Source organism: Cavia porcellus, unplaced genomic scaffold (assembly GCF_034190915.1).
Source record: "Cavia porcellus strain 051 isolate PalLab524CR breed Dunkin Hartley unplaced genomic scaffold, mCavPor4.1 scaffold_8, whole genome shotgun sequence".
Classification (NCBI taxonomy): Eukaryota; Metazoa; Chordata; class Mammalia; order Rodentia; family Caviidae; genus Cavia; species Cavia porcellus.
In genome coordinates, this window is record NW_026947491.1 from 44,177,569 (window position 1) to 44,318,317 (window position 140,749).

A 140,749-nucleotide genomic window follows, 5' to 3' on the forward strand; every position below is an offset into this window, starting at 1 on the left:
TGGCTGCCTTCAAAGATAAAAACCTGCCTCTATTTTGTCTTCAAGTTGGAAATGGATTTAGGACCTTTCACAAAGCTAAGAAAGTTCAGAATTGCCAGTCTTCTACAGACTTGGAAATATCCATCCTTTCCAGCCTATAGCTTGGCCTCAGATACAATACCCTAACCCTGAAGGCTTCTGTGGGGATGCTCCACTGGCTTATTATAGTTTAATCTCAACCCATGTCAGGAACGTGAAACAGAATGCTAGTCTAGGAATTCTTGCAGGAGTTGGTCTGACAGCTGATGAACCCTGTCCCCGTGTTTTTGCTGTACATTGTCTCTCTCCTTCCCAGGCCTTTCTAGGCTTCCTCTCCAACATGTCTTTATTAATTTACCCTACCCCCAGTTCCAAGTACCCTTCAGTCTTTCACTATCTCCCTCAGTAGCTCCCTCCTCACAATAGTTCACAAGAGTCAACTTTCAGCTCTATCTTGCCTTGGAGTGTGACCTATCCCACCTTCCTTTCAGTTTGAGGGGGAAAGGATCTCACTCACTCTTCTTATTCATCTGTATTCATTCTAGCTTTCACTGGGTTCTGTACACTCTGTGAAGGTGCCTGGGAAAACATTATGATCAAGTTCTTGATACAGATGGTTAGAGACCCAGTGGCCATACCCTAGCCCTATTCCTCCAGTCTAGGGAGGATAGGGTTGGGCTAAGATAGTCTCTTCCCATTGAGTTATGTATTACATGCAGCAGCCCTTCCATACTGTTTTCCTTGGAGTTATAGTGATTTTCTTACAATGTCTGTAAAAGGCCAATAAATAGCCTATATTTTTAATGCCATCCCCTACTCACATTCTCTAATATCTGCTTTGTTTGTAATAAAGGCAATATTAACTTTCCTTTTGTTTTCTTCTCTTTTCAGTTCTGGGAATCAAAGCTAAGACAAGCACTCCACCATGGAGCTGTACATCTCCAGCATACCATTTGTTCTTTTTTAATTGGCTCAGAACCTATGCAAGAGAAAGACACTGTTACGTGTTGACCCTTTGAGATCTGAAGAACTGTGTTTGCAGAATTTGCTATTCGGCTGGGGGAAGACGGACCAAAGAGGCTGAGGTCCCAGTGGAATCTGTTTTCTCTGCTTCCAAGGCTAGATGCTGGAGGCCCTCTAGGGGTTACAGGATGAGTGAAACAATCTCCTTGGGAGTGGGGAAGGTCCCCAGTTCAATGACATGAATACTCTGTGGGCAGTCCTATTATAGAACCCAACTAAATGATAAAGGAGAAACCAAGGCTATTCAGCATTCCTTATTATCACCACTGAACTTCTAGAACCTGATTTGCCTCTACTTCTAGACCTTAGTCTGTTCTCTAACTCCTTAAGTGAAAGGCAAACACCAGAATATGATACGCATGCAATTTATTGAGGAAAAAGATGCAATGTACTCATCACCAGAGAATCCACACCTTAGAGCATTAAGAGGACGAAGTGAGCTAGGATATGATACCTAAATACGTGTTCCCTGAAAACCATTGGCCTCTGGATCTTGACTTTCCCCCTTCATGATTGATCCCACCACACAGCCTCCCCAGGCAGTGCCAAGTCATGCTGGCTTTCAACTGTCAATTCCCCATGAGAGTGAGGTAGGCCAGGCCAGATGGCTCAGATGGTTCTTGGGCCCCCAGAGTCTGAGGCACTGCAGGGGATACTTCAGGGACATCATCATCCTAGGCTAGTATTTAGACCTCCCTGGCTTAGGAGAGAACTTATGGATGGTGGAGCCAGGAGGTCAGCCCTTCTCCAAGGGTCTTAAGGGAAAGAGTAATTGAACCATGTGTACCTGCTGTTGCCAAACAGAGGTTGGAGAGTGCATCTGCAGACAGAAGCAGGTGGGCATGAAGATTTGACTGGAGGATCACTTGGAGCATTGCTGGCGGGAGCTGGTGTTCTGAGGGAAGTGGACATCAATGCTGCCTCTGTTGCCAGACTTGCAGCCACTCCCTGCAGAGTTCTGAGTGACACCAGAGCTGAAGCCTATTTCACTCTGGCTCACAGAGCTGCTGCCTCATTGCCAAGTCTGCTACCACTGCTGGGACTCTGGTAGCCCCCGTTGCTGCCTCTGCTCCCACTGCCACTACCACTGCTGACTCCTCCATAGCTGCTGCCACTGCTGCCTCTGGAGCCACCGCCACTGCTGCTGCTGCTGCCATTGACCCCGCTGATGACTCCATGTCTACTGCCAGAACTACTGCTGGTGTAGGTGACATTGTTGACCACAGCTGCAGGAGATCAGACACTGCATTCAGGGAGAGGTCTGGGAGCTGGGAGCCCTCCCCTGCTCAGGCTCAGCTACATAACTTAAGCCCTTCTATGGCCTTGGTTTACACGTAACAAGGGTGAACCCAGATCTCTGGTGTCCTCACCAAAGAACAGGAACCAGGTGCACCCACAGATATTTCTTGTTCTTCAACCTAGGGTATACCTCACAATCACAGAGTCTTGAGTTTTCACCCTTGAGACTATCTTTTACACAAAGGACAGATTGGATGGCCATGCCAGAGACCCTAGCTGCCTTCCAGAGGCCTGGAAGTGAGCCAAGCCTTCTTGCCTGAACATCAGTTAGGACATTCCCAGTTGCCCATTTTACAACCCAGGGAGATTTTTTAATGTGCTACTTACAGATGCTCATGACATTCTGATACTCTCCAGACATCCTGAGAAAAAAAGAGATGGAGATGTGAATTATTTTTGCAGGGAATCAATAGCCAAACAGCTGAGGGTTCATAAGCTTGGGAGCTACATTTTCCCATGTATCCTACTAGGGGTCAGGCTCCTGGGAGAAGAAAGACTATTCCAAGAGCTTGTTTCCCTAGAAAAGGAGACTGACCCACATCTAAGACATCTGATGCCCTTCCAACTGTCCTCCATCTCCCCATCTTCCTATCCTCTTTCCCTTAGCACTAAAAACCTGCTCCAACTTAATTATCCCATCCTTGTCTCTTACCATCACTGAGACAGTTTTCCCACCCTAGCACATCCTTCTCAGTCTTTCTAAGATTTTTAGCCCAACTTTCCCTTTCAAGAAGCCTTCCCAGTGAGCCCTAGCAGAAAGATGCATTGGTGGTAATGATGGTGGTGGTTCAAAAATGGAGAAAATATGAGAGGTACTGATACTTACTTAGCACTTGATGAATTTGAAAGTGCCCCACCTGCCCTGGCCATCCTGGGATTTGGTGTAGTTCATGGAGCAGGCCTGCCACATGTCTGGTTAGACATGGTTTGTGCCATATACATGCCATGGAGCATGCATATGTAACAACACCTGCCCATATAGACCCAGCTTCTGAGATGAGGAGTTACTTTGCTGTCCATTCTGAACTCTCCATGATGTCACCACTAACCACATGAAGCCACTTAATTTAAATTAAATGTCATATTCAGTTCCCCCACTACACTGACCACATTTCAAATGCGTAAGTAGCTAACAGGGACTATACTGCACAGCACAGATATAGAACATTTTCATCATTTCTGAATGTTCCAGTGGACAGCCATGACCTATATCTCTTGTCATAACTCCAACGCACTTTTCCTAACACCTTGTACATAGCAGGAATCAACCAACATATGTCCATGATCAATCAAGGAATTAGATGACACTGACAAAGAGTTCTGGGGTTTAAGCCCTTACAGCTGTCATTCAGAAGACTCTTTACCTTTTGTCTGAATGATGTCTTCTATTATCTTGGCCTTTTCTTCATTTTGGGGTATTTTGTTCTCTGCTTTTAATTTTAAAATGGTAAAAAAACAAAACTGATGATACAGAAGTTCAAAAGAACATAATAGGTAAATAATGGTTAATATATTGCATATTGTTATCTTCAGAGTAGTTGCTCCGATTACAAGATACAGGCATGAAAAGTGATCAAACAGTGAAAACATAAACTAGCCTTTTCAATGAGCTAACAGAGATTAGTGTGTAATTATCATTTATGTATATATAACCTTTGGGGAGGTGAGGTTGAGACAGGACCTCACTATGTAATTCAGACTGGCTTTGAACTTACTATATAGCCCAAGATGGCCTCAAACTCACAGCAATCCTCCTACCTCAGCTTCCCGAGTCCTGGGATTACAGGTGTACACCATCATACCTGGCTCTCCTTCCTTAATTATTAAAGATCACTCTAAAATTGTATCTGAAGGATGCTGCCTCCACAGCCTCTCACTTGTACTCCTTGCCCTCCAGCAGCTTGTGGTAGGTGGCAATCTCCACATCTAAGGCCAACTTGACATTCATCAGCTCCTGGTAATCATGCAGCAGCCTGGCCAGATCACCCTTGGCCTTCTGCAGTGCAGCCTGCAAGTCTTGGAGCTTAGCATTGGCATCCTCGAGGGCCAACTCCCCACACTGCTCGGCTTCTGCAATGGGTGTCTGCAGGTTGGCATTCTGGGATAGAGGGGAGAAAGATTATTAGCATAGCCACTTGGAAATAAGAAACACCTGATTGTTCCTGTGAGCTCTCTTCCCCTCATCTAGCAACCTTCCTTCCCTTTTCTTAGAATTCCCAATGGAACATGCTCAGAACACAAGACAATGTTGTAATTGGTTACTTCATCCTTGGCCCAATAAAATCAACTCATGACTCAAGAAAAGGAGCACAGATTGGCTTTCGTAGGCTGGCAAAAGTAGTAATGGACTGATTAGTCACTGATCTTTTTTGCAAGACTGTTAGATTCCCTTATCTAATTACTACATTCCAGTGGTAAAAAGAAGCCATCTGGATTATGTAAAGAGTATGGTAAGTAGCTCTGCTGGGGTCAGACCCTGCAGAGCTGCATAAGACACTAACACTGCAATTATAAAATTTGCTAGGCAAACCAACATGGGCAATCATCTTTCCTTAATGAGCAACCCAAGAAATCTAGTTTCTGAGTGAACATCTGGAAGAACAGAGAGGTTCCTAAAGATTGTGCTAGTCCACAACACCATGAAAGCATATGGCAGAGGAGCCCAACTGGTACTTCTCTTTCTCTCCAGGGCACAGAAGACCTGCTAGGCCCACCTGCTTCTTAACATTCTCCACCTCTGCTCACAGCCTCTGGATCATCCTACTGAGCTCCATGATCTCACTCTTGGTGTTCCTCAGGTCATCACCATGTTTGCCAGCCGTGGTCTGCAACTCTCCAAGCTGAGAGAGGAGAAAGCAATCAAGGCTTTGCATAGCATTAGCCCATTCTTGATGAAGATTATCAGGACCTACAGCTAGAGTTTGGGGGAGAGGAAGGTTCCCACCTTGGTCTGGTACAGGGCCTCTGCCTCATCCTTGCTTCTCTGAGCGGTCTCCTCATACTGGGCACAGAGCTCACTGATGATGCAGTCCAGGTCCAAGTCATGATTGTTGTCCATGGACAACACCACAGATGTGTCACTGGCATGACTGTGCATCTGAGACACCTCCTACAAGGAATATGGATGGTCACTAGCTGCAGAGGATGCTGAGAATCCTCTACTAGCAGAGATACCCCAAGGATGAAACTAAGGAGTAAGGTAGAAAAATACACACACATTTCAGGCCAGGCTAGTGGCTAAAGAACACAAGGCAACAAAGCTAAAAGAAAAAGGAGCTATACAAATATAATCAAGTTGCTGGCCTAAAAGTATAATCCACTGAGCCCTGCTATGTAACAGGTTTCCATGGGACCACAGTAGGGAGGAGTATTATGAAGAAGCTGAACTAGAGCCAAAGGAAAAGATGTAGAGCAAAATGGACAGAGATAAAGAGGGGCCCTGGCCCAGAGACCAAAACTATACAGGCTAGGGGAGCTAAATTTACATTTCTCAGGTGGAGTAGGGCTGAGTTCTGAACCCTGTGCTAGTGTCCTATTATTTGACCATCCTTTAATACCATCAACCTCCAACTTCCACTTAAGAGGCATTTTGGGATGATGCCAGTGGGCAGTCTCTTGATCTTAGCAAACCAAAGAATCACCATGTCATAAAGGGTCCTCAGGAACTTGGCTTCACCTATCAGGCTGTCCACCTTAGCCTGCAGCTCCACTTTGTTCATGTAAGTGGCATCTACATCCTGGAAGAGAGGTCAGAAACCAGAAGAATGAGCCCCTCCCACACACCGCTCTTTCTAAGCCCTCACCTTTCCTGCCTGTTCCTCCCCATCCCTTTTAAGTGTGACTTCTCATCTGACCTTCTAAATGAAACAAAAATCAAAGTGGTTTTCTTTCTTTCAACAACTTTGACCAAATCAAACCTGTTCCATAACAAAATACAAAACTTGTAAGCCAGGCATAGAGTAGCCATGTAGTTTAGAGTAGAAAATATTTACTAGCACACATTTACTAGCGATTTGATTACATAGTAAGAAAAAAATCAACCTCCTCAATATAAATGAAGGGGTTTTTTTTACTCTTTATCTTTATGACAATATTGGTTTAAATAAGAAACAGTTGACTATAGTTACTGATAATATTCAGAATATATGTAAAGGCTGAAGATCTTAAGTGATGTTACATATAAAACATGCATTATTAGTTCCCATTACTAATTAGTTCATTAGTCACAATAGAGTTTAAAGAAGTCTTCCCCACCAGCAGTGCACAGAGCAGCTTCCTTCATCAAACATTTCCGAAAATGTAAGGCAAATATCAGCAACATCCACAGCATAGAAGGGGCTCTGCTTCCTCCATGCAGGAGAAAGGAGGTTTGGTCTGCTCAGTCTGCTCACTCACCTTCTTGAGCCCCATAAACTTGTTCTCTGCCACAGTGTGCTTGTTGACCTCATCTTTGTACCTAAAACAAAGAAGGATACATATATGGACAATGGCATCTCAGAATTGCCTCACCTAGAAACGGCCTGCTCTGTGAATGAGCAACCTGTGCACTTTCGCAGGCTCCAGGGCTCACAGGTTCTTGAGCAGAGATTAATACTCTGCTGAATTGAACTTGTTTATAGTTTCTTAACAAGGATCCTGAGTTATCATTTTGCATTGAGCTCTGAAAATCATGTAGCTAGTGCTTTCCAGAGTCCTAAGGGGAGATGTGTGCAGTCAGTGGCAGAGAAGACATCAAGGAGCCAACTGCCTGCCTGGGCTCTTAGACAGACTTCACAGAACACAGTGTGCACACAAGGACCCAAAGGAATCTTTCCTGCCCCTGGGTGTTTCCACCTGTTTGCTCCACTTTCCTTAATTACAAAGATTTCTTATAAGAACTTGGGATAAAAATGAACTCATTTTCTGAATGCATCAAGATTGTGAACTTTCTGGCTGTTAAGGACTCTCCTACCATGAGTTTGAATTTCACGCAGATTGGAGAGTAAGAACCATTCTGGGAGTGAAGCTGTTTCTGGACTATGTGAATCTGAGTTGCCACTGAATCAACAGAATCCATCATAAAGCCTACCAGAGAGCCAATGGCCACCAGCTTGTACAGTGGAGCTGGCAGGAAACATCCCCAAAGCAACTGTGCCTGTCCTTGTGGTGCCTGATCCCTGGGGATGTCAGGAGTCCCCTCTCACCTTCAGAGGCCTCATGCATCCTTCACAGACCACAAAGGGAATTATAACTTGAAACTTTCAGGGGAGGCTGACCAGAGCTACAGATATGGAGGATGGGACAGGACACATTGCAAGAGCATTTTGCAGTGCCCTACACCCTCTACCTGGGGTCCCAGGAGATGGAAACATCAGACTCCTGAGGCCTCTCCACACCTACTGATTCAGAATATTGAAGACTGGGACTCGGGAGTATGCACTTTTCACAAGCTTTCAAGAAGACTCCCGTGTAAAATAAAGTGTGAGGGCTCATCATCCTAAAGGGCTTAACTTCTAAGAAGACATTTTTATCCATTTGGGCTGGTAGAGGAGAGGGCCTGCTGGAGACTTAAAAGTATATAATAATGAGCCATGTAGGAGTGCCAGACCCAGGCCCTGTCCACCCCTTCTGCTAGGTCCAGCTTCACTCTAAAGCCATTTAAGAGTATTAGCTGAAGGCACTGTCAGGAATAGTTGAAATTCCAAAGTAGTACCACACCCCCTGTTAATCCTCCAGGAAGGGAAACTGCCCCTTTGAAGCCCTTACATCTTTTTGAAGTCTTCCACCAGGTCCTGCATGTTCTTTAACTCTCCCTCCAGATTCCCTCTCTCCCCAAGAAGTAAGTCCAGCTGCTTGTGCAGGTAGCTGATGTAAGATTCAAAGAAAGGCTACAAGTTTGGGGGGCAGAGCCAGAGCCCATGGTCTGCTGCTGTAGCAGCTCCCTCTTGGTCTCCAGGACCTTGTTCTGCTGCTCCAAGGAGTGCACCTGTGTCAGGGGAGGAAGGAAAGAAGCACCTCGAGCTGGGCAGGTGGAGCAGCTATCCCAAAAGGGGGAAGTGTGGAGAATGAACTCAGTTCTTCAATTCACAAGTCACTCTATGTTTTGGAATTTGGGATGGTTGAGGATAAAACAGAAAGCTGTAATTTTTTTAGTGTTTATGCTATTACTTGCTATTCTCATATATTCTATCTCTTTTACTCCTACAACCACCTGTACAAGAGGTGGTGTAATCTCCATTTTGCAGATTAGGAAACTGAGCTCAAAGAGCTTACATTGCCAAAAGGCATAGATACTGAATGACAAAGCTAAGAACTAAACTAGGCCTGCCTTAAGGCTCTTGGGACCCTTCAGAACACAGCTAAAGGAAGTTACCATTAAGCTATTTTAATATATATTTAGATGTAAGCTTCTTTCACCTCCATGACAATGATGCAGAATGGAGATGTTTCACATAAGACCTCTTTTCAGATACTCAGCTTGCAGTTGAGGTCCATTTCACTTCCTGTTTCATTCCTCCCATGAACCTCACACACTCTTCCCTGCCCCAACATGGGAAGTTCCATATAACATGGGCCAAAGCACAGCATTGTTCAGGAGGTAAGCCATATGTCAGAATGCATCATGGAGAGATAGCTTGGAATACAAGATTTGATACAAAATTGATTACCAGTTATTTTTGGTTAACAAGAAATTGCATCTCAAAAGGAAACAAAAGTGAACTCTACTGATTTTGTGTTTATGACTCCATTCTTCAGAGTGCTGAGAGCACCCTTGCACTCTCACCTCATTTGCTCCCATCTCATCCAGTGGGAAGTTAGGACCAAGAATCCTTCCCACATTTCTCAGATGGAAAAATGGTTCAATGGGCAAAAGACATACTTACTGTTCTGGGAGGATCAAGGCAGAACAAGACAAAGATCCAGGCACTCCTGCCTCCAAGCTGCTGGGCACCACTGGCATCTTCATTTGCCAAGCCTCCAGGCAGCCCAAGCCCTCTACCACACCTCTAGGATTTGTCCTCACCTTTTCGATGAAGGAGGCAAACTTGTTGAGAGTCTTGATCTGCTCATGTTCCTGGGCCTTGACTTGCCCAATCTGGGGGTCAATCTCCACACTGAGGGGCTGTAGCAAGCTCTGATTCACAGTCACTTCCTGAATTCCCCCAGGAAAACAACCAGGGCCAAAGCCACCAGGCCCACCAAAGCCACCAAGACCACCAGAACCACCAGCCCCTCCAAAGCCACCAGCTCCACCAAAGACACTCCCCATTCCTCTGCTACCACCAAAGCCACTGCCAAAATTGCCTCCAGAACCACCCCCAAAGACACCTCCATAGCTACCCCCAAAGCCACTCCCACAACTGTTGTATCCACCAAAGCCACCAGCCCGAGAGCCACCAGCTGCCACACTGATAGAGATCCTCTTGTTGCCAACCAGGTCAAAGAGACTGTGACTGCCAAAGTTGCCTGATCCACTCCAAAACCTGCATGCCCCTCCACCAGAGCCCCCAGTTCAAGCCACATAGCTCATCCTGCTGCCACCAGAGACCACAGCTGAGTGGCCAGAGAAGCCCTGGCTCCTGCCTCCAGATATCTTGCAGGCTTGTCTGTTCATGGTGAGGAGCTTGGAGGTGAGCAAGTGATCCTTTAGCAAGAGCTAAAGATGAAGACAGTGCAGAGACAATAGATGAGAGTGGCCTTTATATTCCAGGCCTTTTGGCTTGGCAGAAGGAAAGGCAAGCAATTACCTGAGTGTCATTTTGGGTTTGATTTGCCTTATAGGCAATAAGTTCTTGCTTCCCAGCACACCTCAGAGATAATCCTCTGGACCAAAACAGTTTTGCTTTCTTACCTTAATCACTCAAACATGCCTCAGTTAACAAAAGATGGAGCTCTCCTCCCTTCTTTTCATGTGATTTCCTCAAGTGGTCTTTAGGAACCCAAGGATCACCTAATTCAAGATGAATGAACTTTAGACTGCAGAGGTTAGCAGCCACTGAGCTCCATGACACAGCTGAGAATAGGTAGCCACTTCCAGGTGAGCTGAGTTCCTTCCTGTGGTGCCACCATGCCCAAGAGCTCCACCAGTGGCTAAGCTCTCATTGTTCTTAGTTCCATGACATCTGTGCCCAACTCTTCAGAGAGGGTCTGCAGAGGACCAGGACATGAGGGGTGCACTGATCCCATAGGGTCCACTCTGCTACCACATCAGCAAAAACTACCTATCCAAGCAGGCCTGGAGGTGAGCTGAGAAATGCTGCTTATGAGGAAGCAATAAGTCTGGTTCCTGAGGAAAGGGAGGCCCATGATAAGAAGCAAACGAATGTGAAACTTAGAAAGAGCAGAGAGGGACATGAACACAACAGGGGTCTCAAGTCAAGCCGTGGACTCACCATCCTACACAGACAGAAGTGATTTATAGGTTGAGAAGCAAGAGGAGACAGAATGTAGGGACCCTTCCGCTGTTAATAGAGTCAAGAATTCCACTCATCTTAATATGAAATCTGGAGGTAAGGGTCGCCTACTTATTCTACTGGTTCAGTGTTCCTTTTTTTTTTTTTTTTTTTTTTTATCGGTACCGAGGATTGAACTCACGACCACCTGCTTGCAAGGCAGGTGCTTATGCCGCTGAGCTAAATCCCCAGCTCCTCAGTGCTCAGTGTCCCTTTCTATTTTCCCACTACAGCCTGGACTTTTCCCATCATGGCTTTGTTCACTAGTTCACTCTAGGCCCTGAGCTCCTCAAAGGAAGAGCTTGAGTCCTAATCATTCTATCTGTCCAGGTCCTAGTTTAAGGCAAACAAGCCATAGACCTGTATTGATTGAAAATAAATATCTACATGAAGTTCCCACCCTAGTCCTGTGAATAAGGATTTCCAAAGACCTTGGGGGTTTACATCTTTCAACAAGCCCTCCATGAAATCCTTTGATCCAGTATGCTTGGGAAGTCCTGTTCTAGACTGTGGAAGATCTCTCTGGGCCAGGTGTTAGGGAGTACAGGTCCCTTGATGGCAGAATAGGGACACAAAGGAGTTACTGCTCTAACTTCCAGGAACTCAGCTGCCCCCCAACCCTACAACAACCCAATTCCACACCCAGCCACATCATGCAAGAGCAAACTCTATGGGTGTCATCTACATAGGAGTCATCAGGAGGAAGTGACTTTAGACTCCCCATGAAAGAGGTGATTGCTGTGTCTTCAGAAACCCTTTCAAACTGGCAGCTAGAATTCTATGTTTCTGGCATAGTTTTTGGACAAGCCAATCTAGAACCTATGATTGGTCTGAAAACTATGTAGGACCTCAAAACAAGTAATTTCAAATGCCCTGTGGTTAATTATCTTTTCTTTGCTCCATAGTTTGTCCGCAGCCCAGCTTTACTGAACACTGGTTTTTTGACTTTGGACAAGCTAATTAACTTCCATGTGTCCAGTTTCATCAAGTGGAAAACAAGGCCAATAATAGCAAGTGCTTCATGGGGTTTTGTGAGCGTTAAACAATAAATACAAAATATTTAGTGTATAACCTGATGCATAGCAAATGCTGTACAACTAGCTACTGCCAGTACTCCCTTTGGGCAGGGAAAGCATGGTTATGTTTGACCTAGGCTGTTCTCAAAGTGACTCTGAGCCTCTAGGAAACCCATTAAAGAAAAAGAAAAGATGAGTATGAATGGAGAGTAAGAAAGCAGCTGGAATAGGAGATAGAGAGAATAAAAGTGGAACAGAATAGAGTTGGGGAAATTTAGATCATGGTTTAAACATAAAGTCTGTGTTCTAAACTGTCACGCCCAGTCCTACCTCACTGGCTTGTGAGTCTCACAGAAATGACTGTAAGTGACAGTCTTTTGAAAATTACATAATGCCACTCAAAAATATGCACAGGGCACTGTCCATGCCAAGCCAGTCCCTCTTGGTGAGGTCTTTATGTATTATTTTTTGGAATTCCTTTAAGAGCAGTCATGGTCTAAAAGAAAGCTATCATCATGGAATTCAGAAGACCTGGGCTCAAATCACATACCGACCTCTTGCCACATGATGGCCTTCGGCAAGGACTTCACTTTTTCTCTTCCCTTATTTGCAAAAGGAGACATCTACTCTGAGGAGAGGGTTGTTTTGAAATTTAAGTACATAAGTCCAGCAATAAACGTGTAAATGTTTTTGGAGTTTTGTTTGTGGTTTGTTTGTTTGGTTGGTTTTCAGTCTTGGATGTCAAACACGGGGCCTTACCCATGCAAAGCAAGCACTCTACCACTGAGCTGTGTCTTCATCCCTAAAGCCCTAACGTTTGGATCTTAAAGTCAAATTATCTGTCTGTAGACAGTCCATAAAGGGGACTCTGTGTCTGGCTCATTGAGACATTAACTCCCACCTAACTATTAGGTCCCATCCCCTCCTCATGAAGTCTTATATTCTTTGGAATTCTCTAAAAGAGGATCAAGTGCCCCCTCTGGGAAATAAAGAAAAAGACTGAGTCAGCCTCACCTGAAGCCTGAGGTGTGAGTCCAAATCAAGAAAGGACAGCCATCAGCATCTCCCACTCCCTTTCTCTCCACAGGGTCTAGTGCCAAGGCAGTGGGTAGCAGCTCCCTGACTGTGTGTGGCTCCTTGCTATCATCCTGGCATGTGCTACAGCAACAGTATGGAAACAGGAGTTGGGCAAAAGAGCACATGTGTTCCCCCCATTCATGCACTTTAGCCTGCCAAAGCATCACCACCTTACTTAGCAAGTCAGCGTGTGTTCTCAGCAGTTGTTGAAGCTTCAGGAAACACCCAGAGTTGGTGTCATTGGCAACATTTCCTGTTCATTGGAGGATCTTGTAGAGGAATGGTGTCTAAATGGGCTGCCTGCTACCAGCAGCCTAAGCATTTATCACCCACCTACCAGAGCCTTCTGTATGAAGATTGCCAGGTGGCTGAATACTCTAGGTTCTTACTTCCCCACCATAAAACAAGGGAAAGTGTCACCACATAGAGTTATTTCTTCTAACAAAATTGCTCTCTAATTCAACTGCAGTAAGAAGCCTTAAGAGTGGCATATAGTATAATTGTGAGCAGAGAAATGAATCAGGAAAGAGTAGCCATTTCCCTTGGTCATAGTGGGCAGGCAACTTTCTCCACCCAGACTTACTGCCCCTTTATACACATAGATTTACAGATCCCACATCAGGATAACCACTAATTTGCTAAGAGAAAGGAATAAAAAAGGAAATAGAATAAAATGAATAAATCTGGCTGTGGTATACCTGTGCTAAAAATTAATATTCTTTTTTCTTTTTACCATGTTGAAGTAAAATCTATAAACAACCAAAATAACTTTACTTAGGTAGAAAATAGTAAAAATGTATTACTGCATAGAGCAAGTGTTCTTTATAGCTAAAGCTTTATAAAGAAGTAAATATCTAAGTATATTAAATCCTCTCATTTCTAAATCCTAGCTGTTAACAGTCATTATTTATTCTAATTATGCCCTCAAATCTACTTTGACTCATCCATAAGTCTTTGTCTGGTTCTTAGATCCCTCTTACAGTTTAATGTAGGCCAGAATTCTATCCCCCAAGATGGCCCTAATTAAACAACTCTATGGTCAAATAAATTTAGGAAATAAAAATTCTGCACCCTGTCTTGGAATTTTTTTAGTATGAGGGCTGAATCCAGAACTCTCACCTTCATGTTAATTTTGTGTCTGTTTGTTTTGTTTTGTTTTGTTTTGTTTTTCATTCTGAGACAGCATCTCATTAAGTTGCCCAGAGAAGCTCCAATTTGTGATTCTCCTGCCTCAGAGCTGGGATTACAGTCCTATTGGCTCTTGGAATTTAATAAGCATCATTAGAACATCAAGAGTCCTTAAAACTTTTAGAGGAGACTGGGTGTGGTGGTGCACATTTGTAATCCCAGCACTTAGGAAACTGAGGCAGGAGAATCACTGTAAGTTTTAGATCAGTCTGGACTTCATCATAATTCAAGGTCAGTCTGAACTACACCACAAGACCCTGTCTCAAAAAAAAAATCCTATAGGAAATAATCTTATCTTTATTTAACCAAGCCTCCCAAACAAATTGAACAACAAGTCTTTCTGTCTTAACCCTTATTAGCTTGCTGTTAGATATAGACGCTAATCAACTATCCACAGAGAGCAAATGAGAATGACAGATAGACCAGCTGGGATGTGTAGGCATAAGGTCAAGATTTGCCTCATTTCTGTAGAGGAGACCTTGCTGCAAATGAGGCAACAGGAAGCTGAAATCATACTGTGGCTTGGGCTTGAAGAAGCAGAGAGAAGAGGAGTGGGGAACTAGGAAGTGTACAGGTTCTTTAAAGATGGACTGTCCCACCCATGTTCATTTCTCACCAGCCGTGGATGTAGCCAGATTTTTTGGAAAGTCTTCAGCATGCTGAGTTTTCTGGAACTCAAATGGTTGCCTTTTCTCCCTCTTTTCCTATGCACTTGGAGGAGTGGGGAAATACAGAGATTTTGGAGACAGACAGATTTGTGGATAAGTCTCAGCCTTGCCACTTTCCAGATACACAACATTAGGCAAGTTATTCTGGCTCTAGATTTTCCATTCAGAAAATTGGAGTTAGCGTAGCCTCCTCACAGGGAGACAGTGGGGACGGTTGGAGGTAATGTTAGAAAGCCTTCACACAGTGCAGGTGTTTGGCATATGGAGCCCTTGTGATGATGATGTATAACAGCTTCCTTACAAGTAGCAGTTTTGTGATCAAAGAGTGGGAAGGAGCTCTGAGAGGCTAACTAGTTTAGGGTCAATGCAACGTTAAAGTCTGAATTTTGCAATACATTGCAAGGAACCATAATGTCTGTAGTAGGCATTATCCATTTCCTTGCCTATCTGACCCACTTCCCACTACATGGGAATTCGGCAATTCAATCCATCAATAGATAAATATTCAAACTGCAGCATGCCTGTAATCCCAGATACTCAGAGGCTGAGACAGTTCAAGATGAGCCTGAGCAACTTAGCAAGAACCTGTCTCGAAATTAAAAAACAAAAACTTTTGTATTGGGAATTGAACTCGTGACCTCACACTTAGCAGGCAGATACCATGCTGCTGAGCTATATTCCCAGTGCTCAAAATAAAATTTTTAAAGAACCAAAAAAAAATTTTTTTTAAAGAACCTAGGGATATAACTTAGTGGCAGAATGCTTGCCTAGTATAGGTAAGTACCTGGGTTGAATACCCAGTACCAGAAAGAGAAAGAAAGAAAGAAAGAAAGAAAGAAAGAAAGAAAGAAAGAAGAGGAAGAAAGAAAGAAATGATTGCATACTTCCCAGAAATATGATAGTTCTGTAGTGAAAATAAATTTCCATTTTCAAATATTTATTTCTATCATTTATCTGTGAAAAAATATAAAGACTTTTAACAGTGATGGAACATCTCCATAAATAAGGCACCAGCCTAGGCTGTTTACAACTATCATTTCTAATTGTCATAAAACTCCACAAGGTCAAATTTTTCATTCAATTTTATAGCTAAGGACATGAGGTTCATTAGCTTGCCCAAGTCAATTAGCTTAATAAGCTGAGATTTTAATCAGACTCTCCAAATTCAAAGCCTGAGGTAAATTTATGGACCCTGTGTGGGTTTCAACAAGTCTGAATACATCATCTCAGCATGAAAAATCCACTTTGACATTTAAAGAACCCACCCCAAAATAAAATGGTTAGATCTGCCTTGAAGCATTGACTTGTGTTAATGAAAATAGATTTAAACTTCAAGAACTCCACTCTGGCATCAAAGAGAAACACCCATCATTATCAAGGTACTTCTTTCCTCCTTCGGGTGTCTCCTGCTCCTGCAGCTGGAGATCAGAGCTGTGAGGAGTTGCAGGCATTCCATCCCCCATCACAGGCCTCTGCTGGGGAAACCTCTCCAGCTCACATTTGAACTTCAGGTTTGGTTTCAGCTCCTTGCTACTCCAGAAAGCTGTTCACACCACATGCAGGAACACAGAGCATACCAGAGAGGATGATCTACAGGCCAAGAAGAAGTTGACCAACCCCCTCATTCGGCAGCCTAGCACAGTGGTTACAAATGTAGGCTTTGGATTTGAGGCCATCCCATTGGGCATGTCATTCTACCTCTTTAAGCCCCAGTATCCTCAACTAAAAAATGAGGATAATTACTACCTGTCTCCTATGGCAGTTGTAAGACTTAAATGAGATGACATGCAAAATGCCAGTGTATGAGTTACACCAGTAACAAAACTTAGTTGTTTAATCATGTTGTTTTAGTTAAATATGTCAGGACAGCAATCCACCCTTACCCTTTTTGCAAACTTCATTAGCTCAGGGAAATCCACAGACCCTGCAATGTACCAGGCCATATCCGGTCACAGAAGGGCACAAGGATGAGTGAGGTGCATCCATGTTCCTTCAAGTAACATCAATCCTGGTGTGAAGAGCAGAAGATGAAGTTGGTCATTTTGAGAGAGTAGGACACATGGTTAAAAGGAGTAAACAAGTACTGGGAGCTCAGGCAGCAGGGATTCAGTATCATAGAGGTTAGGAGGGGTCTACAGAAGCCACCCTGAGTAATCTCCTAGGAATGAGTGATGGAAGATGCAGGCAGCATTTCTAGCCAGGGGACCAGAGTATCAAATTCACACCAGCATAAATCCACAAGTTGATACCAGAACCACCCACACAAAGGTCATTTGCTCAAGTTTTTTAAGTCCCCACCTAAAACCACATCATAGTCCTGGCTTGTTTCTTAGGGCTTTGTCCAGAATAAAAGGACATGTCCATTTTATAACAGACTCTCAAATCCAGAAGGATCCCTCTTGCTAAAACCCATCTGCCAGGGAGCAGGGAGTGGGATGGCCTCTTGCCTCAGGTTCTCGGCAGCAATGCTGTTGACACCTCGGATGGACTATTTCTTTGTTGAAACGACTGACTCATGTTGTGTTCTGTTTCATGATGTTCAAGGCTCTGTCTTCTAGATGTACATGTCACCTCATAACCAAAAATGGCAATAGTGATTGTCATATGCTGATAGAAAGGGCAAAATGACCCCTGCCAAGAACCACAGATTTTTTTTTCTTTTGATTTTGATTTTTGTATTTTGTTTCAGTAGTGGTGCTGCTGGGAACTGAAATTAGGGCCTTCATATTGAGTTGCATTCCCAGTCTTTTTTTTTTTTTAATTTTTACTTTTTATTTTGAGACAGTGTCACACCAAGGTGTTTAATTCCCCAGAGTGGGCTCAGATTTTTGATCTTGTGGGAAACCATCCCAGTTCCCCCGAGTCATCTGTAGATGTGTAACCAACACTGATGATACTCTCTGGCTTGCAGCCTGAATCCAAGAAAATAGAGGGAAATAACCTGAAATCTACAAACAAACCTTAGTCTCTTCCATGTCCCCTCCAAGGGGCATGTAAACCAATGAGTCACAACTCTTAGAAGAGGAAGGTGGTCTTTTGAGCATTCCTTCCAATGCTGGGAGAGGGGTCAGGAGGAAGTCACAAGACAGCATTGTTAGGGGTAAAAATTAGTTTCACTGTGTCATAACAAGAAAATATACCACTATCTACCCCACTGCTCACAATAGGAAGCTGGGCAACAGAGTTGAGCCTTCCTTTCCCTTCCTCTTCTTTTGACAGTGTTATCACTTATTCACCTCAATTTCTGTTACTTTCTTTTAATGTATTCACTACAAATTAAATTTTTTATTCATTTATTTATTTTATCTTTTGCTGTTAGGCTCCCTTACTAAAATGAGAATGCCTCAACATTTGATCTTTGATCGCCAATTTATCTCCAGAATTCAATTCAGCACCAGACAGAGCATAAAATGTTAGCAGGGCTGGAAATGTGGCTCACTGGTAAAATGTTTGCCTTAGTTCCCAGCACCACAAAAAGAGGGAGGGAGGGAAAAGAGAGAAAGAAGTGTAGCACAAGATGCCTCCCCCACAGCCGTACACTTCAGTCTGTTAGTTGCCCCAGTAGTAGTTCTGGTTACAACTAAGCAGTCCGCAGATGATGAGCCATCTGCCTCTGTACTTCCTGCTCGTTTATCCCATGTAAGCCCTAGACCACCCGAGATCAGGGCCTGACATTTTGAGGGACAATTGATTTCTAGTCGGTACCCATCCAATGTTAAATACATCTGCCTCCAAATCCTAGGTGTCATTGCCATAGCAGAAAGGAGGAGAAGGAGAAAGAGGAGAGGGGAAGAGGGGAGGGGAGAAGAAGAGAGAAGGAGAAGAAAAGAAGCTAAAGCAGGAGGATCACTACAAATTCAAGGCCAGTCTGGACTACATAGTAAGTTCAAGGCCAGACTGAACTACATAGCAAGATCCTGTCTCAAAGGAAGAAAGAAAGATAGATTAATGAACAAAGGAGGAAAGGAATTCATTAATATTGACTCTCTATTGATATTGTCTCTATTGATCCATTCATGGGCTGGCAAATTCCCACAGGGCCTACCTTGAAAAGGGCTAGGCGTGAGGTCTCCCCTACCTCTGACTCAGGTCTGCTTTCCACAGAGGGATAACCAGTCAGAAGAAACACTTTCCTATTCAAACATGAGGCACTAACTATGAACTCCCTGCTCCAAAGCTTCCTGGGTTATCAGCGTGGACCCAGGAGCTAAGTTTCCATCCCAAATCTCCTCATCTCCCAGACACAGACTTTCCTTGTCTTACTGCCATTTCCCTCCTTGGAAATAAATTCAGCTTTAGCCCAGGTTGTAAACGTTGCAGCCTGGGCTGCCTGAACATTTCTGTCCACAGCCTGTGGGATCTCTGGGTGCCCAAACCATAGGGTATCTCAGAGGTGGTGTGGGAAAGTGGAGGGCCCTGGACTCAAGTTGCTTTGGTTTCCATCCTACCTCAGGCCTTCATATGCCACAGGATCCGAAGTGAGTCGCCCCACCTCTAGGTTTGAATAAAGGCCTTAAACTCCCTGCTCATAAGTTCCTATGAGTTCCTATGAGCCATGGCCTTGTGGTAATCTTTCTAAGGCCAGCCCACATTGGCCAGGGCATCTTGGTACAGGGAAGAGGCAGGATGACAGAACCTCAGTGGCTGGTGTATTCCTCAAGTCCCAGAGACATGTGGCAGTGTTCAAGATGAACCAGACATTGAGTAGGCTGCTCTGGGGGAGTCCTGCAGCCCTCAGCTTCTAGCAGCTCCACTGTCCCAGGGTACCTTGATAAGGAAATGCTTTCAGGCTACCAGATGGATGAGGGACCAACACTAAAGGAAAAACTTTGTCCACAGTGTCCTTTGACTTCCTCCAAATGAGTGGAGGTAGAGAAGATAGATGTCTTCCTGGCCCAGCATTGCCCCTGGGAACGTGAAGCCACATGGCCCTACCCCACAATGCTCCAAGAATAAATCAGTAGTCAAATATTCCCCACTTAAATCTCATCCCACACATGGGGAAGAACTGTCCTGTTTTGGAGCAGAAGTGCTCTAGCTGCTCTGTGGATCACGGGGCCCAAGTAGGAGAGGCAAAAGACACTGACCTAGAGAAGTGACCAGGGCAGTTGGTCCAGTGGAGAGATGGATGTGGACAGAATAGTCAGAGACCTGGTGTAAGATACAATGCATTTTATTGGTGACAGAACAGTGGGCAGAAGGAACTACAAGTTATATACACCAGAACTGGGATGACTTTCAGGGAAGGGAGAATTCCAAGGACAGCAGGCAGTGAGGCCACACCTGGATAATCACAGGCATAGACTGCAGCCAGAGAGAAGAGAACTTGAAATCCTTGTGGCTGGGCTGGGCCAGGGACCCACGTGGAAGAGCAAGAGTCCCAGCCTTCCAGCCGAAGAGCCACTCCCTAAAGGGCAGGGGCAACAGGACACTGGGAAGGGAGGGACAGCTGGGAAAAGAGGTGCTGAGGCGGCTGTGATGTTGGTGAACATACTTCCTGCTTTATCTGGAGTAGCGCTGGGAGGATTGGGAGAACTGGACACTCCCACTCCGATTGCTACCTGAACCAAAGCCCCTACCACTGACTCCGCTGTGACTCACAGAGCCAGAGCCAAAGCTGCTGCCACCACCGGAACTGCTGCTGCCGCCAAATCCACTGCTACTGCCAAAGCCACTGCCACTGCCAATTCCGCTGCCCCCTCCCAGGCCAAAGCCACTGCCTGTGCCAGTGCCTCCTACACTGAAGCCAACACCATAACTACCCCCATAACCGCCTGCCAAAGCCGAAGTCGTGCTGCTGCTGTTGACCACAGCTGTGGAGGAGGAAAAGACAACAATCAGTGCCCCAGTACCCACGTCACCATGTTATAACAAGTTAACATACCACGGGAGAGGAGGACTGGGAGTGACGGGGCACTTTGCACCTAACAATCACTGGGGCATTATAATGTCAACTCTTAAAGGCCACCTGGAGTCATCCAATGTTTGAATTTTATCTCCATTAAAGGGCTCCCTATCAGATACTTCCAAATGGCATTCTACTCTCATAAACAGAGTTCTCACTGAACCCCAAACAATTACAAAGGCCAGTCCTTCCATCTTCACCAAGACCTCTCAAACTTTCACAGGAATATCCTCTTAATTAGTTGCTTCTGCCCTGTACAAATAGGGATATTTGAGAATCAACTCATTGTCATGGTTACTTTGGCCACTTACAGATGCTGACAGCACTCTGGCACTCTCCAGACATCCTGTTTGAGAAAATAAGAAAAATATGGCTCTGTCACCAAGTATATCTTCAACTAGCCCATGAACTCTGAAGCTGAGCAGATCGGTAAGCTTTACTTGCTCTGCTGTGGGTCATAACAAGGGGCACCTTTGCAAACACGCTTAGGCAATCTGGGGAGCAAGGGCCTGGGCAAAACAAGCACTTCTCTGCAAGGTCTATGGAGGGTGAGGTCCTCTTTCTTTTTATCAAGTCCCCATTCCCCATTTACTTGGTCATTTATCTGGCCCTCAGCATGTGACATGGGTCAGGATCATGAAACTACAGGCCCACCTGCACTCCTCGCCCTCCAGCAGCTTGCGGTAGGTGGCAATCTCCACATCCAAGGCCAACTTGACATTCATCAGCTCCTGGTAGTCACGCAGCAGCCTGGCCAGGTCATCCTTGGCCTTCTGCAGTGCAACTTGCAAGTCTTGAAGCTTGGCATTGGCATCCTTGAGGGCCATCTCCCCACGCTGCTCAGCTTCTGCGATGGATGTCTGCAGGTTGGCATTCTAGGGTAGGGGAGATAGATGGGATAAACTCACTGGGAGGGTCGCAAACATTCTTCATCTTAGAAAAAACTATCCCATTTCAAAATCAGATATCATTACTCCTCCCCCTAGCACCTCCAACTTGTCTCCAATATTCCCTGCAAGTTAGCTGTCCATATAGACTGGCCTGGTCTTTGAACTCCCCAGAAGTCAAACTATCTGAGATGACCTCTGAAAGTCCTGATTGGGAGCTCTGAGACTCTCACCCCTACTCCTTACCAGGCATCTCAGGCACCAGCAGGGACATCTCACCTGCTTCTTGACATTCTCAATCTCTGCCCGCAGCCTTTGGATCATCCTGTTGAGCTCCATGATCTCACTCTTGGTGTTCCGCAGGTCATCCCCATGCCTGCCAGCGGTAGTCTGCAACTCTCCCAACTAGGAAGTGAAAAGGAAGATGAGATATTATAATGGCTTTGCCTGGCTTATTTCTACGCTACCTAACACCACCACCAAACCGTGACATTCTTAGTAAGCGCTCATTAGAATGGTATTGAACTGTGTTTCAGCAAGGAAGAGGATGTCTAGGAGGTTGTGGGAGAAGAGTCTTCTACCCTGTATGTCCTGAGCAAGCAAGAGTAAGTCCCACATGGCCTGGGAAGGGGCAGTGCAACTACCACCCCCACAGGAGACAAGACATTCTTCAGCTGAACACCATTAGGATGTCTCCAGAGGGTAGAACCAAGAGGAATCCTTGGGAACTCATCACTCAGCATCCCACAGAGCATGGCCTGCTGAGACTCAGTGATCCTCTGAGAGGTACCTTGCACCCACCTTGGTCTGGTACAGCACCTCGGCCTCAGCCTTACTCCTCTGGGCAATGTCCTCATACTGACCACGGACCTCCTCAATGATGCTGTCCAGGTCCAGATCACGGTTGTTGTCCATGGATAGGATCACAGATGTGTCACTGACATGACTTTGCATCTGGGACAGCTCCTGCCAACATAGAAACATAGAGGGAGACTTCAGAGTCTCTGCCACAACAGCACAGAGGCCTTACTTACTGTCCATTAGCTCTAAATGTACCAGGTGTCTACAGCCTATCTGCAAAACCCCTACCAAGGAGCATCATCTCTAGGTTGAGGGTCTCCTGGGACCTACATACCAAAATACCCAACCTCAAATCTGAAAATATCTCTCCCTCCTGCTTTCCCTATGCTTAGTAGGAAACATCCTCACTGCATCACAGAGGGTCCTCATGAAGTTGATCTCATCTACCAGGGCGTCCATCTTGGCCTGAAGCTCCACCTTGTTCAGATAGGCAGCATCCACATCCTGAGAAAGACATGAACATAAAGGCTTTGTTTCCCCCAAGGAACAAACAACAAATTAGCAAGGAAGCCTGGGGGACCAGGGCTGGGAATAGTGCTTGTCCACTTGAAGGAGCAATTTCCATCTCACTGAGATTAATCCTACTCAAAAATGAAAAGCCAATTAACTGATTCTTAGGGATCTTCCAAACTAAGAAGCACTTGGCTTCTGTGTATCACTTCGAGGGCCTGAACATGGAAGCACCCAGGCAGTGCAGTAAAGAGAGGCCCCTACTCCACTGGGAAAATGCCACTACAAGCCCAGGAAGCTCACACATTGTTCTTACCTTCTTCAGAGTCACAAATTCATTCTCAACCACAGTACGTTTGTTTATTTCATCCTCATATCTGTAGAAGTAGGAAAGGGTTGGCTGAGTTTGATTTTTGAGGTAGTCATAAATACCACTTTTCTCTGAAATCCTGGAAATTTATCTCTTCCACACATCTGCCTTTATCCCCATCTTTAGTGAATACATCTTCTTTCCCAACTCCCTCTTAGTTAGGAAAAGCAACCATCCCAATTTTCCCTGGCAAGCTAACGTGATTTTTACACTGAAAGGCCCACGTTTCAGGAAAACCCTCAGTGCCAGACAAACCTCCAGGATGGTTAGTCACTCTACCATGAGTTCTCCCAGAATCTTTCATGTCCTAGAACCAGAATATTCCCCAACTTGGAGCAGGAAAAAATGCTTCAACTCAAAACTCCTGACTTGTGCCACAAGTTTATTTGTAAGCCCTGTGCTTGCAGAAAGTGAAGGGGAACCTGACTCCTCAGCTGCTCTGTAATGGTAAGGAGAGGTAACAGGCCAGGGGACAACTGCACAGCAAGCAGGAGGGACACAGATGGGGAAATTCTGAGAAGGGTGACTCTGGGGTCTCTCCCTCCTTCCCTTTCTCTCACTTCTTCTTGAAGTCCTCAACCAGGTCCTGCATATTCCTTAGCTCTGAGTCCAGGTGGCCTCTCTCCCCAAGGATCCCATCCAGGTGACTCCGTAGATGGTTAATGTAGTTCTCAAAAAGAGGCTCAAGGTTGTTGGTACCAGTGGTGGAACCGCTGCCCTGCTGCTGGAGTAGCTCCCACTTAGTCTCCAGAACCTTGTTCTGTTGCTCCAAGAAGCGCACCTGCAGCACAGTGGAGAAGAAGCTTCAGGCAACACTGGCGGAAGCAGGGAGAGGGATCCTCTTTAGCCTGGACAGGTTGGGATGCCTTTATCTCCTGCTTTGCTGCACAAAGGCCTAGAGCAGATCTGAAAGCAGCTCTTTGCTGCAGCTGCAGGGAATGGGGTCCAGCAGGTAAGTCAGGGACCTAAGGAGGCAGCATGGCTTGGAAAGTTACAAAGGGAAGGGAGACATGCAGAGAAAAGAAAAAAGAGCCCTGCCCAAATGCAAAATTGTAAAGACGGCTGCTTGGTGTTCCTGGGGACCTCAGCACTCTATCCCAACTTTCTAAAATACAGTACATTCTGCAGAAATGTATATGAAGCCCAGAAGCACCACTCCATCTAAGACTCCAGGGATACTGCGCCTCTCAAATGCTGTAAGTCTCTGGGAAATGACACTGCATGCATAGTCAGCATAATACTTCTCTTGAGCCTGCTGAGGGACACGGCCCCATGTGAAATGTCCTGGTCTGGAGAAGGTCACTGAGCACCCTCCTTTTCCTGACTGGATATGAATGCAAAGGAAGTCACCAACTTCACACAGCCCCTGAGCCTGGACTTCTACTTAAGCCTCTTCAATACTTTCTCCAGGGCCTGACCCCATGGAAAATCTCAGAGGACAACTCATATTTGCAGTTCAAGGTCAGACCATTCCTTGCCAGAGACCATGGCTCTTGTCCTGGGCTGCCAGCTCTCCCAGCGTAGGCCTATATAAGGCAACAAGTGGGGGACTAGAGCAGAGGTTCAGACACACAGGGCATGGTGGTGATTGGATCCAAACAGAAGATCATTTTCTTTCCACACATGCACCGCTTGACCATGAAAACAAACTAATCACCCAGAGTTAAATATTCTCCGGGACCCAGGCATTTTGCCCAACTCCTCATTGTCTAGCCTGGTACCTGCAGGACATATTTGAACACTGTGTCTATAGGTTAAGTTCAAAGTTCCCAGCCTAGAAATGGGGGTCCAACCAGGACCATTACCTTGTCGATGAAGGAGGCAAACTTGTTGTTGAGAGTCTTGATCTGCTCACGTTCCTGGGCCTTGACTTGCCCAATCTGGGGGTCAATCTCCACACTGAGGGGCTGTAGCAGGCTCTGATTCACAGTCACTTCTTGGATTCCCCCAGGAAAACAACCAGGGCCAAAGCCACCAGGCCCACTAAAGCCAAGACCACCAGAACCACCAGCCCCTCCAAAGCCACCAGCTCCACCAAAGACACTTCCCATTCCTCTGCTACCACCAAAGCCACTGCCAAAATTGCCTCCAGAACCACCCCCAAAGGCACCTCCATAGCTACCCCCAAAGCCACTCCCACAACTGTTGTATCCACCAAAGCCACCAGCCCGAGAGCCACCAGCTGCCACACTGATAGAGATCCTCTTGTTGCCACCCAGGTTATAGAGACTCTGACTGCCAAAGTTGCCTGCTCCACTCCGAAACCCTCCACTAGAGCCCCCAGTTCGAGCCACACAGCTCATCCTGCTGCCACCAGAGACCACAGCTGAGCGGCCAGAGAAGCCCTGGCTCCTGCCTCCAGATATTTTGCAGGCTTGTCTGTTCATGGTGAGGAGCTTAGTTAGAAGGGTGAGCAGGAAGAACACTGAGCTCACAGACAGAAGACACTAAGTTCACAGGAAGGAGAAGAAGGGAACTGAAGGCTGTGCAGAATGAATCCCTTTTTTATACATTGCAGAAAGTTGTTGGGCTCAAATGAAGGAGAGATAATCCCAAATATGCATGGGCTGGGTTTGCCTCCAAGGCAGAAGTTTGTTCCAGGCTACCAAACACCTTGAGAAAGATCTGAAATGGTAAAAGTGCTAGGGCGGCAGATTTATCTGGCAGGGAGCAGTGCCTGGCATTGCCCATGCTCAACAATGCCACTTCCTACCTTTTTGTCCTACAAGCTCAGGAAGCATGCTGCTCTGTGTCAGGGGCTCAGCTCAAGGCTGTCTTGTCTGTTGCCTGTCCCTGTGTCCTTCCAGAACAAAACTTAACTCTGAAAAGGTGGGAATAGAGTGTTCTGGTTCCCTTGAGCAGTGGAGACAGTGAGGTGCACCTACAATGTCAGAAAAATATCACCATAGGGAAGGTGACATCATTTGCTCCGTAGTCAGCATGTGCCTTCAAGTACCTAGTGTGTGCCCGGCTTTGTACTGGTCTTTGAGACAAAGTAAGGATCTCTGTTCCTCCATTGCTATAGGCAAAGCCCAGAACTATCATGCATCTGCATCCTGGGCTCTCTCCACCTGTCCCAGGCGGTAGTCAGGAAGCGGTGGCCTTTTGGCTTCTGACTAGCTTCTGAGAAAAAACAGGAACTTCACACCTGTGTGCCTTGATCAGATGCTGGCCAAACCACCATCTGTTTTGTCCGTTTTGAAAACTACCCAGAGAAGCCACAGAGTAGTATACACATCTCAAGATTTCCCTGCCCCTTACAGCCTGACATTTCTTTGATTTTAGCCCAAGTCACAGGGAACAGGAAACTCAACAGTTGGTCCCCCTCTGGGACCATCTTCTGGGTACTTCCAAGAAATCCCACCACCCTCGGGCAGCCCTGTGGGACTAGATCTGGCAGATCCAGCAGCTCTGCTGAACACTTCTGTCTCAGAAGGCCTGAGAACCTACCAGCCTCACCTTGTTTAGAGGCTTAAGCACTGGGCTTGTTTTTCTGAGAGGAAAGGCATCCTGTGCACCCTACAAAGATGCTGCTTCTCTCTCCAGGACAGGTCTCTTGCATTGTGTCCATGGTACGCTATGCTCTTCCCAGGGTGTGGCCTGTGTGCTCTTAGCAGGAACCATCAAAAAGAGAAAAGGATGGGGACTTCAGTCAGGTTGGTAAGGGGTGGCCTGGTTCTCCCTTTGTCCTTTACCCCTGTTACCCCCAGGATATGCAACTTGCCAACCCCTTCCACAGCACAAAGCCATGATCTTTTCAGGAGCTTCCAGCCTTGATTACATACTGGATATCTTGGACCTTAAGAGAGTACTTTGCCAGTAATAGATGCTCATCAAAGGATGGTGGCCAAAGGAAGAAAAAAGTCAATCAATTATTAACGAATCAATGGATTAATGCAGTCCTTAAACTGAATTGTAACCAAACAAAACTAGTCGAAAGCTGGTTCAGCTCCCATTAACAGAAGTAGCCCAAGCTAACTGAGATCATCTTAAAACAAGAAATTCACAGGCTCTTCAAATTAGTGTTCAGATTTAGGAAAATATACACACAAATCAGTGTCATCTTATGAAGGGGAGGTTTGAGGTCACATAGTTGCTCTCTGTGCATTGCTATGATTCCCTCTATGAGTTATACTCCTGATCTTCCACAATTGCTGCTCACAGCCCTGTGAGATGTGGAATTAGCAGAGGCCCAGGGGGTGCTCACACAGATCCCCTCTTCTCCTTCCTCCCTCAGAGTAACCAGTTTGAGGCATGAACCAACCCCAGGGCTGTACTAGACTCTCCCTATGATTAACGTGACCAAGACTGTTTAAATTCTTTGTGCTTCAGCATCATCAAAATCATCAATCATCTCTACTTCTCAGGAGAGGGAAATCAATCATCTCTACTTCTCAGGAGAGGGAATATGTCAATGTTCCAAGTAACATATCACAAAAATTAGGTCATATTTTTTAATATTTTCTTTTTTAATATTTAAGAAAGCTGAGTAGCATAAAATGCTAAACATGTTGTTACATTACATCACTACTGGAAGTTATTTGCAATCATAAAGGAATGTTCTACCAAGAAATACATACACACACACACACACACACACACATATGGACAGGACAGAAACTTCAGCTTTATGTCAGACAGAAATGCAGCTGTTGCATAACCAGACGTGGGCCTAAAGTCCAGAGCAGTGAGTTGCCAGCAATTCTTAATCCATAATAAATCAGGGCCCCTCAGTGCCTGTTGCTAGAGCAGATCCCAGTCATTGTCTGAATCATATCTGTTCCTTTAAAAGGCTGAGGCTGGGATTTAGCTCGTGGCATAAATACCTGCCTAGCAAGTGTGAGGTTGTGAGTTCAATCCCCAGCACAAAAAATAAATAAATAAAAGGATAAATTTAAAGAAGAATTTTTGAGGAGCAAGGTCACAACTACCATTGTCATGAGCCAGTTCCAGGTCTGGGACACCCAGCAGGGAGCGGAAGGAAGAAAAGGAAGGGTAGAATCTACATTATTTTGAGTTTTAGTGGACAGACCTACAGAGAAGACATGGCCTAGTCCTGAAGGGGACAGGGAGTGAAGCAAACAGAGGAGTACATATTTACATGTCAACTCTGATCGAATCAGGAGAGCAGGAGGTGAAGGAAGGGAGGAGACAGGGAGTGAACAGTCTTAACACTGGGCCAGCCCTCAGAGGCACCTGGGACAACTGATAAATAATTTGAGAAAACAGAGCTGGCTTACATCTAACGCCAACACCTGAGGTTCATCAGGCAAGAATCCTAAGTACTTGGAGAAAAATGAGTTACTGGATTGCAACGTATGAGATCAGAGACGAGAAAGAGACAGAGAGACAGACAGACAGACAGACAGACAGACAGACAGAAAGAAAGAAAGAAAGAAAGAAAGAAAGAAAGAAAATGAAATCAAAGACTCACAAGGTGCTGTGGCTCCCAGCCACCCTTTCACCACAAGGCTGACATCCCCTGGCTTCACCTACTCTCCAAGATTCCCGTGGAAGGAGTTTCACCCAATTGCCCTCTCAGCCAGGTCAGCAAGGTGCTACCCTGACCCAAGGAAGGCCCTGGTGGATCTAGCTTTAATGCTCATGCTCCGTGCAGTAGGAGCCCAACTGCACTTCATGGGACCCCAGTGAAACTGGAATTGGCAGGAGCCTCACACACCCATACCCATCACATGGCACCCATACTTCTAGGGCTCTAAAGGCCCCTATTAACACACACACATAATCGGTACTGCCCTTCACACATGTCAGAACTTATATCTTCCATATCCTTTGAGAATGTACATTTTACCATGAATGCAGCAATTTCTGTAATACTGTCCATGAGAGAAGGCTCTTGTCCACATAGGTTCTTTCCTGGACCAAAACCCACTGTGTGCCACCCATACCTGTCTCCCTTGCCTTTGTGTCCATCAGCTTCCCCCCGGGAAGTCTCTCCGTGGATGTGAACACTGACATGAATTTGTTATGCCTGTTCTTCCCAGACACACGCACAAACGTTCCTGCTGGGTGGTGGGAGGCAGAGCACATGAAACCTTGCAATGCCAGCTTTTCCTTTGAGAAGGGAAGAAAAGATGGATGTGAGCTGCCTTTGCTGAGCTCCATCTTGCTGCTGTATAGAAAACAGATTCCCGGGATGAAAGGGGAGAGAGGCAAGATGCTCTCTGCCTTCTTTTCTCCTCTCCTAACTAAAAATAACTCCCTCCCACCTCCTGCGGTAAGCATCAGCTGAAAAAGCAACATCCTCAAAGCTCTTAAGAAGCTTTGCACAACTGTGAAACTGAAAAAGGGTTTGCCCTGAGTAAGCCTTTGTTTGTATAAGATTCCTGCATGACAAGAGCTGTCCACTTGTATTTGTGCTGAGTCGTATGCGTGTGTGTGAGTGTGTGAGTGTGTGTGTGTGTGTGTGTGTGTGTGTGTGTGTGTGTGTGTGTATCACCCTGACGTCTCAAACCAAGATCAGAAAGAGCAGGAAGTGCACCGTCCTTTTCAGGGGAGAATTTATAAAGATTTTAGGATAATATTTAAATAGGTTGCTGGAAATAAAAAAGGAGAAGTAGAAAATCATTAAGTAGTCAATTAACCTAGAGAAGAGGAAGATAAGAAGCAATTTAAATTTATTTTTCCGAAAAATTAAGAGCTCTGAGAGTTCACGCTGCGCACTCACTCTGAGCTCTCAGCTCCCCTTGCTCCTCCGGCTCTGGCCTGCCTTGCCCCGCCTTGTATTGGAGCGGGAGGGCCCGGCCATCCCCCGCCCCAGGCTGCTCTGCGGCTGCGGATGCAGTTACGCTTCCAGTGGCTCGCAGAGCTCGCCAGGGGCCCATAGATGGCGCATTCACAGAAGGAACCCTCAGCCCAGTGAGAGAAAGAAGCATTGCCACCCCACAGGTAATCGGAATGTGATCAAAATTGGTCTGAAGAAATTTGAGGGGAATGGAGGACCAGGGTGCTCCAACAGGTGGAGCCACTTCTGGGAGACTTCCTGGGAGCAAGGGCTGCTTCTTAGAGGAAATCAGAGTCCTGCTCTCCACTGGAGAGCACTTGCCTCCATCTCTACATCCAAGCCCTGCCTGTTCAACACTCCACTTAAACATCACCTCCCTCCTGAAGGCTCCTATGATTGCCAAGCCCTCACCCAAGGCTAAACGCCATTTCACTCAACTCTGGACTGTCTAGACCTTTGTCAGCAATGCTCTGGGGATTCATTCATTTGTCTGGCTACCTGGTCACTTCTATTTCAACATGATCATCAAATATAACTTGAAAGCAAGTCTGATTCTTGTTCTATATTTAGGTCCCCATTGCCTAGCATAGATGTGGCACTCAATCAAAAAGTATTCATTCACTTAGTATTTTTTAAACAACCACTTTAAAGTAAGCATAAGCACAGAGACCTTGGCATATCAAGATGAATATAGCCTTGGACCCTGCCATTAAAGAACTCATAAACCAGTGCTTCCTTGAGTAAGTGAATGAGTGGGTGGGTAAATGGATGGGTGAATGGATGGACTGCAGATATCTGGCAAATGCCAATCAAAACTCTCGTCAAGAAAGCCTCTTTGTAGCTTATTAAACTTCTCATCAGCCTTCAAATTATTGAGGATCAAATTCACAGCTCTCAAAGTGGAAAAATTAAAGATGCATGCCAGAGGTGGTGGTGTACACCTGTAATCTCAGCACTTGGGAGACTGAGGGAGAAAGCTTGCTGCAAGTTCAAGGCCACCCTGGGCTACATAGTGAGTTTAAGTTCAGCCTGAACAACACAGTGAGATACTGCCTCAAAAAAAAAAAAAAAAAAAAAAAAAAAAAAAAAAAACAGAAGATGCAAAACAAATGCCTCAATCCAAAGTCAACTAGACAACCATAAGCAGTGTCGGTGTCGCTCCCAGCCGGCAGGAAAGACACACGACAAAGTCTGGCGGTGTGCAACCTTGTCTTTATTTGTCTCCGCGTGGGCCCCGCGAGGCCTCCGCTCTGCCACCAGCCCTTTCTCGCCGGTGGACTTTCTCTATCTCGCTCTGTGCTTCTCCCTCGTGGCGGGAGAGGCATTTACTTTTATAGGGTAACAGTGGCCAATCAGTTCAAAGCGCGCGATGCGGGCTGATTGGCTAACATCAGTTGTTGCTAGGCAGACTATCTTACAGAGCGGGTTGTTTACGTCGCCAGGGCAATCAGGGGGCAGGAAGCAGGCGCCATTTTGGCTCACTCGATGGGAGGGGTAATCTAGCTCAGGCTTTGCTCTTTCCTACAGGCCTCACGTCCGCCAAGTAAGGCGACCGGGCTCGGCCGCGGCTCCCAACAAAGCAGCAATGAAGCTAGTCCTGGGAGAACCAGGACCAGGACCTGGACTTTCTATGACCACATTCTCCACTCCCAGCCTTGTCTCTATGCGATAAGGAGATGACTACTCAATCCCTACCTGAAATATGACAAAAAATAATAATATAAAACCAAAAAATCTGAAGCAAGTGCTAAAATAGCTTCTTTCTTTCAGCCTGCTCTGTCCCTTTATCCTTTGGTTTGGCCCACTATGACCATGTCCTGAGGGGCACGTAGGGGCACAGTTCCTTCAATTACCTCCATAGGTAGCTGATGCCCTAATAACTGAACATGCACTCAAAAGGTGGTGTAAAAAATAAAAAAGCCTTATTCTGAGATCCTCTGGCTTTAGAATACAGAGCCTGGACCCCAAAGCTAACCAAAATCCCACAGTGAAACATTGCCAAGTATATCCCTCTTTACTATATCCTTGTAGTTTTACTGCCACAGGAGAAGGAGACTTAAGAAGTGTCAATCAAGGATCTTCTGGAATGGAGAGGACTTGACTAAAACAGAGGGTCTTGGGGAAGGGGGAGTGATGCCAGTGTAATAGTGGCTTAGAAGCCAGGAGGGACCTGAGCCAAATCACTGCAGGAACTATGACCAGAGTTGAAAGCCCGAGCCCAGGAGGTGCAGGTCAGGGTAGATGAGCCCTATAGGTCGAATTGAAGACATGCCAACTCACGTGTCATTTGGTTGGGAAAAGCGACTTCAATACACCTAGAAGGAAAGATTTAGAATAAAAGAGATCATGGGGCCTCCACCAGGCAGGTAATGCAACTATGTCTCTCTAGTCGCCGCAAACATGAACTGCTGAGCAGAACTCAGTTCAAAGCATCTGAGAGGATTGGACACCCATATTATCTCAACAGTGCATTTCCCCTCTCCCCAAACAGTCATCTTTGAGGGCTAACTAGCTCCTAACCACTTAACCACTGGCCTGCATCCACTCCCCTGGACTTCAGTGGGAGTAAAGGCCAACACAGCTGGAGGAAGGGGACGGAGTCCCTCTTTTATGTCCAACAGGAGCCTTCTTATATATAAACAAAAGGCACTGGCACACATAGCCACTTGCCTGCAAATATAACCAACCATGTCAATTTGGACACACGCTGACACAAATTTCATCTGCAACCAACTTTGCTGGGCAAATCTTTCAGTGCAACTGAAAAGGCCTTGAGAGACCCAGCAGCCCACATAGGCTGACCACTCCCACACTTCCCTGCTCAGAGAGCAGAAAAATAGTAGCCATCAAAGCTGTGGTTTTGATGGATGGTCTTGGTGCTTCCAACCTTTCTCTCTCTTCCCCAGAACTCAGAAACTCAATAATGAGCCAACTGGACTTTTTCCCAGAACAGGAGTGCAGTGGTAGGAGAAGTCAAAGTTGCCCAACTAGCTACAAAAGTCACAAATGTTTCCTGATCTAACACATGGGGCAATATGCCCAGAGCAAACAATGGAGAGATTAGGCTTGGGCTTTTGTAGGACAGAGCCATTTGGCCCAGAGAGCCAGTTCTCTTGGCAGAAGGCCCCTGCACTGAGAGCACAAGCCCTATAGATTAACCCTTGCCTCTCTGCCCTTGGCTTCCTAGAGCAGTGCAGCTCTGAGCCTTCTTCAAGGTGTATTCAGAGGCCCCATGGGGAGGTCCCATTTGTACACAATCAGGCCCTCATGGACACTGTGTTGAGGAACTGGAGTCAGAATGACCTCCCATAAGCCCAAGGGGAAACACCACTTGCAATCAAGAGAAAGAATACATTCTACACCTGTAGCAGAAAGGATTTAGGTCTGGCTGCAGATGTAAAGCCATGCAGTATTTCTGTAGAAAAGGGGAGACTATGCTACTCTTAGAATTGGCCCAGGATAGAAACAGGGTGTCCTCCAAAGTGACACCCAAATGCTCCCCTACTATCCTCTCCCACCTTCAGAGTCTCTGAGGCTGTGCCAGTCAGGAAGATTCCCCTCTACTGCTCCAGAAAACTTACTTCTTCTCCATTTTCTCCCACACACAGGGACAGCAACCCAGACATAACCCAGTGCCTAAAGAAGGTAAGGAAGTGAGCAACAACAGGCTTGCAATGTCCATGACACTGTCTATTCAACAACCATAGCCTTGTCAAAGCCCTGTTGGACCACTGGAATCAAGTTTCAAAATCTAGCTAAACACTGGATAGAAGCATTCACCATAAGTTCTACAACTCTTATTCTGCATTCAACCCAGACAACCTCTTGTCACATCTGTGAGACGCCCCCATCTCCACATTTGAGCTTTACCTCCAGGCTTAGCCCTGAGACGGTACTGTCTCAGGCTACTCTACACTGGGAAACCTTTGTAGAACTGTTAGCTGTCTCTTAAATCTACCTTCCTCTGTAGGCAAGTTTCAGGCTCCACACACTGTACTCTACTCTCGATAAACTGTGCAATGAGGAAGAGATATGAAAAATTAGTAGATGGCTTGGTCTGTACAAACATATCCTTCAAAAACCTCAGCCTCTACTTTCACCTAACTAGATGAAATTCTAGAGATGTCTCCCCATCAAACAAAGACAATTGCTCTGAATGAATGACAGAAGCATTTTATTGAAGAGTCATCTGAAGTTGTATGGAAGGAATACAAAGAGCTGAATAGGACACTGAGCAGTTCTTATCCTAACCCTGCAGAGCCAAGTGCTGCCAGGTGATGGAGAATGGGTTTCTGATGTTGACAGATATCCAGGATCTGATGGAGGGCAGCACTGGGCTGAGATGGGGACAGGTAAAACCTTGAAAGTCCTAGAGATGGAGCTCCTGATCATATTCTCCTCTGTCCATGGGAGGTGAAAGCTGCCAGTGCTCTTGTTCCCATTCCAGATGGATCTTGAGGCCCAAATTGAGAAGAAGTCACCAAATTCCAAGGATGTCCTAGGCACAAAGAGCACCTTGGAGCAGAGGGAGCCCAGGGGAGAGTGGAGGTGACCCTGGTAAGACAAGCACCAAGAAGGGAGGATAGAAGTGAAGCAAAGTGAGGACGTGAGGGCCAGCCCAGGTGAACACTGGGGCCTGTGGAGATCTCATCTTCTTTATAGTTGGGATCTTCTGGTCAGGGAAGTAGTAGAGATGATCTTGTTGCCAGAACTGCCACTGACCCCACCACTAAACCCAAAGCCACTTCCACAGCCAGAGCCAAAACCACTGCCCAGGCCAAATCCTCCGCCAATGTTTAATCCTCCGCCGATGCCTCCAGTGCTGATGCTACCACCAACTACCGCTGCAGGAGAAGCAAAAGACAGTTAACCCCACATTGTCCTGAGCCCTCGGGCCAGAATAGGGTAAAGGGACAGCATGGCAGGGCCAGAAGGTACTTACAGATGCTCACAGCACTCTGGCATTCTCCAGACATCCTGTGGGGAAGAAAAGGCCATGAGTCACAGCAAGCCAAGGGCTATGCTTCCCTTAGTAAGCAGTCTCATGCACCTATCCTACCCCTAAGCAGCTGAGCGAAACACTGTTAACTGTACCATCTTGGTTCTTAATGTACCAGCCCATGAGAGACCCACGCTCAGGGCCCTGGGTCTCCTCCTGCCTCAGCTTCCCATCTGCCTTTCCTCTTCACCTGCACTCCTCGCCCTCCAGCAGCTTGCGGTAGGTGGCGATCTCCACATCCAGGGCCAGCTTCACACTCAGGAGCTCCTGGTACTCGCGCAGCATCCGGGTCAGCTCCTCTTTGGCCTTCTGCAGGGCAGCCTCGAGCTCTGTGCGCTTGCTGTAAGCATCTTTGAGGGCCAGCTCCCCACGCTGCTCTGCATCAGCCACAGACGTCTGCAGAGTCTGGCACTGTGAACAAAGGAATGGACGGTCAGCAGCAGTGCCCTCCTCTCAGGATCTTTTCACCTGTCCCTTATCCTAAGCCAACTATCCTTGAATTAAGGCATCAGAATTCTATCTGAATTCTTCTCACTACTTCCCCTAACTCTGAAGAGTTTCCTTCATTCCAGCTAGAGCCCACCAATGCCCCCATCATACTGATAAGATAAAGATGATCAAAAACAGTAAAGAACAATAAGGAAATCTGTGTACTAAAGTGACATGTCACATCAGCTAGGACACTGCTGATGTGACATGTGTAAAGAGCTAAATTCCCTGAAGACAAGTTTAAGGTCTTATGGCCCAGTACCCTATCTGCCTGTGCACCATAAAGTACCCTTGGCCTGCACTTCAGCAGGGGTAAAGTAGTGCCCACCTGCTTCTTGACATTCTCAATCTCTGCCCGCAGTCTCTGGATCATTCTGTTGAGCTCTGAGATCTCATTCTTGGTGCTTTTCAGATTGTCCCCATGTTGATCAACTGAGGTCTGAAGCTGCTGGACCTATTACCCAAGCAGACACAAAGAACCAGAGGTCAAGGGTATCTGGGAGAGGTCCAGCAAGAGTACACACAGGTGACACACAATAGAGCACAAAGTATCAAGCAATTCCAAATCAGACAGGGACAATGGTGCCTGGGAGAATGCTGACTGCTCTTGAGTTCCAGATGATGATCACCTGTTCACGGTCACTAAAGAAGAGTCCCAGAGACACCTCATTCCCTGACATACCCATTACCCACCTTGGTCTGGTACCAGGCCTCCACCTCAGCCTTGCTCCTCTGAGCAATCTCCTCATATTGTGCACGGACCTCAGCGATGATACTGTCCAGGTCCAAGTCACGGTTATTATCCATCGACAGGACCACAGATGTGTCACTAACATGGCTCTGCATCTGAGACAGCTCCTGAAAGGAAAATGTCCCACATCAGCTCCCCAGGAAAGTCTGTCTCACCAGATCTCTGTTGTCATGCAAATGGCTCTGTTACAGATGCAAATGGAAGCAGAGTCACTGTTCCCTTTGTGTGGGAAGAGGAGTAAGTTTCTAAGTAAAAATCAAGTGGCTGGTGATTTCAATACAGAAAACAATGTTTTAGTCTTTACTGCTCCCTGAGAACCATAAGTATTCCATGGCTAAGGTAGAGGGTGCTCAGTGTGTTGGATGGAAAGGAATGTAACCAATCTACTTCACCAGAAAAATGGTAGGACACAATGAATTCTATCCCACACACTCTTTGGGAGGACTTCAAGCTTTGTATAAGGCATCTAGCTTTGTATAAGACAGCATCTGGTTTTGAGAAGGTCTGAATTAGATCTCTCATTTCCCTCCAACCCTTCCCAAGCAGGACACCGCTGAGAAGCCACTCCCCAAAAGGAAGCAAGGAGTCTTGTGTAAGAACTGTGACTCCCAACCAACCAGCAGCCTCACAGCTAGGGGATCCTCACCGCTTCATAGAGGACCCTCAGGAAGTTGATCTCATCGTTAATGCTGTCCACCTTGGCTTCCAAGTCCACCTTGATCATGTAGGCAGCATCCACATCCTGTAACAGAGGAGGAGGGAGGAGAGGTAAGGTACAGGGATTCCAGCCAGGAGGAAGGATACCATTTGGCATTAAGAGTGTTCTCAGCTGCATTCAAGAAAAGCATACAGCAGTACCAGGTGGAGTGGTAAAGGACCAATCATTGGACATATGCTGCCCATACAACTGCCTGAAAACATGGAAGTTTATTGCACAACTGGGAAAATTCCTGAATTCCATGAAACTTGGTTCTGCCACCCAGTTTCTTTGACAGAACAGATCTGGATGACACCAAGTGAGAGAGAGATAAAGAGCTAGACAAACTCATGACTCCAGTCAAGGAAAATCACCAAAGGAGAGGGTTCCTTGTAAGCATTTCCCTGCTACTCTTCATTTCTTACCTTCTTGAGCACCACAAAATCATTCTCTGCAGCTGTGCGTTTGTTAATTTCATCTTCATACCTGGGGGTGAGGACAGGAGGGAGAAGTCCACCATGAGACAGTGTTTCTCAACCCTCTGTGATTCATTTTCCAACATCTGTGTGGAGATATCTGGCAATTATCTACATTTCCCATGATATTCATTCAATGTACAGTAACTTAATAATTACCATCCTTGCGGTTATAGTCTAGACCTTGGTTTATTCAGAGACCTACAAAGACTGTTTTAAAACAAAACTTAACAAGACATAAGGAGTGAGGAGAGAAGTCACCAAGGATCTAATTGATTTTCTTGCCATGGAAGGACTATCTTCTGCCCATTTGTGCAAGTTACACCTCCAGTTCTCCTTGTTTGATGTATAAGTGAGTTTAGCAAGTGTTGGTATTTATTTTCCCAGCCCCATACTACAGTGAGAAATGTAACAGCTACTGTGTATTGATGTTCATTCTATGTTTAGCTCTATGCTACATACTTTCTCCCTCTCATTTAATTTCATTTATTTCTCACAACCCATAATGTAATGATATTATTCCTATTCTGAAAGCCAAAGAATGTTATCCTCATTAAAGTTTTTTCTAAAACTGAGACTCAGCTAATAAGCAACTTACCCAAGGACACAACTAATAAACAAGGAATCAGTATTTAAACCAACTCCATCGGTCTCTATAATCTATGTACTTTTGATTATTATATATTCTGCTTTTCATCCATTCAGTTTCCAATCCCATTTGTGTATGGCAAACCCAGTGCAACTTGGGGTTTCTACACCTCAGCCTATGGAAGGAAACATGACTGTGTGGGAATAGGAGGACAGACTAGAGGACCTTCCTGGTCCCCTTGGGAGTTCTTCAGAGGCTAAGATTCTAAACCACTGGTGAGCAGCTGGGAGCCTGGGCCATGGGAAAGCAGCAGGTACAGGGGAGAGCAGTGTACTTCCTGCTCACATACTTGGTCTTGAAGTCCTCCACACTGTCCTGCATCATCTTCAGCTCCGACAGCATACGACCTTTTTCACTGGCCAGGGCATCTAGCTGCTTCCTCAGAGCACTGATGTAGGCTTCAAAGAAGGGATCGAGGTTTCTGGGGGATGTGGTTGTTGTCTGCTGCTGGAGGAGCTTCCATTTGGTATCCAGGACCTTATTCTGCTGCTCAAGGAACCGCACCTACATTGGAAAGGGAACCAGCCAATTGATGAGGCCTGAGGCTCAGGCAGGAGGGTGAACCAAGGGCAGTATCAGCCCTGTCAGTCCAAGGTAACCAGGTGGGGAAAGAGCCATCCATGCAAGGCCACCATGTTTCAACTCTTAGGGCACCTTTCACTGGAGTCCACATAGCAGCCTCCTTGCCAAGCCTTTGTCAGTGAAGGGCCCCATGGACTGTTCAGAAAGGAGCACACAGTACAGAGCTCCTGACAGGAGCTACTAAAGAATAACATGGAACTTCTACTAATTAACCAAGTAAGATGAAGTTAGGAGATAACAACCAGAGGGGCCTTGGCATTCAAGTGATCCTGATCCAAGGCAAAGAAAAGACATGCTTCATTAAAGTCTTTTGAAATAAGTTCATTATCAGTGGAAGTGGTGTGTCCCTGAACCTGTATGAGGAGACTCAGAGAAGCCAAGAAGTAGCTTAGAGGACATCTCCACTTTAGGAGCGTCCCAATTAAAAAGAAAACAGCTAAAGGAGACTGATCACCTTCTGAACCAAAGCTACGATAAAGTGAGAGGAAACAGGAAAGTGCTAAAGAAGGCTTAGTCTTGCTTTCATGTCTGCCTGTCCTCCAAGATTATTCTCTTTTGTCCCAAACAGGAAAGCGACCTAAGACTTTGATGCCCTGCAACCCAAGACAGCCTAAATCCAAATGCTACTCATCCACCCCACGGTATTTGGGTGACTCAGCTCTCTAGGATGATCTATTCATTATCACCCATCATAGTTAGCTGTCATTGAGTTTTCACAACTTCAGTCTCCAGGTCTTGTGTGAAAAAGGAAGTTAAGCTCCAAAAGAGAACATTAGCCAGGCATGAGAGTGCATCCCTTTAGCTCTAGGACGCTTAGTCAAAGGGAGCAAGCCTAACTTGGGCAAGTCGGCAAGATCCTGTCTCAGAATAAATATCTTAAAAGGGCTGGGGTATGTAGCTATTAACAAAAGCCCTGGGTTTAATCCCCAGAACTGAAGAAAAAAAAGTCACATTTCCTCTTCTTTTCAAACAGATCCATAAATAAGCAGTTTTACCTAGAGTCAGGAGGCTTCCCAAAATTCTACTGAGACCCAGAATCTGTCATGGAAATCAATTCCTTTTTCATAAGCAAAACCTGTTTAGTTTTCTTCTACCCTCAGAAGAAATAGTGAAATTGCAATAGTGAAATTGATGATGCTTATTATTGTTATTTCTAAAACTAAAACCTAAGAAGAAGCAAGACCACTTTATAGCTGGGGCTACTAGAGCCAGAAAAAGGCTAATGATTTGCCCATTATATGCAATTTGCCACTGGCTGCACTTGCAGGTCAGCCTTGAGCATCCTGTCTGCCCACAAATGTGAGGCAAAGAGGAAGACCCAGAGTGACAGTAGAAACAGAAGTCCAGCAAAGTGTCATGGCTTTTGCCTAAGAGGAGCTGAGATCTGAGATCTCAGGACACAGAAGCTCTGGCTTCAGCATCCTCTCTCCAGCCCAGGTTACATGATGCTTACACACCTTGTCGATGAAGGATGCAAACTTGTTGTTGAGGGTCTTGATCTGCTCGCGCTCCTCAGTCCGTACTTTCTGGATCTCTGGGTCAATCTCCACTTGGAGGGGCGTCAGCAGACTCTGGTTAATGGTGACCTCCTGAATCCCTCCAGCGGGGCACACCGGGAAGCCGGAACCACCTCGACCGTTGAAGGAGCCTCCAAATCCACCACCAAAGCCTCCAGCGCCGAAACCAGCACCAAAGCTGCCAGCGCCGCCGAAGCCTCCAGCATACCCAAAGCCGGCACCTTGGCGGGACCCAGCCACGCTGCAGATGTTCTTGTTCCCCCTGAAGTTGTAGAGGCTCCTGCTACCAAAGCCACCAGAAGAGCAGCGGCCTGCACCCCCAGACACAGAGGCTGAGCTGAAGGCAACCCTCTTGCCGCCACCGACAACAGCTGAGCCACTGCTAAAGGCCCGGGACCCACTCCGGACACCCTGCTGTCTGGCAATCATGGCTGAGAGAGGAGAGCAAGCTCAGAGCTACCAAACAGAGGTAAGAAGGCCAGGCCCGTGAATGCCAGAGCCCTCATCCTGGGTCCTTTATATGGGCTGAAGCAGCAGGGCTTGGTTGCAGGGGTATAAAGAGAAAAATCCAAAATATCTCTGGGCTTGGCCTTTGGCACCAGCCCATCCTCCTTACAACTGCTAAGCATGTCACTAAACACACCTACAGAAGTCACTGGGAGGCCACAGGCTCCTGGCTCCTGTCCCATTCCCCTCCAGGAGAAACTCCCAGGTCAGAGGCCCAGCCCAGGCCCTTCCCTGCAGGCCCACTACTACTTTCTTACTTCAGTAGCCCTGTGGTGGTCCCTACTCAGGCAGGAATCACATCACCAGTGTCTTCCACAGCAGAATTTTGGATTCAAGGGCCTGGGTTCAAGTTTATGAGCTACCAACTGCCCACTCAGCACACCTTGAGTAAATCACCCTCTGTGGCTCAGTCACTGCACTCATAAATTGAAAATAACACAAATATTTACCTCCATCACTTTCCAGGCCAGGGTGGGCCACGACTAACAGAGTGTTTAGTGCACTGTCAGGGCTGTGCATACACTTGCTGTCACCACCGTTCCTCTTCTTCCAGGTGGGCTTGGCCCCTATGCACATATAAGAGGGGCCAACATCCAGATGTCTCTCGCCTTGACCAGCCAGGCAGAGAGCCAGGTACTGTGTAGGGATAGGAGGTGGCACACACCTCCTGTTTTAGACCCTGGTCCTCTGCTCAGGACTTCTGCTTCTTTAGCTTCCATGGGTTTGTTTTCTTAATGCTAGCAGAGCCCGCTCCAAGTCAGCGCTGATGGGTACTGCTAGCTGCTCCCTTCTTTGCTCTGTGATTTGCTTAGCTCTACAGAAAAAGAGCATGCTCTGATTCCAACAATGGCCCCAGTATTCAGGACATAAATTCATAACTTAGAAGGGGGTGCCTTGGCAGAACAGTGACACCAAAGGGCCCCTTCTCAGAGACATAGTTATATATGCAAAAATCCCAGTTTTAAGCTGCAGTTTTTCTTTCCCACTGAAAACAATAGAACTGTGTTCAGATTTCACCTGTTGCCACTAACTGTCCAGCCTTAGGCAGATCATCTAACCTTCCTGAACAATTCTAAGCCATATATTCATCTATAAAATGTGACTACACTGATGAGATAATGTAGCTATAGTACCTACCTCACAGGAGCTCACTAGGCACACATTCTCTCCCATTCCAGACCTTGTCATTGTCACTTACTAGGAGAAATTAGATGAACCTATGTTCTCCTCATCTCCTCAGTCCTTCATGGAGGTAATGGCCCCAGATCTGAGAAAGACCAGGGGCCACCATCTGGATAATCCAACAGGCCTAAGCTAATGAAAGCTGGCCACAGTAAAAGTGACTGGATTCGTCCATGTGACAGAGTGAGTCTTGAGGTGAGGAGAGGGTGGTCAGGGACCCAGGTCCCAGGAACGAGGTAGAACAACTAAGAGCTCAACCAGCTCCTTCTCCTTCCTTCCATCTCTGTTCTGCCTCAACCTGGCTAATCTCACCCTATGGCTGCTCAGATGGCCTCTGGGTACTGGAGAGGTGGTGGGGCTGTGGCTGTGAGGATCAGAGTCCCAGGTTCCATCAAGTGTCCACAAAAGAAGACTAGAGCAATGGGTTGGTCCACCACATGAGGGGGCATTCCAGAACCAGGACCACTCCTATTGGATGAGAAGGACCCATTTCCAACCAGGAAAGCAATTAGACACTCAAGCGTGCTTCCCACCAGAATTTCCTGAGCCAAGCCATATACTGGATACCCAATGTGCTTATAGCAGGTCAGTGAGTCTCCTTAAAGGCTTTCTGCAGTTGGTAGCATTAGCTCTGCTTATGGATGCTCCAAAGGGTAAAATAGCATGTGGTAGAGCCATGACTTGAGCCCACATGGTCTAACCCCAAAGTCTTCGGGCCTCATGGCTTCTATCTCACCAGACCATGCTGCCTGGTATAAAGCCAGGCTCTCTGCTGTATGACTCAGCCAGTCCAGAATCAGACTCTGAACAAACATGGTTGGGCCACCTGGTGTGGGACAAAGGGATCAAGGTCTGCCAATATCACCCTATCCCTAAGCACTGGGTATGCAAGGAAGACAAAAACTACTCCACATCTCAGAGGCTGCAAAAGCAGACTCATCACTGGAGATCTGATTTCCTAGGGTGCTCCCCAAAGAAGAAGAGGGTCACTGGGGTGTTACCTCCATCTCTGCACTTACTAGAAGATGGAGACCCTTAAGGACTTGATGGAGAGTTTGTATCAGCAAAGACAAAGCCCAGGGAAGCTCATGACCTGTCCCTGGGATCTTGTACCTATGTCTGTAACACTCCAACATCATAAGAAAATGTTGCAGGAGTGCTGTGTCTAGAGTTGTGTCTGTGTTGGATTTAAAAAAGAACAAGCCAAGAGAAGAAGAATTTTCAGAGAAATCTTGTATAATATGTAATCAATCTTATTTTGTGATGGTGGGGCACAAAACACAGAGTCATGATTGAAGACTTTCTTGCCTGAGATCACATAGCTAGGAAGTAACAAATACAGGAAGCCTGCCCTTTGACATCAAAGCTTACAACTTTAACTTCTGTACCACAAGGTTTTACATAGGTGACTCTGCCATAGATAGAATCTTCAGGGGAAAGAAAAGATTGAGAGAAGCTTATACAGAACCACCAACAACACATATGTTCCACTGACATGGCCCAGTTCCTTTCTGTCATTACTCTTTTTACAAGATTGTGTGCTTGGTGTATGTGGCCCTATTCTTTCAGGTAATCCCTATGGTATGACACTCTCTGGGGTGGGGTAGTCTTGTGTTCTCCAATTAATAACCCTTGAATTAATTTAATTGCAAGTCCTGTGATAGAGCCAGATCAAATAGGGAGTTTTAATCTGAAGTTACATCCTGGTGTCTTATTATTAAATCAGAATTGCTAAACATTTCCAAAATCCTCAGTCTGAGGATAAAAAATGAAAGGCAGATATAAGGGAGAACTTTCAAAGCAAGACCACTTTACAGCCTATGATAAGAAAAGATTCTCCTTCCTACAAGGCCAGAAGTGGGTGACAGAAGGTTTTATCTGACAGTGACAGCCAAAAGCTCACCCCTGCTCCCCACTCACACACACACACCACTTTGCCTATTGCCCACTGTGACCCCTATGCCTTTGGCAATTGTTCTAAACTCAACACAGAGGAACGAGCTGCTGCAGGTGTAGAAAAGGAGGGTGTGTTTGCCCAGGGCTTTCTGATGAGGGAGAAAAGCCCTCACATTCAACTAGGATTATGGATCCTGAGGCTCCTGCCAGTCAGCCCCAAACCTGGTGTCTGGTGTGGGAAAGTTCCCCTCCCTCCCCAGCTAGATCATGCCTTTGCCCTTGGCCCCTTCAATCACCCAACTCCAACTGTCGCACAGGCCTGAGTCACTCTCTGGGAGCTAGAGCAGGGGAATCAGAGATTCCTAGGTAAGAGCCATCAGGATTTTCAGAAGGAGACCAGGAGGGCAGCAAGAGTGGGGATCAGTCACAAGGGGTCTGTGCCTAGGGCTCCCCTTTCCCAGGACCGAAGAACAGCCCCTCTGACCTCACCAAACTATTGTTGCACAAAATAGGTGTACAAACATCTCTCTTCCCTCTCCTTCATCTTCCTCCTCCTCCTTTGTTTTAAAACAGGGTCTCTTAGGATGCCAAGACTGGCCTCAAACTTTCCATCCTCTTGCCTCAGACTTGTGGCAGGAATTACCATCATGTGTCCCTGCATTTAGCATACAAACCGCTGTGTGACACAAATAGAAGGAGAGAAGCTATGGTAGGTGCAGAGGAAGGACCATGAGCTCTGCAGCATACTAGCCTACCCAGACTCATGAAGAAGCACCCCAGAAACTCTTTGTAGGAACCCAAAATTCGTATTTCTAAGCAAAACATTCCTGATAGAGGATAAGCAATATTTCTAAATGACATGTTGTTACTGGGGCCTCCTGACTGCTGAGTTTTAGCCTGATAATTAAAACTGTCTCTGCTGTTCAGTTTCTAAATCCTAAACTTAATTTCAGTGATTTCCTTTTACTCTACCATTAGCTTATTGTAGCATTTAGACAAGTTCTTCCAAAATCTGGACTAGAAACATCCAATGCTCCTTCTGACTCTAGCATCCTCTACTTCTCTATTTGTTTTTTCTCTAGGACTGGGGATATAGCTCACAGAAAGAGCGTTCACCTGGCATACACAAGTCCGTAGGTTTGATCCCTAGCATCACACACATACACACACACACACACACACACACACACACACACACACACACAGGTTTACATTCCTTTTCTATACAACCTGCATAGCCTGGTTATTAAGAGCCTGGCCTCTAGAATCAGATTGCTTGGATTTCACACGCCAACTGCGTTGCTTATTAATTGTGTGACTCTAGACTTAACCACTCTGGACCTTGTTTTCCTCATCTGCCAAATGGAAATAAGAGTTTGTCATGGGCTACTGGGACAATTGGGTCAACTCGAGGCTCCACAGTACACAGGAGGGTCTCCAGAAACTTTATCATCCATAAAAGAGTGCACGTGGAAAGTGATCTACACTCCAAACCCCTGAGAACAGAAGCATAGACCTGTGAGTGTGCCTGCCTCCCGGACTCGGTACTGCCCCAACTTTGCCAAGTGCTGGCCTGAGCTCTATCTGTGCAAGCTCAGGACTTTCCCAGAATCCTCTGCAGCTCAGCCCTGGCAGAGGACTATATGGCCCTCCAGCTCCCCAAGGAAAAAGAGTGAGCAAGCTAAAAGTAAGCAGCCTCCTCGTATACTGGCCTGAAGCCTCCAACAGTCAGGAAAGTCACCCCAGGCAGGCAGAGCAGCCCACCAGGGTCAGCCAGGTAAAACTACTTTGGTGTAGGCTGAGGCGTGGGGACCATGTTTGGAGTGAAGAGTTGTGGAGCTGAAGAGGAAGGAGGTGATCCCAAGGCACAATGGAGGCAAGGCCACAAGACATGAGGAGACACAGAAGCAGGGGCAGAGCATGAAGGTGTTCCAGTGGACAAAGGAGAGAGGGTTTGAATTTGCATCACTATCTTGCCCTAATCATTGTGTAGCTGTGGGCATGAAGGTGATTTCTGAGGGCCTTGATTGACTTCTCTGTAAAATGGGATATTCTGCTAAATTCTTGGGCAACACACTAAATCCAATTAAATTTGGTTGCGCATTGATGCTGAATATGGGGCTGTGAGAGAAATCATCTGACCTCAAGAGGATGTGCTGGGAAGCCAGAAGCTGAGGGAAGGAAACCAAAGAGAATCAATTTTTTTGAGAGTCCCTCTCCTAAAACAAATGCTTTACATATGTTCTCACAACCCTGATTTTACAAAGGAAAAAAGTTGAGCTTAGAGAGGATAAGTGAATTATCTGAGGTAATTCAGCCAGTAAGTGGAAGAACTGGAATTTAAACCCATATGAGCCATATTCTGAAGCTCAGGACTTCTGCATTGAGCTAATCATGAAGTTGCCTCATAGAGCAGGTAGGGCTGAATGGGCACCAGGGGGTGGGCTGAGTGGTAAGCAGCCACCCAGCAGCGAGGTCCTGTGTTCAGCTACTTACATCCACGCCCTGAACCTTAGGCTCCTCCTGCACATCAGGCACGAGCCCTAGAAGAATAGAGGCACTGAGATCATGGGCTCAAACCAGAATTATTGAGACAGGGTGAGTGTGTAGTGGTTACTACCTCAACCATCAGGTGCCAGTCAATTGACATAACTTTGCAAGTGCAAGGTCCTGAGTTTGATTCCCAGGACCAAAAAAAATTACAAAAATTGACGCAACTTCAAGTCCCCAAAACAGAACCGACTGAGCCACAACCAGACAGATATAGTTGCTATTTATTTGAGACACATTGCAGGCACAAAAGGCTACAGAGATGTGGGTAGACTCAGGGAATTGATGGGTCTGGTAGGAGACTGAAGGGTTTGAAGAGCCTTTAGGAACTACTTCCAACTTCCCTCTCTCATTACCCTCTTATTAGCCTGTCCTGGATCCAGAGCAAATGGCTAAAGGAGGTGAGAGAAGCTGAGGTGACCTAGAATATCTAGCCTTCTCCCAGTGACCAGAAAGTCACCCCCAAATTACCCAAGCACATCATGCAAGCAAGTGACCCTAAGCTTCCCTCCCATCTCATCCCACAACCAAGGAGAAAACCTGGGTAGATTTGTACCTTTCAGCCAATACAAATGTGTACAAAGAGTGTGGGTATGTTTCTAAGATGATAATATGTAATCTATTAACTGGTGATTTCTTACTGTTTGTTTTTTTGTTTTTGTTTTTGTTTTTTATATTACTTGTACCCTTACACCACTTTGTTTTGTTTTGTGTTTTTCTCTTTTTCCTTTTAAATAAAATTTTAAAAAAAAGAGTGTGGGTATGAAACACCCTGAATCTGAGGTCCCTGGGGTTGTTCATAAGAAGATTTGGTGGGGAGCAAAGCAGAGATGGGTGAGTGGGACCAAGGGAAGACTATACGGGTCCCAGCTGGCAAGACTCAGTGGCTAGTACCTCCGGCTGGACGTCTTCACCGTGGTGGTCTTTCGCAGGATGGAGGTGCCCCCAGAGGGACCTCCCTTGACAGTGCCGCAGCCCATATTGGTGCTGAATCCACCCTTGCTGGCTCCAACACCCCCACCCAGGGAGATGCCACCCCCAAAGCCAGCTGCACTGCCTCCGCACACGGTGGTGGAGTTGCCAGTCACAGCTGCAAGGAAAAGGATCTGAGTCAGGCAGGGAAACCATTTCAGTAACGGCCTGGGCAGAGGGGGCAGAAACCAGACAGCAGAACCAAGACACCTGGGCAGAGAAACCCCGAACAGAGAGCTCACTCTGTGGGACCTTGTGTCCTTGTCCCGGGGGCTCAAAGAAGGAAGCATACTTTAAGGCAAACAGGGCAGAGTTCTGGGGTTAGAGAAACAAGGCAGAGTTCTGGGGCCAGGCCAAGGGTGGGGCTGGAACTACACAGCAAATACTCACAAATGCTGACTGCACTGGGACATTCTCCCGACATCCTAGGGGAAGCAAAAAGACCAGGACACGGTCAGTAGTCCCAAGAACCCAAGTGCAAGCCCTTTCCCTCCCTCTCCCTTTATGGAGGACTAGCTCAGTGGCAGGGTCCAGTGACAAAAGCAGGAGACGTGAAAGTGTGTGTTGGAGGCTGTACCAAGAATCATGGACTTCCCAGCAGGGCCTGAAGCCAGTGCTGTAGGAGACCTAGGGCTGCCAGCTGGCTGTCCCACTCATCCCCTTCCCTCCACCTGCTCCCTGTGAGCATCGTGGACAGCAGCCCTGACCAAGGGAGACCAAGCCCACTATGAACTGCCCACTTCTCTGCTTTCCTGCTTCCTGCTTCCTGCCTCTCCCAAGGAAAAAATATCTCCTTTTTTTTTTTAATTTCAAAGTTTCCACTGATGATGGAATCTGGGATTGGAAGAGAAGGCTTCCTTCTCATAGGAGTGCCAGCAGCCCAAGGATTACAGATGGCTCTGTCATCCACATGGGCAGCAGAGATGGAAACACAGGAAGGAGCTCCCTTTGAGGCAAGTTGGGAGTCTTGCTCCCTGGTGTTCCCACCCCCTCTGCCAGCACTGGGGCAGACTACATGAGCTCCCCACAACATGGTGCTGGGAGTCCTCCATCAGGGGAGAGGAATCACCACCTGCTCTCCTCGCTCTCCAGCAGTGCACGGTAGGTGGCAATCTCCACGTCCAGGGCTATCTTGACATTCAAAAGGGCCTGGTAGTCACTCAGCAGCCGGGCCAGGTCCTCCTTAGCCTGGTGCAGAGCTGCATCCAAGTCCCCAAGCTTCTTCTTAGCATCCTTCAGTGCAAGTTCTCCACGCTCCTCTGATTCTGCAATGGCTTCCTGTAGCTGCTGACACTGCCCAGAGGAGAGAGGGGTTAGGAATACCCCCCTTCCCATCTCTCTGTCCTCAAGCCAGGCATCACCATCCCCACACCTTACCCAACCAACTTGGAAAGAATGAAAAGAGAAATGTACATCTGAGAGATGAAATGTTATTAGACAGCAGGATCAAGTAGCAGCACTAGGGAAGCCTTTAACGACATCTAATCAGTGCTTCAGAAGAACATAAAAATAAGTGAAACAACCTCACTGTTAGCTAAATGCCTCATTCTGATATGAAGAAGAATTCACACTTCAATTCACCCTTGACAGGATCATTATATGTAATCTGTATCCTGGAGCCCCAGACTCCTTCCTGCTCTGACACCCTGAAGATGGGCAGATCAGCCCTTAAAAGAAGTTTTTCCACCTGATCTACTGTTTATATGCTGTGTGGCCTTACAAGTCCCTTCCCCTCTCTGGGCCCATTTCTTCTCCTTTAAAAACAGCACATTAATCTTGGCCCACCATTTGAATTCCCCCATCTGTCAGAATAGGAGCAGCTCTTGCCCCTCCAGATGACAATGAGAAGGCCCTGCAGCACTGCCAGCACTCAAGCCTGAGCTCAGGGTCCCCAGGTAGAGACTCACCTGCTTCTTAGCTGCATCTGTCTCACCCTGCAGCTTCTGGATAGTGCGGGTGAGTTCAGCAATCTCATTCTTGGTGTCCCGAAGGTTGTCTCCATGCTTCCCAGCTGTCACCTGCAGCTCCTCGTACTGGAGGCCAAAGAAGTGGCAGTAAGTAGCAGAGAGCCCCAGCCCCCATGAGTAACCACTGATCCCAGGGCCTGTCCTTGATGCTGGAGGCTCCTATGGAGACTGAGCGAATCTGATTCCCAGAAGTGCTAGGGTCTGCCTAACCCAGGTTTCTCCCAGCAGAGGAAGTCTGAGTCCATTCCCAGTCCCTGCACCTGAAACAGCCATTGTCTCACCTTTGTCTGGTACCAAGCCTCAGCCTCCGCCCGACTCCTCTGGGTAATCAGCTCATACTGGGCCTTGACCTCAGCGATGATGCTGTCCAGGTCCAGGTTTCGGTTGTTGTCCATGGACAAGACAACATTGGTATCAGACACATGGGTCTGCACCTGGCTCAGCTCCTGAAGAAATAGAAACAGCTGCTACCAGTGTCCCAAACGCAGGCTCTGGGCAAGCAGATAGGGCCCCCCAGATGGCATTAGAAGGGCCACTCCACTTCTCAGGCTCCACCTTAGAGGCAAACCACAACTTAGGAAGAGATTTCATCTCCCTGGCTGGGATATGGGCTCCCATCTCCACAGACTTCATTTGGTTCTGAGAATCTGCAGGCCTCTGAGTGATCACAGAAGAAAGGGAACACGTGCTTCCTGCCCTGTGCTGGTGCCTGGCACGGAATACATTCATGGTCCTTTTAATCCTCAGATCATTGTGAGGCAACAGGCCCACAGCTGGGCTTGCATGTCACCTTGGGAGATGTGGGGGCAGCTAGTGCCAACCAGCTGGCCACCTGTACCCGGTGCACAGTGGCCCTGCCCACGAGCATGTGATATTAAGCCAGTCTTCCTTGCAAGCAACAACTAGCAAGTGAGGAAAGAGGCTCAGAAGACAAGTGACACATATCAGACCACCAGACACAAGGTGAAACCAACCAGCTGAAGAACAAAGCTGAGGAGTTTCCTGTGATCTCTCTAGATGTGTGATACTCTTGGACCTTTCCTGAATCTCTAGGGCCATTGCTTTTATATGCAAAACTAAAGCCCACACCTTAGGAAAGTCAGCCCAGAACTTTTAAGTGAAGAAGGCAAGGTGCTATGACAGCAGAGAAGGCAGTAGACAGTAGAGAGCTCATATGCTGGGTACTAGGACATAGCTACACTGGCTTCCAGTGGGCCTTGCCTCACTGTCTCCTGTGATCCCTTCTAGGCCACCACCAAATAGTCTTCAGCCCCAGTCTGACCAATCACCCACTGACTTAAGTCTTCCTCGGAGGGTCCCTGAGAGGCAGTCCTCCCTCTAAAGGTCAATACCTTCTATATTCTGGCCCCATCTCCAGTGTTTCTCACATGACAGCACAGGGTATTATGTTCAGAAGAAAGAGGATAACAACTGTCTTCATTCACTGAGTATTTGCTGTATAATTCAGACACCAGGCTAGACAGTTAACAGGCACTAGCACATCACATGTCCTTTCCAATCCCCTGGAGATCGAGTAGCTTGTTCCAAGTCACAAAGCAATAAGGAGACTAGTTTCAAACTGACAAATCCCATGAGGTAACAAAGGGACCACTGTCCTGGTCTTCCTTCTTGCCACAAAAAACCACGGATGGTGAATAAGGCACTTGGGCAAAAAATGGCCCCAGCTTGGTAGGGAGCTCACCTTTCCTTTCCAGTTTTCCACCTAATTCTTCCCTCACTCGATGCCCAGCCTGCCAATTACCTGTGTTCTTTGACATCTGTGACCTGCACAGGCAGGTCCCTGACTGGTAGACCCTCCCTGTTACTCCTTCAGAAGTCCAGCCCTTCCTTAAGACCCAACTCAAATGTCATCTCCTCCAAAAGCTCCCCCAGTCCTCCCAAGAAGGGCCAGCCACAGCCTCCTCTCTGTGCCTCAGCACCTTGTGGCTGTCCCCAGCACAGCTCTCAACACTTGATAACTTGTCCCCAAAGATAAGGACTCTGTCTTGGTTGCTATATGGAAGGTATTCGGCAGATATTTATCAAATGAACAAGGGGTAGCAATGGAAAGGAATGCTGGATGGATCTGCCATGAGTCTTAGCAAGGTCAAAACATCCAGAAAAGGAAAGAGAGAACAGACCCTATGAGAGGACAAGAAAGCCCTAATCCATGAACCATCCATCATCTCAACAAAGAAGAACCTGGGGAGACCTCTTGAAACTTCTGTAGAGTGCCTCAAGTCCTCTCCAGAGAGCTCCACACATGCAGAATAAGGAGAGATGTTAATGGAGAGCAGTACAACCAGGGAGAAGCCAGGGAAACACTCAGGCTGGTACACATAGGCTCAAGAGAAGAAGAATAAGGCAAGTACCATTGAGCTAATCCATGCTGAAGACCAAGAAAAGCCAACAACTCAACTGCTTTGTCATTTGCTTCATTTCCATCATGGAGAAGTCATCAATGTGGAAAGGGCAGCAAATATGCTTCAGGAAGTAGAAACCCGCACAGACATGGAAGGTATGAGGCCTTGACATGGTTGGGATCTCAGTGGCCCAGCCTAGGAGAGCAGATCCTAAGGGATCATTGAGGAAGCCCAGCAGAATGGACAGCCAGTGATCCTCATGAAACAGAAAAAGGAGGAAAGATTTTAGAGCACCAACGCTACAAATGTCCTGATTTTCAAAGAAAGACTTCAGATTTTCCAAATTAAACTGGATGTCAAACCTTAAAAACCTCCAGAATACATTAGAAAATATTTATGGATGTACAAAGCCATCAAGAGTTCCCTAAGGGCCAGGCATGGAGGTAGCAGGACTGCCTCTGTGAGGTCAAGCTCAGCCTAGACTACTCAAGTGAGTTCAAGGCCAGCCTGCATTACATAGTGAGATCCTGTCTCAAAAAAATAAGAGTTCCCAAAGGGAAAAACAAAATGGATTATATTTTCCTTCCTGTTATATTATTAAGCTGCAGAAGCTTGCCAGGGGAATTGTTTGACCAAGTATTTCTTACATTCTCCAAAACAAGACCAAAAAAATATGCTACAGATGATGGTCTGCTTAAGTGAATTTTAGAATAGCTGAGGCACCTTACACATTATTGATCAGTAGAGTGATAGCCCAATGGAAAGCCACCACTGAAGACTCCTAGGACTCAGTTCTTGACCTTGACCACCTTGACCTGAGTGCCAATGATTTACACTGAAGTATTATCAAAGAACTAAACAGAAAGTTCATCACGTCTGCAGATGACCCAAAGCAGGGCATCACTAATACATTGAGCAGGAGAATCAAATTTCAAAGTGCCATGTGAACCCAGCATGGTGGCCCACATATGTAATCTTAGCCACTCAGGAGGCTGAGAAAGAAAACTCTCAAGTTTGAGGCCAGCCTGTGCAACTTAGCAAGATCCTATCTTTAAATAAATAAATAGTCTTAAAATGATTTGATGAAACCACAAAATATCACTTCACATTTCTCTCTTTTTGACACACATTCTCACAATGTAGTTCAGGTTAGCCTTGAACTCACCATGTAGCCCAGACTAGCCTCAAATTCGTGTCAATCCTCCTGTCTCAGCCTCCTGAGTCCTGGGATTACACACATGTGCCACCACATGTGCCTAGCCAGGAACGGTTAATTCTTACATTCTGTTTCAAAATCTCAACTACCCAAATTAAGGAAGCTGGCTGAGAGTGAATGTATGCCTCCTTGTGAAGTACCTGTGTGAAAAACTCCACGGGTTAATGAAGGAGTTAATATGATAAGATGGAGATATTTCTGAAGTTAATTCATAAACTAGTACCACATGAAGCTATACAAACGTTGTCTCTCCCTGCTCTTCTATTTTCTAAAAACTTCCCTAGGATCCCTGTTTCCTGAACTCCCTCACAAGCCATAGGTTTTTGTTCCTTAATCAACTTGCCCTCTAAAAGGCTGTAGTAGGAAACACATTATGTCAGGTCAGGCACAATGGTACACAACTGTAGTCCCAGCTGCTTGCAAGGCTGAAGCAAGAGGATTGCAAGTTCAAGACCAGCCTGGGCTACATACAGAAACACTGGCTTGAGAATAAAAAGAAGAAAAAAAGAAAGGCTTCCCTCAAAGACAGTGAACTCCCCGTCATAAGAAGTACTATCTATACCTGTCAGGGATGTCATAGAAAGAGTTCGTGCCCTGGGGACATAAACTTGCACCTTGAGGTCCTTTCTAATGTTCAGACTAATGATTCTCTGATTAGTTCATGTTAACTTCAACCCTCTAACCTTAGTCTCTAAGGCCCCTTGATACCTCCGGGATTCTTTGATCTATCCAGCACTGCTCCAACCTAGAATCCAGTCCCTCCTCTCTCTGCATCTGCTGCTCTGTCCTCTCCTCCATTACAAAAGGGGCAGGAAGAGAGAAGAGTAACTAGAGCCCAGTGCTGGAGTTCAACAGCAGAGTTTGAATCCTGACATCACCTCTTACTGGCTCTGTGACCACTAAGTTACTGGGAGCCCCAGTGCCCATGACTATAAAGTGGAGAACAAAATAGTACCTACCCTGTGGAACTGAGGGAATTAGAGAAGCTTGGTCCATCAAGAGCACTTAATACATGGAAAGCAGCATTCATTAAAAAATGTCAAAAAATAAAATAAAATAAAAAATGTCAAGGTCTCATCTTTACCAGGTAGTTTACACTGATGTACTCAGGTCAGATTTCCATGGAGAACCTTCAGTGCTGCATGCAAATACTGCATGTTCAGTGCTGCATGCAAATGAATGCAAATTACCCCATCCACTCTCCATCTCACCAATTCATAGAGGCGGTGCCGGAAGTCAATCTCCTGTTGCAAGGACTCCACTGTTCCCTGCAGTTCCGTTTTGGCCATGTATGCAGCATCCACATCCTGGAGATGAGGGAGAGAGGCAAATGCTCAGCCCTCCAGGGTCTTACATCTTTCCCAATCAAGCCAGCACCCTCACAGCCAAAGACCCACCTTTCCCAGTCCCCTGCACCCTGCTCACCTTCTTGAGCACCACGAACTCGTTCTCCAGAGCAGTTCGCTTGTTGATTTCATCCTCATACCTGATACACAGGAAAGGCTCAGGCCAGGCTCAGCCCCTTTCTGCCTGTTAGGCACTGGGCCCACTCAGCTTTAAGAAGCCCAAATGGAAACCCCATACCCCAAGGACACTTTGGAAAAACAGTTCTTCAGTGTAGCCAACCAGTAAAAAAAAAACTTAAGGCACTGCTTTTACTTAAATATTCTCTCTTCCCATCCCTATTTGAGGAAAGAGGCACAGAATTTGTACAACAAATAAATTACAGAAAAGCAATCAAGAGCAGCTACATCTCTGGATCAAAGCCCTTAGGAATCTGCAGGAACAAGAGAAGATGTGCCAGCAACACTTAACCTTCTCAGTCCCTGAAGGCAGTCACTCCTGCCAACCACATTTGCTAAGACTTCAAGGTATAGAAATCACTCGTGTGGTGTTATAGGAAAAGCTATAAAAACTGGACCTTAAATTTGTAAATATACATACGCATATGTCCACCAAGTACAATAGCTGAAACTTACTTGGAAGCTTGACTCAAACTGTATTTTCTACATCTATGACATTTATGGAGAATTGAAGATTTCAAATCAGCTGGATATTTGATGATATTAAAGAATTACTGTTTTAAAAGTTTTAGGTATGACTATAGTTTTGAGTTTATGACTTAATAAGTGAGGCAGATTATGATATGAATATGACTAGAAAAACATTTGTGAATCTATGGCATGATGGCTAGGATTTGCTTCAAGACAGCACTAAGGTGGGATGGAAGGAAGGAGGGGGTGAGATTGAATGTGACTGGCTATGAGTCAATAATTATTAAAGTGGATGTGAGAACACTGGGTTTGGTATTCTATTCTCACCACCTTATTAAAAGAACACTTAATTTCAAATAACAACACACAACATGCTAATTCTCCAGGCAGCAGCACCCTCAACCTGAGCACCAGCGGGACCCTGGGAACAGGGCAGCTCTCCTCACTTGTTCTTGAAGTCTTCGAGGCCTTCTTGCACGTTCTTCAGCTCTGAGTCCAGCCTCCCCCGCTCGCCCTGATAGTTCTCCAAAGTCCTCCGCAGGCCGTTCACATAGATCTCAAAGAGAGGCTCCAGGTTGTTCCTGGTTACCCCTCGGGTCTGTCCCTGTTCCTGTAGCAATGCCCATTTGGTCTCTAGCACCTTGTTCTGTTGCTCCAGGAAGCGCACCTGAGCCAGAAAAAGAAGAACCAGCAGGCAAGTGTCATTCTTGGCCACAGGAGGGGCCCAGAACAAGGCCCACCATCACCCCAACCCAGCCTGACAGGGGCAGTGCAGCACCACCTGCACATTGCTAGAGAGCAGTCCCCACTGGGATGACAGTCAAATCTGCAAGATAAAATATGTATAAGCCCCAGCTTGGTGGGTCTGTGAACTTGGTCAAATAGTTTCCCTTTAAGTCTCCTTTCCTCACTTGTCCTGAATAAAATGGACTAATCTGAGTTTCTACACCCTAATTCTGCACCAAAATCAAGTACTATGTTGAAGATACATGAAGAGAGAAAAAGAAAGAAAAAATGTGACAAAATTTTTTAAAATGCTGAATCTGAGAGAACATTCAAGACTATGTTGTACAATTCTTGCAACTTCAAATTTCACATTTTTTCAAAATTAAAAATTCATTTAAATCACTTTTGCCCAGACTCTGCCTCTACAGACTCAGAAGGAGACAGACACACACACTGCCTAGCCAGAGTTTTGAAACACTAGACACTGAGCTCTCACACCCCCAGATTCCAGGTTGTGATTCTGTAAGCCTGAGAAAAGATTTTGTCACTTTGACCTCTGGGCCAGTCCCACAAAAGAACCAAAAGTAACTGGGGAGAAGGTGAGGAGGTGGGCGTGGCAGTTTCCTTCATCCTCTGCCATCCATTCTCCCCAGTCCCGCCTCTACAGCACCCCAGTCCACAGTGATGCTGCCCCAAACTCCAAGGGGTAGGTGCTCTCTCAGTGCAAAGAATCACGGTGTCTAGAAACTGAGCTCCCAGTTCTTCCTCTGCCTTCAAAGACCTCAGTGATCCTGGCCAAATCACGTGGCTTTTCTGAATCTCGGTTTCTTATCTAAAAAAGAGTACAATATTTATATATCCTGACTCCTTGTGCAACCCTAGAAGTTACCACATGAGAAAGGGCTGTGAATGTTCTTTGTAAAAGCATGAATCACAAGATGTGATTGTCCACCCAGATCTTCCCCATCATGACCCCACTGCTATGGCTCAGGACCAAGATAAGTAATGCCAGGAAAAGGACCCAAGAGATGTGAGAATACAGTATAAAATTACCCCCATCGGCCTGAGGCCAAATAAAGGATTCAGGACATTCTGCAACAGGTCAAATGCTGTGACGAATGGTGACCAGCCTCCTCATTGTCCATCACAAACTGAGCTTCTTAGCTTGAACATGCAGCAGAGGAAGGGGAAATAATGGGAACTTCCCTGGCGCCCCCACCCCACTTGTATTCTGATCACATCAGCTTTTGGAGGAGAGGGGCATACAGGGACCAACCTGCAATCTATGGACTCTTGAGCCATAATTCTACCCGCTGTAAAATGATAAAAATTGGTAAAGGCTAGCACACTCAGGAGTAACAGGAACCATCCAATTTTAATTGTAAGGTAGGGCTACTGCATAACCATGTTAATTATGATGATAAGCAAGATTCCAACATAGTCAAGGTGGAAACGAACAGTAGGCCTCAGAGATGGATAGAGATTCACTTGCATTTAAAGCAAAGACCCAGAAGATGGGTCATCCAATCTCAGACTCCAAGATTAGGATGACAGAGATCAAAGTTATTCTACAAGCCCCACCCTGTGCATGTGAGCTAGAACACCCTTTGGCCCACCTCCTTGAGCCCCAGCTTCCACACCAAGCCTCCACTCCCAACCCAGCCCACCTTGTCGATGAAAGAGGCAAACTTGTTGTTAAGGATCTTGATCTGCTCACGCTCTTGGGTGCGCACCCGCTGGATCTCTGGGTCTATCTCCACATTGAGAGGGGTCAACAGGCTTTGGTTGACAGTGACTTCCTGGATCCCACCAGGAGGACAGACGGGCCCAAATGTCTGTTTGCCAGCACCCAGGCCTCCATAGGGCCCACTGCCAAGGCCAAAGCCTCCAAGACCCCGGCCTGAGGAGGCCATACTGACCGAGATACTCTTGCTGCCCCCCAAATTATAGAGGCTCCGGCTGCCAAAGCCACCCATGCGGGGGCCACAATGGACCCCACCACCACTGCTACTGCTCCGGGACATGGTCGTTGAGCTGAAGCTGGTGTGGGTCCGAGAGCCGCGCCCTCCACTGGCTGAGTTGGAGCTGAAACCTCCTTTGGTTGCATAGGTCTTCCGAGACAAGGAGGACCTCATGGCTGTCAGAGCACCAAAGCAGACTGAGAGTAGGAAGGAGTACAGTGAGCTGCTGGGCTACTAATGGCCTTTTTATCTTTTCCTAGCTGGGCTGGCCCCTAGGCTCTGAAATACACACCCCTTCCCCATCACCCCAGGGAGGAGGGTTGGCCCCTCCCAGCCATCACCTGTACTCTGGAGCTGGGGTTGAGCTCAGAATGTTTGGGTTGGATGCCACCATCTCCTCCCTCAGGCTCTCCTCATTTGGAGCAAGATGACAGAGGCTCCCACGGCCACGTCCACCACCCAGTGGCTGGCTTGGTCTCCTCCCACCCAGCACTGATGGCTGCCATCAATGGGGCTCTGTTCTGTGGGGTTTGTCCCAGGGCCCTGTTGTAAGCCAAGCCTTGGGGCTCAGGGCTATGTAAGTGGTAGAGGAGGGAGCATTGGGCAATGGGTTGCTAGAGAGATAGCCCAGGCCTGCCTTAGCTCCAGCCTCCCAGCCCACAGCCTACTGCCTCCTGGCAGAGCCAGTGTTGGGGCACAGGTGAGAGATGGTTATAGAGACTGTTCTTTCATCACATACTAGACAAAGACCCTGTAGGACAAAAATAGATTCAAGGAAGAAAGAGAGGCCTTGTCCAAGCAGAGGGCCGAAGAAGGGGTCGGGAAGGCCCAAGGTTCTCAGATAGGGCCTGTGAACTAGGACCACAGCCCACATCTTCTTGGTTCTTCAGTCATAAACTGAGATCCCAGCCTTCTCCTGTAATGGAGATTTCCTCAGAAGGGATTTCACCTTTGGAGAGAGCCAAGGGTGGGTGGAGATACTCCTGTTCTGGAAAAGCTGTATAAATCCCACAGGTATATGTTCAACAAAAGCCCCAAGAATCTCATGATGTGTCTCATCACTCCCCCCCCCCTTCCCCTGCCTACCAGGAATCCAAATGCTTGATTCAGAGGGCCCTTTATGTCACTGACTCCTTGACCCCTTCCCCCCTCAGATGGCTGGGACCAAACACAGCCTTGGCAAAAACAGACTATAAAAGTAGGCCTGCAAATGATTGGGAGGTGACCTAGAGACTGGCCCTCCTTGCCTCCTTTAGCTTTCAGCAGGAGAATGACCCCAGAGAGGACAGACCAGCCTTGGGGGAGGAGCCAGGACAGTACCTGCTATGCTCCAATATACTCTGTCAAGCTGAATCTGGGATGTTCAGCCAGTTTGTCTCTCCCTGGTCCCAACACAGAGGCATAGGACCCTGACAAAGGAGTCACCCTCAATTAGCCTAAGGAAAGCAGGCAGAGAGAACCCTCTCCCATCCCTGAAGAGGCTCTGGGATCTTTTCCTAGGGCCAGTGGGAGACTCTAAATGCCTTCCAATTGCTTGAAGAAGTTAAAACTGGCTCCCACAAGGGATGGGTTGAAGTGTACTCACAAAATTAGTCCCTCGGTGCCTAATAGGTTACCCTCCCTGTTTGGAGTTAAGATACAGGCATCTGGGGAAGATGGGCTGAAAGATAAATCTCCACTAAGCTCCACTAAGCTGGGTCTTAGTTCTTCTGCCTCTAAGAACAGCCCACCATAAAGGTCTCCTCTCCCTAGGCTTGGATCTCTTTTTTACCCTCCCTTATCTCTTCTGGGGCAGTGAAGGAGGAGAGACTTCTGTGTGGGGCCTTAGCTCCAAGATATGCTGTCTGCCCCTGGGCAAGAGAGTGATGTCAGGCTTCTGAGTCAGCAGCCAGCTGGGGTGGTGGGAGTGGAAGTTGAACTGTAAACAACAAATACACCCCAACCGAGACACATTCACACATCCATGCACACAACTCATTCACATATTCACCAAGCACTCTGTCTGTCTGTGGCAGGCTTTGAGCTGGGAGCTGGTGACCATTGTGCAGCAGCTCAGCATCACTCTCTGGAGCACACTGTTGCTTGGAGACAGCATCACTCCCACCCAGGTGGGCTGCTCCCCAGCTCAGCTCTGACAGGGCCACTATGGCCAATCGGCCTCCTCCAGCCCTTTCTCTCCAGTCTGTTCTCAAACACACAAGCTCAGCCCTTCTTTCTGCAGCCCTTAATGGGAAATATTCATAAACCCAGAACCTTTGGCAGGCTGGGGCAGAAGGATCTCAAGTTCAAGGGCCCCTTACCCTGAGAAACTTAGCAAGACCTTGCCTCAAAATCAAAATAAAAGGAGCTGAGAATGTAACTCAGTGTTAAAGTAGCCCTGGGTTTGATCTCTAGTACCAATAAAAGGTAGGAGGGAATGCTCCAAATTTTAAAATTTGGAGAATTTATTTAAGCAATTATAAACAGAGCAAAGTAAAACATTAAATGATTTTGTGATTCAGACAGCCCTCAGAATCAAAGCAGGTTTAGAGGACTCTAATTGATTACACAATTTGACAGCATGTATGGGAAATGGAAGTGCACTGTAGAGACACTTTCATCAATTAACTGGTTACAGAGCCTCCTGCAATTACCTAGTGTTCAGCTAACTGTAGTTGCACAGAGTTAATTTAGTCTACTACATGTACAAGCCTCTTTCAGATCAATGGTCACTCACAAATATTATTTAACATGCCCGAGGAAAAGTGCCTTCTTCCCCTCCAGGCCTCCATGGTGAAGGACAAGCTGTTGCTTGTCACTGTGAGGTTGTTGTAGTCAGGGGTTGTAAGGAGAACAGTTAGAATCAGGACACAGAATTTATATTATTTTATAATGGTCATGCAGAGTTAACACAAGAAAATGCAGGAAATCTGTCCACAACACTAAAGACTCAGAATATTCAGCCAAGAGCCTGGATCCTACAGCAATGTCCTGCATGAGTCCAGATGAAAACCTAAAGCTCATTGCAATGCCTCCCACAAGTTCCAACTAGAGGTCTAGAGCCCACGAGAAGGACTCGTACCAGTGTGTTTTACAGATCCATGCTGGGAAGGCCCAAAGGTCAGAGGTGGAAGCTAGAAGATCTATACTAGCGGGTGAAGGAGCTGTGCTAATAGGTTAAGGATTCTACACTGGAGCCAAGAAATCACACTCACAACAAAGACCAGGGGTGTCCTGAAAAGCACCACAGCCATCCTCAGTAACACAGAGGTCTCGAGCTCCTCCAATAGTAAGAACATTTGAGTACATGACAGAAAGCCAGAGTGACAAGCTTTTCCTGGAGATTAAACAACACATGTCTTCCCTTCCAGAGCCAGAAAGCAATGCTCGATATAAGGACCAGAGCTCCCCCAAAGTGAACCACAGCCACTCTCACCAACAAGGTCCTGAGCTCCTCTGATGACAGTGGTGGAACTCACACTAGGGAAGCTCGTCATGAAAAGCTCCTCCAGGAGAACCAACGGCTCAAACAGCCACACTTAGAGAAACCCAGAATGCCTCACTCTTCTCCACATCTCTATTTATGCTGACAACGTTCCTCAGGTGGAACGTCTACACTCAGCACCATGTTGATTTAACTAAGCTGGCTTTAAGTTGACCACCAGTTTTTAATCCATAACAGAGGCCCAGGTCTGGAGACTGTCACTTGCTCAGACTCCCTCACAGCCAGCAGGACACAACAGTAGAGAGGATTGAATACTGACTCCATTGCATCCAAAAGATGGGAGCAAACCACCTGGAAATAGCAATGAAGCCCTTAACATGCAGCCTGGGAATGTGGGCCAGCCTGGGGACTGAGCAATGGAGTGGGAAGGCAGCTTCCAGAGGAAAGCAGAACTTTCTAATCCAAGAATCCTTATTGTTAGGAAGCATTTATTGGCCCAGAGTAGCCTAAGCACTTGTCATGCAAATAACATGTTTCTCCTCCACACTAACTGTGCTCCACCAGCCCCTTCCCACCCCCAAGCTACTGTTTCCCCTCTTGTCACTGTGCGGGCTGCTCCCCTGCCTTCTGCTTCCAATTGGATTGACCACAAAAAAACACAGGCGAGAGAGCAGAGCAGGAGGGAGATTAGGGATCGTTATTTGCTTCCTCACTACACAACTATAGCTCTTCCAGGGCTCCCTCCTCCACAGCTCCAGCAACTCTGTTATCCATCTGGTCCACTTCTCTTATCTCTTCAGCTCCCCATAGGGCAACCCATTTGCCCTGACAGTCCCAGGACTGTCCCTGTTTTAGCACCGAAGTCCTCTTGGTCTTGGAAAACTGCATTAGTCCTTGGACCACTCTAGGGTTAGTCCTATGCTGTTGAGACTTTGGGTTCCGGGTCTTTTCCAACCCCACACACTCATCCTTTCATTAAAATCAGTGTAGCTCTCTTGGGCCCTTGCTTTCAGGATGACAAAAGAAAAGAAGGAACAATGATCACGCCAAAAAGAACCAGAGTCACACACAATTCACTGCATACATCAGTGAGTGCCCTGAGACAAGGCCATTATGAAGTACATCATTTTACATATGACAGACACCACCACCTTCAGGGACATTCTTCCAGCAAGTGCTCATGACATCTGTGAGCTCCCTGAGCCATGAATGTAGCTGTGTTGCTGCCCTAGTTGTCCATTCACAGCAGTTTTCAGGAATGGTTCCAGTAAAGCCCCAAGACCCAAACAACCCACCCCAGTTCAGAACCAAAGGTGCCACCGTCAGCCCATGTAAAGAGTCAAGTCTTTCAACACTGAAGGAAGATCATCAGTGCTTTCTAGGAAAAAAGACAAAATATAACTTTCTTAACAAAAAGTCAATTTAATTGAGCTATCTTGGGTAAATTTATTTCCTCCAAGGATGCTGACACATGGTCCCACGCAGCCCTGTGAGATAGGTATTGCTATAAATGTCTGCTACAGAGAAGGACCGGGAGCATGGGGAGTTAAGTCACTTGATCAAAGACACTGCTGGGAAATGGCAGGACTGGGATTCAAGCCCAAAGGTTCCAGCTGAAGGCTCCCATTCTCAGCCACTCACATCTACTTCTCACAAAGCTGAAAGCCTCTTCTTGGGCCACTTCTTGGACGAGAGACCTGTGGATCTGAGAAGAGGGCTGCTTGCTTCCTAAAAGCAGGAGACAATGACCACCCAAACCCCAGGCGACAGAGCAGGGTCCCCACCTGGGTGTGGAAGGGAGAAGGGAAAGGAGAGAAGGCGAAAGCCCACACCCCCACACCGCAGTCTGGGTGGGTGGAGAAGACCATTCTCGAAGGCCCTCCCAGTCCTGCTCCTGACTCCTACTTGCCTGGCTTCCTGCAGTGCTTCTTGATAAGAGAGGAAAGGAGGGGAAGTTTGCAGCCTCTTGTTCAGACAGGCCTGGAGATGGGGTGGAAGCCAAGAGAGAAGGAAGTAGGAGGACAATTCCAGCTCCCAGGAACAGGCTGGGCTGAAATATGTACGCAGGCGTGAACACAGATGTACCTGCCCAGAGGTCTCAGGCTAACAGAGGAGCTGAGTCCCCTGCCAGCACTTGACAGACAGAGCCCAGGTGGCAACAGGTGCAGCCAGATTGTTCTGGGGACAGGAAGGGTCCAGCAGGCTCAGATGTGGAGAAATAAAGATTTCTAGGAAGAGAAAAATTCGGTGCTGATTTAGGAAGAAGAAAAAGCAAAGATGAAGGGGACTGTCCCAGGTCAGTACTAGAACCTGTCACAGCAGTCCGATGACGAGGGAGCAAGTCACAAGACTCAGAAACATTCAGGAAAAGGGAGATGAAGCTGGACAGCACTCAAGGGCACACAGGAAAATCTGAAGGATTCCTTTGACAATCTGACCGGCATTTCAGTGGGATGCCGTGGGGCATGGATATTCCACAAACTGCCTTCTAAGGAGAGCAGGCTGGGGATCTGCACAACTTTTATCTTGCTGGGTGAGGTGTGCAAGCAGGAGGCAGAGCTAAACTGCAGGGAAAAGTAGCAGAAACACTGCAAATTGCTACAGAGAACATTTATCTCTGCCCTGAGACCTCTCTTCTAAGGACGCATATTTAAAGGCTATTGCTTAGCATCTGTGCTAAACTGAACCTGCTGGGGCATTTCTATGTAAGAGCCAGGTTAAGCTTTATAAATGAGAAATAGAAGAGGTAATATTATCTAGGGCTTGATGGCTTGCATAAGCTGGAACCCAGGTGTCAAAGGAATGGGACTAGACAGAACAGGACACAAAATCCCCATTTTCCAGCACAGAGGATCTGTCTTACTCCTAGGAGGCTAGGCTCTGACTCCAGAGGCTGAGAACTGAGAATGGAGCTCTGGCTCCTGCTGGCAGAATAGATGATCCTGGAGACACCAGGAGTAGATGGAGTGGGAGAGACATGACATGACCCTTGCCTGCATAGCCCAGTCCTAGCAAAGAGCCTCAAGTATGGTTTTATCTGAATAGTTTGTGGGAAGGAGAGAAGAGGGACAGAGACAAAGAAATACCCACCAGGGAGATGTCACATCATGAAGAGCTAGAGAAACAGAGACCCAGAGCAGAGAAAGAGGACAGAAGGTGACAGTCTCTTGGTTCCAACCTCTAGCTTTTGGTCAGTGAGTCTTTAGCCTCTCCCTTCCCCATGAAGAACAATCTCTGGAGTACAGTACATAGTCTATATAAGCCAATTCAAAGAGGAGAGAAGGAAATTGGTTGGCTGGAGAATGGGGCACCATGCACCCTGTGGAGAGGCGGTTGAAGTAGGGAGGTTGCACATGAATGAGATGCAAATCCCCAAGCAAAGCAAGATCAGCAGGCACTCAGGACTCAGGTGGGTGGGACTTTATTGACTTTCTCAGAATTCCCTTGGGCTGGCTTAGGAGGCGGGCAGTGGATTCAGGGCTGGCTATGAGCTGGAGGACAATGTAGGAGCAGGGCTGGTGGGTCCAGGAAAAAGTGGTCACCAGGACACTCAGTATGTGATGGATGTCTTCAAACTTGACTCCACTGTCTTCTTCAGGATAGTATGGTGGCTGGAGCTGGAGCTGGAGCCAGAGCTGAAGCCAGAGCCAGACACAGAGCAGGAGCCCGAAGTAGGGCCTTGACCAGAGCCCAGGGTGTCGCTGAAGCCTCCAGTCACAACGCTGGAGCAGCCATATCCAAAGGTGTCTTTCCCACCTCTAAATCCACAAGTGCCCCTTTGTTGGCTGCCACCAACTCCTCCAGGCACAATGGCATTGTCTCCCACTATGGCTGCAAAAAATGCACCAGGGTATCAGAAGGGTCCTTAGCACCCATGGAGTTCCCCCTCTAAAAGTCCCCTGATACTCACAGATAATCACCTGGCTGGGGCACTCCCCAGACATCCTGGGGGAGAAAGGACAAGAAGAAATGAGAAAGGATGCAAAGACTGTTCCCCCAGGTGTCTAAAAATTTTGTTTTACAGGCAGGATCTCTCTAAGTTGCTAACTTATACAGACTGGGCTCAAACTTCTCATCTTCCTGCTCCAGCATCGCATCTCTAGGAGCAGTTCAGCTATCTTCTCAGCACATAGAACCTACATCCCCAATTTAAAATCCATCAGTGGAGATGGGTCCCTTTAGTGACCCACAGTGCCAGAAAATCTCTTAGAATCCACTTCAGCAAAGGGAGCCCTATCTTGGCATCCCGTCTCCTCCCCCACCCATGCACATAGTTCCCACTCGTCCAAGCTGCCTCACCTGTTCTCCTCGCCCTCCAGCAGCCTGCGATACATAGCAATCTCCACATCCAGGGACAGCTTTGTGCTCGTTAGTTCCTGATAGTCTCGCAGCAGCCTGGCCATGTCCTGCTTGGCCATTCTCAGGGTACCCTCAAGTTCATCCAGCTTGCTTTTGGCATCCTTGAGGGCCAGTTCCCCGTGCTGCTGAGCATCATTGATAGCCGACTGCATGTCTGCATTCTGAAAGTGGGCAGAAATGAGGAAGAAAGTGGCTGTGTGGCCAGCACAGCCTCCAAAGTACCCACTGCAGACATATCTGGGGACTGGCATAGATCCTAATCTCAGGATCTCAAAATTATCATGGCCACCCCAGCTTCTCTCATTCCCAAGGGAAGAATTCCTTCCCTGTTTCCTTGTTTTGCTATAGAGGCTTGAATGTGGTCCTGCAAAATTTCGTGTCTACCCCAAACCTCAGAATGTGGTCTCATTTGGAAGTGGAATTTCACTAATATAATTAGTTAAGGATCTCATTATAATAACATATTGCATTTATGCTAAGATCTAAATGCAGTGATTGGTATTCTTATTAGAAAAGACAAAGCCACAGAGAAAAGCCACTGGGTGAAGCAAATACTGGTAATGAAGCACTTAACCAAGGAAGTCTTGACACTACCAGGATCTAGGAAGAGGCAAGGAAGGGATTCCCCAAGCACCTCCAGATAGAGCATAACACTGCCAACAACCTGAGCTCAGATTTGCAGACCCCAGAACTGTGAAAGAATACATTTCTGTTGTTTTAAGTCACCAAATTTGTGGTAATTTGTGCAACAGTCTAGAAAACTAATACACCTCCTTTGGCATCTCCCTATTTCTTTTGTCCCTTTATGACTCTCTCTCCCAAAACTTAATGATTCTCTCTCCCAGGATGCCTAACCATCTTCCTGTCCTATATGGATCCTTGGCCTCAAGTCTCATCGTGTGTGTGTGTGTGTGTGTGTGTGTGTGTGTGTGTGTGTGTGTGTCTTTTTGAGACAGGATCTCACTGTGCAGTTCAGGCTGGCCTTGGGCTCACTTTGTAGACCAGGCTTGTCTCAAACTTGCAAATGATTCTTCTGCCTCAGCTTCCTAAGTACTGAGATTACAGCAGTGTGCCACCATGCCCAGCTCTCAGATCTCCTCTTGATTGCCATCATGGTCATGTTTCAAATGGTTGACCCATTTTCAGAGAATATCAAATCATCTGCCTCAAATTTTGGTTTGAAAAATATAGTCCCTGTGTCTACTCTCCCATCCAGGAAGAAATTATGAGGAAGACAGCTGCCTATCTGCCTTACAGCAGATTCACCCTCATATCAGATTCAGAAGAGAAGGGGTTCCCCAAAGGTTCCATGATTCCATCCTCACACTAGCACCCCATGCATGGGCACATCATCTCCACTCTATACCTGAATAAGATGAGACTCAGTAAGGTAATGGGTGGCAGAACACAGACCCACATCCCCAACCGAAAACAGCTGATAACCAGCACACAAGGCCCTGGCACAGGGGACCTCAGTCTGCCAGGCTTCTGCGAAAAGAAGAGCCACTTGACCCTGAAGAGGGATTCATAGGAAAGGTGCATGGCTATGGATTAGGAGCTGCGACTCCAGGCCTGGACACCCAATAGATCCTCCTTAGGGGGTTTCTGGGATCTAAGGACCATGTGCTTCAGCATCACTAGGTTTCTGGGACCCAGGCTTGGAGATTCTGACACAAAGCCCAGGAATCTGCATCATAAGGACACATAGGGGATTTCACACCAAAGTTTCCACTGAGGAAGCAAATTAAGTGCTAGACTCAGGTCCTATTCATCTCAGATCCTGCACCTCATTTCAATGGCAATCAGTGGAAGATCTAAAATGAGGTGACTGGCCCATGCCTGCTCCAAGGTACTTCCTGGAGGGTCATGCTTACACATGGAAAGGCTGCATGTGACTTGGGAATCCAGCTGCAGTGCTGGAGACCCACCTAACTCTGTCTCTTTTTGCCATCCTCCATGAATCACAAAGCCAATCCTTTGGGTTTGAGAAATATGAGTGCACAGATACTTGACAATTGGTAAGTCATATCCTTCCCATCTGGGAGTGAGCTCTCCCAGAAGACCAGCCTCCTCTTGTGAGGCAAGTACCTAAGAAGGTTTAACCCCCCACTCTAATCTGTTCTCTAAGCACTCCTCTTCCCCAATAGGAGACCCAAAAGTCACTGTTATGCCCTAGATTTCCAGATGTTTGAAGAATAAGAGTCAAAAGAAGAGATAAGAGATAAATTAACCCTGTGCCCAAGAAGTTGAAAGCAAAATATACAGTAACAAATATGACAGTTCCCTGGGCTGGGTTGTGTAGTAAGGCTGTGCCAGAAAAGCCAAAGTGTAGCCTATGATTTGCAGGAGGAAGGCAAAATTCATGCTAGAAGAGCCTCAAGGTTCTTCCCATCCCAAATGATCCAGAGCCCCAGCCATCAATCAAGCGAGGACTTGTGAACAAAGCTTCTAGAAAGCCTGGCCAGGGAGAGGGAGTCCCAGAGCTGGGGAAGGTGAGGCACAGGAGCAGAGCTCTTGGAAGGGCCTTGGCAACCTGACCTGGCGCTTGAGGCTGTCAATCTGACTCTGCAGCTTCTGGATCTCATATTGCAGCTGGGACACCTGGATCTTGGTTTCCTTCATGCTGTCCTCATGAAGTTGGGCTGATGACTGAAGCTCCTGGTACTAGGAGGAACACAGGGGACACAACTAGATGAGAAGACCACCACCTTTGACCTCAACTGCACGGGAAGCTCCATCCCGCTTTAGAGATGCCTCCTCACATCCTCCTTTTCCCTTTGTGGACTAATAGTTTGGGACCAGCGCACAAGGATGTGCCTGCTGAAGTCCAAGCTTGTCTTCCATGGCTCCACTCCCCTGCTTCCCTTCTGGAGAGGGGCCAGGTTCCCAGTCAGCCAACCCTGGTCCTTCAGGAAGGTTATCAGAATGGCCCCAGTGGAACCAAGGAGGGTCAGCACCCTGGGCTGTAGACATGGAGACCCAGCAGCAGTTCCCAGCATCGTGCCACCTCCCAGCGCCAGTACCTTGGTCTGGTACAAGGCCTCAGCCTCAGCCTTGCTCGTGCAGGCAATCTCCTCATACCGGGAACGGACCTCAGCGATGATGTCACTGAAATCCAGGCAGCGGTTGTTGTCCATGGACACCACCACAGATGTGTCGCCCGCCTGTGTCTGCAGCTGGCTCCGTTCCTGCAGGGAAGACTGCCTCAGTGCTACCATCCCCCCCTCCTCAGGGAGGGGGCCCTCAGTGGGGAAGGGTGCTAGAATTTTTGCCCACGCTTCACCAACTTGCCACCTAATGCACACTGGGCATAGCTGCCTTGTTGGGCTCAGCATCCTTATTTGAAAATAAGGATCAACGAGATGGTCTCTAGTGATACTTGGACATTAAAGGAAAATGGCCTGCAAGGCTCAGAATCATATGCCCCATCACTCCCTGACCCCAACCTTACTCCTGCCTCACTTGGCTCCTGCTGCTCCAGCTCAGATGGCCTCCCTGCATTGCCTCAACACCAGTGTCCCAGCTACAGGCTGCGGCCTCTGCCTACAACCCCAGAAAACCACCCTCATGGTGACCTTCATCCCCTCCTTCAAATCTTCACTCTAATTCCATCTCCTAAGTAAGGCCTGTTTGAAACTGCTACCTCCCCCCATTTTCCACTCTCCTTTCCCTGTTATCCATGGCATTGATCACCTTCAGACATACTATGTAATTTATTCATTTGCTAAATTTATTCCATCTCCAATAGAAAGCAAACTTTGTGAGTTTTGTCTGATTATTAATTGGTGTACTCCCAGTACCTAGCAACCCACATAGTAAATTTTCAGTGATTGTCAAAGGCCTGAATGACCACAGACTTAAGCCACTTAAGAGGTTTACCATCCTAATTAATCTCTTGCATCGCCACAGAGAGTCCCCAGCCCACCCTGTCCCCTTCATCACTTCCCCATGCCCTTAGCAGATCCTCACTTCTTCATACAGATGTGTCAGGAAGCAAAACAATTCTCTCAGAGACTCCAGTTTCCCTTCCAGTTCCATCTTGCTCCAGAAAGCCCCATCCACTTCCTGGAAACAAGGAGAAAGAATCCACGTAGCCACCATTTGTTCTTTGTGAGCCCTAAACCAGCTCCAGAGTTCTGTGCACCCACTGCTTAACTCCCAGCCATCACATCTCCAGAGATCCCTCCCTGCTTCTCCAGCACAGCCTGCCCTGCACTGACCGACACTGCCCCCCTTGATGAAGACCAACCAAGTCTGCTTCCTCCTCTCCCACTCCACCCTCTCCTGCAGTGACTCCAGAGCTCCCCAGCTGGTTCCTAGCTGGGTCTCTTGGGCTCCCTGTAAGCTGTCCCATATCCCACCCCACCCCCAGGGATTGATGGGAAGGGAAAATAATGGCACATCTTCAATCAGGAAGCGCTTTCACCCTCTCCCAGCCTATGACCAGGCTCCAGGCATGGCAAGAGCTCAGAATCTGCATGGACACATGAACTCCCACACACACCTTTTTGAAGACAGCAAAGTCATTCTCCACCGTGGCATGAGTGTGGGCCTCCAGATCGTACCTGCCAAGGAAGTAGAAACAGACACAGTCAGGTGCAAGAATGAAGCCCCTGGTCCCTGTCCCCACTTCCCTCTCTGACAGAAACTTCCTCAAATTTACATGCCCCACAGCAGGACCCATGACCACCCTTCACTCTTCTCCTGACCAGAGGCTTTGTCACATCCTAGCTATGTGCCTGGGCCACCCTTCCCACCAGTGTGCCCATGACAGGAGACCACATTGGGTTTCTAGGACACATTTCAAGTGTCTTTTCTCATTACTACTTACAATCACTATCTGTGGTAGGCAACTCAAGTTTTATCAAAGCAAAATGACATTTTTCCCAGTGTACATCTGTAGAAACTGAGGCTGGAAGAGGGAAAATGGCTGCCCAGGGCCACATGGCCACCTATGCTCACAGTCTCTCCAGCACAAGTCTCCTGTCACCACCAATTAACTAAGGTAAGGAGCCCTAACCCTAACCACAGCCCAGCTGTGAATCATATCATGGGTCTAGGGATGGTCCTTCTAAATTGATTTCCTTCCAACTCTGAGACCAAAGAACATCTGAGTCACTTTAGCCCAAAACCTGCTAAACAGGAATTTCTCAAGAAAACCCCACTGTGGCCTTGTTTGAATAAGCCCTTCCCAGGCCTGACCAGAAACATGGCCTCCATGGCTGAGGCCTATAGGAATGAATAGATCTTAGTCCCATAGAGAGAGGTCACCCTGCCCTTCCACAAGGCAAGCAGGAAGGCTGTGGTGTCTCTTTGGCCTGCAGCAGGTGGGGCTCTGTGAGTTGTTAAAGGGGACACAACACAGGGAGTGAAGAGGCAGGCATGTGTCCCCAAGACTCAGCACGTGAGATGCCTCAGATGGATCTTAGCCCTCCCGGCCCCCCCAGGAGAACTGTGGTTTGCCTACTTGGCCTTATACTCCTCCTCCTGCTTCTGGTAGGTTGTCAGCTCGGCATCCAGGGTCCCTCGTTCTCTCTGCAGCTGCTCCAACTGCTTCCTGAGCTGGGCCAGGTGGGCTTCAAAGACAGACTCCAGGCTCTGGGGGCTGTCACTCACCTCCAGCTGCTGCAGCAGGTGCCACTTGGTCTCTAGGACTTTGTTTTGCTGCTCTAGGAACCGAACCTGCAGCCAAGGACAGCATCTCTGAGGCTCCTTAGGGACTCTTGGGCATGGCTTCCAGTAAATCAAGCTTTGGGGACATTTCTGTCAGCAACACTGTCCCCTGTCTTCCCACTCTGCCTATGCAGGACACCTCGTGCTCTTTCATGAGAGCCTGAGCACATCCAAATGATGGGCCAGCCTGACAGAAGGGTCTTCCCATGCTGGCCAGCGGTTCTCCAACCCTAAGCCTCAGATATGGAACAGGTTTGGCATAACCAGAGACACTCCATTTAAACCTCGGAAAAGACTCCCTTGTTGCAGAAGTGATTGGGAAAGTAGTAGAAATAGGTCAGACCTTCCCATTTCCAGTCCATCGAGAGCCTCTCCTCAGACAGAGTCACAGACACAGAAGCTGAGCTGAGTTGACCCTCACCTTGTCAATGAAGGAAGCAAACTGGTTATTGAGAGTGCGGATCTCCTGGGTCTCCTGTGTCCTCACCACTTGGAACTGGGGGTCAATCTCAATCTTCAGGGGAGTCAGCAGATTCTGATTGATGGTCACTTCTCGGATGCCCCCTGGACACAAGGAAGGCTCAGACCCACCAATCCCTTCCCTGGACCACATCCCCAGCCTTCCCTGAAACCCCCGAGGCCTTCCGCGAGAGCCTCCTCGGCATCCCCGGGAAGAACTGAGGCTCCTGCTGCTGAAGCTGCGCCTGGCATGGCCTCCTGAGAGAGCAGAACAGGCTGAACGAGCACTGAAGCCCCTCTGGAAACAACACGGGGACAGAGACATGGCAGACACAGCAGGTACACAGCAGCAGGCAGTTGGACAGATGGACAAGGTGTGTTTGTTCCTGCCCTGGGGCCCCAGCACGAGACTTTTATCCCCTCCCAGACCTGGGCTGGGCCTTGAAAACAAGATGCTCTTGGCCTGACTGTATCTGTTACTTGGCTCTGACTGACTTACTCTGACGCACCTGGGTAATAGGTACCCAACACACTGAGGGCCCAAAGGAGAAGAAGACCCAGGCCCAGCCCAGGGAGCCGCCAGCCAGTGGGAGAGATGGGCCTGCTTGCCTCAAAGACAAGCAAGCAGCCAAAGCCCTGGACCACAGCAGTGGATGATGAGGAAGGCCAGCCCTGAGCAAGGACATCGAGGACCTTTCAGGAAAGGTTTCCTGGAGAAGAAAATGAGGAAGGAAGGAAGCTTTTCTCAGAGCAGAGGAAGAGAGGGTGGGGTTCCCATGAGGCATTCGAGCACTCTGAGATGCCAGACAGGGAAAAATGAAGACTCAAAAGGGAAGTTCTCCCTCCAAGAGGCGGGGGAGGAAGCCTGGGTGCAGCACTGTGACCAGGAGGAGGACAGCAGACGTGCTGTTACCATCATGAGCTAAAAGATACTCCAGGATTTGGAAATGTCACAGAAAAGCAGGGTGTCCTAGTCCCTCCTCTAGCCCAACCCAGCAATCAGCCAGAAGGCCCCACCCACTCAAGGCAAGCATCTCCCTGTAGGTTGCACTGAGCCTGCCTGCATCCCTGCTCCTCCCTACACAAGCCAGTCCACCTAGGCCTCAGCTCTGCACATTCAGGGCACACATCAGAAGTACCCAGGCTCCAAACTTAAATGCACATTTAGAAAAAAACTCTTAGGTAGTAGGAGAAAAACAGGGAGTTTGAGGTTTCCCACAGGATAGATTCTGTCTTGGAGAGCAAATACCCAGGGGTATCTTACTACCACCTCCTACCCCAGAAGGTCCCCAAAGGAAGGGTGTCTGGCAACCTACATTTAGATGCCTCCCTGCAGAGTTGGATGACTGATTCTTAAGGAATGTCTACAACATCTTTTCATGGTACACAAGCTATTTCTCCCTGTCCCCCACCCCTTAGCTAGAATCTGGTGCATTTGGAGGGTAGGAAACTGGAATCTTTAGCAGTACAATGCAAAGCCACAACAGACAGACTCAGCACACTACATTCAAGTGGCAAGGCTATACATTCAGGAATCGTTTCTATGTTACATTCAAGTGGTTGAGCTATGAAGAAGTCCAGTTCAGCAATCAGGGCAATCACAGGTGCTCTGCCCCAGACCAAAAAACCGTGAGCAGATGTCCTCTCCCACCAAAGGACTCTAAACCTCTTCCTCCTTCCCCCAGGCCACTCAGCAGCAGCGCTGAGTGACACTAATGAGGGGGAAGAGGCAAGACCTTCAGTGAAAGAGCAAAGAACCTCAAGACGCGTGGGGCCAGTGAGGAAGAGAAGAGGGAGGATTCAGGAGCGTGTTGGGAGTCTTGAGGAGAGGGAGGCAGTGGGGAGAACGAAGAGTTGGGAGACAGCTTGGATGTCACAGGACAGCGCTCAGAACACTTCTTGGGGACCGCTTTCAGAGGCAAAGTCTGGGCCTGACTGCTGAGCCCCAGGAGTGCGTGTGACAAAGGACCACGGGGACTGAACTCTGCTGCCCTTCTCTCTCAGCGTTAAGACCAGAAGCCACACTTGGCATGGAGCAGATCCACCTGTGTGCAACTTCCCCATATTTAGAATATTACAAAATACAAGAGCCAGGAAGGAGTTCCGAGGTCACCTGACCCAATACCTTAGTTTTACAGTTGAGAACTAAGGCCATGCAGGGTGTGGGGTAGGGTGTACATTTCGCACCCTTGTGTAACCTACAGGGTTGCACCAGGTGACCTCAAAGTCTGCTTTGGCCCTCATGCTGGGACCGAGGGATCTGCCCAAGGCCACCCACACAACTACTCAGGCTGGAGCCACCACCCCCACCCAGCTCAGACCATGGCCACTTGGAACAGCTCTAAATAAACCTTTTCCCTCTTCTTCTCACTGTCCCTCAAACTTTCTTAGAAAAACCACCAGACACTTGATCACAATCTCACTGTGTCCACCTGGACCACCACTCCACCTAGCTCCGGGTCTGGCATCCACTAAGCATCAGTAACTATTTGTTTGACAAGATGAGGGGGCTATTTTCCCTGTGCTAGGGACTGAATCATGCTAGACAAACACTCTACCACTGAGTTATACCCTCAACTCCGAACAGATGAATTTGGATTGATGACAGTCACTCCCAAGGACCTTCTTGAGTCCCCGGATTTGCAAACTGCTGTACCAGATGCTTCCCCTATGGGGAAAATCCTCTAAGCAAGCATGCAGAGGTGAACTGTTTGGACGGGAGCTAGGCCCCACTCACTTCATTACTGGTTCTCCCACACAAAGGAGACCAGCAAGACTTCAATCCTGCAGCAGAAAAACTACAAAGGGCTCACACTGTGGACGTGTCAGTATAGAGCCGTTCAGAGGTGCTAATAGGTTCTGACTTCCCTTCTCTCCTGCTCCAGGTAACCACCCTCAGCCCCACATCACTCTCTAACCCCTCTCTGGCCCAGCCCAGCCTCCAGGAAAGGCCCCAGAAGCACAGCTTCAGGTAGCTTCCAAGAGCCCCTCTTGCACCCAAAGTTCAACCCTGATCATAGCTAAGACTCCCCAACCTCTACGTAACTGCTCTCAAGTGTGTTCTCACTTAGACAGCTGATTTTGCCCCCAAATGTTATGTAGTGATTTGTTCAACAAAATGTGGTTACACACCCATTATGTGCTTGGGCCTGTGCTGAGAGTCACAGATGCTGAAAGTCTGGTGGGAAAACAGACTTCAAACAAGTAATTAGACAAATCTTTAATTTTAAGTATGGTAAGGAGAAAAAAGTACAGAAAAGGCCCAAAAAATACCTGACCTAGTTTAATCTCTAATTTATTCTCAAACATGCCAGAATACTGCTGCAGGACCTTTGCACTTGCTGTTTCCACTCTTTAGACCCAGATCACTTCTTCCCAGTTACTCACACAAGCTGCTCCCTCACCTCCTCCAGGCCTTTATTCAAGAGTTACCTCCTCAGGAGACTAGCAGAGAAGATGAAGTGGGGCAAGAAGAGGAAGGAGAGGAGCAGGGCAAAGAAGATAATGGAAGTGGAAATTAGCAAAGTACGTTACAGGCACCTGTGAATATACCAAATGAAACCCGCTATTCTATGTAACTAATATGCACTAAGAAAAAAGAAACAAACCGCCTTCCCTGGCCACCCTAAAGCCATCCCTCTGCCACTTCTTATGCCCTCCACTCTCCCCGCCCTCTTTATTTCTTTCTATGAGGTGTGATCAAAACATGAAGTGAATGTTTTAAATTTAAAATGTTACTACTATAAAAGACACATTGCCATTAATCCTCCTCAAAATACCCCCCCTTGCTTCAAACATACCTTTCCCATTGTTCTTGCCACTTTCTCTTTTTTAATGTTTATTTTTATTAATACATGTTTGCAGTGCATAGCGGCTATATTTCTGTCATGAGTTGATAAACGCACGTAATACACCTTAATTCTTTTCTGTTCCTTCTCTTCCTCTCCCACCTCCTTCCCTCTCTTGCCTCTTTCCGAAGCAGTTCTGGAAGCCCTGTCTCAGGAGCATATTTAGTCACACTGCTGTGACTATCTCAAAATGTCCTGAATGCATTCAAAACATTTACCTTTCATGGCCATTTTTACTTTGGGAAGGACCCAGCAGTCACTCGGTGCCAGATGCTACGAATGAAGTGAATGAGGACCCGCTGCCGTGTTTTTGTGAGCTGCCTTTCCACCCACTGGAAGGCCCTCGGCAGTAGCATTTGCGGTATTTTTTATCACACTTCCTAAAAACACCCCTGAAGAAGAACTCCCAGAACTGCTCCCAAAAGTGACAAGAACATGGGGGTGTGTTCAAAGCAAAGGGCACCAGTTTAGGGAGACTAATGACAACGTGTCTTTTCCTGTAATAAGATGTTTTAAACATTCACCCTGTATTTTGGTCATACCTCATACTTAACGCCCATCCCTTCCGAGCGTGCCCTCTATCTTACTCACTCTTGTTTGTCAGTCTCTCTGCGCTGGACTGTGAGTTCCGTGACAGCAAGGATTCTGTCTCCTAGGCTCACTTCTGCATCTTCTAAGCGCCTGGCACCCGGTCAGTGCTCAATAAACATTTGTTGAGTGAATCACCACTGGGATTCCTTTGTTGGTTTCCTACCATCTTTCAACCTCTGGAGAATCTCGTAAGTTTCAGCTCTCTTCCCTGAAACACTAGTCATCCCTTCCCAACTCCCACTTGCCCACTTCATCTGTGAAAAAGCCACACATCTGAGAAGCAAGCTTCTGTGTGCAAGCTCACATACGTGCACAGGCCTGTGTAAGCGCATCCACTATTGACTGAACACAGAGGTAAGTGATACAGAAGGCTTGAGACAAATAAGGCCCAGACTAAACACCCTGTTCCATGGGAGGTACACACATAAACACAGAAAACCAAGAATGGAGAGGAAGCTGGGCACAGACCCACATGTGTGCAGACCTCGCTACTCGGGAGGCTAAGGCAGGAGAATCAAAAGTTCAAGGCCAGGATGTGAGGGTGATCTGGCTGCAACATCCATCACCCCATTGATTGCCAGAGTTGATTTGGCTGATCTGACTGGCTAGACGGGTGTCCCCTTTCCCCCTCACAGTTTGCAAAGTCGGGAGCTTGATCAGAAAAAGACCACCCCCTGCCATAGAGGAGGATGGTTTCCTCCAGCAAGGGTACATGAGTAGCTTCACTCCTCTGCTAGGATCTCCAAACAAGCTGTCAAAAGTTCAAGGCCAGCCTGCTCAACTTAGCAAGACCCTATCTCAAAATAAAATCCACGGGGCTAAGGATGTAGCTGCCTGGGTTTAAAGCACCATGCCCCTCAAAAAAAAAAAAAAAAAGACAGAAGAGGGAGGATTTGAGAGGAACTACCTTGGTTGTTAAATTGACATGAGAGTGTGAGAGTGGGGAATTCCCCTTTCTACTTTGATCCAGAGTTCGGAGGAAAAAATGTGGCACGGCCTAACCAGAAGCCCGCTCTCTTTTTGGGAATCAACTGGCTTATGCTTTTGATGGCTTTTTTTTTCAGACTTTAATTTCCCATCTTGCCTGAAAGGACATGAGGATATATAACAATATCTCACTGCATCCTAGAGAGCCTTCGTTAATCTTCAGTAAATATCAAAGTAACATTGGCAGTAAGTTATTTTATCCAATGATAAAGAAAATTAGCAAGACCTACACAACAAGCTTCAGCCTAAGAACTTTACCTATAGTAAGCATTTTGGGGTTACATGTCAGTTTTACATATATTAAACATTCCATCCTAACAACCTATAAAGTAGATGCTATTATTATCACCATCTTACAGAAAGGGGACCCCTCCAGTAAGGCCAGAGAGAACAAATAAATTGCCCAAGATCACACAGCTAGTAAGTGGCCGAGTCAGAATGTGGACAGAAGTAGCTGGGTTTCCAGATCTTTGGCCTTCACCACCCCCTCTTAGAGCCCCAGGAATGCCTGTATGAAAGAGGCAGCTTGGCCAACTGAAGCTGGCTCTTCAGAGAGAGGTGAAACAGCTTACCCAAGCTGTTCCAGAACTTACCCAAGCAGGTACAAAACAGAAGCTCATTCCTCAACATCCTTCCACTTACCCAGTACTTATGAAGCCTTTTCAAGGTGCCAAATGGGGAGAGGGCTTCATGAAAATGAGTCAGTGCAGGGAAGTGGTGGAAACGCTGACTGTGGCTGTGTGGAGGAGACATCCGGGGGCCTGGGTGATCTTCCCAAAAGAGCAGTAGCCAGTGTTCTCATGCTCAGCGTGTTCAGAAAAAATGAAAGTCCCTTGGGCTTCCTACAGTTCCCTGGGCACAAGGGAGCTAAGAAGACTGGGAAGTAGGAATGAAGCCCTGTGGGGTGGCAGGAAGGCTGAAGTGCCACACTTATCCATTCCCTGTCCTTCCCAGGCTAGCCAAGGGGTGCTACTGCCGTGCTGTTTGAGGAGGGCTGGTCAGAAAAGTCTACTGTTTCCTATCCCTGTCTTCAGCCAGTCCTCCTCCTCCAACACAGGTAGCTCGGTCACTGCCCCAAATCCACACACCATGGGTTTTCACCCCAGGCTTTGGCTTTTACAACTGAAAATTGCATGCCAGATTCTAACCCAGAATATCCTGACTATCCCAAACATTATCATCCACATATGACCTGTGCCCTCTGTCATAGTCACTTAAGATTTTTTCTTTACATAGAATAGAAACGAGATCGGTTTTTTTCTTGATCTGATCCTGAGTAATCACATCCCCAAAAGTGCTTTTACATGCCAGTTGTAGCTTCTAGTTCATAGTCAAATAAAGTGTAACTGTGAACATATAAAACGCAATGGTATCATCTCAGCCCGACCTGTGTTCTGAGCCAGTGCTGATGTAGTTTGCTGTCCTGAAACTAGAAGGCCCCAATTTTCCCCAAAGTCAGTGAGGGCAAGAACAGATGTAACCATTTGCCCTTTTTAAATAGGCCTAATAACCCCTGGGCAGGAGAGATATGAGGGAGCAGATTAAAGACTCTGTTCCTACCACACCGTGCATTCCATTCTCTGCCTTGATGCCCTTCTGCCTGCTGGGCTAGGAACAGCTGGGCCCTGCTCTCCTTGCTGAACTGGTGCTGAGGGCAGGTGGCAGTCACTGGGGACCTTGGCTTATTGTAGCAGGCAAGGGTAACCCACAGTAAAGTAGACCTCCAAGCCCACAAGGAGGGTGGTCCCAAGCCAGAGGGCTCCCAGACAAAGGGTTTGTAGGACTTTGCCCAAGGATTCTGGTTTAAGTGTAGTCTTAAGGTTCCAAGCAGAGGATGAGAGGAAAGACAATGCCAAGCTGTGGAATAACAACCAGTCTGCATGCACCACTTCATGTTTTAGGTTGCACATCAAACAGGTCTCCCTTCTCCCTTTAGAAGGGCCCTCTGAGTACTGGTCACGTGCAGAGCCTTTGCAGACCCCTCCCTCCTTGCCTCACCACAATTTAGGAGGGAATATTACTTTTATTCACTCTTGAGACACAGAAACAAAAGCAACTGGCCAAGATCTCAAAAATACAAAGAGATGAAGATGGAATGAGAACCCAGGTCCTCTGAACTTACTTAGTACCCAGGCTGTCTTCTCAGGAAAACCACCACAGCCTCTAGAATGCTCTATGGGTGTGTATATGCTTCCTTATTTAACAGTGATAACCAGAAACTTCCCTGGGGCTCCAGGCTGGGGTCAGAGAAGACACCTGCTCCTTCTGCTGGGAAAGCCAGGTTGCCAACACACAGTGCCTTGGTGCCAGACTGGGGCAGTGTGTGAGGCTGTCACACAACTGGCTCTTTGTGGGAGAGGAGGCAGATCTGTTCTACAGCATGTGCCATTTCCCATGGTGTCAGTTCTTCTGCCATAGCTGGTTTCAAGCCACCAAGATAATGCCACCAAGAATAGAGTTGGAAAGAGATACCACTCTATCTCTCCAGTTACACCAGCCAGCTCCAGCATGCTCTAGGCTCAGTGTGAGGAAGACGGAAGCCTGCTTGTGGAGGGGCAACTGCCCCAGACTAGGATGGTCAGACACATTCCTGGACACAGCGCAGGGGCCCGTGAGAGGTGAAGAGGGAGGTGTTCAGACCAGGAAATTTGAGTGGAGGGCCCAGACATGCCTGTCTTGCACTCCACACATAACCACTGCCACTCTGATCAATCAGGTCCAGCCAGTTGGGTGCCCTGCTGCTAGCAACAGCTCTTGATCTGGCAAATATTATGAGGCATGTTGCTAAGGATGGCCAACCAACTACTGGAGGCTGAAAGACAGCTTGTAGGGGAAAGTTCCCCGCATTCCCCTGGAAAGGGACAGAAAGACTCCTTCCACAGGGCCTTATACAAGGGGAGATGGGGTGTAGCCCACACAGACCACCTCCCTGCCTCTCAGCCTCTCACCAGCCTCCCTCCCACTCAGAAAGCCCTGACTTGGACCTGAGATCGGGGCAAGACTTTGCCCTGTCCCCAAGGAACTTCAATCAGAAAGAAGAATAATTTTAAAAGTACAAGTTATAGCCCATCAATGAATTGCAAAGTCATTCGGTGGGTTTCAACCAACACAGAAGTGCATCACAGTAGAGAGGCTGACACTGCATTGAGACATTTCAGGGGTGTTGTGAACATACGTGAAACTATGATATAAAATGAATTTAGCCCTGGGATCACTGCCCCCAGGCTAATCTAGAAAGCTCCCATGCCTGAGCTCAACAAACCCATGAAAATGAGAGCAGAACCAGAAGCAGCATCTGATGTCGGGTCTGGGAGAAGACAAAAACTTAGGCTGGACAGCTTTTCCCAGGGAGAGAGGTTCTGGGAAGCAGGCTGGAAAGGAGAACTGAGGCACTGCTCCCAAACTATCCTGAAAATTAGGAAATTCCCCTAATGACTAATCCCTAAGCCCCCATCATTAACATGTGCTCCCACAAGGAGCCTCCAGGCATGGTGACAAGGTCAGGACATAGCCAGATGTGTGCAGGTAAGGCAAGGACCAGAGGGCATGAGGACAGCAGACAGCAACATTGAGGCCACAGGTCAGGCAAGAGGGTTCAAGCTACTGCGGGCCAGCCGTGTGTATGCTGTGGGGATACAGCAACAGGACAGACTCCGCTGCCTCTGGGGAATGTGGACTCTAGTTCAAAAGACAAAATGACACACAGCTAGTGAGCAACCCGCCAGCAATCCCATCCAGCATGGGCATGACACTTGCCACTTGCAGAATGACAGGGCGGTGGTGCCTAAGAGATCTTGTACAGCACTCTTGTTTCACTGTGAAGAAACTGAAGCCCAGAAAAGGAAATTCAACCTGCCAAGGTCACACAGCAAGGATGGGATCACTCTCTAGACTCAGTAAGTTAGGGCTCATTTTATCCTGCAATATAGAGAGCCTGGACCAGACCCTGTGACTAAGGTGTAAACACAGAGTGGGATTTCAACACCCCCTGTTTCAGACAAGCTCGTCCGTGCCACCACCCACCCATGCGCACTGACCAGGAGCTTCTCAGTGCATGCTGCTCAGTGCTCCAGATGTGGCAGCAAGCCCCTCTAGGTAACAAGGAGCAGCATCTACGCTCCAGGACAGAAGCCTGGCTCTGTGACCTCGGTGACCTGTGACAGCCTCCTGTGCTGTCAGGAAGCTCTTGATCTACTCTAATCCTTCCTGCTGCAACATCAGCCGGGTTCCTCCTGGCCTCAGAGGCACCTGCTTGCCAGCCTGGCCTGGCAGCGGGCAGGGTGCTGCGCCACCAGCTCCTGAGTCAGCTCAGCCCATTGTTTGGATGGCTTTGCCTGTAAAGATGGCGTGAAAGCCCCGGGAGCAGCGCCAGCTGAAGCTGTGGGTGGGAAGGGGGGAACCAGGACAGAGGGATGTTGCTGGGGGACCAGAGGGGCCAGAATTGGCAAATCCCACCCACTGCCCAGTATCTTAAAGTTGGGGCCTGTTGCTTTGAACATGTGGAAGGGAAAAAGTTCTAAGCCTTGTAGCACTTCCTTCTCTTTATACAAATATTATCGTCTCATTGCTAGAAAATTTACAATAGCCAATAAAATTAGGAAAAAAAATAAACCTCTTCCAAAAACACTACAACCTAGAAGTAGCCACTGTATATTTTGGTGTATAACCTTCCAGACTATTCTATGCCCAAATACCTTTGAACATTATTCCATCAATATGTATCCATTATACTAGGAATTGGTATAATTTCTGGTATTGGGAATAGAGAATATAGTGGTAAACAAAACAGATAAAGCCCATACCCGTCTTTGTCTCCTCCTCTTTGTCTGTCTGTCTGTCTGTCTCTCTCTCTCTCTCATACGCACAAGTGTACACACTGGAGTCCAAGGATAGCCAATCAGTGGCTCATAGGCACCAAAGTCCAGTTGCTCCTGATCTCCACACCTTCCCAAGCCTTTCCAAGATACAGCCCCATTCCCAGCTTTCCAGACAGGAGAAGAGGCCTGTTTTCCTGCTCTCGACTCCCCCTGCAGGTGGCTGCTGTTCTTGCAGCCAGGACTGGCCTGGAGCAGGGAGGAGGCTGGTGGGGCAGCAGCACCTTATGAAAGGCTGCTCAGGACATCCCTGGAAGTCCCTTCCCCTCCACTACCTGATTTTAATGTAGAAATAAAGCCAATAGGCCTCAAATTAAGAGGGCCTTAAAGCCACAGTGGTACCTATGACTTTCTCTGGATTTCAAAAAGCCCAGCTGCCACCGGGCCAACCAAGGCACGTCACAACACGGCATGACTCCCTGGAAGCTAGAGTAAAAAGAGAAAGAATCAAGGAGACAGAGGCCTTCGAGTTAAGGGTCAGGGGACAGATGCCATGACTTCAGATGCTTCCTCTACTCCTTCCTTGCCACGTGATCTCAGGCAAGTGACTTGACCTTTCTGTGCCCTTTATCTTTAATGAAGGGATAACAATTCCAGTCTTATAGGGAAGTTTTGTGGTTAAACAAGATGGGACAGGTAGCACAGGAAAAGTCCTCCAACTATTAGCTCTTATCACTGAAAGGACCTTGGAACCCCATCACCCACCTCACTAAAGAGTACCTTGCCTGTCTCTGTTGACCCTGAGACGTGAGACAGACAGACAGACAGATAAATCATACAGGCATATTTGTATGAACATGCCAGGGTATGTGGTAAGGAATTTATAAATGAAAATGACAACCTGAGTGTGAGCATGCAGAGATCACACGTGATTGGGTAGGACTACAAATGTGTATAGGAATGAAAGTGTAGGAGCTGTGAATGCACAGCTTGTGTGAGTGTGCAGTGTGATTTTGTGTGTGGCCGGATGGAGGTGAATGCATATCTTCCGTGAGTATATCTCAGGGCATAAGTGTGTGTGAGAGGGTACAGGTATGGGAGTGTAAGTCAGGGCTGTGTGCTCTGAATGTGTAAAAGTGCAGTCATGAGCACTATGTGTGAATGTCCACATTCTCCACCCCACTCTGGGCACACATATTTTGCTGCGGAAGCTTCACCTGAGACAACAGTGGCCCAAGCAGAAGATCAGTGCCGCTGATGCTAGAGCAGACTAGAATTTTTTTCTTGCAAAACTTGCAGATTTTCTGAAGAAAAGCTACTGGCTCCACCTAGACCAACCTCAAACCTGTTCCATAGATCGAAACTCAGAAAGGAACCCTGCAGCAGCTGCCCCACCCCACACCTGCCCCTGCCCAGGTATGTTCCCTGCTGGCAGGACTCACACACAGCCCTTCCCACTCCCTGCTTGGCCTGATGGCTCTGCCCTGCTCCCCAGGGCCTCTGAGCGTGCCTGAAACAGCTTCCAACCTCTGACTGAAAATGTCACTCTTCTCCAGGCTCAGCGAGCACTCAACCATCAGTCCAGGGAAGCTCTAGCTGGGCAGCAGACAGCTCCATCACAGGGCAGCTTCAGATCCTCCAACATCCCCCTCCCTTCCAGGAGCTAGTGTCTCACCCACCCACCCCGATATGTGTCTCATTAGAAGCCAAGTCAGGAAAGAGCATGCCTAAGGGTCTGGAATCCCAGGGAGAAAGGGTCACTTGGAAGCAGGGAGGGGCAAGAGGTCAAAAGGGACCCTTCCTCTCGGGGCCATTCTTTCAAGAGGTTGTCTCAGTTGTTAATACTACTTATTAAGATCACTTAATGCACAACTACTACATGCCGGGTGCATCACATATCATAGCTCTCATTAACCCCATTTTATAGATGGGGAAACTAAGACTCAGTCAAGTTAAATATCTTGTCCAGGATCTCACAACCAGTGGTGGCAGAGTGGGAATTTGAGGTCTGTCTGTAAAGCCTTACCAAGGTCCATGCCAACATGTCTGTCTATTTTGCAGCTCAACTCAGCATCTCTGCTCTTCTCCTCTCCCCAGTGGAATGGGAAATTGAGAAAGAGAGACAGAGAGAGACAGAGAAAGACAGAGAGAGGAACTCAGATAAGATGGACCAAAGACAGAACCATGGACTGGGCAGCTGGCAAAGACTGCTGAAAGCAGAGGCCAATAGCTGAGCCCACTGTCCCAGTACTCCTGAGACATTACTGCCCCAAAAAGGCCTGGATCATGACTACGTGGAGCCAGAGTTCTTATTACTCAAGAAACCCAGATGTTGGGCAGCTTCCTGGCAACCCAAACTCTGGAACGTGCCAAGACTTCATTCCCAGAAACAGGAAGGCATACTCAAATGCCGGGGCCTGTGGGGAAGAGAAACTCAGTAGGACTCTCAAGTGGCCAGCCAAGGTGTCCAAAGGGACAGGCACAGAGAACAGACAGCTGGCCGGAGTGTGAGGAGAGAGGAGGCAGGCTGGTGTGTAGGAGGGATGCCAGGGCACGGTAGGTAAAGGAGAGGGTGGGGGATGGGATTAAGGTACCAGTAGTCCCGGGTTTTCCAGGCCCAGCTAACTGCCAAGAAGAACCAATGTCAAAAATCACATTCTTTTTCTCTCTCTCTGGGACTCTAGGAACAGGGAAGTAACAAGTGCCTCCTGTAATTCCCACACCTCTGCAAGAGGGTGGCACAGAAACTACATCAAGTTGTCTTTAGAAGCTCCTTGGCAATCCTGGTTCATGCCCAGGCTAAGGGGCTCATGCTGTGAACATGGCTTTGAAGCTACACTACTAAAACTCCTACAAAAGGACAAAACAAGTCAGCAGTGACTCTAGGTCTAGTGAGAGACAGGCTGCTCACTGGAGACTGGGAAAGCACCAACATGACTTCTGGTGAGGTCTCTCCCACGCACAAGCTGCTTTCTGTGAGTCTTGTACCAAGACACAGACCAGAGGCCCAGTACTCAGGGGCCTCCCAGGAGAATCCTGCTCTCCTGGTGTGGCTGGAGACTGTCCTGTTATGCTACTTTCAAACTCACTTGACACCTGATTTATACAGAGAAAAAGAGACTGTGAAACATTAATGCAGCCCCTTGGGAGCCCTACGTACAATGAGGGTAATGGCCCCTGCCTATGTGTTATTGTGACATTTAAGGGAGGTGTCCGCTCATTCAGCACATGCCTGGTGAATGGGGAAGTGGCTGATGATTCCTTCCTCACCCCAGGCTGCTGAAGAGGGTTTCTGAGCCCTGGTACCAGCTGGTGTCAGCCAGGCTCATTTGCATGACACTTGTATGTGCTCTGTTCAGCCACCAACACTTGTCATTCCTGTCTCCTGGATAATGCACTGTCTCTGTTCCTTCCCCCATGCCGTTTCTTGGATTCCTGAGGGTTATAGAACCATGGAGGAAGAGGAGAATCCCGACTTAAGGGGCCATGTGGTCTGAGATGGGACCCAGAGTCTGAAGAGGCCAGTTGTTGGGCCACCTGCAGGAAGCCTGGCTTAGGGCGACCCCTACAGGTCAATCCCGGAATGAAGAGAGGCGGCGAAGAACCGGCCTTCGTGCCTGCTCCTGTTCTGGGCAGCTGGCTCAGCAGCTGCCGCCCTCAACTCCCATAGGCCCTAGTGTTCCCTGGCACCAGGGAACTTGGAGACAGTCCCACCAAACCCTGGCACAGCCCAGAAACTTAAACCTCGTCCCCCAGTAGCCAAGATTGAAGGGTCCAGGAGGGGTGTACTGAGCAGTTCTCTGGATATCAGAGACCTGCACAGCTCCCACCTGGGACACAATATGCTCATCCTGAAGCTCAGCAGTAAGGAGGATTGCCTTTCACTTTGGGAAGAGTCTGGGGAGCAGAAGGGATCATGAAGTCCTGGAGAGAACCTTATTCAGCTACTACAGGTGGCCCCTCCAGCTGGTCCCACAAGGAGAAGGCTGCAGGAAATGGGCTGCTCTCATGGGATGCGGGGGAGGGGGCTTCCTTGCAGCAGTGGAGTTACTGGAAAGGCCTGGGAGCCACTCAGCTCCTTCCCCCTCCAGAGTCAGTTTCTGCCTATCCAGTTCAGCCAGTGAAATGCAGCGAAAGCAACATTTGAATAGGGGGGAAATATGCTAAAAATGCTCTGAGGCTGCACTTTGTTGTTGACATGCACAAATGCTCCTGTCTAGATGCTGGGCTCCTCCACCTGCCGCCCCTAGCTTGGCCCCGGCATGTGAATGGGGGCACAAGGGAGGGCAGGGCAGAAGGGTGTGTGTGTGAACAAGTGAAGTCATTCTCTCTGGGTGGCTCCTTTTAATTAACACCCTGAAAAACTCCCAGCCAGCAAAATTGAGTCTTGCCAACCAGGAGCCCCACCCTTCTGGCTCATCCAAGCCCTAGGGGACAAAGGGAGACAAGAAATCTGAAGGCAGAGACATAGGGGCTGTTGAGAAGGGGTCTAGATACTTGAGAAGCCTAAAGACCCTTTTGGCGGACACATCAAGGATACTGACGGCCAGCTGGCCTGAGCAACTTGGCCCGAGGTGTCCAGCAAAGGAGTAGAGATTGGCAAGACATTGGTAGAATCATCTCTGTGCTTCCAGCTCCCCCAGGGAGAGCAGGCCCTGAGAGTTACTAGTGTCTGGCCTCAGTTACACCAAGCCCCAGGCAAGGTACTTGGGCCTACCTCTGGCCAATGCAGTTGTGCCCAACATTCTAAGCAGAGTCACCTGCTCCCTCATGGCCAACCTCCAGAACCCAGTACCCTGAGCCAGAAGCAGCAGAGCCCCATCACCCCTTCCCTTAAGACCTACAGCCCCACAGTCCAGATCCCATCCTTTTGGTTTCTCCATGTCCTCTTCTCCTTCACAACCCTTCTCCAGGTAGTTGCCTGCCAAAGCCCCAGAAACAGCAAGAGCCTTCTGCCTGGAATGTTCTATTCCATCTTTGCATGTATCTTTTGCCAGAGTCTGACACCCTGCTTTCCTATCAAGCTGGGGGTTCCAGCAGACAAGATAGAGTTCCTCCTTGCTCTGGTTTCCAACCACAGTTCCCAGCATCAGACAGCCCAGAAGCAGCACAAACCTTCACCAAGAAAATAGACTGTGGGTGTGAAGGGGACACTGGGTTTCAGTACCTTTCTAAACAGAGGCAAGAATCTCAGTTTTGATCTAACTGTTGCTGCTGCAGAATCACTGTGTGACCTCTCTGTCATGGGCCTCTCCACTTCAGAGTGGACTCTGGAAACTTGGGGCCAGTCCTGACAGCCTTTGGAACCAGGATTCTCTAGTATCCTCAAGTGTTCACTGGAGGAAACACTGGAGCAATGGGAAAATACTAAGGGAAGACCAGGCTGGTGTGGTCAAGGGTCCACAGGCAGGGGTGCTCACTCCTCACTCCCAGCCCAGGACTAGGGATTCCTTTTAGCTCTCCCTGGCTCTAGAGAACCAATTTCAAACTTTCCCAGCTCCAGGGAAAGGTGAAGATCAGACAGGAGCACAAGCACAGTAGAAGGCTCTAGTGAAGCCTTTCCAGCAGCAAGCAGTGGTTCCCTGCTGGCTGCTCCTGAGGCTGCTCAGCTAAATCCCCAGACCCAGAAGTCACTACCCCAGAGGACTAATGGGGACAGGATTCTCCCTAACTTCCCTGGAAAGCCAGGCCATCCTGACCTACCCATAACCACATAGGGTACACAGAGGGACTCCACCCCTGGGCTACTGGGTGAGAGCAAAACCTGATTTCAGGCAATAATGGAGAAAGGATAGGGTGACTGCTCTCAGTAGTGGAGAAAGAAAGGGTGTGTTGGGGAATAAGGCGTCTTGACCCCAGGGCTGAGTGGGAGCCCAGGCAGAGCAGGCACCGCCTGACGCGGGAGGCCTCAGACCCCGCCCAGTGGGGTGCTGGTTCCCACCACACCCCAGGCAGTAAAACTTGCTTTTATGATTCCGAGAGTTGCACCTTTCCTTGGGGGGTGGGGCACTATTTATGTCTGTGTATCTTTGTGCAAATACACCTGTGTTAATATGTAGCTGTACACACATTCGCACTCTGTGTGTATGTGAAGATTGTTGTGTCCACTGTGTGTGGGGGCGATAATCACAGCTACTGTTTATTGAGGTTTCGCTTTGATGTGCCAGGCACTTTCCTGTAATCTTCTCAACTATTCTCCAACTTTCCTCGTTTTACGGAGAGAGAAACAAGGTTGAGGGATCCAGTAACAGACCAAACGCTGGATCACTTGGAAGGAACGGAGCTGGGAAATTCAGTAACTGACCCAAAATCAGATCACTAGGAAGGGACAGAGCTGAAATGATCTGTCTTTACAGCACAAAGTGTCTGTTTGCTCATGTGTACACATATGATAATCTGGGCCTAAAATCTGCACGTATTTCTGTGTGTTATCTGTGTGTCTGTATGGTCTAAATCTGTGTGTGTGTGTGTGTGTGTGTGTGTGTGTGTGTGTCACATTATATATGACAGCAGGGGTCAGCACCAGGATGGCCAGCAGCCGGGGTCACCAGAGTTAGGAACAGTGACTGTACCTTCTGCAGCAGGTGTGGGTGCTGGCTCAGACACAAACTCTGGCCAGCACAGTCCCTTAGCCAAGCAAAGGAGGTGAGCTGTACCCCCGAAGAAAGGGCAGAGGGTCCGGAAGACACAATCTAGGAAAGCTCAGAGGGGACAAAGAGGAACCAGAGCAGAAGCAGGGCCACCTTTGCTCCCAATCCGCGGGACCGACAAGGAGGTACAGAGACCTCTCGCCGAGTTCCCTGAGTGCCCTGTGCTGACTGCCACCAGCCCCCTCTGGAGGCAGCGACCACCAGACCTGGCCAGGCACCAACGCAAGGTCTCTTGGGGCGGGGTTCTGGGAAACAGGCTGGGGCGGCTGGAGGGCGGGGCGGGACCAGCGGTAGGCAGTGTGGCGGGCGCCCATTGGCTGGGTGCAGCGCTCCCACGGCCGCGGGGCCAGGGCGGCGCCGCTTGCGCCCAGTCCCGCGATGAGTCACCCACCCCACCCCTGCCACTGGCCGCGCGCCCGGGCTCAGGAACCTCGGCCCCTCCCGCTAAACCCGGACTGCCTGAGTCAGCAGGGAGAGCCTGCCCCGCCCTGTGTCCAGGGGCGAGGGGGACACGCGCTTTCATCCCGCTGCCCACCTGGAGGAGCATTTACCTAGAGATCTGCGTCCCACCGTGAAGTGGTGAAGTTAGGTTGCATGCCTGTCGCCTGTGTCTTCCCTCTCAGCCATCTCTGTGGGTCCAGCTGATGGACTGTGGCCTTTTGGAGTGGGCATGTTGCAGTCACTCCATGATCAGCATTTCAAGATCATCTCTGCAACCTTCCACCCCACACATCAATTCTATGCCTCTGTCTCAGAGAAGCGGCCCCAGCCTGCCAGGAGATACCTGGGGGGAAGACTCCTGCTCCAATTCTGCCCACCTGCATAATCAGGGCCCCTGAAGGGCAGAGACCAAATGCTATCCTGTAAATCACTCTGTAGGCATCCCCTCCAGTCCCTACAACCATTCCTACAAGATCTTAAAGTGACTAACAAGACCTCACAGGAATCCCCTAAAAAGAAAAAGCTAGATACCAAACCGTATACAAGAAGTTCATGCTACTCAGAACAACTCCACAAATCAACAACGTCCCCATTTTATAGAGATGAAACTGAGGCCCAGAAGGTGGCCTGTCCAACGCTATGCTGGAACAGAATGTGAGAGTGGTTTTGAACCTCAGGCTGTCTAAAATCTATGCTCAGCAGGACCCATCATCCTGGGAAGTTTAAGGGGCTAAGGCAGGAGGATCACAAGTTTAACACCAGCGTGGACAACTTAGAGATGTACTGACATATGTCTCACACACATACTGAGATGCTGTCTCAAAATAAAGTAAAAAGAATTGGGGGTGTAGCTCAGTGTAGAGGCCTTGGGTTCACTTCCCAGTATAGAAGAAGGAGAAAGAGATAAAGCTCTTTCCATGTCCTCTCAACTCCCTAGCTAGTAATGGCCTTCTGCTCCCCCCATTATACTAATACAAACGTGGGGGCCACCAAATCCACACGGAGGCCCAGTTCTCAACTTCCCAGGATCTCTTGTCCCACGGGAAGATCCCTGATCCCTGTGAGAGGGAATGGGGTGGGGAGCAGAAAGAAGCCAAGTGTCAGCACATGTGGGCTTTGGAAGACACGACAGGGTGTGCCAGGTCCCCAGCAGGGAGAGAGCTTAGGAGTGACACTGTCAGCTCAAACACAGTGACTGCTCGACATAACATATACTCAGTGGTGGGGGGGATGCACAGGCTCATAGCTACATATGATTATGGGCACGAACAAATATATGTTTTGTGTGACATACAACAAAGATATAAAGGAATCTGTAGAGTCATTACATAAAAGCAGGATGACAGAGGAATGAGGTGAAGGTGTAAAGGTGCAGAAACAAATCGGGCCAAGGCCTAGCCAGATCCACTCAAGTTCCAGCCTAAAACCCCAGCACCCCACCCACTCTCCAACCCACTCGGAGGACAGGTCAGTACCTTCTGGGCCCCAGATCTGGACCGCTCATGCACAAACACACATGCACGCACACACAGACCTAAAAAAAGTCTGAGCACTAACTCACAAAGTGTCCTCTCTGAACATGATGTACAAAAGCCTTTCTCACAACCAGTACCCACAGAACAGTCACTGGGGCACTCAATCTTCCCACAGAGGTACAGCCACGAACAATGCTCATGCTTGTGTCTGGGGCCAACACAAATACACAGCCACTGTGCCTTCCCAGCAGGAGTATACATGCACGCACACATCAAATGCACATGCAGAAATACATCTCAGTGCTCTCAGCCCCCAAGTGTGACACATTTTGTCTCACCACTAAAGGGATCCCCACCAGCACACACCATTGCCCCCCCCACCTTCCAACCTGGCAAAAACAAGGCCTGGGCTTGCCCCCATCAGCTCTTGCCCTCCCTGCCCAGGACAGGCCCTGCCCTGCCTGCCCCAGCCTGCTAGGGTGGGGCCCCGCCTGCTCCCAGTGCCAGCTGCCAGCTCAGCACAGAACAGGCTGCCCGCTGCTCCAGCACGTCGTCGCCAGCCCCACCCCCTCTCCCAGCCTTGCCACCTCAGCATGTGGGCCCCACCTAACCCATTTCTCTGCAAGCCTGTAGTGGGCCTGGCCTGCAGAGAACTTGACCTCAGAACTGAGGGCTGGGAGGGGGCCCTACTGGCCAGACTTTGGGAAGGGGCAGCTCAACTTAGAGCCCCCCTTCACTCCCGGCCCCTTCCCTCTCACCCAACACTACTGAGGCCTGGTAGGCACAGGTGACTTCCTGGTGGCAGGGAGAAAACACACCTGGAGCTACAACTCTTCAAACACATTGTTCCACCCTTAGTGTCCCCTCAGCAACAGTCATCTGTCCTTGCACACAGGGCCCCAAGCACAAGCACCACACTGCAAAAAACACACATCCAGGCTCCCTCATGGTCCTCCTCACAACGCTCGGCACACCACCACTCAAAAATGCATTCCTAGCTGCAACACAGTGTCCCAGACCCCACCCACCCACTGGGGTCTCACACATGGTCTCTGTAAGTATGCACAGCCGGACACACTGCCCCTATGCCTGCCCAGACGCCCAGATCTAAACGGTCACTAAGTGCTTGTCGTTGCCTCCAGTGCAGTCGTGCCAGCTCTGCCCTGGGAGCCTTTGTACTCACCTCCTTCCATTTTCAGGCAGGATTTTGCTTTATTTCCCCCATTCTGTCCCCATCCTGGAGCCAGGATGAACCTGAGAGACTGAACAGTGTCACCCCAGAAGCCATGCCAGCTCACAGACCAGCCCCCAACATGGAGAAGAATAGAAATAGGCCAGGGGCTAGTGTGAGCACAGAACACAGGTACCTCGGCACTGTGTGGATCCAGGAAAAGGAGCAGGCCCAGTGCCTCTGCCCCAGGAGGGATCATGTAAGAGCCTGGCAGAACCAGGTGCTAGAGGAGGCCAGACAGTGACAAAATGGTAGAAGAGGCATCTAGAATAGGACCTGTAATCAAAAAGAGTCAAAGGTCAAAGCCCTGGAGCAATGGGGGTGGGGGGAATTAACTGGAGTATTAGAGTGGCCAGACAGAAATACAGGGCCCAGGCTTCTTCCTCCATTCCTCTCTCCCCCTCCCCCGACCTTGGGACAGGGTCTCAAACTCGTTGTAACCCTAATTCTCCTGACTCAGCCTGCCAAATGCTGGGATTACAGGCCTGTGCCACCACACCCAGGTTCTCTCCTCCATTTTATGGCCTCAGGATCAGGAAGCTGGTGTTTAGAAAGGCCCTGTACAGGGTCTGCAGTAGCTCAGGGTCTAGAACCCAGCAGCATGATATGTTCTCTTTGTGAAAATTCATCAGGCTGCACACTTCCAAAGTAAGTACTGTGCTCGTCTCCATGCCCAGCACACATCAATGAACAGATGTTTTCAGATCACCCTCCATTGTGTCCATAGCTCTGCCTTTTCCGGGTGAAGGCCAGGGAGTCTGCCCGTGCCTGTCTGCACCTGTCCGAGTCTGTGCACACACAAACTCCCATGCCAAGCACTCCTTTTCTCCAGGGCCTGAGGCCCTCCACATAGGCACTTCCTGCACCCATATGCACGCACACACAAACACACATAGGCCCTGTGATGGCCAGGCTGCCCTGCAGAGGCCCTGGAGGGAACACAGTCTGGCCTTCCTTTTAGGCAACTGTGCTGGGTATGGGGAATACAGGATGCTTCCTGGGCACACTTGGCCCTGCCACACTCACTGTCAGTGAGCAGAAATTGAGAAGCAGTGGAACAGACCACGTGGTAGGGTACAGATCAGAAGATGCAGCCTCAGAGGGGTCAGGGAAGGACGTATGGAGGAGGTAAACTCTAGGAAGAATAAATGTCATCAGATGTGGTACAGCTCTATAATTCCAGCATTCTAGGAGGCTGAAGTAGAAGAATCAAACCCAGCCTGGGCAATTTTGCAACTTAGATCTTATCTCAAAGCATAAACCCAGAAAATTGACTGGACATGTATCTCAATGTGAAAGCCCTGAGTTCAATCCCCAGTTCCACGGAGCAAAAGAAAAAAGAATCAATGTTGCCTGAGTGGCTGGATCAGACATTTGAAGCACATGCAGAGGGGGACACAAAGGTGGAGGTATGTGGCTTCCCGAAGAAGCTGCCTGGAGCTCAGCTGCTAGAGCAGAGGGTGGGAAAGGGAGGGCAGTGGCAGGGGTGTCTCTGACTAGGCCAGGTAGGGCCCAGATGGCCTAGCTTCCTTGGGTTTCTCCTGGGAGGCGATTTGGGCAGGACTTGACATGAATGGAATCATGAGACTGGCAGAGAGGATCCAGAAGTTCTGACCCTTGCCCCACCCTATGCTTCCGGAATTTCTCTCTCAAACTCCCCCCCCCCCCCCGCAAACAGCTGAGGCGTCCTGCTGGGGCGGCTATGCTCCCTCTGAGGCTTGCCCACCACTGCCCCAGCTCTACCTGCCGGCACTGTGCAGGCACGAACCTGCAGCCCTCGCCTCTGCAGGCTCCACCAACGCAGCCAGAGCTGCCACCTGCTGGAGAGTGGGGAGCCAGCAGACAGCACAGGTAGTGTGGCGCCCTCTGGAGAAGTCAGGGCCACTTCTAACCTGGTACTCAAACCTCAGAGCACAACGGAGCAGAGGATGCACAGCTGCAGAAACAGGACCGCCTTCCGCTCCCTGACTCAGCAACCCTGTGACAGTGCCAAGAGTGCTGAGCATAGATAGGTGGGGCCTAAATCCTCCTTCCCCTACGCAGATGGAGAACTTCCTTTGACTTGCACAGAGTCACCTTGTGGGTTAGTGACTGCCCTCCAGGGGTGGAATGGCGCGGCAGCTCCTGGAGCCAACAGAGCAGTTTCCTCCCTGCTCCTATGCTGCCCCCTGGTGGACACCTGATAAATCGCCTGTTTGCTCAAACCCAGTGCCTTCCCTGGGCTATGGCCCCGGGGTTGGTGCCCATTCATCAGGACTTGGGATGAGCTGAGCAGCAGGCTGCGGGAAAGATGAGAACCAGCATGTCCGTGCTGTGATGCTTTGCTGTTACCTTTGAGTCCCCACCACAGCACTGCCTCCCAAAATCAACTTGGACTCTAAATCTGGCAAATGAAGGCAGGAGTAGAGTTGGTCCTTCTGCCACTCCCTCCCTCCTGTTTCTGCTGGTTCCAGCTCTTATGTCATGAGACCAAGGCAAGCCTCTTTCTGTGACTTCCACTTCCCTACTGGGGCCCAAAGCACCAGTTCCCTGTGCTTTGTGTAATCTTGGTCAGGACAATTTTTTCTAAGCATTTGGGTTCCCTGTAACATGTAAAAATCAGGTTTCGTGTAAAAATTCAGATTCTGCTATCTGCTACAAAATGTAAAATTCTGGCCACTCTGGAACCACGTCCGTCCCTGGGTAGCTGCACTGGTCGGATTTGAGGAACAGGCAGCCACCTGCTCCCAAAGGCCCTGCGAATTGTCCGGGAACCAATAGAGTGATTTCCCCCTGCTTCTCTGCTGACCTCTGGTGGACATATGATGAACAGGAAAAGGAAAGAAAAGCAAATGAAAAAAGAAGAGGATCACTCCCTCACTCTTCTGAGCCCAGCTCATCTCTGCCTGGAGAGCCTCCAGTACAACCCAGTACAAAAGGCATCTACCTCAGCCATCTCCCGAGTGAACAAACATATAAGCCATGAATGTGAGCCACTATGGGACTTTCTAGTAGCTACACTCAAAAAGAAACAGGCGAGATTCATTTTAATGGTGTATTTTTATTTAGCCTCATATATCTCAAATATTATTTCACTATGTAATTAACATAACAATTACTACTAACATGTTTTACATTATTTTCTCTCATCCTAAGTCTCCAAGATCTTGTATGTGATTTAGGGCTTTCAACTCATCACAGTACAGGCTGGCAGTACTTTAAAGCACTCAGGCCAAGCATAGTGGTGCATCCCTATAATTCCACCACTCAGGAGACTGAGGCAGGAGAACTGCTGCGACTTCCCAGGCAGCTTGAGCTAAAAAGTGGGCTCAAGGCCAGGCAAACTGCATAGCAAAACCTTGTCTCAAAAAACACAAAATAATAATAATAATAAAGCACTCAGTTTTGTGACTCAAGCCTGCCTTAGTGGACAGAGAAGCTCCAGAAGTCCCCAACCCCACCCCAGCCACCACAGGATTCATAGCATGCAGGAAGAGTCTGGGGAAGAGGAGAAGCAGCTCCTGGCAGGAGGAAGGGACTTGGGACCACAGAGTCCCTATGGGAGAGTGCATCCCTCTGGCCCCTTGGGTTTCTTCCCAAGGCAGAGGGTCACAGCCAGGGAGTGACAGAGTGGGGCTCACTAACTCCAAGGCGCCTCTAGCCAGGGTCTAAGAGTGGTGCCACAGTGACTGTCCTGACAACAGCCAAGCATCAGATACCGTCTCTCATTATGCATGGCCCATCTTAAACAAAGAGAAAAACAAAAACTAAGCTATGCCCACAGCTCTATTGTATTCTTTAGTAAGAGAATGAAAGGTCTGCATGCCTCAAAATAGTAGAACAAACCGTAATTCTTTGTGAACTCAAAAAATATTCCAAAGTTGCCCAAACAGCATGTGTCTGTCCATGTTTTCCTATCCTGGACCCACTTTACTCTTTCTTTAGCTGCCTGGCCCTTGTGGCGCTTGAACTTTTGACTCCTTAAACAAGCAAGCAAAAAACTCTGAGATGCCTATGTTCTTATTACTCCTGTCAAGCCCAAGAGCAGACCTAGAAGGCAATGTCCTGTCAGGAGCCCTTTGCTAAGCACTCCCCTCAGTGTCCTCCAGGGGGCGCCTGACGCCTGGGTAAAGAGAAGACGGTCACAAAAGTTACCAGGAAATCTTCCCTTTCGATCTAGGACCTCCAGCAGACCCAGTAAGAGTGCTCCACCCTTAAGCCATCTCCTCTAGTCCCACAGGTTTCCCCTAGGAAGAAGCGTGGGAAGGAAGTCTGGCAAAGCCAGGCCCTTTGCTCGGATCCAAGTCCTGCCACCAGATACTTAGGGGACCTGCGTGAGCGCTCCCTCCACCCTGGCTGCAGAGCGGTTGGTTCTCCAGCCGGGTCCCTGAGACCTGAGGACCCGACAAGGCACAGCCCTGCAAAGCGCTCTGGGAAGGGCTGCCAGGCAGAAGCGAGGAGGAAAGCCTGAGCGGGGAGAGGAGCAGAGAGCAGGCCTTCCCGGGCCTGTCTGCCTTCTTCCCGCCCAGGGCTTTTTGAAACAGTGGCCCTCGGTGGGCGGGCAGTGGGCGCAATAGGAAAGGCAGAAGAGAGGGAATTCCTCAGAAGGAAAAAGCATGCATCCTCACCCCTCAAACTCCTCGCTCTGCAGAGACTGTTTTGTTTTGGGTTTTTTTCCTACTTTTAAAAATGTGAAATAAAATAATTTAATTTAAATAAATGTGAAACTTACACTATTAAAATAAAAAGAGATGAGGATGTAGCTCAGGGGTAGAGCACTTGCCTAGCATGTGAAAGTCCCTGGGTTCAATCTCTCCCTTTCTCTCTCTCTCTCTCTCTCTCTCTCTCTCTCTTTTTTGTACTGGGGGTCGAACTCATGATCGCGCACTTGCAAGGCAGGCGCTTATGCCGCTAAACTAAATCCCCAGCCCTCAATCTCTAACACTACAAAAAAAAAAAAAAAAGCCCAAACCCTCTTTGTTCAACAAACAAGGACCAAACCCAAAGAGGGGAAGAATTTCCCAAATGCCTCAGTGTTAGCCAAGGGCTTGTTTGCTGGCCCCAGTCAGAGCTCTTCTGCTCACCCTCAGTAGCCTCAGTAGCCGCCAGCTCCAATTAGGTCAACAGATTCATTATGGGCTAGCTTTAACTGAAGTAACAGAAAACAGTGACTTAATTCTCAGAAGTTTCCCAGGAGATATTTCCAAAACCAGAATGTACCCCATGATGTTAGAGACCCAGGTCCCATCTCTCCTGTGTTCTGCTAAAAGTAATTTCCACCCTCCAGGCCGCCTCATGATCCAGGATAGCTGCTGAAGCATAGCCCTTGGGTTTGCATTCGTACCTGCAAAGAAGCCTAGTAAAAGCAAATCCTCCCTCTGAGGACACTTCCTAGGAGTTGCTCCTTTTACTTCTGCTTTTATCTCGTTCTTGACACACTGTCCACACTTGATTCCAAATAAAGCAGGAAAATGTAGTCTATTCCAGGTGACCAACAGGTTCTAACCACTGAGGGGACCCACGAGCTGTCGACGTCGTACTAACTCACTAGCGTGTGATGCACACTCACAGCTAACCCATCTCATTCAGGAATGTCTTCTACGCTGTGGCTAAGAGGGTCAGGTTCACCCCAGACGCCCCTAAAACGTGTGCTGAATGAATGAACAGGTGCTGCTGACTTCTCTGAAATCTGTATTGTTTTCCAGGCTATCTGGAAAGACTTCGGCCCTGCCTTAGCCTCTTTCTGTGAGAACGCACCACCCTCCTCCCCATCCCCACCCCATCCCTGGGCACCAGGCACATACTGTGGGCACCTCGCCCATGGAACTCTCCCTAGCCCTGTCCCTTCTACCCTTCCTTCCTGCTTGTCTTTTTGGAATCAAGTGTGGTCATGTGTCAAAGAAGACCTGCGTGGGGCTGTCACAGGCCCCACAGAGCTCTGATCTTTCTGAGGCTACTTCACGGAGAGGTGCAGATGCTTCTTGACTTATTATGGAGATACGTCCTGACAAATTCATCATAACTAAAAATGTCCTTAAGTCAAGAATCCTTTCCAGAGTTGGATGTGATAGTGGGAATCTGTAATCTCACCATACTGGGAGGCTGAGGCAGGAGGACTGCAAGTAGGAGTCCAACCTGAGGAGCTATAGAGACTGTCCAAAAATAAAAAATAAAGAGCCAATCCTCAGAAGAGAGGGGGGGAGGAGAGAGAGAGAGAGGCCGAGGCTATATAAGCATGTTGAAGGCCTGCCTGTACTACATAGTGAGACCCTGTCTCAAAAAAAAAAAAAAAAATAAGAGAGAGACAGAATGATTGATTTAGTACTGAACATTTCAGTTCAGCAGCACAGCACTGGGATGAGTACCACAGGGCTGCAGCTCACTGCCTCTCTCCCACCGCCGCCCAGTAGTTTCCACTGAATGTGTATAGGTTTGCATCCTTTTTTTTTTTTCCTTCAGCACTGAGGATTGAATTCAGAGCTACTCTTCCACTGATCTACACCCCCAGATCTGTTTGCTTTTTTCTTTGAGATAGACCTCACTAATTGGTCCAGGAAGGACCTGAACTTGTCGTCCTCCTGCCTCAGCCTCCTTCTGCTAGGTTAAAGGCCTTCTCCATCACCTCAGGCCAGTTTGCATCTTTAAGTGGAAAAATTGTATGTCAATCCAGAGGGGATAATCAGTACTTAGTAGATCAATACACCCCCAGTTTCTGGACTAGGCCTGAGCAAATTAATCTATCTTCCCCAAAGAAAAAAGTTTAAGAGGACTACAATGTAAAAGAATAACTGACTGCCACATGGAAATGCTTTGTCTTCTCTTTTAATCATTTGTACTGCTCTCCTCTTGTGGGCCCAGAATTCTGCTAGGTACTGAAGAACTAAGGAAGAACTAGACCAACCCAGAGGAGCCCTGTCCTCACGATGCTTGCTGTCTGTGGGGTAGGCTGACATAAAGGAAATACCAGTGCCGGGCATGTGGTACACACCTGTGATCCTAGCACTCAGGAGGCTGAGCATGCCTTCGAGCCCAGCCTGGGCTACACAGTGAATTCAAGGCTAGGTTGAACTGCATAGCAAGACCTTGTCTCCAAAACGAACGAACGAAAGAAAGAAAGAAAGAAAGAAAGAAAGAAAGAAAGAAAGAAAGAAAGAAAGAGACAAGACCACTGCCAATGGCTGTCATCTATAATGAGAAAGTCCCAGGTACCCCCTCCAGGGGTTGTGACAGAAACATCCCCTCAATCTGTGACATCCCCAAGACCTTCCAAAGTCTGAACTCTTGTGGATGCCTGGTGGCTAGAAAGTGCACACGGGGCACTTTCCCAGGGCAGAAGGGAGCTGCTCAGTGTCGCTGGAGAATCCACAGCAGAGGTCAGAGGCATAGACAGCATGGAGGGAGAAGTCTGGGGCAGGTGGAGACAGGGCCAGCAACCCTGCAGGACAGAGCTGAGCCAGGACTTGAGCCTCTATCCTGGGCATCAACACTGAAGGATTTCTTACTGACTCTGATTTGTATTTTTCAAAGTGAATGGTAGCCACTTCCATCAACCAGATGCTGGCACGTCAGTTTCATAAAAACAAGGTCAAATTCCCGCTAGTTTTATGCTTATGTTTGCCCTCTTATGATAGAAATATTAAAAATAAAGGAAGCTTTGTTATTTATACATTAGCTACCTTATGTATTTTGTATGCATCCCAAAACAATATCTCTCCACTCAGTGCGGCACAAGCAAGCACCTGTGCTTTAAGTCATCTCTAGAACGCTGGGCACGCCTGCAATCCCAGCAATCAGGAGGCAGAGGCAGAAAAATCACAGTGAGTTTCAGATCAATCTGGGCTACATAGCAAATTTAAGGCCAGCCTGGACTACATAGTGAGTCCACACCTCAAAAAACAAACAAACGAAAAATCTCCTAGCTTTCTTACAATATTTAGTACAATGTAAAAGCTATGTTAATAGTGTCAGATTCTACTGTTTAAGGAAAAAGTATATGTTCAATATGGAGTGATTCTTTTCTGTAATATTTTCTACCCATGGTTGCTTGAATCCACAGATGCAGAAGCCGTAAATATTCAAAACCAACTATATTTAAAAAGCAGGTTAGGCATGGCCGCACACGCCTGTAATCCCAGCACTCTGTAAAGCTGAAGCAGGAAAATCACAAGCTTAAACCTGGTTTGTGCAATTTAGCAATTTATTTGAGACCAAGCCTCAAAATGAAAATTAGAAAGTGGTGAGGGTGTAGTATCAGTGAGATGACCTTGGGTTCAATCTCCAGTAACCAGAGAGAAAGAAGACGGTAAGTGGGGAGGGAAGGAGGAGGGAGAGGAGAGGAGGAGGCAGGCAGAAGAGAGACAGGGAGAAAAAGGAGACCGACGGAGGGGTAGGGAAGAAAGGAAGAGAGTAGTTTTTACTCTGTCCAGAAGCTCAATCTCCGGCTCCCACCTTCATTTAAACCCATTTAAATCCCTACAGAGATGATGACCTGTGAATGTTGGGTGACCCTGGTCTTTGGAGAGTACACAAGAATCTGAAAGAAAGTGAACAGGGGAGAGGGAAGAGAAATGCTCCCCGGAGGCCACCCAGCCTTTCCCTCCTGGAACAGCAGAGTGAGGAAATGCCCAGGGAATTCCAGATGGCCTGCGGGTGAGGTCAGATAAAGACGTACTGAGTGGGGTTCCAGGGAGCCAGAGGTCCTCTCCCCAGGACAGGGACTGCGCTGGCTCGTCACCACCCTCCTGACCCCTGGCTCCACTAGGAGTCTGATCCCACCCTCAGAGGACAGGCAGTTAGTAGTGTTTTATGGAGCTTTTGTCGGCTATGTGTGTTTGTAGGTGGCATTCCTACGCTGAATTTACCATGGGCCACTGCCCAAATAGTTAAGAGCCACCACTCTGGATATTGGTGCTTTTATCAATGCTGGTGAAGTCCTTTATTGTGACAATGTGCAGAACCCTGGACTGGGTGGGGAGGGAGCAAGTCCCACCTGTGTTCCAACCCAACTTCATGGCCTGGTGGCTATTGAAGGAGGTGTCAGGACAGCCCTGGAGCAAGAACCCAGAGCAGGGCCAGGCAGGAGCTTTCTGTGCCAGCCCTTCCCCATATTGGAGGCACAGGAGCACTGAGGAGCATGACTCTCCTGAGCTGTCCAATACCCCCTCCTGCTCTAAACCTTGGAAACTGTTTCAAGAGATAGGCAATCCCCTTCACATTCCACAGAACTCATACACACCCATCAGCACACAGTCTACCTCCCACATGCAAACACAGGGCTTGCACACACCCTATGTATCATAAACAGCTTAGAGAAGATTGGGAAAGGGTGGGGAGAGGTAATCAGGGTGGATACGACCGAGTGCACCAGGGAAAATTCAAGCATTGGTGCCACTATTTGGATTCTAGAAATCTCAGGAACAGCACATTCAACTACTGAGTAAAGGCCCCGGAGCTCCGAAAGTATGGGAAAACCAGGACTCCTCAGTTGCTGAGGAACAAAAGTGATAAAGACATCTCTGGCCACAAGAGGCCATGTGCCTGGCAGGTGACAAGTACAGTCTGGAAACTGGACAATCCTGGCTCCTGTCCCAGGTCAGCCACTTTCTAGGTGAGCCAATGACTTGGCCTCTCTAGTCAGCTCTGCTTATCTGCAAGCAGTCCTGATGCTGCAGTCTGCAGGGAAGTGAACTAAACCCTCCCTGATAAGGCCATCCAAGACCTACTCCGCCCAGCTCTTGGGATTTATCCATAGCTCAAATGACATGGGTATCTGAGAGCACACTGTGAGCCCTAAGGTGCCCTGCACAGGAGACAGACTGCTACGGAAGTGTATGTAGACAGCCACAACCAGGGTGCCAACTGCTTTCCACAGGAGTCCTTTTGGAAACAGCCTCGAGAAGGCCAGACTTCCTGTGCCCTCTGCTTCCTGGGCCTTTCTCAACTTTACAGCTAAGAAGAGGCCTCCTGCCTGCTTCCCTCCCACCCACCCCTGGCAACAGGAAATCACAAGGTCAGGTGGCAAAACCAAGCTTTATTTTGGAAAAACACAAGTGAATTGGGTTTTGGTGGAGGGCATGGGAAAGAAGGCAGTAGATTCCCCCCGAGGGTGGGCTGAGGACGAGGGCTGAGCCTCAGGTGGGTCTCTTGCTCCCATGTGCAGCTATCTCCCTCCCAGGCTCTGGGGCAGCCTCGGGAGGGCTGCGGGCTGGGAAAGGCTTCTGTGGTTCATTCACTTGGGCAGGACATCGGAGGTCTCAGACACCAGCTTCCCATCACGGGTCTCGATCTTCTTCACAACCACAGCAGACTTGGTGCGGGTGAAGCCAGGGCTTGTGAGGCTGCCAAAGCCAGGGCTTGTGAGGCCCCCATAGGGTGAGCTCACCACTCCTGGTCAGGGACAGAGGCAGCCATGTGAGTACTTGAGCCACCCCCACCTCAGGTTCCATGCCCCTGTTCCTGCTGTCTCAGCCTCAGGGACAGAGTGTGGCCCAGGTCTGCCTGACCAGTAATTACAGTACTGTGCATCTCTGAACAAAGCACATAACTGGGCCTCAGCTCCCTCAGTGATACCACAGGGAGACGTACGGGAGTTATATTAAAAGTAAATAAAATAGGAGCCAAGGGTATGGCTCAGCAGCACAGCACCTGCCTGGAAGTGCAAGGTCCTGAGCTCAATTCTCAGCACCAAAGAAAAAAAGTAAATAAAATAAAGCATGCAAAGAACAGTGCTTGAGGCGAGCATGGTGGTGCACTCCTGTAATCCCAGCACTCAGGAGGCTGAGGCAGGAGGATCCTTACAAGTTCAAGACCAGCCTGGACTACAAATTGAGCCCAGGGCCAGCCTGAACCACATAGGAAGACCCTGTCTCAAAAAGAAAAAAAAAAAAAAGGAGCTGGGATTTAGCTCAGCAGCATAAATGATAGCCTGGCAAATGCATATGGCCACCATTTATTTGGACGTTTCCTATTAATATTATCTGAGTCCTGAGTATGTCCAATCACTCTGGGATTCCCCTGCTCCTCCTTTCTGTCTCCCTTAGCTGCTGCTGAGCACAGACTCTACTGGACTCCTGCCCTCCTGCCCTGCACCCCCAGGACCCAGGAACCTACCTGCATAGCCACTGGTGGTCTTCGTGTGGATACTCAGGTTCTGCATCCCAGCCTCCAGCCTGTACTCAGACACACGGGATAGTCAGGACCAACTCAATCCTTGTCCCAGAGAAACGCCACCCAAGTCCCAAGGGGGCTCCAAGCAGAACCCACTCTTTCCACCCCAGATCTCAGAGATGTGCCTCAGGTCCAGTGAGAGATCCTCATACCCACCTATTCTCCTCGCCCTCCAGCAGCTTGCGGTAAGTGGCAATCTCGATGTCCAACGCCAGCTTGACATTCATGAGCTCCTGGTACTCACGCAGCTGCCGAGCCATGTCCTGCTTGGCCTTCTGCAGGGCGCTCTCCAGCTGGGCCAGCTTGGCATTGGCATCCTTAATGGCCATCTCCCCACGCTGCTCAGCATCAGCGATGGCAGCTTCCAGGGCTGCTCTCTGTGTGGAACAGGGACAGGTGAGCAGGCAGGACCTAGTGTACCCAATCCCTTGCTCCTCTCTTAGGGTCCCCTTCCCCGATCTGGAGAGACTCCATCTAGCTCAAAGAAATGGCACCAATCAGATTGAGAAAGCAAAATGAGGGATCAACAGCACTTGTGACACTGCCATGCCCCCCCACCAACCTGAACGTGGCCAGATTTCTGGGTACTAGACTTCCTATAAACCAGCAAAACCCAGCCTTGCCCTCATCAGTAATACATTCTAGACCCCACCATTCCTGTCCAGCCCTCTTTGACCCCAGAAACAGCTCCACATTCCCCACCTCTCCAGGAGCATCTGAGAAAACTGGACTGAAGTTCCCCCTCCAACTCACTGGCCTTGGACTCAGACCCCTCCTCCTCCTCCCGGAATGCTCTTCTCTCACCCAGACAGGTTAGGATACTGTCTATGTCTAGCCCCCAACATGGCAGGTACCTGGCCTTTGAGAGCTTCAATCTCTGCCTGGAGGCGGCTGATGCTGCGGTTCATCTCAGAGATCTCAGACTTTGTGCGGCGGAGGTCATCCCCGTGCTTCCCAGCCAGAGTCTGCAGCTCTTCATACTGCAGGTGCAAAACAGAAAATGAGGCTCAAGAGAGGACTCCTGGACCCCAGCTGCACACCACTGAGGGGCAGTATCCTCTTGGCCAGGTCACCAGACCTGGGGTCATCCCGCCCCAAGTCCTACATACACACACTGCTGAAAATTCAGGTGCCCGCTCTGCAGCGCCCGCTCTGCAGCCCCCGCCGCAGCAAGCAGAATGGAGTTTAAAATCCTGCACCCTCCCCATTAGTGGGACACAGAAAAGGCAGACCAGCCTTAGACCCTGCTCTTCACCTTGATCTGGTACATGCTCTCAGCCTCGGCCCGGCTGCGGTTGGCAATCTCCTCGTACTGGGCCTTGACCTCAGCGATGATACCATCCAGGTCCAGGGAGCGGCTGTTGTCCATGGACAGCACCACAGATGTATCTGAGATCTGCGACTGCAGCTCACGTATCTCCTGGAAGGGCAGAGTGTGGGTGTGAGGCTCGGCCCCTCCATACAAGGAGCCTTCCTTGCAGAAGGGCTTCCTTTGCGGGGAGGGCAGAGAAGAGGCGAAGTTCCTGCAGAAGGAAGATGGGCCAAAGCCCTGCAACATGGAAGGAGGGATGGAAGGAAATCCAACCTGGCTCTGGGTGGATAACCAAGGGGGAAAGCCCCTTCCTTGCTCCCAGCCACCAGTACTAAGCCCACAGAAGCCCCAGTACAACCCAAAGATTGGGAGCAAGGATTTTGGGACAGTGGCGCTGAGTTGCAGCTATGTGACCACTGTCTGTATGACAACTTTAGACAGGTTACTTCACTTCTCTGAGCCCATTTCCTCATCTGTGAAATGGGGTAATAAAACCCTGCTACATGCAGAGGGAGAGAGCCCTTAGGACAATATTAAGTAGGCAATATTTGTAGCCATGATTACTAAGTAGCGGGCCCTCATCTGTCAGCACTGGAGGCTGAGAGAAGCCTTTAGCGGAGTCAAAGGTGGAGGCCCTGACAACTGGGGATCCTTCCACACCAGCGCCCAACAACATACCTCTTCATACAGCTGCCTGAGGAAGTTGATCTCGTCAGTCAGTCCTTCCAGGCGAGACTCAAGCTCCACCTTGTTCATGTAAGCTTCATCCACATCCTGGGGGGAGGAGAGGAGAGGGGCCTGAGCTGGGACCCACACTCAGCCCCAACTCACAGGCTCCTCAACATCCACCTGGTACCCTGGAGTTGGGGCCTCCTAACACCGCACTTTGGAGCTGATCCTATAGCTTAGCCTCTGCCCATCTCGCCTATGTCATCAGCCCATACCACTAACCTCTGCTTCTTGCAGCATCCCTTCCTCCTCCTCTTCCTCCTCCTCCTCCTTTTCTTTCAGTGCTGGAGATTGGACCTAGGGCCTCACTGTCCTAGGCAAGCCCTCTACACCTGTGCTACATCCCCAGATCCTGCTGCTTTTGCTTAACCACAGTCTAACACTGATATCCAGAGTTCTTTCCAATTGCACGTAACTGCCTCTCTGTCTACCTTTCTATTACATATCTAGAAGACATCAAATGTTGAAATAAATCTATTTGTATCATTACTTAGAAATCTTGAAGGGAACAATATAGAAAGGTCCTAGTCCAAATCTCCAAGTCCCAGCCTCCAGTTTCTGAACAGGGGCAGGAGGACTCCCTCACCTTCTTGATGAGGACAAATTCATTCTCCATCTCTGTACGCTTGTTGATCTCATCTTCATACCTATGAAGAAAGATTTGGGGTTTTTTTGTTGTTGTTGTTTTTGTGTGTGTGTGTGTGTGTGTGTGTGTGTGTGTGTGTGTCTTTTTCATTTTTATCGGTACCGGGGATAGAACTCACGACCGCCTGCTTGCAAGACAGGTGCTTATGCCGCTGAGCTAAACCCCCAGCCCCGAAGAAAGATTTGAAATCAGAGGCTGAAAGCAAAGATGAGGCTGGCCCTGGGTCTTTTGTTGTTGGTGGCAGTGCTGAGAATGGATTGAGCCTTGCAGACACTAAAACACAAACTCTACTACTGAGCTCCCCAGCACCCAAACCCTACTAGACTAATTGCTCACAAGCAAAGGGGCACAGGGACTTGGAATGACTTCTGGGGAGGCAGGCAGGGACCCACTCACTTATTCTTGAAGTCCTCCACCATCCCCTGCATGTTGCCAAGCTCCGCCTCCAGCTTAAGCTTCTCCTGACCCAGTGTGTCCAGCTGCCTCCGGAGGTTGTTGATGTAGCTTTCGAACATGTTGTCCATGTTGCTCCGGGACGTCTTCTGCTGTTGCAGGAGACTCCATTTGGTCTCTAGCATCTTATTCTGCTGCTCCAGAAACCGCACCTGCATGGGGAAGAGAGAGCAGAAAGGTCCATATCAGCCCAAGGCTGGGGCCAGGAGGGCAACAAGCCTTCCCCCTGCCCACTGTCTGAGCAAGGAGCAAGGAGATCTCAGTTCCCAGGCACGTGCTTAGCTGTTTTGAGAGGATCACCTGTGACCTGCAACAGCACGGTGAGGTAGAATTGGGAGCCACATTCCTCTAGCTCTGGGGATGGGAGACGCATGACTGAAAGGGAACAGCTAGGGGAGTCAGGCTGAAGCTGCATCTGCAGAATGGATCTTATTTACATAGACTATCACAAATCAATGAATACAGCCAAGCTGCCTAAAGATGCTTTGATCTGCATTTTACATAAGGTTGAAAAAGAAAATTTAAACCATTCCTATCAAATAAAATCACCATCATTATTTGGAGTCTGAAAAAGAGTCCATGCAGATTTTAGGGAAACTTTAGCCTAAACACCAAGAAAGCACTGGCCAAGAGCCCTAGGTTCCAGCCAGCACTGCTATGAACCTGTTCTGTGCAATTAGACTTGCTGCCCCTCTCAGAGCCTGGGTCCTCTTTAGCCTGCAAGGACCCCAGAAACCTAGGGAAGTCCTTCCAGGAGCCCCATCTGGACAGAACTTACTTTGAGCTAAGGAAGAGGCAAAGGAGGTAGATTTATCTCCAAACTGGAGACTCCTGCCTCTCACCAAACTCCCTTTGAGATTTTGTGGCATCAGGAAGAGTCTCTCCATTCTTTATTTGCCCCTGCAGGGGATTGCCACAATCCTTTCTTGTCCCAAATACACAGCCCTCTGGGTTCTTTGAGTTCATGGAATCTACATCTTAGAATAAAATTAAGACATGTTATAAGAGAAAAAGAAATTTTTGTTTTGAGACAGGGTCTCACTATTTAGTCTAAACTGGCCTTGAATTCACTATGTAGCCCAGGCTGGCTTCTAACTTGCAGTGATCCTCCTGCCTCAGCTTTCTAAGTGCTGGGAGTACAGGCCTATACTACCACGCCCAGCTAGAGGGAACATTTTTTTTTAAAGTATAAATCGGGTATAGTAATACACACTTGTAATCCCAGCTTCTTGGGAGGCTGAGGAAGGAGGATTGCAAGTTTTAACTCAGCCTGGGCAATTAGCAACTCAATGAGACCCTGTCTCAATACAAAAAATTAGTGAAAGGGCTTGGAATGTAGCCTAGTGCAAGTACCTGGGTTCAATCCCCAGGACAGGGAGGAAGAGAGAAGAACTAGGCATAGTAGGATACAGCTCAGCGGTAGAGCCCTTGCCTAGCATGTGTGAAGCCCTGGGCTCATCCCCAATAGCAGGTTAGGGGATCGTGGGGTGGGGGTGGATTTGTTCATAAAAGGAAAATGCAGCTGGTTGTGTTGGGGCACTCCTGTAATCACAGCACTCAGGAGGCTGAAGCAGAAGGATTGTTGCAAGTTTGAGACCAGCCTGGGCTATACAATGAGCCCAGGACCAGCCTGAACTGCATAGTGAGACCCTGTTTCAAAAAGATAAAATTTTTAAAAAAAGGAAAATGTATTTTTTCAATTCAAAATTTTAACTTTTTAAACTGAAAGGACAGCCTATGGGTATAATCCAGTTATTTCCCCACAATCCCTTATAAATCTCTTAGGTCATTCTTCCAAGATTATAAAAAACACAAATGACTATAACACTTAATAGTATTGAAATGTGTAAGGGGGAGCCAGGCACTACTAAACTCTTTTCCATCACAATGTGTTGAATAGGAAAAATTCTTCAGCTTAGGGACTATCACACCCATTTTACAGATATGAGGAAGACGGCCTCTCAAAGGAAACCACCGGGCCTTGTGAACCAGAATTTGTACCCCAAAGCATGTGCTTTAACTGCCCGATAAGAACCCCAGAGCTAACAGAAGTCGAGTCACGGACTCTGGAAGAGCAAGCCAGCACCATAAGCAGCGGCTCCTGGTAACTCCAATCCTAAGGGAGCCATCTGCCCCAGGATTTCCCTCCTTCCGTTCCCACAATGCCTCCCAGAAGCCAGTCAGCAGACAAGGGCCAATCTCGGGGCCCCTGGAGGCCACAGGGCTGCACAGAGCGGCCAGGTCCCGGCCGGCTGGTAAAAGTGCAGCGGGCGCTCCCGGGCGGCGCCGGGGGCAGGGGCCGAGTAGACGAGGGGCGCTGGCGAAGCCACGCCTCACCCTAGGCTGTAAACTCTGGGTTTTACAGGACGTGAACCCGGGCGTTCTGGGCAAACAACGCCCTCAGACTTTGACTCCCGCATGGCTTTCCCCAGGCCGGACCGGCCAGGACGCCCCGAACACGCCCAGGTAGGGTGCGTGCTGGAAACGACGACCCCGCCCACACCGCGGCCGGCTGGCCGGGGGCCACGTCGTGACTTAGCCGGACGCCCCCCACGCTCAGGTCCTGGCGCGCCAAAGCCTCGATCAATACTTTTTTTCCGATAAATATTTGTTGTTTGAACCGATTACTACTTCCTTCTCTTACAATTCAATCAAACCTCCACTTTTTACTGAAAAGTTTTTTAAAAGCAAGAAGTCTCCATTGGGGAGCTCCTGGGGCGGTGCTGGGACAGAGGAGGGTACCTGCAGGGGTCTTGCCTCCCTCCCACCCACCACTGGACACCCGTGAGGACTCCAGGCTGAAAGCTTTACCGGCCAGTCAAGAGTCAAGTTCTGGGTGAGAGTGGTCAAGAGAAAGGAAGCCCCAGGATTTAGGGTCACAAGCCATCCAAGGCCTCTTCCATTCTTTCTCTGGCCCAAACCAAAGTGCATGACAGGAACCAGCCCTGAGCGTCGCCAGGATGGTGGAGTCCAGCGGGAGCCAGCGGGGCGCTAGAGGGGCAGGCAGGAGGCAGAGTAGGCTCTCACCTTGTCGATGAAGGAGGCGAACTTATTGTTGAGGTTCTTGATCTGCTCCTTCTCCTGAATGCGCACAGCCTGGATGTTGGGGTCCACCTCCAGATTCAGGGGGTTCAGCAGGCTCTGGTTCACCTGGACGGCTGTGATGCCACCCACACCACCGGCCCCGCCATAGCCACCCAGCCCCACGCCGCCCCGGAAACTGCTGCTGCTGCCCACTCGGGAGAAGCCGGAGGAGCTGATGCGGGAGCCGGGCCCGCTGGTGTAGGAGCGGCTGCTGAAGGCCCGGGGGCCAGAGGTGGACACCTTGTAGGACTTCTGGGTCACCCTTATGGACATGGTGGAGGCTGGAGTGAAGGTAGGCAAGCTGAAGACAGAGTCTCAAGAAGGAGCCAGGCAGCTGCTTCTGTAAGGTGGGGCTGCACTCAGGAAAGGCCCCTTATATAAAAGAGAGTCCGGCAGCAGGGGAGGGAGCGTGGCCTCCTTCCTACCTGAGTGGCTGGGCCTCGAGGGGGCTGGGCCTAACCCGACACCTGCCACCTGCAGCCAGGGCTCAGGCGGGGGCAGCAGAGAGCTGCTGCCACCCAGGAGCCCACTTCGGCACCACCCTAGAAACCCAGAAAACTGAAAAGAAGGAATGCGCTGGGCCTTGCTGAGCCAAGTAATGTAAAGAGGAGACGTGTCTGGGGTCGCCCAGCCTCCAGAACCCTGACTGCTGGGTCTTGTCTTGGTCCCTACAATGAGAAATAACCTGAAAGGCTGGGAAGCCTGGCAGGAAAAGGTACCTGGGCATTTGGGTCTTCTCTAAGCAACTAGTGACCCAAAGACACTCTCCTGAGTGAGAGTCCCCCCAGGCTGCAAGGCTGCCCTCTGATTCTTAAACCTTGGATCTGATTTCAGCTGTTTGTCACCTCTCCCCAGGTGACTACTGTGCCCCAGCACCTGGTACAGTACTCAAGGGGTTGGGTAAATATTTGTGAAATGAATGAATGAATGAATGGATGAATGGGTAGATGAATACACACACACACACACACACACGTGCTGTCTTTCCTTTGAGTGTGTAGATGAGAGATAAAGAGATAATACCCAGCACTTTTCCTAGATACAACTCCATGACCTCTTTTCTTTCCAAGATCCCAGGATTCTCCAGGCCGGATTAACATCATAGGTCTTTCTTAAGGGGTTAGAGAAGGAAAAGCAGGGATGTGGTATTGGGTCTTCACTGTTCTCCTAGTTCCCTGAAGGGAGTCATTCTCACTGTGACATGGGTGAATCTCCAGACGTAAGACAGGGTGATTGAGATGGATCAGCATGGGGTGGCGCAGGTGTGAGTCATTTGAAGCCACCTGGATTCTCTTTCTCTTCCCAGACCCCCAACTGGCCGAAAGAGGTGGGGGAAGCATCCTTGCACCTGTCTCCCAGGCCCATTATCCTTGTGAGTCAGGAAAGCAGGTTGGGGCAAGGCAGGCACCTGCAGGAGGCTGGAGAATAGGGAGCCAAGCAGGGCACTCCCAGGCTGGGTGGGGCAGGCAGGGCAGTGTGTGGGTGGAAAGCAGGAGGTTTGGGTCCCCAAGGCAAAGATTCTGCCTGCAATTATCTGATGGTTGGAGCTGGTTCTCTGGAAGGTACTGCAGGGCATGATGTGGGGTGTGGATGGATCTTAACTAGGGAGCCCGACAGATGACAGTTACCAGATTCCCTAGGGGAAAGGGGCAGGTGACACAGCCCCTAGCCCAGGGAAAGGGGTAACCACCTAGTAGGAGGGCAGATGCAGCATAAGGATTCTTCCCATTCTTCAGGAGTGACAGCCAGGATCCCAGAAAGAAAGGGATTCCTACCCAGAGGGAAGAGAGGCCTCAAACCCGCTTCTAGAGGCCAACACCAGTCTGGAAAGGCACACAGACAAGCTGTCTTCATGATATGTGCACACAGTTGTACAAATCCAGAGATCCTCAGAGGACACAGTGGCCACTTCCCTTCCTCTCCTCCCCTTTTTACTTCTCCTCCTCCCCAGGCCTGGCCTCCAGCCGAATGGAGCAGAGAGAAGTCCACTCATTACCTACTTATACCAGGTCCTCTACCAGGCCGTTTAAACAATGCTTCATTTTTTGGAAGACTGATTTGAATGCGTGCCACCCCCACTCCAGCAAACACCCGCACCCAGCCAGAGCAAGAGACTTCTTTCCAGACCAGAGGGAGGGAGGATGGGCACAAGGCCAAACCTGGGACCAAGAAGGCAAAGCAGGGAGGGGTGGGGCTGGTCTGACAAGTATGACAACCCTGGAGAGGGGCGACAGCCAGCTCTCCCTTTCTTATTCCTCCCCCACACTGTTGTGGGATGGGCGCCGGGGGCTCAGAGGGGGAATTACTCTGTATGTCCTAATGTAAGCAGTATGAGGACCACAAAACAGCCATGCTTCTCGACCCCTCTGAACCTAGTTCTCCAGCTCTGGGAGTGTCTGTTACTGACCGTGAGGACAAAGGGACTACAAGAAGGATCCCTGAGCTGTGCAGGCTGGAGTGCTTCTCCTGAGCTAACCCAAGAGCACTCCTCTTTCTTTGGGCAGCCCAGAACAACCCTGGGCTAAAGACATTTGCATCTCACTTGTCAGCTCCCTGTTGCCTAGAGGACACCTCCCCAGACACCCCATGCCCAACTTTGTGCCAAAGAGACCAGGCTTACCACCTGTGATGACCCTTGCCTAGGACTTGGGGTCACAGGCAGAAAGAGGCCCCCTGACTATGGCCAAGCCGTGAGAGAGAACCGGCCTGGGGCAGCCACAGGTACAACTCCTTGTAAGGCTGTCTCTGGCCATTGCGGTCTGAATGCTGCTGACTGAACAACAAAAGGAACTGTGTTTGTGATGAGGTGACTGTTCACTTCCTGGATTGTTCTGCCCCAAACCGCCTTTCCTGGAGAGCTGTGAGGGGAAGGAGGAGACATGTGCTCCCTGGTAATCAATCACCAGTCCCTACACTCCATAGCACTAATGACTCCAAGAAGGCCCCCAAGATCCTGGGCAGCTGAGTCAAGGCGGGGGGGGGGGGGGGGCTGTCAGTGGACAAGGTGTTATTATCTTCACTCGAAATCAATAAATTCTTCACAGCAGTCACCTAACAGAGACCTAGAGACTGGGCTTGCTTTTGCCCAGTGTGTAACTAAAAGCAGGATAGAGCTTGGTATCTCTGTCTTCATTTTGTACACATCTACTTTATTACTTGAAAACTGTGGGTAAGATCCCCACTCGGCTTTGCATGTAGGCATGTTAGTCACTTACGGAGTGCCTGTGCCTGTTATACAGGGTTCATTAGCCCTAAATTTACCTAGCCTATCTTCAAGACTGAGGACACCAAGATAAGAGTAACTAAAGTAATTTTCAGGATTTTCAGGGGCATCAAATTGCCAGTGTTTCACAATACCCAGTACCAGATCTTTGGAGCAATGCCTAGAAGTCTCCAGCCCTTGTCCCAGTCCTACAAGCATCTTGGGTGCCAGGAAAGCCTCCCAGAGCACACCGTGATGAGGTCACTAACAGGAGCTGTCATCTCAAGTCAAGAAGGCACTCTCAGTGGCTCTCCCAGAACGTTGTGGAACCTGTCCTGAGATGCCAATCAACCAGGATTACCTGTGCTGCCAGCTCTGCAAATCCCCCAGCAAGGCAAGCCCCCAACCCTTGCCTTTGTGCCCCCCACTTTTTGTGCTTGGGATCCAACTCACGACCTCCCAGACAGAAAGGTGCTTATGCCACTGAGCTAAATTCCCAGCCCTGTACCCCTTTTCTATAAAACTGCAAAGCTTCTGTTAGCTCCTGAAAGACAGATCTTGAACATCTCTGCACTTCTCAGCACGGCCAGGCTGATGAAAGCTGCTTTTTTGCTTCACCTCTGCTCTGCCTCTTGGATCAGCATTATGGGAAGGAGGCCAAGCCTGTTCTGTTGGGACACCCCAGAGCCGGAGATTTTGCCCTAAAACTCTGGTAAGAATTAGGGCTGACTCCAGGATCCCACATCACAGCAGCATATTCCTAACAGGCTGAGTGGGAACTGAGCCAGATGTCTCCAGCTGAGGAAGAGACAGGAGCACAGTGAGAGCCACATCTTGGAATGCTGTTCACAAAGATAAGGATTGAAGAAGCCTTGAGAAGAAGGGGAAGTTAAATGCTTCAGATATTTGTCAGGGCTGACCTGAGACCCCAGGTATCCCCTTGTAAACAAGGGGAAACAATAGGTAGCCCATGATAAACAGGAAGTGAAGACAACAAAGAAATTTAACACTGGACCTGACGCCACCTGTGTCATCAAACAGCACTGATTGTCCTTACAGCTTTGAACTCAAACAGTTCATCCACATTGTTTGAAATTCCAGTCCCAATCCTAAAACCCTATATACATTCAGATTCCCCTTCAGATGTTTGCTGATATCATGCTGATGTCAGCCTACCTGTATGTAGGTGAATAAAATCTGATCTTCCCCCAAGCCTTGGTCTCTGGGTGTTTCCTTACACTGCCATTACCTATCACATATGTTATGTACAAGTATCGATTCTCCAAAATAAATATAATCACTATGTACTGCAAAACATATTAATAAGAAATTTTAATTTTTTTAAAAACCGGAGGTACACATCTGTAATCCCTGCACTTAGTTTTAAAGCCAGCCTTTGCTACAAAGTGAGACCTTGTTTTAAAAAAAAGAAAGAAAAGAAAAAAAAATTTTTTTAAAGAAGCCAGGCATGGTGACTCACATATATAAAACAAACACTTGGGAGGCTCAGGCAGGAGGATTCAAAATTTTGAGTTCTGCCTGGGCAATCTTGCAAGATCCTATCTCAAAGTAAAAAGGGCTGCCCTGGATTCAATCGCAGTACCACAAAAAAGGTTGAGGTAGTGGGACACTAAAGCAGTGATGAGAACAATATGCTACATGAAGGGAGCCATCATAGGAGGCCATGTGGCATGAGTCTATTTTTAGGAAATGCCCAAAGCCAGCAGATGCACAAGGAAGAATATACAGTAGTGATCACCCTGGAAAGAGCAATAAACCTGGGCACTAAAGGGCACAGGGTTTCTACGATTGGTGGTAGTGAAGCTGCCTGAGTTTATCAACATACTAAAAACCATGGAAATGTACACTTTACGTGGCCAAATTGTGTGGGGGTGTGAATTATAGCTCAATAAAGCTGTTAGAAAGTAACATATCGCAAAAGCATAAATAAGCCATATAGAAAAGCAGACTAGCTGGGTGTGGTGACCCACACTTGTAGTCCCAGCACTTGGGAGGCTAAAGCAGGAGGATCACTGAGAGTTTGAGGCCAGCTTGGATTACAAAGTAAGCTTAAGACCAGCCTGAACTCCTTAAAGAGCCCCTGCCTCAAAAAGACCAAAAAAAAAACCCGGGCGTGGTGGCACACACTTGTAATCCAGGACTTGTGAGGTCAAGTCCAGCCAGAACTGCATAGCAAGCCCCTGTCCAAAAAGACAAAAAAAAAAAAAAAGCAGAGACTTTGTAGGTCAGCACAGGAGTCCACAAAAGAAGAGGAGAGACTGTTTGCAAGTGGCAAACAAAGAAGACCCCTGCCTCGGGGTTAGGGTGATGCCCCAAAATACCAAAAATCCTCTTAAAGATGGGGCAATGTTAAATGATATCATTGGCCTAGAATTAGCTGCACTGCTCCAGAGCAGCAGAGCAATTAGACTAACCAGCAAGCTCATAAACTGCATCATGAATAATGAAGTCAATTGGATCACTGGTGTTAAGCTGTGTGCCTTGAGGCCCAAAATTACCCCTAGTCAATGTTCAGCAAATGGTGGCTCTTTTCTTCCTAAGTAGTGGCTCTGATGATCAAAGCCAGCCAGCGTGGGTACGGACTGATTGCCTAGAGAGGACGAAAGCTCAGTCCCCAGAAGTATAGAGACAGAAGCTTACTTGCCAGCTGTCCCCTCTGCTTAAGGAGGGGCATTTTGACTCCAGGGAGGAATTTGAATGAGAACTTCCAGATCATCCCAACTCTGAGAGCCTTTGATGCATGAGGTTTGCACACAGGAGATGAGATAGCTGTGGGTTCTTGCCATTGAAATTCTGACTTACTAAAAGATATAGTTAGAATTTCTTAGAATAAGTAGGGGGGGGGGGCTGGGGATTTAGCTCAGGGGCATAAGCACCTGCCTTGCAAGCAGGCGGTCATGAGTTCAATCCTCAGTACCGATTAAAAAAAAAAAAATAAGTAAAAGAGGAGGACAGCAAGGTAAACTTTACTGTGGAGGAATAAGACACAGCCCAACAGCCCGAAGATGATGCTTCCTACCCCTTCCCCCGCTCCTCCCCCCTCCATCCAGGCCAAGCCCATAGAGGCCACCACTAGACTAGGCAGTGAAGCCTAGGTGGGAGGCATCCCGTGTGGTTCCATTCTTGGCCCCTCCCTGAGCTCTGGCCCTCTGTCTGCTGCACTCACATCAAAATGGCCTGGGGGAGAGCAGGCCCACACACACCTAGTCCCTTAGCTCAGTCCCACCGCCATGACCTCTAGGAACCCTCTAGGAGCACATTTTTCTGACCAGAGCCCAAGGCCAGGCCCCTCAGAGTTCCTGCCAAGAAAGGAGGATGCCCACATCCTGCCCCACCCCTGGGGAGCAGGCACAGAGTGACTCAGTTCCCACAGCCTGCCACTTCACCACTACTGGCCAGGAACAGAGACTCTGTACAATCCCATCATGGTGGTGGGCTTGGCAATGGGGCTGCTGTCCAGAGGCTCCCTGTTCTGAGTTTCCTGCTGACCAAACTGAAAATCAACACAGAAGTGGGTCAAGGGCCAGAGACCTTTACTTCTTCCGTCTTCTGTTGTATCCATTCTGTCACTTATCCATTGTCTTGGTTACTGTTACTTTTCTCATGTTGCTGGGAAAAAATACCAGACACCCAAAATAAAGGAAAGAAAGGTTTATTTAGCTTACAGTTTTTGGAGGTTTCAGTTCATAATCAGCTGGTTCTAAGGCAGGTGGCATAGCACTGGGGTAGCACTTCAAGGCAGAAGCCAGAGCAAAAAGGATGGAAGAGCAAGCCTCTTCTCCTCCCTTATATGGTATGCAGGCCACCCTACAGGCAGCACTCACACCATCTCCATTCCCTCTTCTTACACAGGATGAGGATGTTTACAAAGTAAAAACGTTGGCTTGCTGCTGGGTCTCTCAGTTAGACATCTAAACCTCTCAAGTCAACACAATGTATCAACCATAACATCCACTCCCATACTTATCAGGCAAAAGTTGGGGGAAATGAGTTTTTTGGTTCCTCTCAGCCACAGAGGTGCAGGTGGAAGCCTCTTTTGGCCAAGGAAGGATACACCGGAAAGTCCCCGTTAGAGATGGCTGCAGTGGCCCTTGGTCATCAGTGACTGGCTGTAGGCTGACAAATGCTGGGGAAGAATTGACCCCCAAGGCCTTCCACTGTAGGTTAGGAGGAGACAGATATACAATGCTACATATTCCAGTATTATAATAATGACACTTACATGATATAAACAGTGACATGTAAATACTAATTCACTAAATCTTCATAAAAATTCTATCAAAACCAGAAGTGGTGGCACACACCTGTCATCCCACACTCAGGAGCCTGAGGCAAGAGAATCACCAGTTCAAGACCCACCTATATTATACCTAAGCAAGACCCTGTCTCTAAAAAGGGGGGGGGGACTCTATGATGTGCTAGATAATCACCATTTTTACCAGACAATGCACAGAGAGCTAAAGAAACATCTCCACATCACACAGTAGTATGGCTCCTTCTCCATGCTCCTAACCACCATGCTGTATTCCCCACAGAACAATGGCGAGCAGGCTGGTAGGGTAACAGCCAAGAGACCATGCCAAGATCGGCAAAGTGATGCCCACCAGGGGCGGGGGCTGAAAAAAGACTGAGGAAAGGCACATTTGATGGAAGAAAAGCAGTGTCATGGCAGTGAGCTCAAGGGTCCTGCAAGAAGGCAGGAGGACCACTGGGGTAGGAAAGGAGGCCAAGGGAACATTTGCACCTCAGCAGTGCTCAAATTGAGCCTGGTTTACAGTGAAAACTTCCATGATCCCAGTGTCCAACCTCCCCCATCCCAATTTCAGCCCCTCAGAGATATCTAGCGCTGTGCTTATAGGAAGAATCTCTTGAGGTCTGAAAAACCTGCTTCGATTTTGCCTGTAAGAACCAGGGATATAACTCAGTGGAATAGTATGCCTGCCTAGCAAGCATGAGGTCATGAGTTCAATTCCCAGTACCTTCCCTCCCCCCAAAATTGCCCCTATTAATCCCATACCTGGGGCCAGGGATATAGCTCAGGGGTGCAGCACCTGCCTGGCAAGTATGAGGTCCTAAATTCGATTTCAGTACCCCAAAAAAAGCCCATAACTCATGGGATTAGCCAAGAATCTTTGAATGGAGCCCAGTCCAGCATGGTGGCACATGCCTATATAATTCTAGCACTTGGGAATTCTGAGGCAGAATTGCTGAGAGTTTCAGCCAAATTGGGGCTACACAAAAGCTCCTGTCTCAAAAACCAAAAACAAACATTAGAGAACCTTTGAACACAGCTCACCACAGGGCCCACTGCTTGCCTTATCCTGACCCTGGCCCTAGTGAAGGTGAGAGTCCCTTTCTTGCTTTCCTATTCCATGAGACCCGTGTGCTCTCCACATCTGGAACAGAGGAGAAACCCACAGATCACAGTGAAAAGACATGGGCAAGAGTGGCCTTCTGAGAGGTGTCTTTTCCTTGTTACATCTGAGATCACGTCCAGCTTTGCCCATGATCCTGGCCTATGTGAAATGGTCTCTTGTAGGTGACAGGCTGAGGGGAAGGGAAGAGTCTGAGGCCAGAGGTGAGCAGCTCTCAGAGGCCATAGACATTCAGGGCTTATGGCCAACATAATACATGGGCAAAGCCCACTCCTCACAACCACCTGCATGGGCACCCTGGTTGAGAAGCTTCCATTTGAGGAAACCCTTATAGCTCTGTAAAGTGAGGAGCTGAGGGAGGAACAAGGAGCAAACAAACAGCTATGTTCAGCCTGTGGTGCTGAGCAGGTCAGGGACCAACGGCACCTGTCAGAGCTGGAGGCCATGGATACCTGGAAATCAGAGGCTCAGCCCAGATTAATTACCCACCATAAAAGCAACCACAACCAGAGGCAGGGGGAGGGGGGAGGGAACCTCGAAAGGAAGCTGCCCCAAGGCCAGCCCTGCCCAGCTGTCGCACCTGCGGGAATATGGGGAAGAGTGAGTCCCTGCTGCCTGGATCTGGCTGCGCACCAACCAGCCAGTCCCACCTGCCAGCTTCCTCCTCTGATAGTCAGGGTGGGTCTGAACAGCCTCTCATAGTTGCCATTTCATCAATATCAACACAAGTTTTATGATTCTGGTTAGCATTCAGAGATCTATGGAATTTGGGTTCAGTCATCTGAAAATGACTATTTTTCCCAAGGGTAGGGGCTGCTGGTGATAAGCAGCTGTTTTCAAACAAATCTTTTTGTATATGCGTATCATATACATGCAAGGACAAATAGGAGGCAGATTCTCCTCCTGAACAAACAGCAGCGCCCCTCCTGCCCCTACCTCATGCACATCATACCAACCTACTCCAGTGCCACACATCCCCTCATCCCTTCACACTCCCACAGGAACACACAAGCCCTCCCTCACTAGTTTTGCCTCTCACACACATACCCCAAGACCTTCTTACACCCTTGACTCATAAGAGCATCCCTCCCCCATCCATCACAGCTCATTCACACTTTCTCCCATACTCATTGCAATGATCCCAGTCACAGCCACACATAACACACATGTCCAGACTCACAGATGTGCATCGTGTCTCTAGTGTCTGGCTTGTCAGTGACTGACACCCAGTTATCCTGGCTTCGGGTCATTTATGGTGGTACCTAGGTACTCATCATTAATTGGTTCCAGGAAGAGCAACAAGTACCAAACAAATTATTTGTGCTGGAAATAGTATCCAGTTACAATGCAAGTCAACCAGCAAGTGCTAGCTTGCATGTGGAATACCAACAAGTAACAAATACCAAGACAAAATTTTCCCTTCAAAATGCATTGAGTACCAAGTTGGATGATTTTCAAAGCAGTCAAGTACAAAGTTCTGACTGTATTCACTCTTACAACCCAGAAGCTCAGAGGGGCATTTGGTTTGAGACCCCTGGCTTGGTGACACCATGAGGACGCTGTCTTTCTCAACTCCCTTTGGTGTGTTTCCCTCTAACTTGGCTTTCCCATCAGGCAAAGACAGTCACAAGGGGATGCCCTTTCCAGATCCTGCCAGCTGAAGTCCCAAGGTCAACTCCCCTTGAGCAGACAGGTCACATGCTTATCTCTGAACCAACCCTGTGGCCACGGGAATAAAGGTAGACATTAATTTTGAATGTACCAGATGTGTGCTATACCCCTAAGGAGGGGCAGCCAGCCCCACCCAAAGCACATAGAAGCGGGGCAAAGAGAAGCAATGCACAAAGAGAGGAGGAAGACTCGATGAACAGCAAAAAACAACAGATGTTCGCTACCTGCGCTTACCCAAATGTACACAAATAAAGGATCCAGAAAGCTGCAGGGGCATAAAGATGTCACCGTACACATCAAGCCCTTGTATGAATACAAATACTACCTGGCTGAAGTCCACCTTCTGTGCCTAACCAACACAAAACTGGTTTCAGATTAAAAAAAGAAGAAGAAGACTTACAGGACAGGACTGTAGAGGAAAGAGAGAGCCCTGGAGCAAGCACAGCTCCAAAGAGCAAGGTATGGATAGGAAAAATCTGGAAATGTGTTTTGGGAGACTGCGAAGGAACAATTATGAGTTCATAGATAGTGAGACAACACAGTAAGACCCCATCTCAAAAACAGCTAGGAGTTGTGTAAGCGCCACAGTGGCAAGCAGTAGGTCATGAGTTCAGTCCCCAGTACAAAAAAGAGAGGGAGGGAGAGAGAGAAAGAGGAAGGGAAAAGAAAAGAAAAACAGTGTAGAGACTGGGAATATAGGTCAGCAGTACAGAGAAAGCTTGGCATGTACAAGGCTTAGGGTTCTATCCCCAGAATCAAAAATAAAATAAACAAGAAAGAAAACTGGGGAATTAGCCATGTTTTGGGACAGGAATTTTAAATTTCGATAGATGGAGAGAAAGAGATGGCTGGGGAGGGAAGGCAGGCAGACCTGGGAATGTGATGAGTCATTGGTTTTCCTAGGAAAGAGTGGAAGGGCTGAACGGTAGAGAGAAGGTGGGACTGAGGGTTTAGCTCTTTCTGTAGGTCAGAGGGGCTGCTAGTGGAAGGGGGAATGGTAAGACCAAAGAAGTTCTATAGGAACTGCTGCCTGGAGTACATCGGTTAGATGGCAAGAGCCAAAACTAGAGGCAGGAAACTAGAAAGGGGACAGTAGCAGCAACGGTATGGTAGGAAGTGTGGGCTGGAAAGCTAGGAGGGGACCACGATACAACCAATAGGTGTGGCAGGTGATTGCAGAGTGACTCAGAGCATTTCTGGTGGCTCCCTGCTGAACACCAGAACCCTCCTCTCCAGCCAGGCTGCTTTACAAACTCAATACGACGCACTGGGCTCACTCCTCCATGGCATTTGTCCCAGAGGTTTCCAACAACCACAGCCCCTCCAGGAACTGGGTGTGATACTTTGTATGGCAGGACCTAGGACAGAAATTGCAGAGTAACTGTGGAGATATCCTCTGAACCCCCAGTGTACCTGGCCTCCTCAGCTTTGTTCACCCCATGCCTTTTACTCCAGCAAAGCTGCAGTGGGCCCAGGGCAGCAGAAGCCCTTTTCTCCCCTGCTGAGTTTGCCATTCTGCACAGTGTTCAGTGCCAAGGATTGAACCCAGGGCCTCCCATATGATAAGCATCAGATCTTGTCTAACCTGGACCAATGGTGCTGACTCGAGGAGATGTCTAGGACACTGAGAAGAATGAGAATCATGTTCCACCAAGACTCGACTGCAGAAGCTGGGAACTTGAGGCCTAGGGAAGAGGTTCCTGACATGTGTAAAGCTGAGGATGGCCAGGAAGAAGGGGTGTTCCTCTGCATGGCCCAAGAGATGCAACTAAAACCACTGGGAAGCACCTCTCCAGAGAGAGGCTTCTGCTTGCCAAGAGGACATCCCAAAGGTTGGCACTCCTGACAGTGAGGTGTGCATTGGCTGGGAAGCTCATGAGGAAGGGTTCAAGCAGAGTGCAAGCAACTTGAGTGCAGACAAGTTGCTAGAGCCATGTCCTGAGGACCTACTATGTGCGCTGCACACTCCACTCATTTAAACAGCTAAGACTGGGACAGTCAGGTAGAGACGAGGAAGAGCCCAAGCTCGAAGCTGTGGAGAGGACTGAGAGCTGACCTTTCTCTCTCTGTGTGTGTGTGTGTGTGTGTGTGTGTGTGTGTGTGTGTGTGTGTTTTCTTTCTTCCTTCCTTTTTTTTCTTTCTTTTCTTTTTGGTATCAAGAATCAAACTCAGGACCTTGTGTTCATTAGGCAGGCGCTGTGCTGCCGAGCTATATCCTTGGCCCTGAGAGCTGAGCTGACCTTTCCGACCCTTGCTGGTAAGCTGCCTTTTTGAGCCTGTTCTTGCACGCTCTGCTCCGTGGCCATGCATATCTCATAACCAAGGACAGTGGGTATGAGCTGAGGAATTTGTAGCCCTTTCCTAACTGCACGAAGCAAGCTATTTAACTTTTCTAAGATGCTTTCTCATCAGTTGAAAATGTGGGTAATATCTTCCTTGGACTGAGAGGAGGTTTCTGTGAGGGAGTGGTGGGTGCCTGCCACCATTCAACCACGTTATTGTGACTCTCACCACTCCTCCCTGTCTGTCCCCTCCTTGCCTAAAGTTCACTTTGGACAGGTTCTCCTGTTCCCTGGTCACCTTCAGGACCACCTGCTTGGAACCTATGTTCACTCTTGCTCGGATCCATCTGCCTTGCCAGAGTTTAAAGCTTAGGTTTTTTGACTTTTGGTTTGTTTGCTTTGGGTACTAGCCACTGAACCCAAGGCCTCCACACTGATCTACATCTCTAGCCCTTTTCTAATACTTGAGAGAGGACCTTGGTAAATTACTAAATTGTCTAAGGTAGGCTCTAATTTGCAATCCCCCTACCTCAGTCCCCCAGAATGCTGGGATTATAGGCAAGCCCCATCATGTCCAGCTTTTGGTTTTAGTTTTGTGGGTTTGAGATTTTGTTTTGGTTTGGCTTGGTGGTTTAGTTTGGTTAGGTTTTGGAGTTTTCTTTCATTTTCTTTTCCCCTACCTTGACCTATGGTTTTTGGCTTTTTGAGACAAAGTCTCACTACATATCCCAGACTGGCCTCAAACTTGGGGTAAACCCACTGTCACAGTCTTTCAAAGGCTATGATTATAATATGGGCCACTATTCCCAGATGAATTTAAAGTTTTGCATGCCCTGACAGGTAGGTGGTCGGGTTGGAGTGAGTACTGGCTTAGAGGGTTGAGATTAACCAGAAAGATGTAAGGAGATGCTAAGGAGGAGTCAACGGATATTAATAGAAGTATGCAAAAAGTCTTCCACAGAGCAAAACAGATACTTGCAAATCCATTTCCAAGGCAGTTAGTTAGTTATACAAATGCAGTGCCCTGCCTAGTGATACCCATTCCCTGTCCCCGTCTCAACCTAGACACTTTTGCAGGTCAGCACTGCTAGTGGGAGTAACAAAGAAGATAGGAAGACAATGATTATGATGTTCTGAGCTTGATTTGAGGATCAGGACTTGAACTCAATTCCAAGGCATTCTCAAAGTTCCTGTACGCTCTTTTCAAAGCCATGTTGTTTTACAGATTCAGAGTCTAATTATGTTCATTAATAGAAGCAATCCAAGCATGGTGGCACACGCCTGTAATTCAGCACTTGAAAGGCTGAGGCAGGATTACAGTGAGTTCAAGACCAGCCTGGACAACATAGTGAGACCCTGTCCCCAAAAACCAACAAGAAAAAACAGAAAAATAAAAAACAAAACCAAAAAAATAAATAAACCAGCCTGGAGGCACATTCAAGGAATTCCAGCATTCTTCGAGGCAGAGGCAGGAGGATCAAACACAAACCAGCCTGGGTGACTTAGCAAGATCCTGTCTTAAAATAAAAAAGACTGGGGCTGGGGATTTAGCTCAGCGGCATAAGCACCTGCCTTGCAAGCAGGCGGTTGTGAGTTCGATCCTTGGTACCGATAAAAATGAAAAAGACAAAAAATAAATAAATAAATAAAATAAAATAAAAAAGACTGGAGATGCAGTTCAATGCAAAGGTCCTTGGTTCAATTCCCAGTGGCGACACACACACACACACACATACACACACCACAGAGAAGCAATATTGTCAATGAGCCAAAAAAAATGATTCAAAAACATTTTCCTTATTTTATTTAGCAATCCAAAACATTTCACAATAATATAAAAATACAGATTATGCTTATTCATTCAGTTAATGTCTGTTGAGCACCTAAATTACCAACTCCTAACTTAGGAATTCTGGCAGACTTAGGTGATCACTAGCCACATAATAGAAAGCTCCCTGAGGGCAAAGACTGACTTTCTTGAGGACATTTTGGTGTTCCATTGTTGCCCTTGTTGTTGTTGTTACTGTTTTGAATCAACATCTCCCTATGTCATTCAGGCTAGCCTTGAACTCACAAAGTATCCCATGGTGGTCTGGAACTCAGGTGATCCTTCTGCTTTATTTGTTTTTTGTGTTTTTAAATCGGTACCAGGGATCGAACTCAGGACCGCCTGCTTGCTAGGCAAGTTCTTATGCCACTGAGCTAAATCCCCAGCCCCGATCCTTCTGCTTTAGTCTCCGGAGGACATGTGCCTCCGTGCCCAGCTTGCCTTTCTAGTTGACTGCTTTGGTATAACGTTAGGAAAGTATCTTGCAGCACTCCATGGACATACAGTAAATTAATTCACAGTAACTGGCTCAGCCTGCTCCATTGTCGTTTCTGTGTATGTTTATAAGAGAGACAATGAGACAGGGCTAGTGGTAAAAGGTTTGCTGAGCATGCACAAGGCCCTGGGTCTGATCCCCAACACCACCAAATCTTAAAAGGAAAACAGGAACAGAGTGCGCAGCTCAACTAGAGAAAGGCCTGATACATGCCACTCATTAACCAACCTACAGGCCCCATTCCCTGGTCTCCAATGGCTAAGATAACCCCAAACCCACAATAACTAATTAGGGAAAAGCTGCTGACCTGGACAGTCAGATGGGCTGGGCCTGGGCCAGCTCCAGCCAGTTTAGCCCTAGGGCAGAGTTAGCGTTCCCATGGCAACACAACACACCACGGTAGTGGCAGCATTCCCTGCAGAACTTCGGGCTGAGGCCATCCATTCCCCAAGGCCACACCATGTAGCCCTCTCCCTCCCTGCTTCCCCAAGTTTCCCAGGTCACCATCCGGGAAACATTCAGAGAAGCTAGAGCAGCAGAATTAGCTTCCAGAACCTGGAGGCAGGAGAGGGAAAGCCCTATAGGGAGAAGGCCCTCCCCCTAGGCCAGCACTCCCTGCTGAGAAGAGTCAGGTCCCAGTGCTTCCTAAACCCACAAGCCTGTGCCACTGGTGGCTCTCACATCCTGCCAAAATAACCTCCACTTTCTACTCCCCTATGCCCTGACCCTCTGGCATTTGGTGCCAGCCCTATCACAAACTTTCTCCACCCACCTGAGTCACAGCTCAAAGGCCTTCCTCCTCCTCCTCCTCCTTCTGCTCCTCCTCTACCTTCTCCTCCTCTACTTTCCCATCTTCCTTCTCTGTCCCTGTAGCTAGCTAGGCTCATGCCTCCCCACACACTCCCCTCCCAGCTCTCTAGGCTGGAGCCTCTGTTTGCCAGGATTTCCCAGAGATGGATGTGAGTCCAGGGACCTGCATGGCCTGGAATTCCCTTAAGGTGGTAATTATGGATTTTAATCCTCCCAGAAACTATGAAATGAGCATTATCTGCATTTTAGGAAACTTACTGTAGGGGCTGGGGATTTAGCTCAGTGGCATAAGCACCTGCCTTGCAAGCAGGCGGTCGTGAGTTCGATCCCTGGTACCGATAAAAACGAAAAACACACACACACAAAAAAAAAAAAAAAAAAAAAGAAACTTACTGTATTTTTGCAGTGCTGAGAATTAAACCCAGGGCTTCACACATGCTAGGCAAGTGCTCTACAACTGAGCTATGCCTCTAGCTCCTAGGTGCATTTTAAAGCTGGGGAAACTGAGCCTGATGATTAGAAGGCACCTTATGCTAGAGCTACAGCAAAAGAGCACCGGAGCTGGACCCTGCTTCGCTCACATCCTTGTCTCCTGGCCCTGCATTTTGGAGACAGCACCATATACTGGCACTCCCTGCACTATCAGCTTTTTATAACACCATCAAAACCTCACAATTACAACTATAAGGAAAGTCAAATAGCTACATTTTATAGGAGGAGACAGAAGCTCTGGAAACTCTCTTTCGGTTTCCTAAAGTCACAAAGAGCAGAAATTCCCAGGTCTGAATACAACTCAGCTTTTCTGGCTGCTATAAAGTGTCCCCCTGCGAATCTAGCCAGAGACCAGCTGAGCCACCGAGTCAGGGGATAGGAATGCAAACTCTCAGGCCCAGCACTCAGGCTTTGACTGGTCAGCCAGCACCTCTGACAAAGAGGGTCACCCTCCGAAGGGAGCTGGCTCCTCTAGGGAGGCCCAGGAACCTCGGGACAAGTGAGCCGGCTTCCAGCACAGCCCCTCCCTCCCCAGGGAGCTGAAACTCCCTCGGGTTCTTTCACTTTGTGAGTTCTTCCCGGTACCTCCAAGGTGCTCTAGGATTTGTGATTGAAATCAAAATGTTCTAAGATTTATGATCCAAATTTTAAAAAATCAAGACAAGTTTATGTATTGAGAATTGTGTTAATTCCTGGAACAACGTAGAATAGCAGAAAAATATACGTTTGGCATTCAAAGAGCCTGCTTTTCAGTCTCTAACCTGCTGGGTGACAATAGACAGGTCCTTTTATGCTACAATCTGTGTCATGGAGGGGTGGGACCGTTTGTTTCTAAAATTATTCATTAGCATTATGTTTGAAATTATCAATGTGTTATGTACACATACCAAGTCCCCACAAAGAATGTAATCATTATGTACTGCAAACATGCACTTAAAAATTTAAACATTTTTAAAAACACATTAAAAAAATCACTGAAGTGATATTTTACATTTACATTCAAATTTATTTGATTTCAGAACTTTGAATCACCCAGCATGACCACAGTGTAGTAAGGGAAACATTAAACTAGAAACTATACTTGATTTGAAGGGTTTTTTTTTTTTGTTTTTTTTTGTTTTTTTTTTTGTCTTTTTTCCTTTTTATCGGTACCAGGGATCGAACTCATGGCTGCCTGCTTGCAAGGCAGGTGCTCATGCTGCTGAGCTAAATCCCCAGCCCCTTGATTTGAGTTTTAAGCGTACATTCCTTTGATAAACAAAGCAAACTACATAATAAAAGGATCTTCTTTCACATTGTATTCCATGAACTCTCTTTCTTCTGCCTTTGTCACCTTCCCCTCAGCTACAAAGGCTCCTGAGGCCCTTTCACTTGCTGCAGTAACAGCCAGTGACCATAGCAGCATCTCTCTCACTTAACACCACGGAGGAACAAAGGGCTAGACGATAGGCAGAACTTACTACCTCAGCAGGCAGAAATGTGTACCAGGAGAGGAGGGAGGCTAGGCTAGGCTTGCTCAGCAGCTGAGGACAGATGAGGTTGGGGCAGCAGGCCTCCATGGGGCAAAACCAGATGATAGAAAGATAAACTCCGGAGGAGGAGGTGAATTGGAGATCTCAGAAGCCTAAATTCCTAGGAAAGCCTGAGTAAGCCAGACAGGCTTGGGAGCAGAGCTGCTAGATGGTATGGTATGTGTGTATAACCTTCAGAGAATGAGCTGTTCAGGGCCATAAAGTTTATCTGCCGCCCCCTCACCTTCAGAGAGCTGGATTGTTATCTATCTCCCAGTCCCAGGAGTTCAGGCTGAGTCAGGGCTGGGGTGGGGCTTGGAGCACTGTGGGCTCTGCAGCATGTCTGAGTCACTCTGCTTCTGTGTGGCCTGTCCAGAAATGAAATGGGAGCAGTGGGGATGTCTTTGGCAGATTCGGCAGCAAAGAGGTAGATGAGGATGTTAATCCTCCCAAAGGCTTAGCGCCTCGGGTTCCTACCAGGCAGCCCCAAGCCAGAAATATTCCCTCCCAGCAAAGTTAGGTGCAGAATCTGGCACGGTCACCTCAATTATCCCTCCATGACTGAGCTCTAGGGTTTATGCACAGAACCTAACACTTTCTCTCTCTCTCTCTCTCTCTCTCTCTCTCTCTCTCTCTCTCTCTCTGTCTCTCTCTCTGTCTGTCTGTCTCTCTCTCCTTGTCTCTCTCTGTCTCTCCCTGTCTCTCTCTCTCTCTCTCTCTCTCTCTCTGTCTCTCTCTCTGTCTGTCTGTCTCTCTCTCCTTGTCTCTCTCTGTCTCTCCCTGTCTCTCTCTCTCTCTCTCTCTCTCTGTGCCTCTCTCTCTTTCTTTCTCTCTCTCTCCCACCATTAAATACCTGTCCAGCTTTAAATACTGCGGCTAACTTGCTTTCTATCTTAAAGAACAGGAGTAAGCACTAGAAAACTAAGGGGTTTCAGTGCAGGTTCCAGTGCTGTCTTCCTCATACCCTCCAACCCATTGCCCCAAGCTGGGCCTGGTAGGGAGGAAAGAGAGAAAGGAGGCACTGTTCCCTTGTGCTCCGTGTCACTGAGAAATTCCCCATGCTCCTGCCAACCTCTCTGCTCCTAGCAGGCATATGAAATCTGCCTTGGAGACATGCAGAGGTGGGGCAGCCCCTCTGCAGGGGGTGGGGATGACATCACCTCCTGCCCTGTGCCTCCGAGACACGTACACACTCTCCTGCTCATTGTGGGACAGTCCCTGTCCCCTCTGCCTCCCCCAAATGTCTGCAACAAATGCTCCTTTGATTGCACTGCTGCCTAACTCTCAACTTCCTGCAGCCTTCTGAATAAAGATCCAATTCTCATTTGTCACAGAGGCTGAATCTCCCCTCCTGGCACTGGTTGCCTTCCTAAGCCTGCCCAGGTTGTGCCCCTCCTCCCACAGCCCCTCCCTGGCACCGCACCCGCTGACACCTTACCCTTCCAGCAAGCCCTGGCTCCAGCTCACCCCATTCATTCTGCAAACATTTACTGAATGAAAATCACACACTGCACCTCCCCCACAAAGCCTGCCCCAGTCACTTAGGCAGATGTGGGGTCCCAGGGAGACCCCAAGAATGGACAGACCTTTGTCACACCTGGGGCTGGTCTGAGCTCCCCTTCAGTATTGTAAACCCAATGCATATAGGCTGGTTTTTTGTTGTTGTTGTTTGTTTCTTTGTTTTGTTTTAGTTTGGTGTGGTTTTGGCTTTTTGAAACAGGGTCTCACCATGTAGTTAAGGCTGGCCTTGAGTTTACTATGTACCCCAGGCTGGCTTTGAACTCACAGTGATCCTCCTACTCAGTCTTTGAAGTGCTGGGATTACAGGCATTTAAATGTAGACTTTTAATGGGGCATTCCTGCATTTATGTCTCACTTGGTCTTCACAATGCCCTTGAGAGTTGAGTATTACTCTTATTTACAGAGGAAAAATCTGAAAAAAGAAGCAAGTTTGCACCAAGCAATAGTCAGGGCTTAAAGTAGAGTCAAAGCCCTCACACTGGCTCTAAGGCACCTGCCTCCAAGACAAGGTCAAGTCTTTTTTTTTTTTTTTTTTTTTTTTGTATTGGGGATCGAACTCACGACTGCATGCTTGCAAGGCCGGCGCTTATGCCGCTGAGCTAAATCCCCAGCAAGGTCAAGTCTTACAGCCCTTCCTCTTCCCTCCACATGCAGTCGGAAACTTGATTCACTGAATGGATGAATGAACTGTCCTATGATCCATCCTATCCAGACACATTCTCCACTCTGACCTCTGCCTCTCTCCCACACATTCCTCCTTCCTCATCTTCTCCTCTCCCTCACCCTGGACTCCAAGGATACAGACGATAAAGGAAGAAGCCACTTGGGACTGTCTCATGGACCCAGGGGTTACAGCTAGGTTTTTGGGCAGGCAAGTCCCAGCTCTCCTCTCCTCCCTCCTCAGCTCCAGTAGGACACAGGTCAAGCAGGAGGGAGAAGCAGGGCAAAGCAGAGAATAGTGAGGGGTGGAAAAGGGCCAAAATTCAGTGACTCATCATCCTTGGGCCTCTCCTAGGAGTCCCAGAGCATTTGAAATTCCAACCCATCCCTGGGGAGACATTTTGGTGTCAATAAGCTGGACAGGAGGCAAAAGAGCTCTGTTTATACAAACTAAGAGGTAGCCATGGCAACAAGGCCAGTGCTATTAGGCTGGGAGCAAAGGTCCTAGACAGGGGTGGAGCTTGAGTATCCAATCCAGAGGGCTGGGCTGCAGGACTGCCACCTGAAAACCATGCCAGCCAGGCCTGCTCTCACCCAGCACCCCCTGGCGGGCAGAGCAAGACCTGAGGGCTGGGGAGGGCAGGTCCTGAGGGAGAAGCCATATTACAGATGAAACAGGTTCTCATCCTCTCCCAATCCCATCCAAGGGCCTCGTCCAAGGAGACCAGAGACACCCAAACAGAGAGAGCTCTCTGAAAAGGAATGAAGAACTCAGCCAGCTGCTAAGAAGAAGGTATAGTGAAGATATCAGTTAGGAAAAGCTCCCTGGAGAAGGCATTCTAGGCTAAGGAAAAAGTAGCTGGGGCTTCAGAGGACAAAAGATAGTTCCTTCACTGGTAAGAGTCTGAAATGACAGGGTGGAGACATAGATGACACCCTGAGCCCTTCCTCTCTGCCAGTCATAGAACCATAAACTCTTGGTGCCTGAAGGGACCCAGCTGCTGCCCCCACCATCCTTAAGGATGCCCTCCGCCCACTGTGTGTACCTGTGAGGTGGAGGTAGCACACCCTGTGCCCAGCGCCAGGCGTCCCACCTGTGCTCAGAACCCCACCCCTCCAAGCCTGTGCCATCTCTTGCATCTCCTTCAAGTTGCCCATCCCAGGCTGGGTTACCTGTCTGCCCACCTCACTTCTTCCCTGGAAAGAAGAAAGGAAAGGAGGCAGAGAGGGAGAGTTGGGGATAGGGTCTCCCTTGACCCGTGTCCATCGCTCACCATCTCTCTCTGTCTCTCTGCACTGTGCTCCTGCATGCGTGCACACATACACAAAACCTGTCCTCCACTCCCAAGCTCCCCTAAGAAGACCCCACATGCATTCTGAATTTTCCCCTCCGAACCACCCTGAGAAGCTGCTGTCCTTGTGATTAAACTCTGTCACCAATACAGCCAGATCTGTCAGAGCCTATGCAAGACCCCCTTCCCTTCCTCCCTCGGCCTGGGGATGTCAGACACCATCAACTAAGTGGATCTTCTTTCTCGAAGACTATTTTCTTGGCATCTTGACACCTCTTGCTATTTATTTATTTAGACAGAATCTGACTATACAGTTCAGGCCGACCTCAAACTCACAGCACTTCTCTATTTCAGCCTCCTGAGTGCTGAGATTATAAGAGTGCACCATCATGCCTGGCAATCTCTTGCATTTCTTATCATCTCTCTGATGGCTCCTCTTTTAGTCTTCTTCCCTGAGTCTTCGTTATGAACCCCCACTTACATCTATAGCTTTTCATCACTTTGGAGGCTCATGCACCCCTCTGGGCCCTAATGCAGTCAGCTGCTGCTCTTCTGTATACTCAAAAAGCACACAGACCCAGAAGCCCACCCAAGAGCCCGGTTTAGGATCTGCCTCCTTTTCTTTGCTATGGGGCATCCCATCCACTCTCAGGGACAATGGCTCTTAGATCCATGTGTCCACTCTCAGGGGAGCCACAGACCTACATTTCAATTGTCACCTGAATGTCCCACCCAAGCCTCATACTCATGAGTTCCAAATAGAATTGTTATCTAACACTGCTGTCTAGGTCTCTACTGGACAACATCACTGCACTGCAAGTGAGAGGCCTAGGGTCACCCAAAGTCTGGATGGAACAGAGACTGCCTTGCCAGGGTACAAGGCCATGATATGACCTGACACACGCAGATCACTAGTCCTGTTGTAGTGTTTTTCTTCTCCTTGACACCAACTCCTGCCAATTCCATCCTCTTAATTTCTCTTGCGTCTTTTTTTCTTTATTTACACTGTTTCTCTCTTACTCTGACCATTCTTTATCACTGCCTCAATGACCCTAGTAAGGTCCATTCTTACCCTTTCCAAAACATCTAGCTCTGTTTTGCCAAAATGCCAGGCTGCTAATAGACTTTTTCTTTCTGGTACTAGGAGCTGATGCAGGGGCCTTCACACGGTAACATCCCTCTGCCTCTTTTGTTTCTTATTTTGAGATAGGGTTCTCACAAAGTTGCTCAGGCTGCCTCCAACTGTCAGTGCTCCTGTCTCAGCCTCCCACAATGTTGCAGATGCAGATGTATGCCATCACACCCAACTCAATCACACTTCTTTATTTCAAGCCTCACTCAGCCTTCGGTGAATCCCTATAGAATTTGTGGCAAATTCTATAGCAGATCTGGAGCACTTGTGTTAGGAATTCCTTCCCAGCACAAGAAGCTTCCTCAGAACCAGCGAAATACAAACTCTTTTTTTTTTTTTTGTCTTTTTCGTTTTTATCGGTACCAGGGATCGAACTCATGACTGCCTGCTTGCAAGGCAGGTGCTTATGCCGCTGAGCTAAATCCCCAGCCCCCGAAATACAAACTCTTAAGGCCTAAAAGGCCCTTCCTGACCTTGTCCACTTCCTCCTCTGTCCCTTCTTTCCTCTACCAGCTCTTTGCTCCTCATACATTCTACAAATATTTATTGAGTGCTTAAGCACAGCCCTGAGAACACACTGGTAAGCAAAATGGGCAAGGCTCACAAAGTAGTGGGAAGAAAGATAGTAACAAAATAATACCATTAATGAACATAGAAACTGCTCTATTCTATTTTAATAAAATAAACATGATCTGGGTATGATGGCACACGCCTATAATCCCAGCACTTGAGAGGCGGGAGTAGGAGGATCACTGTGAGTTCTAGGCCAGCCTGTGCTATATAGAGAGTTCAAGGTCAGCCTGCAGTACACAGCAAGACCCTGTCTCAAAAAAAAAAAAAAAAAAAAAAAAAAAACGAAAGAAAGAAAGAAAACGAAAGCAAGAGAGAAACATGAGCCTAGGAGAATATCTTACACAGGAACTTGGCCTACATGTGAAGGAATTAGGCAAAGGGCCCTGGAGAAGCAGTATTTAAACAGAAACCTGAAAAATGAGCTCATAAAAAAAAAGGCTGTAGCAGGGAGAAGAGAATGATCCAGTGTAGGGAATCGCATGTGTAAAAGCCCTGGGTAAACAGGAGTGTAACAGGTCTCAGAAACAGAAAGACCAGTGCAGCCAGCCACATTGGCACGCGTCTGTAACCAGAAATTAGCACATTAGCAGGCAAAAGGGTCAAGTTCAAATCTCATTTAAACATAAAGAAGCTGGTGTGGTGGTGCATGCCTGTAATACCAGCTGTTATAGACAGGGATTACAAGAAAAACAATTATATACAGGACACATAATTTACAGAATTATTTTACAATAGATACCCAAAGATTTAAATACAAGAAGTGCAGGAAATCTATCCACACACTAAGACCTAAGGAATCCAGCTAAGGGCTTGGATCTCACAGCAATGTCCTACATGAGTCCAGTTAAAGACCTAGGGCCTGGGCCGGGGATTTAGCTTAGCGGCATAAGCACCTGCCTCCCAAGCACAAGGTCATGAGTTCGATCCTCAGTACAAAAAAAAAAAAGATCCAAGGCCATGACAATGCCTCCCACAAGTCCAGTTTGAGGCCTAGAACCCATGACAATGACTCACGCAAGTCTGTTTCACAGATCTGTACTATGAAGGCCCAAAGATCAGCAGTGGAAGCCAGAAAGTCTATGGTCTAAGCCACAAAGTCTATGCCAGCAAGTTGAAGGATCTGTGCCAGTAGGTTGAGGATTCTGCACTGGAGCCAAGAAGCAATGCTCAAATAAGGACCAGGGCTCCCCCAAAAAGTGCCACAGCCATCCTCAGTGACAGCAAGGTCCCAAGCTCCTCCAACAATGAGAACAGTCAAGTTCTTATCAGGAAGCCAGCGTGACAAGCTTCTCCTGGAGACTGAACAGCATATTATCTTCCCCTCCAAAACCAGAAAGTGATGCTCAAAGTAAGTATCAAAGCTCCCCTAAAGTGAACCACAGCCATACTCAGCATCAAGGTCCCGAGCTCTTCTGATAACAGTCAAGTTCATATCAGGGAAGGCTGCAGGACAAGCTCCTCCAGGAGAACCAACAGCTCTAAAAGAACCAACAGCTCCTGCTCTTCCACTCCAGTTCTCCGTTTATACATTGGCAACCATCATCAGGGCGGCCCTCCACATCCAGCAGTACAATGATCCAGTTTAGGTGGTATTACAAGTTAACCACCAGTTATCAGTCCTCCACACCACCACTCAGGAGGCTGAGGCAGCAAAACAGCTGCAAGTTTAAGACCAGCCTGGATTACGAAGTGAGCTCAAGGCCAGTCTGAACTGCACAGTGAGACCCTGTGTCAAAAAGATGAAAAAGGAAGAAAGAAAGAAAGAAAGAAAGAAAGAAAGAAAGAAAGAAAGAAAGAAAGAAAGAAAGGAAGGGAGGGTCAGTCTAGGGCTAGAGATGTAGTTCAGTGTAGAGCATCTAGGGGTAGAGCACCCCAGGACCTTAGGGGAAGAGACAGAGAGACAGACAGAGACAGAGATGGAGACAGGAAGAAGAAGGAGGAGAAGAGGAGGAAGAAGAAGAAAAGAAGGAAGAAGAGGAGGAAGAGGGGGAGGAAGAAGAAAGGAGGAGGAAAACAGAGAAGGAAGGGCAGTGGAGGGGGCCGGTTCAGCAGCACCACAAGGGAGAAAGGCACTGGAGGAGGAGGAAGAGGGAGGGAAGGCCAGACAATGTGGGACCTTGAAGGTCACCGCAAGACTTTGAGTCTTCACCCTAACAGTACTAGAAACTCATTAGACCTAAGCACATTTATGAGGGGTGACTTTTTTGCTTTTAACTCTGGTTAGACCAGAGTCGATCCAAAGAGATAAGTCAGTAAACTAGAATAAGAGGCCAAGCAAGAGATAATATAATGATTATTCAGACCAAGGGTAATGGAGATGGAGAGGAATGGAGAGATTCAAGTCATTTAGGAGATAAATGAACCTGATTTGGTACGGGTTGCTGTGGTGATGGGACAAGTTAAAGTTGACTCAGTTTCTGCCCTGCTCGCCTCATTGCTAATTGGAACTGTTCCCTTGGCCTGTGCCTAAAGGAGAAAAGGAGAGGAAAATCTCTGAATGTTGAGGCAATTTGGGGGGTGGGGTGGGGTACTGGGAATTGAACTCAGGCCCTCACACTTGCCAGGCAGGCTTTGTGCTACAACCCCACCCCCCCAACCCCAGCTCCTTTTTTTTTTTTTTTTTTGGAGACAGGGTCTTGACATGTAGTTGAAGTAGGACTTCAACTCACAGTGATTCTCCTGCCTCAGCTTCCTAGTGCTGGAATTACATGCATGCATCACCATGCCTAGCTGGGAAAAATTCCTTAAATATAGTACCAAAGATGACCCATTAAATAAAATCTCGATAAATTAGACTCTGTCAACATTAACATCTCAGCCAGGCACTGTGGCTTACACTTGTTATCCCAGCACTGGGGAGGCTAATGCAAGAGGATCATAGCAAGTTCAAGATCAGCCTGTGATGCATAGTGGGGATCCAGCCTAGCCTGAATTACATAGCAAGACCCTGTCTCAGAAAAATAACTTATCAGTTGTTAAGAAAACAGCACAAATTGAAACCATAAAGAGGTACCACTCAATGAAGTATGATCGAAAAATAAAGTGAAGGTTTAATTTTTTTATTTATTTGGTCTGTTTTGTATCAGGAATCAAACTCACCACCGCATGCTTGCAAGGTAGGCACTTATGCTGCTGAGCTAAATCCCGGGTGAATGTTTAACTTTTTTAAAAAATTTATTACACAGTGCCTGCCTGGCAAGCACATAGTCCTGAGTTCAATTCCTGGTACTCCCTTCAAAAGAAATTACTACAATAAAAGACACATTGCCACTAATCTCCCTCAAAATATTCCCCCTCACAAGGAAGGAAAGGAAAAGAAAGAAAATGAGAAAAGCAGGAAAAAATGGAAACAAAGTTTTTGTAAATAAGGAAGGGAAGAAAGTTGAAAGGAAAGTGGGGGGGGCATCAAGATATATCAATACAAATTCCTCATGATGAATGTGATCATTGTGTATATCTAAAATGTACCAATAAACTCAATTAATTTAAAAAATACTGCCCCTGTCTTGGACAGATTAGGCCACTGTTCATGCCGCAGTCTGAAGCAGCGTCCTCTTTATCTGTGCTGTCCTGGCTGCCGGGATGTTCTGAACAGAGTGTTTGTGCTCTTTTGAGTCACATGGTGCCAGCTCTGTTGAATGAGGTGGCCAAGGGTGGACTGCGATGTTTCCACAGCCTGCCTTTCTGTCGGGGGCCACTTGGCAGCAGCAGTCCTGTATTTTTCACCATTCCTTGCAAAGAAAAACACAAAGGAGGACTTCCAGCACTGCTTCCGAAAGTAGCAAAAATGGTGAGACAAGTATGTTCTAAACAAGGGGGAACTTTTTTTTAGCTCGTTTTCATTAAAAGAGAGTATTTTGAGGAGGATAATGGCAATGTTGAATTTGCAGCAATCCTCCTGCCTCAGCCTGTGGTGTGCTGGGATTACAGGCATGTGCCACCATGCCCAGATGTAATAACTTTTTAATTTAAACACACACTATATGTTTTGTACTCCCCACCAGAAAAGCTATAATCAAAATAAAATAAAACAAAACCAGATGATCTAAGTGCTGATGAGGGTACAGAACATTTTGTATTACTGCTAGGGGAACAGAATGGCACAGCTACTTTGGAATCCAGTCTGTCAGCTTTATTCATAGTGAATGAAAGGGGAAACAACACACCTGGTAAATGGAGAAACAAACTGTGGTAACTCCACGCAATGGAATACTCTACAGCAATACAAAGGGGGGCACTACTGGCACATTCAACCACATGGCTGAATCCCAAAAGTATTATGCCAAGTGAAGGAAGCCAGAGACAAAAGTCACACAATGTATGATGCAATATATATGACCTTTGGGAAAGGTAAAACTATAGGGACAGAGAACAGTGCAGTGGTGACAGAGTTGGAGCCAGGGGTGAGGGACTGACTGTGAAGGAATGTGATAGAACATCGTGAGATGATGAAAATGTTCTGTGTCTTGATTTCAGTGGCAAATTCTGCCACTGCCTCCAGCTGTTAAAACCTATTGAACTATATATCTCTAAAAAGGGTGACTGTTACTGTATACAATTATAATTCAGTAAGTCTTTTTGGGTTTTTTGTAATTCTGGGGAATCAAACTCAGGGGTATTCTACCACTAAGCTACACTCTTGCTAAATTGCCTAGGAAAGGCTCAAATTTGAGATCCTCCTGCTTCAGCCTCCTGAGTAACTAGGATTACGGGCATATGCTGCAGTGCCCAAGCAAATCTAAGCAGGGAGAGAAATACAGAGAGGGGAGAAGGATCATAGATTCAGAGTTATAAAGTTGGAGCTAATAACTAGTGATGAGCAGGACATACAGATTTGAAACTCAGAGGCACCTGGCTGCTGTAACAAGTCACAGAATCCATGATTCTCTTCGGAAAGGCTTTCTTTTGGCCCTTGTGTCTCCCTGTCAAGTTCTTACTTGTTTTTGTAGTCCTGCCTGAGCATTCCTCTCCCATGAGGTTCTCCATGACCCCAGCCCCTGAACAGCAGCCCCATTAGAGCTCCAGCCCATCTCAGCTCTTTCTTGCTGTGTGTCTGGAGCCTAGAGCACCTCTGCCATATAGCAGGTGCCTTACGTGTGGTAAATGAATTAAAGCATTTGTTCTGTGGGGGCACTGTACCAATGTGCAGGACACGAATAAACCCTAAAAGCATTATGCTAAGAGATGGATAGCTACTCCCCCAGTCTTTTCCTGGCACTGATCACACCAGTCATTTGTCCCTTCTACTAATAATCTTTCTGATCATTAATGTCAATTTTTAATTATCATTTATTCCCAGATCATAGCTAGTAGAACTGAAGCAAAGTAGAAGACTTGAACCTCTGGGTTGATGATTCTTCTGGGAGAAGGAAGGTAGGGGGCAGCTGGGCATGGTGGCACACGCCTGTAATCTCAGCACTCAGGAGACTGAGGCAGGAGAATTGTTAGGAGTTCAAGACTAGCTTGAGCTATGAAGGGAGCTCAAGCCTAGCCTGAACTGCATAGTGAGACTTTGTCTCAAAAAAAAAAAAAAAAAAAAGACAAAACAATAAACAAACAAACAACAACAAGAAGAACAGAAGGAGGCAGTGGGCATCCTTGAGAAGCACAGCTCTGCCCAGGCCCTAAGGTATAAACTCAACTGCTGTGACCACAGATGAGGAACCTGGTGTGCAGAGGAATTCACCAATGTGAGCACTCGGACCAAGTCACTTAGCAAAAAACAAGCAGAACTAGGGTTTAAATCAGATCTGTGTGACTCCAAAATCCATGCTGTTGTCTCTGTCCTCTCCTTTCCTTAGGATTCTCAACTTTGGTTTTCAGTGCCTTTGGCCATCCTGCAGTAACATCATTTACCGATTTGACCCCAGATTCCTCCGATAATACAACCTCCCTCCTCTAACATTCCGCAGCCTTTTTTGGTTGTTGTTGTCCTGTGTGAGTCAGGGACTTACTATGTTGCCCAGACTGGTCGTGACGTTGACGCCGTGGCTCCAGCAATCCTTCTGTCTCAGCCTCCCAGGTAGCTGATACTACAAGTGCGTGCCACCCCACCTCGTTTCCTTTTGTTTTCCGCGTTGCCATGGCCACATCCACTCTCCTGGCTGGACCACTTCTCTTCCACTAAAGTCTTATGGCTGTCTGTCCTTCCTCATCACTTGCCCCAAAGTTCAGCAATGTTTTGTTTTGTTTTTATTTATTTTTGGTACTGGGGATCAAACTCACAACCTCACACTTGCCAAGAAGGCGCTTATGCCGCTGAGGTAAATCTCCAGCCCCAATGATGTTTTTAGTCTACACTATTTTTGTCCTCATCTCAGGAAAAACCACCATTACCTTTCCTGTCGTATTTGCAGGACACAGAGTGTTTCTAGTGTGGCTGGTCTCGTCATAAAATGAAGCCCTCCAGTAGGATCTCAAAGTCCTCCATGCATGTTTTCTGCATCATGGGTGGGCCATATAGCTCATCTCCTACATCGCTCCAGCTTTTTCAACTGGAGAAGAGACAGAAATGCATGGAATCTACTTAGGTCAGATCACAGCTCTGCCACCACCTAGCAGTATCACTCTTCAGGTTTCAGTTTAAATGTCACTTCCTCAAGACTCAGGGTAGATTTGCAGTTGTGGCTGCCAGCTTCCATTGTTCCCTGGACTCACCTAGCCTAGCACAGACCGCAAAGCATTGTCCTTGCTTGTGTAACAGCTGATCAGCCTCACCACTCCACGCCATCCTACCTGGGGAAACCTCCACCCACCCTGCCACCTGATGCCCTCCAGTTTTCTTCCTTCCCTCCAGATATTCTTCTCCAAAGACAAGTGCACACCATGCCTCCGCATGAGCACTCCTTGCCCTCCACAGCACCGAGCTCCAGGCTCCATCCCTCTGCTGTCAGTTTGCATGAGACTCCCTGTGCTGCCCTTCTGGGAAACACGCTGCCCTCATTCCTGGTCTCTTGCTGGGAGCTGACAGGAGCCCCCCCCCCCCCACTTTTTTCTCTCTTTCCTTCTGTCTCCTCTTCACCTTGCTTTGAGTCCCCAGACTCTGCCACTCCTATTTTCTGATCCTTGACTCTCTCGCACACACTTGAGTTCCCCCCAAGTCCCCTCAAGCGGTGGCTCCAGAGGGGCCCCTGACTTGTGACTGTGCAGGGTCTTCAGTGCGCCAAAACACCTGGCCGAAGGGACAAGGCAGAGGCTGCCTCTTTCTAGTTTGCCCCATGGCCCTACAAGAGGGCCGTGTCTGCTGCCCCCTAAGCTTAGCCTTGTTTCTCCAGCTGCCCACAGAACAGAGCCGGCAGACACTGCTGGTAGATCTGCCCCACCTAAAGCCAGGGAGACACTGACTGGGGCACGGCCCTTAACTGGAAGATTTTTGACATAGGTTTTCAGCCTCCATGCTGTTCCATTTCACCCCTTTTTCTACAGACTCAGTCTTACCCACTGTACCCTGTGCTCCAGCTGAAAGAGAAGAAACAGTGATGATCAGGGAGCAGGTTAGAGTGTGTTGAGGGCAGAAGGAACCAGAAGGCTGGGAAGAAGGACAATAGATGGGGTCAAATCAGACAGGAGGGTTAACCAGCTGGCTTCTTAACATCAGAGCCTTTCCGGCAGACATCCCATTTGATGCTCCTGAAACTCTGGAAACAGAAATCCCCATTATCCTCATCCTATGGCCAAGGATAATTAGGCTGGAGCACGTTGCTAATGTTGATCACAATGGGACCTTGAATTGTGACTCACCACTGAGAATCGGCTGGTGGCATGACATTGGGGTACTGGGGTTGCACCTGAGACCAGGAGCACTCATTTCTCACAATGAGAAGAAAAGGAAGACATAAGAAAAGGTGAGGCTGTCCCTGGAGGGGGAGAGCTGGCTTTGCCAGAGGAAACCGGAGCTTTCTAGGGGAGAGGGTGAGGGTGTCTAAGATACTCTCTCACCTGGAGAGTCACGGGCAGCCATGTGCCCCAGGCAATGACTCTCTCTTCCTATGCCCCTTGGAAATAACCTTTAGGTAAAAACCCAATTGAAGCAGTAATTCTAAATTAGTGAGGCCGGCTTTGACCTTCCCATTTCCATGAAAGAGGGTCTTAAATCCTAGAACCACACGGGTAGCCGTACCCTGGCAGGCCGCCAGGGTCTCTAAGTGGGCAAGGGTGCCTGTGGCTCCAGGGAAATTCCTCAAACCCACTCCAAGCCAGCTGCTGCCTCTCTCCCGTGCTGCCCAGTTGCATCCAAGGCCGCACCTCTTCTCTCCTGGTCCCTCCTCAGTACACCCCACCACACTTTTTTTTTTTTGAGGCAGGGTCTCACTATGTAGTTCAAGCTGTCCTCGAACTCACTATATAGTCCAAGCTGACTCGGAACTCACGGCAATTCTCCTGCCTCATCTTTTCAAGTGCTAGAATTACAAGCTACAGGCATACAACACTACTTCTGGCTCCCAACCACACTTTTTGGTACCCACCCCCACCTCACCTAGTAACCATTAATTATTAAGCCTAACCTATTTGCAGAGCTCTCTGTATGAGCTCACTAGCCTTCACGTAGTACCCGAGTGCCTCTGTCACTGCTGTTGTCCCAACTCTGAAGCTCCTGGGCTCCTCCACTCAAGGCTCACTGGCGCCTGAGCACCCCCTCTTCTAAGGCCTCCCAGGTGACCCTGCTCCCACATAGACCCTCAATTTCTCCAACACTGAGGAGTCCCTCATTCCTTCAAAAAGAGGACTGAAATCAGCTGTCTTAAATTTATCTGCAAACTCCACCTTCATAATTTGAATGCTCTTCTAAACACACCCCCTACTCAGGACTGGGCAAAAAACTGACTGATAAAGCACAGCTGAAGAACTCCAGGCCCTTCTCATCCCCTCTGTCCTCTGCTTTCCCACCGACATCTAGTTTCCAAGAAGCTGCTGGGGGAACGTGGAGGGGCAACAGGAGTGACCAGCCTTATCAGAGTTATCTCAAATTTACTCCGGAGTTAAACCTGCCCAGCAGCTTCTCCTCCCCCTCAGCAGGGCTCCGGAATGCAGGCCCGTGGGGGAGGGGACCCATTCCCCACCTTCGGGACTCCTCTCATCTGAAGCTCTCCATAGTTCTTTGTTCTGGAGGCTTCTCACCAGGTCCCCTCT

At 48.3% G+C, this 140,749-nt stretch overlaps 6 protein-coding genes across 7 annotated transcripts; all 6 read right to left on the reverse strand.

Moving 5' to 3' along the window:
* Nucleotides 1-1,903: 1,903 nt before the first annotated feature.
* Nucleotides 1,904-9,940, reverse strand: LOC100729287 (keratin, type II cytoskeletal 2 oral). Its single transcript, XM_005006455.2, is given in 11 exon segments — nt 1,904-2,055; nt 2,058-2,267; nt 2,668-2,702; nt 4,218-4,438; nt 5,055-5,180; nt 5,285-5,449; nt 5,982-6,077; nt 6,736-6,796; nt 8,086-8,222; nt 8,225-8,305; nt 9,344-9,940. Coding segments are annotated over 11 exon segments (1,875 nt in total). The 5' UTR covers nt 9,935-9,940.
* A 9,955-nt stretch (nt 9,941-19,895) lies between these two features.
* Nucleotides 19,896-25,696, reverse strand: Krt3 (keratin 3). The gene is made up of 9 exons (XM_003476276.4): nt 25,000-25,696; nt 23,755-23,975; nt 23,141-23,201; nt 22,723-22,818; nt 22,315-22,479; nt 21,793-21,918; nt 21,281-21,501; nt 20,938-20,972; nt 19,896-20,534 (listed from the first exon to the last, which is right to left on the reverse strand). The coding sequence occupies exons 1-9, from the start codon at nt 25,579-25,581 to the stop codon at nt 20,224-20,226; spliced, it is 1,818 nt and encodes a 605-aa protein (XP_003476324.1). The 5' UTR covers nt 25,582-25,696; the 3' UTR covers nt 19,896-20,223.
* An 8,410-nt stretch (nt 25,697-34,106) lies between these two features.
* Nucleotides 34,107-40,604, reverse strand: Krt4 (keratin 4). The gene is made up of 9 exons (XM_003476032.4): nt 40,040-40,604; nt 38,290-38,504; nt 37,301-37,361; nt 36,825-36,920; nt 36,121-36,285; nt 35,756-35,881; nt 35,129-35,349; nt 34,882-34,916; nt 34,107-34,783 (listed from the first exon to the last, which is right to left on the reverse strand). Exons 1-9 carry the CDS (start codon nt 40,526-40,528, stop codon nt 34,596-34,598), a joined length of 1,596 nt encoding a protein of 531 aa, XP_003476080.2. The 5' UTR covers nt 40,529-40,604; the 3' UTR covers nt 34,107-34,595.
* A 5,837-nt stretch (nt 40,605-46,441) lies between these two features.
* Nucleotides 46,442-57,648, reverse strand: Krt79 (keratin 79). The gene is made up of 9 exons (XM_003476274.3): nt 57,140-57,648; nt 55,193-55,413; nt 54,178-54,238; nt 53,964-54,059; nt 49,455-49,619; nt 49,114-49,239; nt 48,279-48,499; nt 47,597-47,631; nt 46,442-47,324 (listed from the first exon to the last, which is right to left on the reverse strand). The coding sequence occupies exons 1-9, from the start codon at nt 57,605-57,607 to the stop codon at nt 47,122-47,124; spliced, it is 1,596 nt and encodes a 531-aa protein (XP_003476322.1). The 5' UTR covers nt 57,608-57,648; the 3' UTR covers nt 46,442-47,121.
* Nucleotides 57,649-64,262: 6,614 nt separating this feature from the next.
* Nucleotides 64,263-91,494, reverse strand: Krt78 (keratin 78). Of its 2 annotated transcripts, XM_023567686.2 has the most exons (10): nt 91,338-91,494; nt 71,311-71,453; nt 70,684-70,898; nt 69,721-69,781; nt 69,186-69,281; nt 68,240-68,404; nt 67,755-67,880; nt 65,157-65,377; nt 64,768-64,802; nt 64,263-64,688 (listed from the first exon to the last, which is right to left on the reverse strand). In XM_023567686.2, the coding sequence occupies exons 1-10, from the start codon at nt 91,345-91,347 to the stop codon at nt 64,408-64,410; spliced, it is 1,353 nt and encodes a 450-aa protein (XP_023423454.1). In that variant the 5' UTR covers nt 91,348-91,494; the 3' UTR covers nt 64,263-64,407. The 2 variants fall into 2 exon arrangements, with proteins under 2 accessions (XP_023423454.1, XP_003476321.1); XM_003476273.4 differs by lacking the exon at nt 91,338-91,494 and having other exon boundaries at nt 71,311-71,709.
* A 9,880-nt stretch (nt 91,495-101,374) lies between these two features.
* On the reverse strand, nt 101,375-109,106 carry Krt8 (keratin 8). Its single transcript, XM_003476272.5, has 9 exons — nt 108,698-109,106; nt 105,614-105,822; nt 105,158-105,218; nt 104,521-104,616; nt 103,786-103,950; nt 103,385-103,510; nt 102,687-102,907; nt 102,474-102,532; nt 101,375-101,750 (listed from the first exon to the last, which is right to left on the reverse strand). Exons 1-9 carry the CDS (start codon nt 109,025-109,027, stop codon nt 101,593-101,595), a joined length of 1,425 nt encoding a protein of 474 aa, XP_003476320.1. The 5' UTR covers nt 109,028-109,106; the 3' UTR covers nt 101,375-101,592.
* Between the last annotated feature and the right edge of the window lie 31,643 nt (nt 109,107-140,749).

Coding starts and splice junctions, on each gene's coding strand:
- Krt3 (XM_003476276.4), bottom strand. CDS start 25,581: ATGAACAGACAAGCCTGCAAAATATCTGGAGGCAGGAGCCAGGGCTTC. Junction 23,976..24,999: donor TTGCCTCCTTCATCGACAAG/GTAATGGTCCTG, acceptor ACTGTGCTGCAG/GTGCGCTTCTTGGAGCAACA. Junction 22,819..23,140: donor AATTTGTGACTCTGAAGAAG/GTAAGAACAATG, acceptor TGTCTTTCTCAG/GATGTGGATGCTGCCTATCT.
- Krt4 (XM_003476032.4), bottom strand. CDS start 40,528: ATGATTGCCAGACAGCAGGGTGTCCGGAGTGGGTCCCGGGCCTTTAGC. Junction 38,505..40,039: donor TTGCATCCTTCATCGACAAG/GTGTGTAAGCAT, acceptor TTTCCAATGTAG/GTGCGGTTCCTTGAGCAGCA. Junction 36,921..37,300: donor ATTTTGTGGTGCTCAAGAAG/GTAAGAAATGAA, acceptor CCTCTGTTACAG/GATGTGGATGCTGCCTACAT.
- Krt78 (XM_003476273.4), bottom strand. CDS start 71,673: ATGTCTCTGTCCCCGTGTTGTTTCCAGAGGGGCTTCAGTGCTCGTTCA. Junction 67,881..68,239: donor AGGCCTTGTACCAGACCAAG/GTACTGGCGCTG, acceptor TGTTCCTCCTAG/TACCAGGAGCTTCAGTCATC. Junction 65,378..67,754: donor TTGACAGCCTCAAGCGCCAG/GTCAGGTTGCCA, acceptor GCCCACTTTCAG/AATGCAGACATGCAGTCGGC.
- Krt8 (XM_003476272.5), bottom strand. CDS start 109,027: ATGTCCATAAGGGTGACCCAGAAGTCCTACAAGGTGTCCACCTCTGGC. Junction 105,219..105,613: donor GTGGAGGACTTCAAGAATAA/GTGAGTGGGTCC, acceptor CTTTCTTCATAG/GTATGAAGATGAGATCAACA. Junction 103,511..103,785: donor AGAGCATGTACCAGATCAAG/GTGAAGAGCAGG, acceptor TTGCACCTGCAG/TATGAAGAGCTGCAGACTCT.
- Krt79 (XM_003476274.3), bottom strand. CDS start 57,607: ATGAGGTCCTCCTTGTCTCGGAAGACCTATGCAACCAAAGGAGGTTTC. Junction 54,239..55,192: donor CTCGAAGACTTCAAGAACAA/GTGAGGAGAGCT, acceptor CCTGTGTATCAG/GTATGAGGATGAAATCAACA. Junction 49,240..49,454: donor AGGCTTGGTACCAGACAAAG/GTGAGACAATGG, acceptor TTTGGCCTCCAG/TACGAGGAGCTGCAGGTGAC.